Source organism: Styela clava, chromosome 11 (assembly GCF_964204865.1).
Source record: "Styela clava chromosome 11, kaStyClav1.hap1.2, whole genome shotgun sequence".
Classification (NCBI taxonomy): domain Eukaryota; kingdom Metazoa; phylum Chordata; class Ascidiacea; order Stolidobranchia; family Styelidae; genus Styela; species Styela clava.
The window spans coordinates 9,166,654-9,291,678 of record NC_135260.1 but is presented as its reverse complement, the minus strand read 5'-3'; the positions used below and the strand labels follow the sequence as shown (position 1 = coordinate 9,291,678).

The following is a 125,025-nucleotide window of genomic DNA, read 5'->3' as shown; positions in this document are numbered from 1 at the left end:
CTATATTTTCAACACGTAAAAAACTCATTGTTTTTTAAATGTGTTAAATATGTTTAAATGTGTCGGCGCAATAGTTATTATTTAGTCAATGTGAACGTTGCTCTTTGATTCAATCGGGCATTTGTGCAAAGCGAGGTAATAACTTTGTTCCCAGTGCCCTTTTCATTAGAGCAGTGGTTATCAACATTTTACTGACAACATACCATTTTGGTATTCCCGAAGTATGTGAACCAAAATGGCAGACACCGCAACGTACGGACACCTGAATATAGTATGTGTACCCGGTTAGAAATAGACCATCATTTTATTCCAATTTTCCTCATTTTTGTTCTATTACGAGTTCGGGGACTAGCCAAGTGACTTCCTTAGTATTTAGGCTATACCTGAAATTACGGTCTTACTCTTACCTGGTACACATATTATGTTCCGGTGTCCGCTATCTTGGTTCACATACTTCGGGAGTACCACCATTTTTGTTTTTTTTTACTCCGGCCGCGTACCACCAACAAATCCCCTTTTTGGGGACGGAGAACAAAACCACAATCCCATGCAGGGATGGTTATGTGCGAGAGGATTGCTGGACTCCTCGCCGTCGTTGGGTGGTTCACGTAACCGCTGGTCGGTTACGGCTTCCTCCACCACCAAGTCCATGCTTCCGAAAACAAAACAATACAGTAAAACTAATCCCATACCCGACTTGGAATGGTAACCGGACGAGAGGCCGTGGTTCGCCACGTGGATAAGCCGTCTTATCGGCTTTCCTCTCCCCCGGGATAAATATGTAAATCTTATCCTTATCCTTATACTGTCCGCGTTTTCATTATGTATGTATATATATTTTTGGACACGTTTAGTGGATATAACGATCGTTTTGTTGTTATGTTGTTCTTTGACACTTTTTGAACACCTAGTAGAAATATTAAAAAACCGCTTTTCTCTTTGATCACTGGACCAATTGCTTTGAAATTTTTAGTGGTTAAAGATGAAATTTTTCTCCAGAAGGCTATTACTTTTATTTATTTCAAATATTCCTGTTATCTCTGTGAGATTTGTTCTTGTTTGCTATGACGTCACTGAACGTTCTGCGGACGCATATGCAGGCACTCCTCTTTTTTGATCACGTGACATTGAACCGTTCAAATCGCAAGTTTTTCGAGGTTACCGGTGAATAGCGGTGATGCTAAAAGTACGGTAGACCGTACTGTACTGCTTCGCTTGGTGTGAATATATTTGTAGACTGAGGTCTAGAGCAGTGAACTGAGGTCTAGAACAGCCCCCCAGTGGGCGAAAACGATACAGAGGAGGGCGAAAAAGTTGAAGAGGGCGATAGGGGGGGGGGGGGGATTTCGCGAAACCTGTTTTATGTTCGGCGCACTTAATTCTGTAATCTGTGTGCATTCGCAGGCTTGAATCACGTGGGCGATTATCACACGCGAAAGGATTTCTGGACTCTCCTTCGCAGTAAGGTACGGTAGTTGCGTATCCCAGTGGTCGGCAAAATACGGCCGGAGTAAAATAATCTGGCCCGGGACGATTCACTGAATAGACCTTTCCCCGACCTTTGACCGCGGAAAATTCTTCCCATACTTTACCATTTTAAAATTTTTGGTGTTTATTTTAAGTGTGGTTTCGCGAGTTGTTGCCTGTAAAATGGGGTATTTGTTTCAAACTATCATTCTAATACACACCATTCAACAATCTGTATTTTAAAAGTACCGATAAAGAATTTGAGCCTAGTCTATCACAGCTATTTCTACACTAATTTTTGATTCCTGTAATTTAACTGAAACTCATAAGAAGACAAAGTAATCATTGATTTATTTGATTTATATTTAAATTTCCGAAAAACAACTAAAAACTAACGAACATAATTCAAAATCGCGAAACTGAGGTAATGTTCACGACCACGACTAAGAATCTGTCTGAGTGAGCGTGTCTAAGCGGGTGTGAAAGAGGGCATTGTCACGTTTTTTGCATCTTGCTGATTGGCCAATGTTACGAAGTAAACAAGGAAGTCTATGTCCGGGTAAACATTCAAACGGCGTTTTGACGATGAAAATTTTTTATTTATAATCTACGCTCGAGGAGTAAATTACATTTTTTTACCTAACAGAATTTATCGTGAGACACGTTTGGACTAAATTCTATTATATCCTAAAGCAAAGAACTGGGATTAGTGATTCCCATTTAGAAAATATTCCAATCTTGGCGTCGTAAAGCTATCCAGCGTGATGCAGCAACGAGACAGTGTCACATTAAATGTCATTCTAATATTTTTTTAATAAGACGACTGAGTTGAGTTCACAAATTGTCGCAGTTTTTCGCGCACTGTTCAGTTTTTAACTTTCAAAAAATTTATGCGACCCGCAAAAGACTGGCAACCCTGAATTTTGTCCCGCGAGCGACATAAAATTTGCCGTCCCCTGGGCCGTAGCCGATAGTCGATCACGGCTTCTTCCACATCCGAGTCCATGAATCCAAAAACAAATGGCTAATTAATTATGGACTGGTGATCGGACTGGAGGCCGTGGTAGGATGAGGAATCGGGGATGAATTTTACCAAAGTATTTTGGTGCATGTCATCATGCTGTACGAATGAATGAGATGTACAAAAATCATTATTATAAGTTTGGGTAAATTAACTTTGTTTTCATTATTTTCATGTGAAATAGGGTGAATTTAGGAAGTTAAATACTATAAGGCAAGAGTACACGGCGGTGTTTGATGAGGTAGAACCCTGGATTCTTTCATTTCCGACCTATTATATGGTGACAAAGGGGTTTTCAGCCGTGCTACTATTGCTATCAAAACAACAAAATAGCCTTTCCACCAGTAAACGGGGTAATTTTAGATACAATAAAAAAGAAGCTGAGGAACACCAACCTCATCTATTTCATTAAAAAACACTATAAACTATGATTTGTCTTCTCATTTGGTCTGTAATATATTCGTTTCTGACTTTACATTTTTTTGTATTGCCGACTTGGGTCTAAAGGTACGTTAAACCGTACCGTGGCCGGTACTGTACTGCTTCGCTTAGTGTGAATATATATGTAGACTGTGGTATCTGCTGTTATAATACCGTGATAAATCGAATAAGTTAGTTTTTAAAGGAGAAGCATCTGGCATTACAGGTAGGAGGGGGAATAGGGGGTGCGCATTTCCAATACGTCGATAATATCTTTGTCAACCAATTTGCGACCACCGTGTTTTTGTCTGTTTGATTGCTGTGATGTGGTGCTTTGTTTATAATTTGTCGAGTTTTGTTTGAAATAACCGTGTTCTTAAAATATATGACGGTCAGAAATGCAATTAGAAGCCCAGGTAGAGAAGTTCCGGTACCGCAACACAGCGAGGTGACACTGAACTGACTCGTAGCTGTCAAAAGCTTGAAAATCCATACAAATACAAGAGAGCAATGCTCAAATATATGGACACGCAGAACAATTCCCCAAAAATCATATGCGGTGACCAACGACTAACATACCGGCGGTGACTTACCAGTACCTGTATCGGGGTACCGTGACGGTACAGGGACTGTCATAGATATTTTAGGTCCTGTGACAATTGAAACATCAGTTGAAATATCTCGTGATATGAATCAATTATGTACCGTATTATCGGATCAGGTACCGAACCACAGTCAAACATTTCACATAAAAACGTTACTAAATAACATGCGTCAACTTAACACCAGCCGAATCGGGGTACAATTTTTGGTACAGTGACTGTCATAGCCGTTTAGGGCTGATGGACAATTCGACTACACGGACAACTCACCAGGCCTAGGGTGGTGTAGCCAGTCTGCGGACAATTTCATTCAAACCGCTATAAAACAAAAACCAATATATCTAACCCGTTAATTTTTTCACCGTGGGTGCATTGGCGGCATTTATTCTACACGCTAAACCTCGTATTAACTTTCTACGACAAAGGGTTGAAGCTATACAAATCCCCAGAGTACGGCACTCGAAAGACGTATTTGCGACCGACCAGTGTGCGACCACGGATTTCAAGCCTTGATCACCGTTTATGCTGCGTCGAGACTATCGCATACGCAGCCATACAGCAATTAAACAGACAAAACACGGTGGTCGCAAATTGGTTGACAATTGTTGGTCTTGTGACAGCGTGAAAACATTGGGCTTCTAATTGCATTTCTGACCGTCATATATTTCAAGAACACGGTTATTTCGAACAAAACTCGTTAAATTATAAACAAAGCACCACATCACAGCAATCAAACAGACGAAAACACGGTGGCCGCAAATTGGTTGACAAAGATATTATCGACGTATCGGAAATGCACACCCCCTATTCCCCCTCCTTCAAATGTAGAAACGCGAAACTTTCAAATATGGTTAAAAGAAACACAACTCTACCCACCTGCCAAGTTTCATCTTTTTATTTCTCATATTTGTATGGATTTTCAAGCTTTTGACAGCTACGAGTTAGTTCAGTGTCACCGCGCTGTGTTACGGTACCAGAACTTCTCTATCTTTAGAAGGTCCTGACTTGTGACAGCGTGAATTGAAATTGCAAGATGGTCCGTTGGACACAAAATGGCGTCCGATAGCCGCAGAACGTTTAGTGACGTCATAGCAAACAAAAACAAATCTTACAGAGCTAACAGAAATATTTGAAATAAATAAAAGTAATAGCCTTCTGGAGAAAAATTTCATCTTCAACCACTGAAAATTTCAAAGCAATTAGTCCAGTAATCAGTGAGAAAAGCGACTTTTTAAAAACGTGTCAAAGAACAAGAACAACAACAACAACAACATAATATTGAAACGATCGTTATGTCCACTACGTGTCCAATAAGAGATAAAAAGATGACACTTTACAGCTGGGTAGAGTTGTGTTTCTTTTAACCACCTTTGAAGGTTTCGCGTTTCTACATTTAAAGGAGGGGGAATAGGGGGGTGCGCATTTCCAATACGTCGATAATATCTTTGTCAACCAATTTGCGACCACCGTGATCTTGTCTGTTTGATTGCTGTGATGTGGTGCTTTGTTTATACAGGTACTGGTAAGTCACCGCATATGATTTTTGGGGAATTGTTTTGCTTGTCCATATATTTGAGCATTGCTCTCTTGTTGTTGCAATGATTCAAAGCTGCTCGGCTGAGAACCACTGCATTAGAGTATCTGCATCAGGATGTCCAATCTTCTTAGTGTCGCGGGCCACTTTCACACGAGGAAATTCATTTCGGCCCGCAAACGTTTATAACGAACTTGAACACCAGCCAAGACGTCAAAATTGAGTGTCATATTTGCAGTTTACCGTTCTAATGTCTGGTAACAGGTGGCCTGGACATGGGACGTCACTTGCGCGGATCTGAGTTAAACGCTTGTACAGCACTTGCGGATTTGTGGACACTTTTCGCTAACAGACAAATACGTTAAAATTGAGTGTTATATTCACGGTATAATGTTTTTTGTTTTTAGTGGCTATGATGTTGTTTCAATTCTCAAATGAGCAGGTTGTGCGCCAATATCACGTCAATTTCAACAACTTTTCAGTAGGTCATTTTGTAAATTTCGAAACATCAATACAAGTTCCTAACAAAGTAACATTTCTACGATTTCCGAAATAATATATTAATTTGAATATGAAAAAATGCCATTAAGTCAATTTTATCATAATTATTAACCGATTCGCAGAGACGACATTTCATGAGTTTTATTTTATTTAACGCAGAATAACATGAACACAACAGAATAATACAACGAACCCCGGAGCCAGTAGTAAAGATATTGTTCACTTTTTATTATATGTTGGCGATAAGGACGATCAAAGCCGTCAAGAGATAATAATAAATAGGAAATCTAATTTGGGTTGCCAAATAATTCCTATAATTTTCCTTAGCGTTTTGTCGCCGATGATCGCACAGTAGTTTGTCGAACAGAACGCGCAGTTTCTTAAACCTAAAAACAAACATCGATGTCCACCAGAGCGCAAGACTTGATCATACCCAAAAAAGTATCAAACTGCTACAAATGGTATTGTGACGTTAAAATCAGAATAAGCAGATATCAGAAATACCAGACATACGTTATGCATAAATAAACACGTGTAGGTTAGTTAGATAGGTATTACATACCATTGCCATAGCGTATGCAATTCGCATATCATGTGTTAGTGTGTACCCTAAAGCATTTGGTGCGGTACACTCTATCGATGTGGTACACCCTTTGAACTTTTGGTACACCCTGGGGTGTACTATACACCTGATTGACGAGCACTGCAATTATAAACTATGTGCCGCTTATACGTAGCCTACTGATAGCTAATTTTAGGCTAGTCCATCGCAGCGTTTGCGGTATTAATTTTTATTCTCGTAAGTAAACTAAAGGTCCTCAGAAGACACAAAGACAATTATGTTAGTTGATTTATAACTATTTTTAAGATACAGCTAAAAACTGAAAAATATTACGCAAAACTACCAAAAAAGACAATGTTTATACCCTCACTTGAATATCTGTCTGAGCAAAATAAGTGTCTGGACGGCGGCATTAATTCCAATTGTTACGTCATTGTTAACTTATTGCTGATTTATAATCGCTACGGAAATAAACAAGAAAATCGATGCCCGGGGAAACATCCTATGGATGTAACAAAAAAATGTATGCTCATTTTGATAGTGTTTTAAAGAGTGGACGTTCACAAACTAGTGCGTAGGTTTGGGACCCCAGGAAGTTACGATCCCGAAATCCCGGCATTTGGACTGTTTTTTTTTTTAATCCGCCTAACCTGACACCACGCAACGACCGTATTTCGTCACCCGCAATTTGACACGCACCGACCGTATTGTGCCACCCCTAACTTGACTCGACGACCCTATTTCGTCACGCCTATACTTGCTTTAAATGTATTGGACGTCCAATATCGCTGTATTATCTATATAAATGTAAAAAGAGAAATGTGGTAAATTAAGTAAATTTTTCATAATATTACCGGAATATACGCTATGTTTGGTATTATATAGGTCCAGTTCAAAACGCGATGCTACTATTCCGACATGCGGAAATCAAATCATCAAGGTTTCTTCGCAGCGACCGTATTTCGTTACCGCTAACCTGACACCACGCAACGACCGTTTTTCGTCACTCTTAATCTGACACGCACTGACCGTATTTTGTCACCCCTAACTTGACTCGACGACCCTATTTCGTCACCCCCAATTGGACACGCAACGACCGCATTTCGTCAGCCCTATTCTGACACCCCCAATATGACTTCTACCGGCGTTGCTGGTTCGAGTAAATATCATTGGAACCTCCAGACCTTATCAGGTAACATTGAGTCTTCTTTTCAGTAATAACACTGAAAATATATCCTATTCCTGAAATGCACGTTCTGTCGCCATGTTTATTCGGAATAAAAACATTGTCCGTGTGGAATTCAAGACGTGCATTTGTTTCATCAATTGAGGTTATACACCTGGTTTCACTCCACCATCCTCCGATGATCGCACAAATGCGACAAAATCAGGAAGTGCCCCATTAGCTTCACAGATCTAAGAGTAGTTTCGCAAAGATTACGGATGCCTGTAAAAGACGGCTTTCCTCCACAACTAATGGACCAGTCGATTTCAATTTTTTTTTGCAAATTTAATCCCAGTCGTACAAGACTGTATATTTCTGCGAAACCTTTTCCCGTTTTATCCTTGATGTCTTTTAAGCGTGTGATACCTACCATTTTGGTCATGTGCTACAAATGCCCTAACCGCCCAGTCTTAATATCAACAAACACCAGTGATATACACCTTTTTAGTCACCTACTGCTGACAAGTAGCCTTTTTAATCATCTACTGCTAACACATACCATACCCTCTCTAGCCCCCTACTACCGAAAGTACGTGGCCTACTGCTGATAATAAAGTCTCACGAGAATTGAGTGTGTTAGCATGCCCATGCTTTGAGTAAATTCTCTTTAACTTTAAAAACGAAAAGAAAAACAAAACAAAAAAAAGAGTTAAAGAGTATGAAACGTTACACCGAACTTTTCATTGTAAACAAAACAGTGAGTGATACATATATAATAAAAAAGTTGTGAATGCTGAATCTGATAGTTGAAATAAATAAATGACACAAATCATGAATCAATATTCAAAGTGTGCTGGTTTGAAATTTTACTGTTGTGAGTATAGTTTACTCCTCACCTCTCATTTGAACTCAGTTCTACAAATAAGTGTAGTTAGTAGTTACACATACTGACAGTGGTGGGATTCAGCCGGTTCACACCCGTTCTATAGATTCGTCTCAAGAAATTTTATGAGATCAGCGAACGGGTTAGCATTACTGGCTACTGTCAATGTTCTGTTCGTAACAGAACCGGCTGGAAAATATGACTTTTGTGAAAGAACCAGCTGACAAAAAATTTGAATCCCACCACTGCATACAGAGCATTCCTCAAACCAGTCAAAACTAACAAGATTGCATAGATGTATCGAATATCACAGATAAAATAACTATAGTCTTCTCGATTCGATTCAAGCCAGTTGATTAAAATATCGTTAAGTTACACAAGTTAAGCAGATCAAAACACACAGTGTAAGTTGAGTTCCTGGGAAACTGTTCAGTGCTCAATTGTTGCAAATGCTATGCAGCAGACCAAATGCCAATAATTTAGCAGGGTTTTTGAAGCATTTTCCAAAACTGTGCAAAATTTGGTCTTCGCTCGAAAATCGCATTATCACCAAGTTTCAGTAATGTTAGAGAGTTGACAACAGTCTTGTCCAGGAAAGTGCAATCACAGCAGCAGTTTGTCCGGCACCCCAAACCAATGCAAATTTGGGCACCATTGTCCACCCAAGTGAGACATACACACCGGCTATGAGAGCACCTAAGGAAAAAAATTATGATTCAATGAAACAACAGTGACTTCACTTTACGTTAAAAAAAAGGAATCCATATATATGCCCTATTTATCCATGTACAACGAATTAATCATACTTTCACATGGATAGATTACCATTGAAGACCAATTTATTCAAATTTGAATACAACTTACTTGATATAACCCCTTCGGTAAGTGGTGTAAAGAATCCCATGATAACTATTGACAGACAATACCATCGTCCTTGTTTATGTTTATGAAGTGTGCAAAAACTGATCAGAAAAGCAAACGCATGGGCAAATATTGATGAAAAAAGTGCCCATAGAAACACCCACCACCAAATCTCTAAATATACAAAATCAATATTTAAAGTGAATTCAGGTTATTCAAACCACTTTCAAACTGTATTTGTCCATTGTATTACAAATGGATTACTGGCATTTATATAGATTTTCATACTGGTTTTGACAATGGATTTTCAGCAACCAATTGAAATAAATGGCTCCAACATATTAGAGAAATTTTAATACTTTAGATATCACAATGTCTATCTTATGAATTATGACGAATATCTTGACACTTTATAACAAACAAAGCCAGTGAAAGACAGGTCAAACAACCCAGTGTAAATATGACAATTTAGATAAAATATTAGATAAAAAAGACTGACTTTTCGGATGGAAAGACAATACTGTCATGCAAATTTAATATAAAATCAACCACAATAAATAAAATATCCATTTGATATATATGCCTATGTTATATAATTTATTTGAATTGTAAATATTTTATTACTACGCAGAATTTAATTCTGTAAAAATATGTTCCAAAGTAAACTATGCCCAAATGAAAAGAAAACAAGATAATTCAATGAATCAATCAACAAGTCCCTCAGTTTTGTTTCAGCTAAATAAGCAGTAAATATATTGCTACAAAATACATTTTAATAACAATATTAATACCTCTAAATTCCTTCAAATGCCCATTCCACCACAAACTCAATACAGTTTGTAAAGGAGCAAGTAAATTTCCCTCATTATCATCATTAGTTGAATCCATTCTCTCTTAGACAACGAGTTGCAATGCCAACAAGGCAAAATTTAAATCTGACAGCACAGTTCAGCAGTTTAAGATATCAAGTCATTCTAATTTGAATTGAAATACTCAAAAACAATACTAAAACATCAACCACAAAATTAGATATTGAAAAGAATATTAAACGCATTACTAATGATGTATTTTTTTTAATATTTCCCACACAACATATTATAAACCTAACTTCTGTCGTCATCCATGTCCATCTATCCATTTTAACATTGTACCATAAAAATGTTGTCAGTGGAATTTGATACGATTGGGGCATCTGAAGGCTGAAGTTCTTGAACATACTTCCTTTATGTCCTTGGAATTTCTGCTATTAATTTAATTATGAAAAAATTCCCAATTTTGCAATTAGACCATCAAGCCATGCAGGACCACTAAGATTTGGGTTTCGCCTGTCATGCCTTAGGATAGGATAGGAGTTACATATTTATCACGGGGGAGAGGAAAGCCGATAAGACGGCTTATCCATATGGCGAACCACGGCCTCTCGTCCGGTTACCATTCCAAGTCGGGTATGGGATTAGTTATATTGTTTGTTTTTCGGAAGCATGGACTTGGTGGTGGAGGAAGCCGTAACCGACCAGCGGTTACGTGAACCACCCAACGACGGCGAGGAGTCCAGCAATCCTCTCGCACATAACCATCCCTGCATGGGATTCGAACCTGCGAAGTGCGAACCCACGCAGAGTAATTAGAGGTGCGGTGGCGAGCGTATTCCTAACGCTTAGCCCGTTGAGCCACACCGCCGCGCCTTGGCATAGATGACTTAGTCTTGTGGTATTTCTAATGATACTGTGATATGAGAACCCAAAATTGAGTGTGATATTTATAGTGATATCATTCTCAACTCAATAATCTTAAATATCCTGTGAATGTATAAAATTACTGAAAGATATCGGATATTTCAAGATATACACACAGATGATAAAATAATTAATAAAAACTTACTTTGTATAGACTGTACAGAGTACAGAAGTAAGTCAATATGGAGAATAAATAAAACTTTAAGGTTTGAAGGAAAAGTTCAAATCGGTAGAAAGGCTTTCAAAAAAGTTCGAAAAGTGAATTGACCACAAAATGAATCTCAGCTACCGGTACGTAAAAATGCATTTAGACTCCATAATCAGCATAACAATAAAATGATTCATAAAAACAAACAGGATAAAAACTGATTATTAAATCAGGAGAGCAAACTAAAACTTAGATAAGGATTAAAACGTACAGAATATAAGATGGAAGGTTTTGCCAAGCAAGAAGTGATAGATTACGGTACGTGTTCACTCACCTAAATTGTGGTTTATCGTGCATATGGCAGTTCCTATAGTAAGTACTTGTACCTCTGAACCTGACCGTGCGGTCTTATTTATTTTTAACAAAAAAATCACATTTTAGCAAAAAAATGACAAGTCGTTTCGAGCGGCTCAAATAGTGACTTCAATCAACTCCTTTCGAAGACCGTCATTCGATAGAGGGCGTTATTAATGTAAAAAAAATTGGATTGGTCGCGAGATGTCGCAAGAGATACGAGAAAAGTTGAAAATTTCATCAAAACAAGAACAAGCATAAGAACAACAAAAATACCGAAACGATTGTTATGTCCACTACGTGTCCAATAATAGCATCTCACGCACACGTTGAACTTGACTTCAGCCTGACTTCGATGTCCTGTCGCTCACTTCGAGGACGACGTCACGTTGTGTGGCTGTTACAGAATTGACGCCAGAAATTAGGGCAACGACGAGTTAGCGTATATTTGAAAATAGCAACTAAATCCTTCAGATATTTGGTTTGATTGGATCAATATCGGTTAAATATACACGTGAATATTATTCTGTGGATCTTATATTTCAGGGCGTCGAAAGATAAATTCTAACCAACAAACGGCAACTAACTTGCTTAGTTCAAAAAATGTGGCAGACGCTATTTTGTAACATTTTTTTGCAACGCGGAACATATGAAATTTTCGAAGACAAAGGGTAAATTTGGAACACCGAGCTATTATGAACGATCTGATATATATATCAGATGTAACTAAAATTTTATGTTACATGCAGTGGTGAGATTCAAATTTTTTGTCAGCCGGTTCCTTCACAAAAGTCATATTTTTCAGCCGGTTCTGTTACAAACAGAACATTGACAGTAACCAGTAATGCTAACCGGTTCGCTGATCTCATAAAATTTCGTGGGACGGTTCTATGGAACCGGTGTGAACCGGCTGAATCCCACCACTAGTTACATGGTATTTTCAGAGAAAATATATCAAATCCGTGTTCTCAAACGATTAAATATTCGCAACTTCACGTTCACGAAATGTCGTTCTCGCAAAACTACGTTCTGCATTCTTTTCCCTTGGGGCTCTTTTGAAAGCCGACTTCTCACAGGTTATGGTAATAGGTATGGTAACAGGTCTAATATATTCCTTTATCAAAAACAAAATTACAAAGTAGTGAATTACGAGATTTTCAAATGTACATTATATGGAAACCAATATCCATTTACTTATAAATAACAAGTTTTTAGTCTAAATAACCGTAAAACATGAAATATCAATCATTTGAAACGTGTAGGAGGGATTTCTTGCGATCGACCAGATAAAAAAAATTCGCGTTATTGACTAGGTCTTATTTTAAGGGGAGGGCTTATATTAAAATCATTTTCAAAATTCAGGCTAGGTCCTATTTCCAAGATTTCCAGATTTAGTTTAGTTTAGTTGCATTTTCATGCTTATTCAAATAATATAAAATCGGCGAAATTTCGAAGTTCTGAAATTTGTAATTATACCCATTATACTCTCAAAAGTATTGAAACAGTCGAATAGGATAGTATTAATACCGGTCGAAAAGGTCATTTCTTATACTTACACATATTAGTTATGTGTGAATGAAATATCAGTTGCGAGAGTTGTTTTGAATTAAAAAGCTTAGCGAGAAATTTCGTCTACTACTGCCATTGTACAAATTTTGATAAAGATACTAGCAACGTGGTTTATAGAAATAGAAATTAGCATAGCCTACTTTGAATTGTACAAGTTTGTTATGTATCCGTTATTTGGCGTAAGATAGTTTTGTTTTAAGATAGTGTTGCAATTGTAAGATTGTATTATTTTTGTAACAAACAATAAGTTAGAATCATGAAAGTAATATGTACGGGTTTCAGCAAAACTGAGACCAATTCGTTATACGCAGCGTTGCATTAGCTGGGCTATACTACATACGATTTCATGGAAAACGCTACGTTTTCGTCCGAAGAATGGATTAAGATCTTTGAACATGGGTGGACTACAGAAGATTTTCGACGAATGTATAAGAATTTAGATGCAGTAACTGACTATCCGGTGTCTTACTTTCCCGCTGTAATTTTAGAATTGATATTCAATTAAAAAATCTGATACTGATTTTGAAATAATTGTTTTTACCTTAAATGAACCTGCCGCTAGTTTTGACCATGAACTCTTGTGTATGGTTAATATGTTGCAATTTTATGTACGCTGTTTGTTTACAGAACGTACGGCCAGAAAAGTTATTCTTATATTCAAGTGCTCATATGGATGGGAACCTTTGTGCAAATTCTCAGGCATTGCGATTCCGTATGAATCGTTTCCTCACGAGAACGAAAGCGGAGAAATTTTTCAAAAATTACTGGAAACGAATCCCCACATGTTGAAAATGAAAAGAGAAGTTCTTATGTCATCAGCTATCATAACATTAACCACATGCATTGCTGGATATTTACACGAGGCTCTCGTAATATTTTCCATTCTGTAACATCGTGGCTGAAAACCTTGCTAGAAATATTACACACGAGGGGATAAAATCAACTCAACTGAAACCGTTTATCTTTATGGTCAATATTATAAGCTTGAATGTATTCCGATTGAAGATTGGGTTTTAAATATGTGAAAATTTCCATAATCTCTGTGACTATTATAATGAGAAAACTATGCATAGATGGGAAGAAATGAGTTTCTAAAACTCAAACACCGAATGTGCTAACGGATAAATTTTATATAGACTTGGCACCCGCGTAATCCATATTACCATAATACCAAGGCGGGCAAAAAGAGCTTCCCTACATCTAAATTGAGTTTTTTGTTATAATACGTTTGGTATGGTATACGTTATTGGTATAGTATGTCAACTTTATGATTGTTTAACTCTATTTGTCACTAACCAACTCTTTGTCAATGCATAATTGATATATATAATAACTTCATATTTCTGTGATAATTTTGAAGAATATCACAATTTCATCGATTACTGTTCCATATTTTTATATACTAGTAACCACAATTTAAGAAAATAAAAATATGTATAACAACGTAATAATTTTTCGATACTAACGTGCATTTTGCAAATTTCTATAGCGCATTGGCTCGATTAACTAATGCAAATTTTTTGGGTGATTACAACATTTAAAAGTCTGAAAATATCTCTGAGGTTGATTGAAATGTTTAAAAATCGTTGGTGGAGATTGAATCTGATTAAAGTTACTTTTTCCAAAAAAAATGATGTTGATTTGGTGATATGTTCTAGGTTCGGATAAACCTAAAAATTCCGGCATATGGTTAGATAAGTGTCGGATGTAGGCTATTGCAAAATTTGTTGTCCGCGAAAGACATGCAAAATGACATGCGTATTTACAAATACTTCGATGAAAAATGATTAGACTATACTATACTTACTAGGGGGTATAGGTTCTGAATCAATAACACCAATTGTACACCTTGTAGCACTAGCAGATACTGAGCCTGTCGCCGTCGGAAGTGCCTGCCTGCTCGATCTCAAGTTGATGGCCATAATATACTCGAATTTTAAGAAAGTTGTACGAATGTTGAGAATGAATGATATCAATGACATTAAAAATTGCTATCCAGTCGAAGAAATGAATGATTAATTGCTTAACTCCAGATTGATTAAGTATATATACCGGTATATGATTTATATATTCAATCAATTGAACATTCAATTAACACACAAACATAAAAATGTGAATTGAATACGGTATTCGTTGGCAAAATTCTATTAATGGTTAACGATAAGCTGTTTAGAGTGATGTAAGTAGAGATTATACAGCAAATTTAACATGTATCACGTTTCTAGTACATGCAGTTTCAATACAGTACTATATTCCAAGGGTGGACAACACGTCAAACGCGACCGACCCCGGTCGATCGCCATGTCTTGAGTAGTCGATCGCGTCTGATGTTGAGGGAATTTAATAACATAACTTCCCAAATTGCCCTGAATCAGTTTCATGCAGCGCATTTTGTGTGTTTTAAAACAGCAATAAAGCAGCACTGTGCATGGGTTAAATACGATATACGCATACAGTATAGTATTTGAGTCTGGACAAGTCCGATAGAGCATATTATTACGTAATAAATGCAAATTTCGCGGCAGCCAAGGTTCAGAAATGAACTTGCCAAACATCGTGTGCTTTGACTGACGAACGATCCTACAGCAACTTCTGCAGTATGCGGATATTATTGTCTCACTCGCAACAGTAGCAATGGGCAGTGGCATCAGAGTTTTTTTATTTTATTAATTTAAAGCAAGCGAAGAATCGGACTCGTCAGAATTTGTAAATTAGGTAGCTTGAGCAGTCATGTAACATTTGTGGTTTGGGATAATACCGTGTTTCCTCGAAAATAAGACTGGGTCTTATTTCGATTTTCTTCCGGAAAATAACACTAAGGCTTGTTTTGGAGGATGTCTTATTTTTTCAATTAATAAAAACAAAATTACAAAGTAGAAAATTACAGGATTTTCAAATATACAAAATATGAAAACCGATATCCATTTACTTATAAATAACACGTTTTTATTCAAAATAACTGCAAAACATGGATTATCAACCATTTAAAACGTATATGGTGTGATTTCTTGCTATGGACTAGGTGAAAAAAAATCGTGGTATTGCCTAGATCTTATTTTAAGGGGAAGGCTTATATTTAAATCATTTTTAAAATTTAGGCTAGGTCTTATGGAATGAAAAAAATGTTGTGGCGATTTCATTAAGAATGCCCCCAAAGAACCGAGCTTATTGGCAGCGGCGGATTTTTTGTATGCGTGCGTGAATATTCAGTACTCATTCGTTTTTGTGTATGACCTTATTACCGATCAGTCAGTCGATCGCGAGCTATTTTGACGATTCAGTCGATCGCGGTCAAAAGCCGGTTGGCCACCTCTGGACTATACGTTATTGGTATAGTATAATATTATGTCATCTTCATGATTTTTCAACTTTATTTGTCACTAACCAACTCAATGTCATTTGTCAATGCATATGTGATATAACTTCATATTTCAGTGATAACTTTTGAAGAATACTATATCACAATTCCGTCGATTGCTACTCCATATATCTATATATATACTATTAATAACAATTTTTTAGAATAAATATATATATAACAAATTATACATTTTTCAATACTAACGTGCATATGGCAAATTTTTAAAGCGCATTGGCAAAACATACTCAATACAATTTTTCGGATGCTTATATTTACAACATTCAAAAGTCTGAAAATTATTTCTAAGGTTGATTGAAAATGTTCAAAATTCGTTTGTAGGGATATGACATGCATATTTACAAATACGTCGATGAAAAATGAATGGACCATAGCCCAAGGGGTATAATCGATGCAACCAATAGTAGTACTACCTCAAGTAATTTTTCGAGACAAGGCCGCCTATCGCCTCGGAAGTGTCTGCTCGATTTATCAATCACAGGTTGATGACCGTAACATATTCAAATTTTAACGTATATATATGTGTGGATATCCAGATTGAATATATTTATCATGAAGGTGATAGTAGCAGGTTTCCCCAAAACAGGTACGAAGACTTTATCTGCAGCATTGAGAATATTGAATTATAACGTTTATGACTTTTTGGAAAACATAACCATTTTTAATGAAGAATGGTATAAAATAATCAAGTATGGTTGGACAACAGAGATTTTTCAGAAAATGTATCAAAACATCGATGCAGTTACTGACTTTCCCGCATACTTTTACTGGGAAGAAATTCACAAAGCATTTCCTAACTCAAAGGTAAGAAACATCATCTTTTCACCCCTGCATTCGCATTCTGCTCACTTACTTGGGTCTCGTGGATTCTAAATGAAAGTTTGGAGTTGTCATTTGCCTAAAATACTAATTTAAAAGTCATTTCCATTTGCAAAAAATGAATTTTGTGCGCGTGTTTTCAATAACACTTGTTTTATAATTTCAAAAACACAAATAAACTTTTCAAAGCCCCAAATTTAGGGTATTTTTGATTTTCAAAATATTTTACTTTTAAAGTTAGTTGTAATAATGCTTTTTTTTAAAAAATAGTATGATACTGATATCTGAGCTTTTTTGTATTTTTTTATATAATAGTTATGTCTATTCTCAGATAATTATCATGATAAGAGATGAAGAACCGTGGTGCAGGAGCATGGAAAGGGAATTACGAACGAACGAGTCTTCATTCTGGATATTTTTCTTGCATCTTTTCTCACCAACTGCAAGAAAAACAGTGAAAAAAATATTTGCTTTCAGAGGTAGCTCGAGTTTAGTTTTTTAAACTTCTGCGGTAAACTATTTTTACAAAAGATTATTAACTTTCAGGACCTCTAACTTTGGGACATAACGAAGTCTTTACATGGAAGCCGTTTAGACGGTCAAATATTAACAGAGAACTTTTAAAACTGAATTATAGATCTCACAACGCATATGTGATTCAGGTACGTAAACTTTGAATTATTATTTGAAATCTTAAATTTCAAATCTCAACCTTAAATTTTTTTCGTACATGGCTAAACCCCACTTAAACTATATCAATATATGTCATACTTAAATTGCTGGTACTCGAATACTATATACGCAAACATATATATATATTTAATCCTTCATAGCATTTCAAATTTTTTTCCCCTCAGTCGTGATGGTGCTAAATATGATCCTCCAAATCGCAAACAAAAGCGTGTTAGTCAATAAATAATGTTGTTCGATTTTATTTTATTTATGGTAGAATGCGCCATCCGAAAAACTTCTCATTCTCAAGTGTGCGGAAGGATGGGAACCCTTGTGTGAGTTCTTGGGAGTTCCTATTCCTGACAAGCCATTCCCACACGTGAATAAATCGTCTGAAATGCTGCAAGAAACACTTAAAGTCAATCCCGTTGTTTTAAAAATGAAAAGAGAAGCGATTCTGTCATTTACTATCGTAACAACGACCGTAAGCATTATGGGATATTTTCTAATAAGTCGTGGTCCTATGAATATCATACAGTGGACTATTGAGGCATTTAGAAATACTATTGCGAACCTCCCTAAACTCTTTAGTAAGTAAATGTTACTAAATCATCGGGTGTCACAAAATTTAATGGCGCAATTGTTATCGCAGTAGTTTCATATTAATTTCAAAAACGATGATCACAATACAAGGTACAAAAACAAGCTTTTTACTTTTGTTTTGTTTATTTAATCATTATATTAAAAGCATTATGCAATATATTCAGTTTACATGAAGGATATTTTAGGCATAAGTATATATAGTTATTATATATATAGCCACAAGTAAAAGCGATACGAGTATTCTTCATATAGATCAATATCAGGGATAAACTCGAAATAGGATGAGAATTTAACAAAGCGATCCAGATGTACACTTGGTGTCCAATGATGACTGTCAGGCCTTTTGATATCAGTAGAAAGTTATAGGACGAAATAGTCGTAAATGAATGTTTTATCTGCCACGAATTGTGCCAATTACCAATATTCCGTTCAATAAAAACAACAAAAATTACGCTTGATTTACAAATGTCAGCATTGTACCGGTTGTGCGGTGGTTTGAGTAGCAAAACGTCATCCTCTGAATACAAAGGAGATCGCACGCGACGAACCATTGAAATTCCATTATTTGTACGACTTGAAGGGTATTCAATTTCATCAAGGACATGTAAAAGACAGGTCAGCTTGGGGTCGTTTTGGGAAGGAGTAGACATGGAAAGGGAGGAGTAGCTTGTGATTTACGGTTGTAAAGTCGTTTTTGTGGGATTATTATCTCTGAAAAAAAATTAAATTGGCGTATCGAATTTCAACATATAAATCGTTGTATGCTGAGGAACAGATTTGCAAATATTGACCGACTGTTCCATGTTTACTTAATTTTTATAACCCTTGGCATAAGTTGAGGATGTTATCCGCAATAGCTTGAATTTTAAATTTGGAAATTAGTTCGATAAGGTAAACTGAGTCGGAAACTCGATCGACATTACAGATGTAATGTCACGAAAAAGTAACTGACGCAGAGAGAGTATAGTAGCTACTGGTCTTGACGTTGTTATCTATGAACGTTTTTTTCGCTCAAAACAACATTCTGTGACATAAATTTTTAAAAACAAATTAAAGATAGTAAATGATATATATATATATGCACTTTGGAGTTTCAAATGAGCAATTTTCAGTTTCAGTATGCGTCTGGTATGTAAACTCATCAGTCATGAATGACAATTTCATTTGTTCTTGAAATTGACAGATAAACTTTAAAAATTGAAGTTTAATCGTACTTCTGTAACCGTTGTACGAAAAGTGTTTTGATATGGCTTCAGCATACAGGGAAGGGGCAAACTGCAGCGAGGAAGGATTCCAGAGGTATGGAGTTAATTATGGTTTCTATATATGAACTAGTGCTGAATTGGCGTAGCGTAGATGCATGAAAGGTGATAAAACTACGCTATACTGTATAGTAGACATGATTTGACGTCAAATAACGGATAAATATAACCCCATTCTAAAAAAAGGCTCGTTCAGCACTATACAGTCTACACACAATCGATAAATCATCTTATTTGTCCCATATTGGACACGTCAGTGGACATAACAATCGTTTTGGGTTCCATTACATTTGAACCCACGTACATTTGAACCCACGACCATTGCACCTGCATACTATTGCACCTATAAAAAAAATTGTTTTACGGATATTTGAACCCATAATAACCATAACCGATGGGTTTTAGCACCCGCATTTAGATTGAATTTATGCTGGCACTCTTCTTCTTCGACACGTTTTTAAAAAGTCGCTTTTCTCTTTGATTACTGGACCAATTGCTCTGAATTTCCCAGTAGGTAAAGATATTTTTAGAAGGCTATTAGGCTACTATCATTTACTACAAACGTGTTCATATATTCGAGCATAGCTCTCTTGTTATTTAAAAAATGTACGGTATTTATTTTAAATATACTTCCTATGAAATAACTCTTCAACTCGCCTTTAATGAAATTTTATTGTTAATTAATCTTCAACAATAAACAGATTTCTGGACAGCATACAAGCACGTTCGGTTATGTATGGCAGCAATGAATTTTCTAGAGACAAATTAGACGATTTAACAATTGGTAAAGCATTACACGAATTTGAAAGATACTGGAAAGTCATCCCAGGAGGGAATGAAAGGCGAGTAGTTCCATTCATTCACAATAAGTTCGGGTTGGGTAGAAATTTCTCCCCGCGGAGTAATTTTGTTGTTTTCGGGGAAGAAATACCAAAATATTGCTTCGTATTCTGTGTAGTTTTAATTCAATTCGTTTATTACTCCAGACCGCTGTGGTCCATATAAAAACAACACAACAAATAAACATAAGCAAACAAAAATAACGCAATAAATACATAAAATACCTGATATGACAATCAGATTCACAGTAAGTCTCAAAAAAGAGTTATAATATAGCAATTCAAGAGACCAAAAGTGAGGTATAGAATCTAAGGTAGCCCGTGACAAACAGTATCTGGGAATCAAATAATGATTGCAATAGAATGTTATTGGAGTTGAGTATTCATGCACGCATAATACAATGCAAACACTGCAAAAACCTGAGTGCGAGTTGCGCTTAGCACTGGTTCCGAGGATTCCTAAATTAAGTCAAACCATTAGGTCAGTGGTCGGCAAACTTCATATACCTGCGGGCCAAATATCAACTTTTCCGGTAGCGAGCGGGCCGCAATATTTCCGCCTTCGAACAATCTCCACATTGAACTTCAAATTATCGCGCATTCGCACCTTCTATTGCTGCGTTAAAAGTTTGCCACAATCAGACCTGTATGTGGTCTTTTTTAATATATTATATATTATCCAACAATGCATTGTTTTTATTTACTTATCAATGTGAAGAATGGTGTTTTTATGGCAACTTGCCCGCGGTATGTCGTCCAAATAACGATCTGACAAGCGAGTACGAAATTTAATCTAAGTGTATTGCATTTTAGATAAAGCTGCTCACTGCAATATGAGCTTCCGAACGTGCAGATTACATGTTTTGCACTGTCGCGTAGATAAGATGTGGCGCAGTCCTGGGTCGCGGGGTCAAATTTTCGAAGACACGTTTTGTAACGAGTTCAACATTGAATCCCTCAATATCTGGGATGCTGACTGGGCACATTGAGCAAACAGGTTTTGAAATGCTCAAGAAAATTATTTTTCGGTCCAAGCACTTTGGAATGTTAGACCCTCGTCGCGAACTCCCTCCGTTTCTCGACATTTTTAAATTTTGAAAATCAACATTAACTCGAACGACATACAACTGTTGGTACCTATCACAAAACAAGCGCCCTACAGCAGACTTGTTACCACATAAATCCGTGTAGAGACAATAAAAATTTTCGAATAAATTTTTGTTTTATGTATTAATTGTCGGGTCGTTCGAGGGCCGCAACAGATTAGTTAACTCCAACGTCATTCATCCCATCCGGATTATGTCACTGTTCATCACCGGGCAGGATGTTCTGGGCAAATATTTTAAACGATGACAAACGAATATATATATATATATATATATTTTGTTTCACAGACTAGACTGGGTGTTAAAGGTACAAGTCAATCCCTTCTGGAAAGAAGACTACGAAGAGCGGATGCATTACATGCTGAATAATGCGCCCAAATTATACTACCCTTACTAAGTATTTTATCCTGACGTTTGGTAGGATGGCTGCCTGTTCTACAATTTTATTATTTGTTTTTCATGTTTAATCGTATGCTGCATGCTTACACTGTTAAGGAAATTTAGACTATGTGCGTAGTTCAAGCCATTGTTTCAGATTCATTATTATATTTTGATTATATATTGGCGAACATCCAGACGTATTATATATTTTAAAATACAAACTATATAAATATGTAACTACTGGGTATTTAGAATCACATTAAGAGTATATATAGGCAATAGCAGTCGCTAAATCTTAAAACTGTGACATCGTGGATCCTTCATATGCAGTGTCACGAACATGCGAGATGAAATTTTACAAATGCGTTTAATCTGCAAGCACATAGTTCATGCAATACAGTATATCGTCATTTTTGATTTGTAAAATAATTTCCTCGTGCGAGGTTTCAGACGGATTTTCTGGTATTGTCGCATTCAAAATTCACTTTAGCCTAGTGTCGGTCGCAAAGTCATCAGATTCCACCGGTATTCCCTGTGCCAGCCACATTGCCTGGAAGCCCGAAATGATGCCCGCCATGTGCTGGAATCCACAACGAAAATCTTCGGAATACGCAGTTAGTACTAGTGGTAACTCGTCATGTAGATTGTAGGCCTCCTAAGGTTTTTTTTTTTTTATCAATTCTAAAAAAACATCTTGCTTTAAAACAAGGGCTTGTTTTGAATCATTTTTTTTCTGTATCAGCCTTCCGCAAAGCGAGTGCGTTACGATAATGAAGAATAAACTCACATCGGCTGATTTAAACGATTAGACGAGCTCGCCTAGGCTATGCTAATTGTAAGAATCCCCTGATGCAAAGACGCTACAACTAATCTGTTATGACGCCATAATAAGGATTTCGAGTTTATGTATTGACATTTTTCTCATAAAATAAAGGCATTATTACGGTTAATCCTGTTCGGTTAATTTATGCTTTGCATACTTTGTTCTTAAGGTTGAAGTGATAGAGTTTTTCAAAGTTATACAAACTGAAATCTCATTTCAATTTTCGCAAGGTGGTTTCGTCGTAGGGTCGCTCACGTAATGGCTTATCGGTTACGTCCTACTGCATAGGTTCTTAAAGTGCTCCGTACTGCATGAAATCGTATTTTAGGGATTTGTCAAATATGGTCTGTTCTTTCGCACTCGAGATTATTTTTAAGCGAGATATCGTCGTTTCAAAAATCCCCAGGTCGGCGTTAAAACTCAATGAGTACAATTTACAATTGTGCAATCCATGACCGATGCGGGCATTTTTAAAATGACTTGTTTATTGGATTTAATTGTGTTCAATGCAACCTGCAGTTGTACCGACTCACGGCAATAAAAATCATTACTTCTCAAATTACCACGACAATCCGCGGACATGGAATGAGAAACAATAAAACGAAGTTAAGTGAACGAAGTTCTTGTGGTCTATCGTTTATCCTGAACGACGCTGTTATCATAAGATATATATTAGAAGCAAACTCATATATATTGTCCACAAAAGAACATACCTACTACTGGTGCCAGTAGTTTGATAAGATATTTGTACCCGTCCCGATTGAATCGTAATCATGACTGATAGAGTCAGTGGCGTAGCATCCACCCCCGCAGTCGCGGGAGGGCCCACAGCGCAAAGGGGCCCAAGCGGTTAGAATTTTAAGCCGAAAACCAAAAGCTGCAGTGCAAAACAAGATATGCACATCTTATAACGTTGATTTCGGTTCTGCTCAAATCGTTTTGTTACGTAACAATGCCAGGAAGTCGTCGATTTTTGGCGTCTTGTGGTTTGATCGCACCGGCAAAATTACGAATGATGTCGAAAGCAAGACTTTTCAGTGGCACACAGAAACGCAGAAAAAAGGCAGAAGAGGAGGAACGTATGAAACAAAATTTAAGTAACCAAAATAAACGGCAAATTTTAGGTTATCATTGCCTTTTAGCTTATGTCCGAGAGTTTTTAGGGTCATTTCCACGAAATATTTTTGCGGGAGGCCCAAGAGAGTCTTGCTACGCCACTGGATAGAGTGGCAGATTATAGCGAATTCGACAAATTTGAGCCGTTTTTTCAACAATAACTTCGCCCCATCGCAGGTCTGCCACTCAGATTCTCTGCAAGATATCGCCGTTTAAAAAATCACGAGGTCTGGGCAAAATACGAACGATTGAAATTTATTTTATTGCAGGTAGGCTGCATCACATCACGCGCACAATTGACTGTTTCTATTTCAGTTACTACGATGGATAATCAAAGAAAACCTAACATAATACCAAATTTTGTGATGGCAATGACTAAAAAATCGTTTTTAATCTGTCATGAGTCTACGGAAACAAAACTTATAGTGGTATCTTCCGTTTTAAGTTTTAATATATATTTCATAATTCCGCTTTTCAATCAAGAAATTTGAGTTGCGGATTTACCTCATTTTTAAATAACATGTTTTTCACATTGAACTCATAATTCCCCACGAGAACAAAAAAGCAATTATTGCCGTCATTGTTGAACAATACATGTATATGCCGAGGAAATTCAGATTTAGGGAGGGAGAATAAACACAGACATAAAGATGTTTAAGGTTTGAGAAACACGTCACTCTGACGAGGACAATCGGCGATTGTAACAAAATGCAATCGCGAACGTTATTAGCGACCTTGTCTTCCAAAAACATCAAAAGGAAAAGAAGCGACCCCTAATTTATTAATAGGTTTGTCGAGTGTCAAATTTACAGCCTTCATATGTATAATTTATCTTTGAAATTGAGATTTATTTATGACTTGTATTAGCCCAATTAAAAAAGGTTTAGCATTTTAATGAAGTTAAGTACTTTTAACTCACTCAGTAATATTAATCGGAAAGTAACAATTTTGAAATTTATTTTGGGGCTCCGTGATTAACAGTCAACCACTTCGAGGGCTCCGCAACGCCAAAAGTTTCAGAACCCCGGTCTTACTGCGCCAACCACGTTTGCGGTCGCACTGAACCACAGCTTGAGAAGGTGTGTATGGGCCTTTATCGATATTCGCGGCGTTTCGAAGGATTTATTGCAAATAAAAAGCGCTTGGCAAGTTTTTATATCCATTTTCCTTCAACCTACTTAATACAAAAAAAATCAAATAGTACAGCCGTTTTGAACGAAACAGGCAAAAAAAAACTTGATTTAAAACAAAGCATTGAACAAATCCCTAGGCCTACTCGCGAATACTCTTAACGAATATTTTGAAATTATGTTTCAACCAGAACGTCCTACCTGACAGGCCCTACCTACATGAATGCAAACACTTCTAGACATTTATTATTAGTTCATTTGTAAGATAAATGTCAAAAGGAGAAATACTGGAGAAGGAAATCAGAATGCCGCCCAATAAAAGTTTCAGAAAAATAACTGTATAAAAATAAGGCAAAGAAGTAACACAAGATAATCCACAATGCTAAAATTGTGACATATTGAACATGAATTTACAATGCCATCAAATAAACCAAAATAAAATACTATTGTTGTTGAGTAATAATCAGCTGTAGTTGAAATAGCAGTGATCTTCACCTTGTCTGTATTTGTGACACAACATGTGACATACATTTGAATGTGAACAAAACAATAAAATTTAATTTCAAAACTTAAGTAAATGGACTGTTTTTAGGCATAATTACAATTGTATGTGATTTCAAGACTACTAAATTTCTCGCTTGATTTTCCAAACCGAATTTTTCTGCTTATGATTCAGCCTGAATAAAAAACCATCTGGCAATTTTATAACATGTTAGCTTGACTTAAAGATTTTGTACCAAGTTTTATTTGAGGTAGGATTTGCAATAATTGGAAGTATAAGGACGAGGATAGGAGATGATTGCACCTGGAACAAGGTATCCAAATATACTGGTACTATTTATGCTGTATTGCAATTCCGTTTGCCAAGCTATGGCAAACATTGCTTTGTTTATATTTCTACACTGGACCCAAATAACAGCTTGATCATTGAAAAACATTCTTCCAAGATATACCACCTTAAGATTCATTTTAAATCTTAAAATGGAAGCACCTATATAGGAATACACATATTAACATGGTGTCAGTATTTCCAAGTGGTCAAGTGTGACACAAAAATTAAACATGCTCCAAAGATACAGTTCAGCAACAAACCATACTTTGTGTCACATAAATCGAATAATGCAAATAATCGGAAAGAATACATTTTGAAAGGGCTTATTCAGAAGACTCTATATAAAAATTGCTTGGTCAGATATGTTTTAACACAATTTTTTAAATATAAGTGAAACAAGTGACATTCAAATCCAAATATTCAAAATGAATATAGTTATTTTCCAATTTGTAACAGGTATAACATATTCAATATCTGCCCAAGCTAAAACAATAGTCTCTAAGCAAAATTTTTTCAACTTTGTAGTTTTCTCAGTATAAAAAAGTTATTTTATTTTTGAGGTAAGCATCATATAATTGATGAATTTCATCATAAACATCATAAAACTGATGATAGTTGATAAGATAAAATAAAAGGGATGAGATAAAAAATATATTTTCGATAATTGATAGGATAGAAATATTTGTACTATGCAAGTAAATGCTATTATTCAATTCATTTAAGGGTGGGACTCTTGTAACGTAAACAAACTGGAAAAAAACCAGTCCACCCATTTAAGAGTTACATAGCTTCAATAAGAAGAGCATGTAAGCAGTGGTGGGATTCAGCCGGTTCGCACCGGTTCTATAGAACCGTCTCACGGAATTTTATGAGATCAGCGAACCGGTTAGCATTACTGGTTACTGTCAATGTTCTGGTTGTAACAGAACCGGCTGAAAAATATGACTTTGTGAAGGAACCAGATGACAAAAAAATTTGAATCCCACCACTACATGTAAGGATAACAAAACATTGAAAAATTCAAATTTTCACAAAGTAGAATTGATCATTTTATTTGGAATTGATCTTTCGTTCAAAGAGTTGACAAAATAAAATGGAGATGTCGAAGTAGAGGCCAATATGGTTAAAATAAGTTCAGTGCAGTAAAAGTCTCTTGCGACCAAGGCTGAGACTTTCACAGCTTCAGTTACCTTTTCTCAACACGGTTATTTATATAACTCTTTGCTATCCATGACCCAGTAAACCTATATGAAACGATACCCAAACAAAAAAGCTAGGATATTACTAGTTAAGAAATATTTACAAAAATAAGAATATAAATATGGTCGATTTAATCATTTTTTTAAGTTTCAAGTCTCCAAATGTGGAACCCACTTGTCCTAATTTTCCTCCCCAAAATGTTAAGACAAATTTAATTATTTGTGATATTTGAAAATGTTCTGGCAATTTCTGATTTTGAGTACCAGTTGAATTGTATAAGATATCAATACAATTCTATTGATAAAAAAGGAATATCTTTTCTAATAGAATGAATGTAATTTTAAAAATGTACTATAAAAAATAGTCAACATTGTTGAGTGTTATATATAAAATAAATAATAAAATTGCTCACAAAATTATATGATGTTAATCTTGGAAGTTTAAAAAAACGTTGGCAGTCTTGCACACAATAACTTGTATTGATAAAACAAATCCAGAGTAAATAAATTTGTCAAGTACATGCCACATATGGAAAGCTACTGAATGGATATAAAGAGCTCGAAAAGTAATGGCTGACAATTGTAATAAGATATTTCCAGATCTGATCTAGTTCATTTATTGAGATTTGATAGAAGACTGAATCATGTACGCTTCGTAGAATTTGAGGTACTCTCGAAGTGAACCAAGATGATGGGCACCGGAACGTAGTATGTGTACCAGGTTAGGGTCAGGCCATAATTTTATTCCAATTTTTTTTACTTTAGTTCTATTACGAGTTCGGGGACTAGCCAAGTGACTCCCGTAGTATTTGTACCTGAAATTATGGCCTAACCCCATCCCTGTACACATACTACGTTCCGGTGTTCGCCATCTTGGTTCACATACTTCGGGAGTAACGAATTTGAAACCTATTACAAATGGAATAATAATAGAATTTGGGAACATGATATGTCAAAATTTCATCCTTAAAAATAAAAGAGAACAAATTATTCAATACTAGTTCAAATCCCCATCAAAAATTAAAAACGAGTTCTAACAAAACGAAACAAAAAATAGTAATATAGGCATGCTGATAATCCACTATTGACATGAGTGTAGAACGTAAAATTTGACACATCCATTTCTGGAAATTTTGACAATGTTTTTTATATTGGAATACTCCATAATAACAGATCCAGAGAACAATTCAGCTGCATAGGACAAGCTCAGTAAATAACCTTGCAAAGTGCACACTCTACATATATTTTACTGACTACACTCTATAAGTTAAAAACCCTTCAACTAAATAAGAAAGCAATGCATGGATAATATGAACATGAAAATACATTAACTATACCATCATGAAACCAATACTGCTTTGCAATTGATCGCGGAAAAATCGAAGTAGTCTTTGTTGGATTATCAGTAAGTGATGACGCAATTTTTAAAAATCAGCAACATTTGGGAAGAAACAAAAAATCCCTAACAAGCCCAGAGTAAATTCAATGAGTATTTGATAATGAACTCCCAATTTATTAATATTGGGATACAAATACTTTTACTTTAAAGCAGGTACCGGTATGTGCAAACTGCAGACCACAAAAAAAAATTGTGCAGCCTGCAAAGAAGTGCCAATTTTGAATGGTGTGCCTGTGAAACGAGATTTTAGTTTACCGGTAGTTAATCTGGAACATGCAAGAAATTAGCCAATTATATTATCTTTGTATCTCAAAGCATATACCAGTACCTGAGTGCCACTGTCATATTAGCAAAACTAGCTGGCAAAATCAAAATAAATGCAAAATGTACAATGTTATAAAAACTTGTTTCTCACTGAATTCGTTTGAAGTCGGTGTGACAATAAATTTGAATAGCAGTTATCTTTATAAATCTACGCGTTTTAATCTACCATTTCTGCAAGGACCCCTAACATACAGTAAGATCAATAATATAAAGAAAGAATTACAGTAGTAATAAAGGTTGCACACCTCTGCTCTGAAGCATTGAGAGAATATCAATAAGTCGCTGAGAAGAAAAATTCACAATTTCAAATAACACTAACATTTATCAAACCTCAACTTCACATTAATCATTTTTATATATCATTTGCTTCATCATGAAAAAACTATTTTATTACAAAAACTTGAATCAAAATAATATGCATACTATTTGAAGAATCATAATTTGTGGTAAACCTTAAGATTCATACAAACTCTTGTAACATATTTTAACGCAAATCAAATCATTTGAAATTTGACCATAAATATCATAGATTTCAAACTATTTCAAGTTTTTCTTGAAATTGAAAGCCAGTAACACACAGGTATCCAGATACAGTACATTGTTTTACAATTCCTGTAATGGTCTTTTCTTACTTGAATTAAAAAATAGCATTTGATAGTTTGATAGCAATTTCTATATTTTAATCAATATCCACATTCACTATGAACTATCCATATTGTAAAAGTTATATTTGGGCAGAAAATGAAGGCATCACTTTTGTTAGAATATAGAAGAGCCTTTGTGAATGAATGTTGTGATATGAGTCGCTTATTTTTTTTATAATTTTTTTTTATTAAATGCCTTTTTCATGTGAAGTTTTACAGTGAAAAAAATTGCCAAATGTAACAATTTTGTTGTACTGTGGATCTATATAGAAAACATATTCATATCGAATTATAAAACTGGATTCTAAAACATCAAATCACCCATACATCGTTTCATTCGAATCCCAATTAGGATTCAATGTAAGGTAACTAGATTAATAACCCTGTCCACTGCATGATTCTCCACTTTACAATCATTACTCTCGAATAATTTAATAGCGCAGATACACTTTGTTTCATGTAAGACATCAGCATTCTTAAAGTCATAAAATTACCAGTTTCCAATGCATTATTCCCAGTCCAAAATAAGAATGTGTCTTCTGAAAAGAATGCGGACGAAATTTCTACACTTGATGTTGATTCACTGGTAGTTAATTACCGTTTGTTAGCTAATTTCCAACCGGACAAATCTTTTGTTGTTGACATGTCTTGGCACAGTGAATTACCTACTGTATAATTTTTATCATACAATCTGGTAAAAAAACAAAAAAGATGACCTGAAGTTGCTATGGCATCTGGCATTTTTCATGAATACTCACAAAAACTCTGGGTTGAAAAATTTAACTCAGACTCAAATTTTGAAAGCAAAAACTTTTGTGCATGGAAATTTTTTTTAATAGACCAATGATTCTCGAACAGTGGGGCGCGCCCCACAAGCGGGGCATAGACAATTTTTTGAAGGGGTATGAAGCTAATTGAAAATAAAAATATTTATTAGATTTGATCTGGCCCGCCTTGTTTTGGATATTTACATTCCATTCACATATTTTCAACGTGTTTTTTTAATAAAACATACTTTTACCTTACTATCTTAAAAAGTTTTTGAGAACCACTGTAATAGACTGTAAAGAACGCTTGGTATACTTCATAATCTTTCAGTTTCTGTAGAGGATTTTAACTACTTTTATCATGAAAGTCTGCAATTTCTGACATTGACTATGCCGGGGGGAGTTTGATTATAAAGACTCAGAATCAAGTGAAAACAAGACAGACTGACTCCACAGCCCTTCCACTGCACACAAAAATTTGAACTGACAGGCGTTCTGTTCTCACTTGATTTATGGAATTTGCTGCCGTTCACAAAGCCAAGTGTATCATACATTACTACATACCTGGACGATTCATTCCAATCTTGGTCACGTTACAGTTGAATTTAATGAACTGAGCCACGTTGGTATAGGATGTTGAAGACCTTGTAATATTTGAACTAAACGTGTATTACTGTGTTCATAATATTCATCCAAATATCGACGACTCTGTAAACAACAGAACGAAGATAACTGTTTGTACCTGAGATTGTTCGAAGCGAAGTGGATAAGTGTCGCATAAAAATGGTTAGAAGCTTAATGAGACTTCATTTACTTACGTCTTCTGACATTTCAGGATATTTTCTACCTTTTGATTTCCCTAAACATTTGTTTCCACCATCCTGAATTTTACAGAAAAATCCTTTTCTTTCATCAAACCTAAAGAACAAAATATGTAGGATCAGCTGGTGGTTACTGTCCTAAATCAGATCAATTTTGCAATAATTTATCGAGATAATTCATAGAAAGAATCATAAATTTATAAAACTATTCAAACATTTTGATTGTCCGAAATCTTAACAACTTTTTTCCAAGTTTCTTTACATGAACTATCGATGTAAACGTCCAATCAAATTGAACTTCATTAGTCAAGATATTCGTGAGCAAAGCAAGGATTCACAGCACAGTTGGCGATATTTGGAACATTTATTTCAATCCTGAGTTTGGCGCTCCAGAAGTATGTGTACCAATATAGAGGTAACTAATTTTGTTCACCTTTTTTACATTGTTGTGTAAAGGGACCAAAACCTATGGGCAGGGGGAATATTCACTTGGCTAACACAGACAGTCCCCAAATTTTTGATAGAACTAAAATAAGGAACATCGGGATAAAAATATCGCCTGACCCTAGACCTGATACACACCCTACGAGAGTATCTAGAGTTAAATATAAAATCCTAACCCATTCAACAATACTAGTTATACTGAAAAAAACAATCCAATTTCTTTTACCTGATAGCTTCTGAATAATCAAAAATATTAGGAAGACCCAATGACTTTTGTAATCTTTGCAAGACTGTGATTGGATCCTTCACAAGTAGTTCACCATCTTCTAAGATAATTTGTCGAGCTGGTAAATATTCAGTCCATCTATCTATATGTTCCCCGTACTGTCCTGGTTTAAGACACCTTTTTTGCAATTGCAACAATGCTGTAGATGAACCTTTTCTTTTTGCTTTTATCACTTCGTCAAATGAATACTTTATAGCAGTTGGATCATCTTTGGACTTCATGTGCTAAAAAGAAAACGTCAATTATTATCAAGAAATCTGGATTCAAATCTGTTGATATTTTGAAATTGTTCCTTATGATATGCATCATTCAACATTTTTTTTCGTGCTTTACACTTTGGCTCAAAACAGGCTCTATATATCTATCCAATATTACAACATAAAACATTCTTTTATTATGATAAATTCAAACAAATTTTACAGTTTTTTTATAGTATGGAAATACCTAACAACCAGTGTGTTCCATATATATTGTCTTGCAACCAATAACCAACACTAATTTTATCCATAACATACCCAATTTTGAGTATAATTTAATTGTATTCTGTGAAATCACATTATCTCACGCACTTCATATAATGTTGAAAGTTTCTCAAGTTTGACAATAATTTTACTGTTCTTCTATATAAAATTATCCATTCCACAGTAACATTCTAAGTAATTTGCTGCTAGAATTTTACTTTCATTCAAATCATGGGACAGCTGCATAAAAGATACATTTATCATGCATCTATATATCCAAATTCAACTGTATAACAAACTATTCTGATGTGACTATATTTCTCAGTTATCATATTAAAAGCTGTGTTCATATTCACAATCAGCTCAGACTTGGTTCAAAATCAAAAAAAAATTTGGCTTAGACTTTTGCTTGAAAAAAACTTTGACTTTAACTCCCGATTGCAGTTTAAAAAAAAATGCGGCTTCAACTCCAGCCTCGATGAAATCAAATTTTAAAAACCAAGGATTTGGCATACATAAGTCATCATTAATAGACTATTAAAAACACTTGGTAAAATTAATGCTTCTGTAGTTTTTAGTGGGAAATTTTGACTTGCGTTGCGACTCAGATTCAGAATTTCGACACCCAAGAGTTTGAAAACTTGATTCTGGCCCCAGTGACAACCTGATAACCCTGACTGCAGATCCCTTCTCATATCAAATGTGAAGTTGAATTTTGCTATTTTATATTTATCAACAACGAAACCCACCTGATACCATGAATACGCTCTCTTCGCAGGATCGATCAGTAACACAATGATATGAGCTTTAGGTAACAATGCACTCAACCTTCTTGGCGCAATATCATTCTCAAAATAATTTGCACTTTTTTCATATAAGAATGTTTCTTCTTCCCTCGAAGGAATTGGAAAGAAATCCATGTACCTGTGAGGAATCATTGATAAAAAATAATCTAATATGATTAATGTTATCAAAATGATAGGAGTTTGAATCATTTATAGCAGGGGGTGCAACCTCTAATACAAAAGGGCAAGATATGAATAACTGGGTGAAACTGCAGACCGCACCTTTATTTAACATAGGATTTCTAGCAGTTGCACTTGTGTTGTTAGCTTCGCACAAGCAAGCTGTCAGGGCATTGGACGTATTAGGCATAGTTAATAAATTGGAATCAGGTATAGGCTTTGCGATGCAAATGAGTTGAAATTACTCCCATGTACCAGATTAAGTTAAGTTGAAAACACGTTTCGCGGGCCACAAACCATTCAAAATTCACTTCTCCGCAGGCCGCACAATTTTTACTTGTGGGCCGCATTTGGCCCACGGGCCGAAGGTTGCACACTCCTGATTTATAGCATGAGTATGAACTAGATTTGAACCGCAATGCCTTTTTATTAGGCATTGTTTTTTATTAGTGTTTTGTCAATATGATACTGCCCAAAATACAAAGTTATACTTTCTCCTAAGATACCAGATATTGGAATGCTTAGCTGAAAAATATGTCAATTTTCTGTCATACTGTAAGTTTATTTATGAACATTTAAAATTATTTATCTAGTATTATATGTGAATTATAGATTAATAATCTAAATGAGTTGACATCTGAAGTATTGGTTAATTCATATGATATATCTAAAAGATAAAATGTGTTGCCGTTTTGTGGGTTGAAAAATCCCAGACCACCAATTATATATATCTTTAGACAAGAGTATTAATAATTAACTGCAAGCTTATCTCACTTAATAGATTAAAACACATTCAACCCAACTGCACTCAAGGTCATTGACATTTATCATTCCCGCAGATGCCAAATTTTTTCTGAATTTTTACATCCATAATAAATTTTATGTAACTATTTCAACGAGTAAATAGCACAAAAACAAATTCTTATTTGGGATTCCATTATAAATTATTCTCAATGTGGACTGATTCAACATACCTAATCGTAGCATAACTTAAATAGGATTAGTAAGAAAACTTACCAATCCAAGCCTTTAAGGTAGTTATCGGTGTTGAAAAATTGAATTTCCTCAAATGTTTGAAGACTTGGCCTACTTGGTTGTAAATCAGGATGCATTTGGAGAAACCAATGTAATGCAGTTGTACCTGGATAATATATGTACGTACTATTAATGATATGTTGTAAACAAAAAATAAAATACTTTTGTGACACACCATGGTGAAAAACATTGCAGTGACAGTGTGCGCAAGATTCGATACAGTTTGTAAAATGTTGCAAGGCAATACCAAGCAGAAAAAAATGGCTACATAACCATGAATACAAGGTACAACACTTACCGGATTTTTGTGGTCCCACAATGACAAATTTTGGAAGTTTATCGCAGGATTTCCCTTTTGACCAGATTTCCAGATGGCGTGGATCAGCACAGGGATTCTGTAAAAAGATTGAGGATGGTCTAGAAATTTTCAGCAACTACTTTACCAGTTTTTCTAAATTTAAAACGGACAGAAATGTTTGAGTGAAACTGACAAAGTCAAAATACTGTCACATTTCTACATATTACATTTCACTTTCGGTTTCACACCATAAAATATGCTATAATACAAAATTTACAAAAAAAAACATTGTAACAACACTAAAATACAAATATGGGCAACGTTTGAATCTCGTCATAGCATGAACAAATGCTGAATGCCACTAATAATATAGTCAGAAGAGCACTGGAAATAAAAACAGGACATTTCTATTACAATTGTACACCAAACATGGGCGCAATGGCCTTCTAGCGGTATGTTTAGGTTACAAATCTTGGGTACCAACCCTTGCCCACAACCTTACCCAGATAACGAGTGAAAAAGTCATTCATAAAAAAAATTTAGAACTTACTGTCCATATAGGATCAATTTCATCTGGATATTCATCAAAATATTTTTTAGCAAGTTCCGATGGTGGAACCTGTATCAATCTTAGATTGGTCCAACATTGAACAAACTCGATGGCTTTATCAAAAACATATAATGCGAGTCTGTCGTTTCCATAATTGGAGAAATGCGTCATGTAAATATTGTACTAAAAAAATAAAAATATTTATATATGTATTAAATAATGTATATTAATATTAAGTAAAAGTGAATTTGTAATCCTATCTATTTTAATAAAAAACCCAAATTATATCTTGAAGGCGAAACAGTTCGGGGTGCTAATATAATATTCACTGTTATAGGAACACATTATCCCACCTTTGACGTACAAATAAAAATGGTATTCAAAAACAAATATGGGCTGCAAATGAAATGTATATTTGGTATACAGTTGATATTGTGTATGCAGATTCTATTTCTTACATAATTTTTCTGGAAACAAATGAACACCTCAAAATATCAGATACCACTTGCTTACATCTGGATCTAGTATTTTTATTATTTATCAAATATTGCTAAATACATTATTTCATATTACTGATACAACATTTTATTTGAATAAAAAAAATAAAGACATTGCAGCAAGGAATTAAAACTAATCCCTGATAGCAAAAATATTGGCATATGCAAGCCTTAAAGTTTTAGTACAACTTAATTCTGTTCTCGTTATAGTAAGAAGTTTTGACTTATTTTGTTACTTTTTTTCTACTTCAGACCATTTACTTCTTCGCGTCTTGGTGACTGCTGAAGCATAAGCCCCATTCAAAGTGAAGATAGGAAGAAACTCAAATTAAAAAGTAGAACATCCCCATACCAACCTTTTTGAATAAAAACGTCTGAAACAACAGACCTCCGTGGATCATTTCTTCAAGTTTTTTACGTCCACCGGGATATTTATCCAAATAATTTGTATGAGTAAAAAGACCACAAGTTTGTCGAGGTAGCACCTTAACATCAAGTTAAAGAAATCAAGATTTCTCTCCAGCTTAATAACCTTATGCATTAAAATTTTGCTAAAACAAGTCTTACAACCTGGTCAGAGCACGATCTACAAGGATTCAGGTTCTATTATAGGCATAAATGATTACTCAAAAGTGTAGAAAAGTAGGATACAGAAAAAGGGAAGCTCAGACTTAGATGATAAGGGGTACTTTAGCCAGAGGAGTTTCGGGCATGGGTAACTGCTAAATAACTCAGAAAGGTAGAATAGATAAATCTTGTAAAAAGGTTAGGAAGTGAGTACTTTGGCCAAGACATAAAAAATTTTGAGTCCTTATCTTACTCCCAACAAGAGCATTATAATTTTTCTCTTTTCATTCGACTATTTTTACATTGGTTAAAGATAGGAATTGGCTTAAATTTATTTTATCATCAGTGGTCTAAAAATCTGGTTACTGAGATCCAATTACCTACATTTGCTCAGATTTTATTTCATTGACCAATCAGTCCAAATAAATCCAAATTAATGCACATAGCTATTTCCTATCAGTTGAATATTCATAAAATTTATTTCATCTCAACTTGAGTATATTGGATCTGAATGAATCAATTCAACTATAAAATCAACAAATAATCTCAACTTGCAAATAAATTGGCAAATTTAACGAAAAAAATCTTATTTTCAAATACTTGGCAGTAAAAAAATAAAGAGTATTAATATTATGTATAACAATGAATTTCTGGTACATCCTAACCACTATACCTTGATATCTCTATATATAAATCCTCTTCTTTTATTATCAGGTCTCAAGTTCGGATATTCTTCTGTACTTGTTGTTTCAATATCCCATATTTCTTTCCAACATTCGTACAAAGGTTCATGAACAGGGAATATTCCAGAATGATGTGGGGCGACAGCATAGCGAGTTGACACATTGAATTTATGCCTCTAAAAAAAACATGGTGTAAATATTTGAATTAAATTGTAAGGCTATATTACTGTAACATTGAGCTCTACATACAAATTCATTGCAACTTATATATATAAATCCTTGCGAGTACCAATTGATGAAAAGATCTAGGCCAGTGTTTCTCAAACGGTGAAGCGCAGACAATTTTTTTAAGGGGGCCGATTGAAAAATACCTTTTTGTTAGATTTGATATTGCTTGCCTGATTTTGGATATTTACATTACTTTATTGTTGAGAGATTGCAGACAGCTATCTTTATTATCATTAGCGTGGAGCATTTTTAAGACTTCAACTTAATATACTTCCGCCTGTCTATCTGTTATTTATAGCTTATCGTTAACTAGTTATTTTTGAATTGGGGTGCGAACTTGACAAATCGTTAAAAGGGGACGCCTCCTAAAAAGTTGAAAACCACTGATCCAAGCAGATCAAATCCAAATGCTTACACATTAGATACACATTGTAAGCCCTCCCTCATTAATATTTAATACACTTTTATTGTTTGACTCAAATTATCCAACCAGCGATGGCCATTATAATCTACTATATTCAAAATATACTTTAATTTCTCAAAGGTATAATTTTACAAATGAAAATAATTCAAAATATTCTTAAAATCAAGAACTGAATGTATTAAGTCTTTAATTACGAATCAATTTGAATATTTGATTACCAGATTTCCGATTTTGCACCTCACAGTGTGCAACCATCATAAAAGTTATTTGCCTGATGTAATTCAACCTACCTCAGCAAATTGTTTGTTTGGTATCATGTAAGAACACATTGAGGTTTTATTGTGGAACAAGTGAGCTTGCATATGAGACCACATATGTGGAAACCATAAAAAGTTATGACTTTCTCGTAGAAACGTGGCATCTCCTTCGTTCTCTTTTGGATTACCTGAAAATTTAAAAACTATGTTAATTAGCTGCCATTTAACAGAAATTCTGTAAGATAAGAATTGTAAAAGATGCCAAATCAAAGCCATCTTTAAAATATAAGTCCTGATATATTATATTGCAAGTTGGAAAATGCACACTAAATCAAGCGATTTGATCTCTTCATTACTGTTTACCTTTCTGATAAAATTTTCCGGTAAATCCAAGTAAAAAATTGAATCCTTGAATTCTTTTCCTCATATCCTTTTGAAACTTTACTAATTCCTGTCAAGATATAAAACATAGTTTATTTGTAAGCATGCCTATTGTCATCATAAACAAACATGAAAACAATTATTAGAAGTAAAGTCATAGTATAGTCAGAGATGGTCAAAATCAAATATTTCATTATTCCGAATACATTCTGAGAAAATATTTCCGAATATGGAATTTCTATTCATTCTAGATTGGAGGCAGGTTCATGTGGACAATTACATAAATAACTATATCTTCATGTTGATCCCATCTGAAACACAAACATAAAAGTAATTGGTTTCTCTGTGTTGTTTGATACAAATTGAAATATTGTATTTTTTGATCTGCTCGTTCATTGGCTTAAAATTCTTGAGTTAAAAAAAGGTTTCAATTTATTCCCAAATTCAAGTATTTACTATATAGAATATAATGAATTTTTAATGTATTCGAATATTCGATTATTCGATTCGTTTTGGACATCCCTGGTCATACTCAAGTTAAAAATAAAATAAAGTTGATTGAAACATAAAACAGACAAACAATTTGCTTACCATAACATCCTCTTCCGTCATTCTTGTATCAACCGCACTGACAAAAATATCATCAATATCAATCTGAATATATCTTTCCAATGGTAGAGATAGTTTCCCATGTGAAAGGTAACTCAGTGCATCCATAAATAAAATCCTGAAAAGTATTCATTGTCCAGCATTACGTTAACACTTTCCATCCTACAGACATAACTGAAAGGAGTAGTGTCAATATAGGTGACCGTACATTTGAACCCACGTACATTTGAACCCATCCGTATATCCGCGGGTTCAATCTATATGCGGGTGCTGAAACCCATGGGTTAGGGTTAGTATGGGTTCAAATATTCGTGAAAACAAAAAAAATTCCATAGGTGTAATGGTATGCAGGTGCAATCGTCATGGGTTCAAATGTCTAGGGGTTCAGATGTAATGGAACCGTCAATATACATTTTACCACATGCCTAAAAAAATTTTTGGATGGAGAATACCCGAAAGTTCAAAAAACACAATTCATTATAATATCTGTAAAACAAGCGCAGCGATGCATCATTACATCAGTGAGAAAGAGTTTGCAGTTCACTTGAATAGAAGCTTTTGTTTGTCTCACGATCTGCATGCCACAGAATAGTCTAATGAACCCTCTATTCAAGGTATCATCAGATTTCGGCATAATATAGCACTAAAGCAGTGTTTCCCAACCCGAGTCCGCGTAGCGTTTGAATGAGTCCTCAACAGGCAATACTCTTTTAGAAACGTGATGCAGTTGTATAGTTCATGTAAGTCACTAACTTTTTTATTGTCGCGAGCTACTTCAAAGTTATGCGCGTATAAGCCGAACACTTAGTTTGGCAACTTTTTTTGAGTTTTAAACTGGATTCATATGCGAGGAAGTCCGGTAATTGGTGTAATTCTGGGAGATGTCAATAGTGGATCAGGTTCGTGGGATACATCGGATTAAACTGACTTCGTTAAATTCTGTTGTGTTTGGTTTTATTGTTTCTTCAAATAGAGTTCGGTTACAATTAACGCACCTCGAGTCCTCAAAGATTTTCGCTGGTGAGAAAATAGTACACGGCCAAAAAAGGTTGGGAAACGCTGCACTATTCTGTGTTAGGGCTTAGAGATCACTAGGGCTGTCCAAGCGAACCGAATATTCGAAATCGAATCGAATCGCAAATTATTTGAAGCGTTTTCCGGCCAATTTACGAATCGCTAAAATTTGGTACATAATGCGCCTCACGACCACCTTTGCACCGCGTTTTCACCGGGCAAGTAAAAACATGTTTCTATCGCTTTCTTTGCTGTGAAAAAAGGTCTCTCCTATTGCCCGGTGACATGTAATTATCCATTTCGTGCATGGTCATAAATGGAAAGTTATCGGTAACAATGATTTACAGATGACGTTTTTTGAGAGAACACAAGGAGGAAAAAGCAAATTTTGTGTCAGCAAAAACGCCAGTTCTATAAATAAAATCGATTTGTAGCTGTTGAGTCAGTAATCATAGGAACATGGTACAGGACTGAAACACGTTTAGGAGGTCCAATACCTTTTTTCAATAGAATTTGTAATTTCTTCAAATGGCAATACTTTGTTTTATCCATTTATTACTATGACAAATGATTGCACTCTTGTGAGTTGATGGCTGTTGTACAGCAACAATATGGTCATCAAATAATAATGTCATCAAACTAGCTCTGAATTTTTGAGTTTCCGAAATGCAATTTTGAATTTTCTGGGCAACAGTTATATCTATATTAATAGTTGTTTATCATTTTACTGAAAATTACACAAAAAATATTGAGTAAATAATACTAATGATAATAGGATTAAAATAGCAACTCAGACATTAAAGGAGTCTGTGCAATTTCCAACTCTTGAAACTTGATAGTTTTCGAAATCCTAATTTCCTGACCAGTTCAAGGAGGCTTGTGATGTATGCAAAATATTTGCAATAATTTAGATATAACTGCACATACGTTATCTAGAGCTCGACCGATATCACTTTTTGACGCCGATACCGATATCGATATATCGGCCAACTGGTGGCCGATAACCGATATCGCCATGCCAGTAAGACTTTTATTTAACTAACTTTAGTTGATGCTTGAACAAATGTTATTCTGTAACTTTTCCTGCTACTTCAATATCAGTCTAGCTATTTCCAGGAAAAAGAATTGTTAATCAGACGTTCTTAAATATAACTATGGACATATGTTAAGGGTATTAAAAAATTATAAATTGATATATTTTAAAGTGAATCGTGATAAAGATCCTTCGATATTGTGATAGCATATGTGCAGTTACATGTAAAATTTTTAATAACTTTGTTTCCAGAGTCTCTCAATACCTTATTTAGTCAATAACAATGGATTAGATTTTTATTTTGTAATTTTCAGCAAAATGATAAGCAACCATCAATATAGACAAAACTGTTACCCCAGAAATTCAAAATTGAATTTGGGGAGGTCACAAATTCGGAACTGACATTACTGCTATGAGCTACCTGTACCATGTTTCTATGATTACTAACTCACCAGCTTCCAATCGATTCTATTTATAGAACCACCGTTTATGCTGTTATCACAATATTGAAGAGGAAGTTTTTATTGTACATTAAAGACAAATTCAGGATTGCGCAATAATATTCGATTATTCGGTTCGATTCGAGAAAAATATTCGGTTCGATTCGAATCAAAAAAATATTCGATTTTGTACAGCCTTAGAGATCACATCACAAAAATTAAGCCAAATTCTTACTTGTTAAGCCAGAAAGAAAGATTGTTCCCAAAGAAAACTCGCTCAATTTGGTCATACTTTCCCCGATCTAATATAACAGTTGGAAAAGTTTCAATCTCTGCATTAGTGCTTGTAGTGTCAATCACCTGTAAAATGCATGTATTTATTTTACCTATGTAATATCGCAATAACAAAAAAGGGAAATAAATTGGAAAGAAAAGTTAATAAATATATAGGCTATATACACAGGATTATATGGGCATGAAAAATAAAGCAAGAGTCTAGTAATATATTGTGAGAGACAACGATTAATTAATCTTTCAAACTCAAGAAAACTATCAATTCGAGGATGCAATTACTAAATTTCATTCTGACAAGGGCCATTAAGACCGTCGGTGGATTGTTGCAAATTAGCGTTGGAGTGGCCCATATAAATTCGGCAGTGGTCTCACTTTTTCACTGACATCTTGTATAAATCGTTGTTAGGAGTGAATGTATATATGCCCAAATGCCTCATAAATAATATATTTATCATTATAAACGCGTTCATGGTACCATACTACAGATACACAAATATTTCAACACATCATGATAAATAACTCTGTATGTTCAATGCTCAATACAAATGACTCCAATTGGAGATACTTTATCAAATTATTCAAATAGCAACAAGTAATAATCATATAATGCCAAACCTTAGTTTTCTGTTTTTCCATCTTCCTGGTAAAAAAATCAAAGCTGAAGTAACTGTTCAAATCTCTTTTCTTTCTTGTCAATGTACTGAAAAAATAAGGAAAAACATGAATAGTTTATAGTAATTGAGAACACTAATTCGACACATGCTTGTATAAGAAATGAAGATGTGACAGACTCTAACCCTGTGAATAACAACATTTTCAAATATTTGATGAGCATTTATATTTAGCCTAATTTTCAAATAAATTCACTTGTGATCATTTGCTCTCTTTTCACTCCAAATGAAGATTAGTACAATGCAAACAAACAATGGTTATTTTCTGATAATTCAAATAATATTTCAATAATTCAAACTTTCTTGGACAGGTACGGTTCTTTTGCAAATACAAAAGAGCAAAGGCAAAATGGAACTAGTATCAAATCTTTCACAGTACCGGCAGTCTACCTTAACAAAAAACACCAGACTTCGCTGACCACATCGCTGAAATGCAATTGCGGAATCTCCACATGGTGCAGAATTTTTAATTTTGATGACAACATCACACAAAACTTCAAAGTGAGAAACGAAGCCCATAGAGCTCACAGAAATTTTTTTAAATAAATAAAAGTAATAGCCTTCTAGTGACAATGATCTTTAACCACTGGAAATTTCAAAGAAGTTAGTCCAATAGTTGAAGAAAAATACTAGCAACAAAAATTATACGAAAGATCCATAGGTTCACACTATTTCCAACAACATTGTTACAGTATATCAAATTTGTCATTCAATGACTCTATGAAACCCAAATGAGTCAAAACAATTTGGCCTCTTGTTTTAGAATCATAACACATTTTGTTGAAATATAAAATTTTGGGCGCTCCTGTAGTATGTGCAACAAGATGGCGGACACCTGAATATAGTATGTGTACCAGGTTAGGGTTACGTTAGGCCACAATTTTATTTCAATTTTCCTTATTTTAGTTCTTTTACGAGTTCAGACCTAGCGGAGTGACTCCTGTAGTATTTGTAGCTGAAATTATTGTCTAACCCTAACCTGGTACACATACTATGTTCCGGTGTCCGCCATCTTGTTGAACATACTACGGAAGTACCAAATTTTGACCCATCTTTTCTGTGTTGCATGAGAGGATTGCAATGCTATCTTTTACATTATCCATATTAAATTTTATGTTTCGTAAGAAGTAAATTTACCCTGTGAGCTGTGGTTATATTCAACTTGGTTCAAGAGAGACAACAAAAATATTTGATATGGTCATAAATAGTGTTTCAGTCATTCACTATTTCACGATCACTTATGGTATAATATGTCACGATCCATGATGATAGATATCGGTTAAGATCAAATATTTTCACAGAACTTCTGTGTTTGTGTTATGCATGAGCTATCTATTTGCCTACGCATGACAGACAAGAGTGTGCCACTAACAGATATAGCCAAAATCAAATATAGTCGTTTACTTTTGCGAATACTTTCTGAATTATTACTTTTTGATACGTAATATAGAATACTTACTATCAATTTACTACTACTATCTACTATTTACTTACTACTATCAATTTCGTCATTTTTTATTGAAAAATTAACAGAAATCAATGTATATCCCTGGGAATTAGATTGAATAATGCAGAATACTTAAGACAAACTGTGTCGAAATTGAATGATACATCAAAAGTGAGACTTATAAATGATATTATCAAATGAAAGGATCCAAATGTCTAGAATCTAGACATAATACTAGAACTAGATCGAATATCAGCAATTTTTGAATATTCTTCAACCATGGTCACGAATGGAAACTTGTCTAAACTGCACAGCCATCATTCGAATATTCACATTTTATTAATTACAGTACATTTGAACTTGACTGATTGATTCATCATATTCATGATATGTCATTAGCTGTTTAGTCTATGTTCAGTTGCATGATTTATTACCGACAACATGTAATGATACAAGAAAATTGCATTAGTTTTTATTTCATAATAATGTCAAAAAAAAATTAGAATTGCAAATCGAGAAAATAACTGACTTTATTAATTGCTCAAATTTTGACAACATGTTGGGTGAGATTATCAATATTTTTGAACATGAGAAAAGCACAACATGAACATGTTCGACCTGCATATAATCAAAATATTGCTGTAACCTAAAAATATGCATTTACGGTAATATTAAGTTTAATTTAACTTAAAAAGAACTAACTCGAGAAAAATGAAAAACTACTTACTCCTGCTTTGGCTTTCTTCTCTCTCTTGGAAATAATCTTCTTGATTGACGTCCATCAGGATCATATAGCGCTGCTGATGTCACAATTTCATATGTACTATGATTTGTATTGAAAATTGTCCAAGAACGACCAATTCGACCAGGAACCTTCAAATAGAGCGAAAAATAATTCAAGGGTACTGCTACACTTCAACCTTTACGTATTTCTGTGAAGTATCCTTCGATCAAAGTCAGGCTTCACCAGACAAACAACTTAACAATGACTAAATATATTTCATATTATTTTGTATATATCTTGGAAGCAATTCATTTAAAGACTGCCCAGCTAAATCAATTAGAAAGAAGAAATAATAAAAAGTGTGCAAAGAAATTACGCTTCAAATTGAATTTAACGCACTATTCAAATGCAAAATATCAAAGTAAAATAGTAGAAATAAAATATAGTAATTAATAACTAATATTCGACTTGGAAGAAAACTAAGAATGTGCGACCTGGGGGCTGCGACAAGTGCAAGTATATTTATGATAGTGGCCTGCTTGAAAAGTAATGTATTTCAGGCTGAATAAATATGGATGCAATTACTTTCTCATCGACAAATTAATGATTGTACTTTTTATGGTTCAAGACTTTAAATATATAAATAAAAAAGGGCATCCTGTGCACAAATGGTAGATCAGCCCTCCTAAGCTACCGCACTGGACTGTTTGGACGACAATATTTGAATAAATAAAATTGCTAACAGCAAAATAGCAATTGCAGCAGAGGCATTCTTTATTTGAATAAATATTTATAAACGCTGCCATAAATTAAACACACTTTTCCTTTAAAGAAAATTACGTCAATGCGTTCCTATTGTTATGTTCTATTTGTCTTGTCATTTTGAATGGCTGTTACCTGTTATTAATATTTTCATTTCTTTGCCATAGAAATTGCTCAAAGCAAGGTCACGTGAACTCACTCAGAAATAAAGGAGAATAATCTCTCAGAAAAGTTACAGTTGAGCTACTTAAACTATATAGATTTATTGTGGTAAAATATGTACCAAGAAATGCTGATTGATTGAGATTAAGAATGCCAATTTCCAATAGCAGTCATCACCAAATTAATAGTTTATACGAGTTGTTGTTGTTTTTTAATTAAAGGTATGAAGATGTATATTGTAATTTACGAACCACAAGTTGCACTTTAAATCCTTTTTATTTCTCAAAAATCAATTGTGCGCTTATAAGACAGTGCTTGTAATGGATCAGGTGGTGTATTACGATTTTCGCCTGCACTCAAAACATGTACCAGTGCTGGTTGCATCTTATAGTCCGGTCCACCATATGTATGTATGGATAAAACCACAATCTAGGAAACTTATTGACACAGCGGCTAATAATACCCATTATGCCTTATTATGGTCTATGAAATACAGTAATTGGCCCACCATGCTGAAATGTTGAACATTCCAGTTATCAATTTACTTACAATTTCACCAGCCCTTGTTACTCTCAATATTTTTGATTCTGGATTTATCTCACAATCCTTCATATAAACATTTGTGCTGTAGTTGAGTGGAAAATTTCCAATCTGAAACAGATCAGGAAATGGTTCAATCATAACTTGAAGACGAAGTTACAAGCAAGAAATTCTGGTACCTTCAATAACCAATCAAGTTTCAAGAAACAGTATTACTGTAAACAATATATTAAATAGTTAAACATTGACGAGCATACAAATCCTTATCAGCAGGTTACCAGTAAAAGAAGATAAATCATAAAAATAAAAGATCTTCATATCAATACACAATCATGTTTGTCAATTATATAAGGCACCCACATAAATTAAATGATGCCACTAATATGTGCCAAAAGGGTTATTTATATTTCTAATACTTGGGTTTAGGAAAGAATATACTTACAAACAAACCCCTTAAACATCCATTTAAGAATTTTTATAAATTTAGTGTTTTAATGATTCAATGATATTATACTTTCCTATACTTTTCAAACTATCTTGTACGATATATAATTTCGTGTGACTCTGGTTTTGGTATTCAAAAATTTATCAAGAAACACTAATTTATATGTTTTTTTTGCAACAAATTCTTTATTCTTTACTGACTTGCAGCAACCTATACTTAGATGATGTTAGATCAATTCAAGTAGGTTGCGAAATTTTAGTGTTCATCTGATTCAAAGGTCAAGCAAGTGGGTGTAGACTTCCTTGGGAGTAAATTAATTTAAAACAAATATTCTTATTAACGGTAATGAAATAAAACGCCATCAACTCACCTGTTGATTATCCAAAGTTTTTACAGACCTATTTTTTTCAGATAAAGCAAACAAAATAACGCCAACATCATATTCAACACAATATTTATCTAAAATTTCTCTATTCCATTGATTCAATTGCAAATAAATATCAATATCTTCAAAGATAATCGCCGCGTATCGACCCTAGAAAATGAATACACAACATTATAATGAATGATATACAATAATTTTATTTCAATTATAATATTAAATAAAGTTTCAGATGGCCCTATTTAAGCTCAATCTATATTTTATGCATGACTAGAAATATATAAAATAAGAAGAGATATGTTTGAATCCTCGAAACACATTCTAGGATGGTACAATTATGATGACTTGTGGTGTCATTTTCAATGATAACGACCTATTAACATTTCTGTCAATTTAAACTACTTAGGTATATTTCATATGCAAAATCACAAAATAACGATAATATTCTATTTCAGCCACAATAAATTGATAACCAGAACCGAATCACTAAATAACCAGTAAAAAACACCCGGTCGTGGGTGTAATTGTGGAAGGCGTATAGGATTTAGATATTTATCTTACGAGAAAATCTGTATTCAAAAAATTATAATTTACATGGAACTTTGTGGTATTCAAAAAGTCTTTTCTCTGTAAATTTATCATGTCACATAATTATGTCATATTTTATCAACCAAAATTGACTTATCACTATGATTTTTTTTTAAAACAAACAAATTTAGAATATACCCCAACACTGCAAATCATTTGGAAATGAACATGTCTGGCTCTGACTTAGACTAGAAAATAAATGACTTAAATTGGTATATACATAATAAGCAAGAAACAAACCTTATTATTATCTATTAATGCAGGTAAATTCCTGATTGTACCATATTGAGTATGATATTTTAATCTTGTTGCTTGTAATAAATAAAGAATTTGTTTCCCACTCTGCAATAAATATGAAGATAATTTATTAAAAGGTTCCGGTACAGTTTACTCCTCATTCAATAATGGTGTAACAAACAGAGGAATTGGTCCAGAAAATTAAATATTTAGAAAGATTCTATAAGCAGGTACAGAATAGAAATTATATCATACTTCAGCTTCAGGTCAAATTTGCATGCATTGCAACCTATTTAATAAATTCAAAAATAAGCCGGTAGGACAGTTTAACCATGTGGCGAACCACGGCCTCTCGTCAGGTTACCACTCCATGTCGGGTATGGGATTAGTTAGTTATTTGTTTTCGGAAGCATCGGTGGAGAAAGCCGTAAACGACCAGCGGTAACGTGAACCACCCTACGGTGGCAAGGGTGCAAACCCACACAGAGTAATCAGAGGTGCGGTGGCGAGCGCATACCTAACGCTTAGCAAGATAACGCACATTCTAAAATAATTGGTCATTCTAAAATATTACCTGAAAGGATAAAAAGAATTTTCCAACATTATATTCAAATTTAATCATCAATCAAAGAACACAGGAATGAATACATTAAACATAAATAAAATCAATTTATTAATGTTGTTTATTTAATCAATTAATAATAACAGTTTGAGTTTCCTGAAATACAAATAATTCACTTTTTTATTGACAACCATTACTGTAAATTTCTAATGTATAATTAATTGATTAATCAATAAAGTATTTCCCCACATCTGTTTTTTATAATAAACTTGCAAACCTGGGATGATCCATCTTGTAAAAACACAAGAGCATGTTGTCTTGTACGCGAATTCACAAATGATTTTGACTCTGAAAATGTTCTAGCTTCGCCCTGTAAAAATTTTATATCAAATATAAATATCTGGGATAGGAATATTCAAAGACTCTTGCACACTGGGAGTGAGCTTCCACTAGTATAAAATATTTAAAACAATTGGTTCCCTCAGAAATCTGAATGATTTGGAAAATATATAATTATCAACCTTCTAGGGACCAATCCATCTTAACCTTAAAATCTGAAATCAATTGACTCATAGTTAAAAAAAAAGGACTTTTGTCATAAATAACAACAGGAATTCTACCAAAAACTGTAACAAGCTAGTAAATGGTCTATATGGCCAATTGAAAAAAAACACTCACACAAATGTTCACACAATTATCTGATAACGAGTCAAATTTTCAAACACCCCAGAAACATGAGCATGAAATAAGATGAGGCAAAAATTAATCTTTTAATGCAAAATTTAGCCAATATTTGTCTGACTATAATCAAATGAAGTTAAAAAATTCAAATTACAGATCTCATTCCATGATGACAAAGTTTTTGATCAAAATCCTTTTCAACATTCTGTTCAGACTTTTTTATGGTCGATTGTTCAGATGAATTCTTCCAAAAAAAATATGCAGCAAGTACCAATCCAAGAAAAAAGAGAAGTTGAGTCACTTTTTTCAAACTTCCTAACTTTCTCCGTTTAACCCACATCATTGCCTTGTAACTTCGTACATTGCCTTGTGACTCAATAAAGTAATATGATTAAACTACGCTGTAGTTACATTACAGCATTAATTGAAGTGTATAATAACAATGATAATAAGTGCTATTCGCATGCTTTATTCTCAGATTTTAGATAGTTAGGTACGGTATTTCATTAACGCCTGATTTGATAATATTTCATCATGTTTTGATAATTATATTCTATGTCATGGGGTGAGGTACGGTATGACTGTATGGCCTAGCCCTAGATTATTTTTCAGTTGGCTGTAGCCAGGTCAGCAAGTAGCTGACTCTGATCTGCTGGTCCGAGTCTCTGAAGGCCTCACGGTCGCTTGGTTACTGGTACAACCTGGTCGAAATGTCTTTATACTGTTACCGTATATGACGAACTATTTTTCATTTATCACGAAACGAATATACTGCTGATATTAATTCGGTACCGGTAGGCTGTAGGCCTAATTCGTATTACAGTACGGCACCGTCACTATGGCTTCCGGGCTATGCACGGTACGGTACCGTATGCTTGCTTATGCCGGTTATTGGCACTATCGCGACGGGGACGCATCAATATTAAATTTCATTCACGATTCCTGCAAGATGTCAGTTTTTAAATTTTGGGTCGTCTTCGTTTATCATCACACACAAAATTAAATCGTTATCAGTAGCACAGAATGATTTTGATGGATTATTTTTAAAATAAAAAGGAGGTTGGCAAAATTTTTTAGCCACATGCAGCAATTCAGAAATATGTGAGAGCCGCATAATTTTTGAAATTATTAATAGTAGAGCTCATTAAATCATTTTACATTGTAACTGTTACATCGATACTAATTTGGGAGATGCGCCTTTGTGTAGTGCGACGCGAAACTAAAAAATACAGTCAGAGTACCGGATATGGGTGATTAGCACGAACAATGTTGCATGATAAAACAAAACTAGCTTCAGTTGTTGAATCAGATTTCTTGACAAATGATATCGTATATTTCTGCTGTCTTTTTAGTACTAATTTAAAGTCATTTAATCGGGTCTCCCTAAAACCAGGCACTTGCGAATTCAGGCACTTTGATATTTTTTATTTTTACTGTACGTCATTGGGGTTTTTAATTTACTTGACAAAATAATTAGACTTTAAATAAATTTTTGCATCCATATATTGCAATAAAACAATATTATCTCCAATTTATTATGGTATAATTAATTTTTCAATAGTGAAATGTGGCAACATTGATTACAAAATATAGAAATCAGGCACTTGTATAATTTCAGGCACTTGGTGAAAACCTATTTTACACCGTATCTGATTGCTTTGAAGCAAAAAATTAAATATACACACTTTGTATGATTGAATTTACAACATTTTGGTAAAATACAATACCGTTTGGGACTGATGGAGACGTGTCATATTTTGCAAGTGCCTGATTTTTCTCAGTGACGGTTGCCATATTTTTTTGCAATTATTTTCTTAAATTATTTGCGCCAGAACTTACTATTCTTTGCTTTCTAACGCAAATTCATTGTGCAACAACAATTTGAGCGTTTTTAATATTGCAATGAGCAATCATTGACAACATATGGTCAACCATCGTACTCTCTGGATTTATTTGCAATTTAATATGAATGATAAAATCTGGCAACATCAAGCACAGAATACTAAAACCAGGCACTTGTGAAACTTTGTAAAAACCTATTTCCCGATGTTTTTGATTACTTTGAAGCCAAAAATCTAAATATACATATTTTGTATGACTGAATTTGGTATTTTTATTGTCTAAAACAAGAAGAACTGTCACTGGTAGGGATGTGGGAAATTTAGCAATTGCCTGATTTTTTGGTTTTGTCAATGGTTGTTGCCATATCTCTATAATTTTTGTCTTTTTTTATATGTTGTTTCCCTATTGCATCATTTTATAAAAGTCAATGTTTGTATGAAAGCTCCACTTAGCATAAATGAAATTAAACTTTTAACATCACTATCTAAAGCCGGAATTGGTATTTAATTGAACCAATCACGCTTTTGCAAAACTATTTGCATATTGTAAAGTGTGAATGGCATTGTGTTGTTTATTTTTATTAATTCAAAAGTATGACATAAGTATTATTTATATACGGGTTTAAATTTACCAGATCTGTAGGGAATATTAGTTATTCAGACGACATTTTTATAGTAATGTTCGGAACCCTTGAAATTGGTTCAAAACTTTTTCTAATTTGTTATAAACATTTCGACGTAATATATTACCCAGGTAGTAACAATCGCATCGTTAAAAACAACCTAATTTGACTTCTGGCAATATTAGTTTGAAATTCCAGTTTTAATTGTTATCGGACGACGATTTTAATAATGTAATTTGGCCTATGACTTCATTTAAACTACATAACAGAAATATTTGACCTATGTCGTATAAAATCTTTTATAATACGTATCCAAGTCACATTATTCCTTAATATAACATAATTTACCGTTCACAAATGTATAAAAGCCTGTGCAAAATTTATATTGACAACCAACGGTGTTCAACCACGGCTACAATAAAGGTATTCAATCACTTGCTGTTGCTGTTGTAATAATATTCTTTACAACCTGAAGATCTGACTGTAATATCTTTTCATGGATAGTTTACGTAGAATTATTTGTACATTATTTCATGCTGTAGCAGCAAACTGTAAAACACGTAGTTCTTAAATAAGAAGAATGGCTACAGGATAGTGAATACGAGTTGGCAATGTCACCTAAACAAAATTCGCTCGGCGAATGACATCAGGTAGCTGATATGCCCAAAGTTAAGCTTAAAAGCATCGTTAAACGAATGTTACATTAAAAATCCTTTAATATTCAACACGCCAGTAGTCAGCCAACAAATTTTTTTGCGTTATTCAGAAATTTGCAAATATATAAAAACGTAAAACAGTAATTGTTTTTAATGTCACAGAAGCCTTATTAAACTCTCGATTATATTTCTTCCTCCATCAGTAATTGGGGATATATATTTGAATTTAAATTTAATCAGGAGATAAAACATTAAAAACACAACTTCACAAGGGAAGTGTATGAATGAACAATAATTAAAGCTTTCAGTTTGAAAATTATTAGAAATATTGAGTATCCAATGAAAATTCTTACTATTCGTTCTATTTTGACATGATATGATTTACGTATCTTGCAATTAAGTAAAGCCACAGATCTAAGAATTGAAAATTTTAAATGTCAGTTCTGAAATTAAACATGAAAAGGTTTTGTGTATATTTTCCTACTTTTATATGTCGGGCGTATAGTTTCATCATGTCGCGAATGAGCATCAGCATAGGTGGTGCAGAAAATGGTGCTCCCGTAGTATGTGCACAAAGTTGGCGCACAACCCGAACATAGTATGTGTACCAAGATAGAGGTATTAGGTTGTGCGCCATCTTGGAGCACATAGGCTACTACGGGTGCCCTGAAAATACCCACATTTGCAACACCGACTTAAGGAATACAAATTTTACACTTCCACAATTTCGCTTTCGATACTTTCTCACAGGTATCGTGATACCAACGCTTGCAAACGCAGCATTGGTATTGTACGTGCTCCCGGCCTGCTCCCGTATACATTTCGCACTTTAACAGACACTCCAATTATTATTTTCCAGAATGCAAAATTCGGCGACGATGCAGTGCGACAAAGTTCCAAATGTGATTGAATTCTTGTTGTCTCCGCCTTGTTTAATCTTCCATCTGGGCGTTTTGAAGAGGTATGTACTCACTTCAAATTTAAATACTTGCACCATCTTCGGGCAGACGTCGAATTGAAATTAGCGAAAGGAATAGCACTCAATATACATCGGATTGTCTTGAAAAAATATTTTACCGAGAAAGCAAAGTATAGTAAGTACTAAGTTCTGACAAAAATGATTTATGAAAAGTATTGCGAAAATATATGGCAACTGTAATCGAAAAAAAAAATGAAAAATCAGGCACTTGCGAAATTTGACCCCTCATCACAAGTCCCAATCATTTTTTGCCAAAAAAGACGTCATTTCAATCATACAAAAGAGTGTATATTTTAGTTTTCTGCTTCAAAGTAAGTAAAAACCTCGAGAAATAGGTTTTTACAAAGTGCCTGAAATTTCACAAGTGCCTGGTTTTAGTATTTTGTGCTTGTGGAACAATGAATTTGTGTTAGGAAGCGAAGAATAGTAAGTTCTGACGCAAATAATTTAAGAAAATAATTGCAAAAAAATATGGCAAGTGTCACCGAGAAAATTGAAAAATCAGGCACTTGTGAAATATGATACGTCTCCATCAGTCACAAACGGTATTGTATTTTACCAAAATGTTGTAAATTCAATCATACAAAGTGTATATATTTAATCTTCTGCTTTATAGTAATCAGATACATTGTAAAATAGGTTTTGACCAAGTGCCTGAAATTTCACAAGTGCCTGATCATATTTACGGCCTGATTTCTATATTTTGTAATCAATGTTGCCACATTTTAATATTGAAAAATTAATTATACCCTAATAAATTGGAAAAAATATTGTTTTATTGCAATATAGGGATGCAAAAATTTATTTAAAGTCTAATTATCTTGTCAGGTAAATTGGAACCCCAATGACGTACGATAAAAATGGAAAATATCAAAGTGCCTGAAATGGTGCCTGAATTCGCAAGTGCCTGGTTTTAGGGAGACCCCCATTTAATCTGTGCTTGTTTACAGCTGATTCACGAGGGTAATCTCGTACGGAGCTTTTGTGATTCGTTTCATGGTGCCGTTCAACACTACTGACTTAAAATTCTGAATTAGCAGCTTATGAGAGACAAAACGCAAAAGGTTTATTTTCTTGACTGGTGAATGTATTATTTTTATTTCTCCATGTATTTGAGACCGGTACATGTCCAGTCAATATTTAATTACAGAAACTATTGTTAATAATTGTAAAAACTAATCTTGATGTTTGTTCTGATTCTCTGGACCTGTCCGCACTCAAGAACTTCATGTGACCTATTTAACACCACGTTAACTTCAGAATATCAAATTGCTCGCACATATACATTTTATCTTTATTCTTATCCATATTTCATCGCTAATTCTTAATCTGACTGATTTCTTATATAACGTTACAGCATGGGTCAGGAGCCTCGGTGATCTAACCGGTATTGTATACTCGCCCTCACAAATAATGGTAACCAGTTATTACTCAATTATTATTTTTTGTTTGTGTTGCTTCAAATGTTTTATAGTGTTGACATTATTTGTGAAATAAAATCTCTCTCTCTTCCCATTCTCACCTGACAACTCTGCTTTCATCTTCGTATTTTCGGCTAACCGCAGAGACTAACCGCTATCAAGCTACAATGCCGCCAACGCAGCAACATACAGTTGGCCATTGTGACGTAAGATTTATCGTTTAACTGATTTCAAATTCTACGCCACAACGATTTTCATACTAAATCGTAAATATGTACAATGTCATTGATATATACTACTAGACATAATTTGTCTTAATAATTGATGAAAACTCATTCTACCGCTTGATAAATTTAAAAAAAACTGTTACACTCAAAGACTAACGTTACACTATAGTTTTTTCTTAGTTGAACTTGGATCATAATTAATGCTAGCGATAAGAGCCGCATAAAAACTCTCGCGAACCGCATAACAACAATGCAATGTTATGTAACATTTATGGCTGGACTATGGTGTCTACAAGTATTAGCCTACTGCGTGAACCTCCCCTGATGTCTCATAAGGAACTTCAAGTAGCCTACAGCTCACATAATGGGGTCAAATCGATACCGAAAACAAATAAATGAAAAGCATACATGACAATAAATGTCCATTGTTTTTTGGTAAAGACTGGAGGGAGCGATACGACCATACGGTCATCTAAGTCAGCTCCTACCAAATTCACTCTTATGCCTCGAATTCGCAGTTATCGGATGACTGTATTGTAGTTTAAACGAATTATATTATGAAAACATAAACAAGGATATATATGATGAACAAATAATTTGAACGATAGACTTCAATATGTCCAGACATATCTTAAAGAAATTAGGTTTTACCCCTACTTCCACCTCTTTACAGTGGCCGCAATTTTCTATATATGCATTGAAAGATGACTCACAAGTCTTATTATATGTGTTTAATCATAAATATTAAATGCTATACACACTATAGATAAATAAATAATTAGAAAGGAGATTATGAAAAAAAAACAGTAACACGGTTGTCAGGTTATAACTGAATAGTCAATGGTTATATTAATAAATGTCATTTCTAATTGTGTATCAGGATTTTACCATTTTTCAGCTCGACGAAACTTTTGCTTCGTCAAGTTCCCGTTCTCTATTTTGCTGTTATATGTATTTAATTATTATTTCTTGCAGCACGCTTTCGTGTGCAAATAGTTAACTCTGAGTATATTTTGGTGAGTTTACGAATGATGTAAGTTACTGACGAAACACCACGGCAGAGTGGGTGTACGGTTTGGTGATAGCACATTTGCTTCTGTATACTTTTCACCCACGGACATTTTCACCCATCCATAGATATTAGCCCTAGAGATACTTAATAATACTTAATAATAATAATTGTTCATTTATTTATGTATCACTATAACGAGACGAATAAACATACATACATACAGATGTACCTATACCACTTTTTTCGCCGATACCGATCCGATACCAGCTAAAAAAGCCGATACAGATACGCCTATATATATATTCGAAAACGACCGATATTGCCGATATTCCGATGCTATGTGATTATTACCTCAAGTGTGCAGGGCTAACGGTTTAAAACAATAGTCTTTGAGCATTATTAATAGTGCACATTATATCGGTTCAAAAATGAGAAATATTACACATATATATATATATATTAAGCAGTGGATGTTTGGAATCCAAATGCGTTAATTGATTTAGATGCGTTGAGCAATGGCGCTAGCAATCTCGACGTTCAATCAGAAAACTAATAGGATTTGGCTACTGTTGGTGGTAAAATAAATAAATATTTAGCCTACTTATCCTTGGAAACTGATAGGGGGCCTACATTTGGTTACGTGCGCAAGATCTTGTGCCAATATAACGTCGTATTTTATATTTTACACATCGAAACATCCTCATTCGATTGATATATTTCTTCATAATTACCATGTAACATTAAAAATTTTAATATAAAAATTTGGCAGCGAATTTACTCAAATTGATTGAGCTAATTTGACTGATAAATGGCTAAAACAGGTCAGAATCCGATTCCCGTTTCTACTAGCGGGTGTGGGGACGTGCGCGGTTCTTAGTTTACGATCTATCCAAGCAAAAAATAATTTCAAGATCAGTATTCTAATCTATTTTCAAAACATTCTGGATCATATTGAGAAGCTAAATATATCGGAAATATCGGGTCTAAATTCAGCCGATACCGATACACAACCGATACCGGAAATTTGGCCGATACCAATAACCGATACATCTCTGATTAGCACCCGCATGTAGATCGCACCCTCGGACATTTGCACCCTTTTTTCAAGTGTCTCTGGTGTTCCCCGCACATTGAATCAAACTACATCACTCCAGGTCTTTCCTACGATACCAGCACGGTTAAATCAGACCATAGCTCTACGCGGATTACTTGTCTATGTCACAAAATAAAAACGGCAAAACCAGATGTTTAGAAACCCTATCGAGAAGCCTATTATGGCATCGTGTAAAACTAATTCATGTGCTTATACTGAAATATACATTTTCTTCATTTACTAGAAAATGAAGCAAGAAAGCATGCCCAAAATTAGAGCAAATTTTCTATCTAATTTCTATCCTTTGTATATTCAATAACACAAATGCAAGAAAGAAATTTTTTATGTAATATTACACAGCCATACACATAAAAATAAAAACACAGGTCTTTTTAAGATTAGGGTAAGGCTGTAAACCAAACTTCCTTTTCAAGCCAATATGGCATCAACATGAGTAATATCAATTGAAAGAGACCCATAGAACATGTACACATACATAATAAAAATCACAATTCAACAAAAAACAACTTTAAGAGAAATGAGCATCATTCAAGTAAATAGTACGCAATGCAAGAATATAGTTTACAGAAATAATACAATGCTTGCAAAAAATGGATGACAATAAAAAAAAGTTAGTTTAGTATTATATAAAGAGATTCATCACCAATATTAGTTATTTGCAAACAATTTTGAGCTTGGATAACCATATTAGTTGTAAATCGATAAAAATAACTATCACATGTAGTATAATATCCTGATATTGGAAATCCTCATTCATTATGTATAAATATGCTTTATTACACAGTTAAGTATTATAAAGGTTTCATCAGCTATGACCTACACACATTTTTTTCTGATCAGGTCTGGCATAAAATTATACAGGGTAGCACTTGAAAGAGAAAGAAGCACAAATGATAAAAACAAGGATGAAATTTGCAACTTTGATGTGATGAAACTGCAACAATAAGTTTTTCAAACGAGCATTGAATAACCAAAATCATAACACAACCACACAAATAGTGCTAACCTTAATACAAATAAATACTAATACGAAATATCAAGTTCAATACATTGTGTGATATAAAACAAAATAATGAGTCATTGTCATGGAAAAGCCTAGCATGTAGTGCTCTAATTTATATTATTGCAGCGGCGCATTTTTCCATATAACCTCCTTGTTCTAGAAGACAATTAAGATGGAACAAACAATACTTTTATACACAACTAAGATGAACTAGGTTTATAACACCAGTCGAACACCCGTGATAGTTTTAAGCTATAAGTAATCTAGGGGCAGAAAGCCATTCAAATTTTACTTACACGCTAGAACAGTTGAAACAGTTTTCCTACTCAATGAAAATCAAATAAGTTGCACCGAAAGAAAGCGGTTCTTGCAAAAATGCTGTTCGGATAAAATGATAAATAGATAGATTATAAAACACTATTGAAATGAGTCTATCGACAATGTGATGAAAATTAGGATATATGTATTACTTCGCAACTTAAACTAATCAATCTACTACGCATGCACATAAGAACTTAACTAAACTGATGAAGTTGTAGATTGATGGGATAAGTACACAACAATTTTTTGTTTAAGGCAATATTATGTGTATATGCATGAATCATTCCTAGAAATTATAATAGGATGAAGCTTTTGAACATGGTCTCGTTCTTGGCAAGCTCTACTTTTTGAAGTGAATATTGCACTACATTAGCATTTAGAATGCAGTTATAAATAAAATGGATGAATATACTATGGCAATATAAATGATGGCATGCTACTCACTACAATAACACTATCCAAACAAAAAAACATTAAGGCAATATTATTCAATCTGGGCAAAAATGATTCAATATTTTTTATGTTTTAAAGTAATTATCATCAAGGAATTCATGGCACGATTTAAGTTGATCGTAAGGTAATATTAGGGAATTACCAATGTCAGTCTATATAGATTGTGCAGCCACTGAAAAGATATTCTTTTTAGCAGTTGGCAAGCATCAAGCAAACACTTTTGGCTATTTTCAATTATGAATATTATATTATAACACATGTATATGCCCAAGTAAGCATTGACTGTTGAATGATAGTCACTGTGAACAACCAGAGGGTATGAAATAGCTGGGTGTAATGATTTCAGATTGAGAAAAATTGAGCAATCTGCATTCTAGCAATAAACGTATTTCAACCAATAAAAAATCCTGGCAATTTAAACTGACAATATTGAATGAATAGCTAGCGGTATGACATGCAACTACTGAACTACATTATACGGAACTGATTATCAAAACTATAGTTTATGTGAAAACCTAATGGCAAGGGAAGGAAAAAAAAATGCTCCCCTAATTTATATTTTCCATATCACAAATAAGCAGGACTCATTCCCTAGCAAGCAAAATTTAGAGGGAACACAGAATAAATTAGCAACAAGTTAAGCAGTATGTGTTATAATTCTTGACAAAATATATCTCAGTAATCATACATTGCGAGGGGAACGAACCTAAGTCATGAATTTAAAAATAATATTAAATTGTTTGGCAAGCTATGGTCTTATAAAATTATTGCCTATTTAAATAAATCACATGCTTTAGGCAAAAGCTATTAACACTAACAAAGCAAAGTAAGCAACATCTAAGATGAAAAATATATTATTTGGTAAATACCGAATATTATTAATGTTATCGATACAAATTTTTATGGTTTAAAGCGACATCTAAAAATTTGATTGCAAAGAGTACTAAGAACTAAAATTGATGATATTACTGGAAAGCGAGCAACCTTTATTCCATATAAGGTGGATGACACATAAAAGAGCATCAGGTATTTTAGATGATCCAAGCAGCTTTTGTCAAATTTTACATCACAATTCACGCTATATTGCGAATTGGAATAGGATTGACACTGCAAAGCAGTCATAATCGAAAATATAGCAATTTTGAGTTAATAGATTTGAAAAACATAACACATTGAAATTTTAAACAACTATACGATTTCGGAATGATTGAATTGCGCAACAAACACAAGTTTTTGCCTCACAATAGTTCAACTGCAATCAATGTACCAATTCTGAAATTTTGATTCTTGCAAAGCTAGCAAACATCTCAATGACTGGGCTCAAGACAAATTTGAGTTCTAGATACCACTAGCAGAATTTAAATTATTACTAATATATGATAAAAATATAAAGTTACTTGCAAAACAAAACAGACATTATAAACCTATGCTGACAATTACCAAAAGACATTGAGTTAGAAACCCATTATAAATAGTGGTCTAACTAACCTTTGAACATCGCTACGTCTCAAGTAAAGTTTTAATAGTAATTCAAGGATGTGTGTCATTTTGGACAAGACTAATAAATAATTTACTTCCAATGTCATGGTATGGATTAAATATTTAGTTTCAAATTGTCTCGTGATAAAAATACTTTTATGATATATATTTTTTAAAAAATTATCAAAAAATTTGGGACAAAAATCAAATTTTACGATATTCGACATGTTTCCATCTCTGTCATGTATTAACTTATATAGGCCTATTTAGGAAATCCTTAGCAAAAAGAATATTGATGGAATAAAATGCAATTAAGGCAATCAACGATAATTACAAATCGTGTCATATGCCACAGTAAAATTTTGATATTCCCAGTACATTGTATAATTGCATTTTTCACTGTGCATTGCACAAATAAATAAGTGAAATTACTAGGAATGACAAGTAAAGTATGAGAAATTCGAATCAAGATTCAGTAACCAAGAACGCTTTTGAAAATACAAGAGAATTTCAATTAACATTGATGAAGGTTAGTTTAGTTTTCCAATGAATGGGGTTATTTATTCACAATTGTTGCGAGCACCTGCTAGGTTGTCAAAACTTCATGCCTAAGTCGTAGAAAAAAATTTAAAAAATATCGCAGGTGTAATTTAAGATTGCTACTAGTTACAGCATTCATTCTACATCTAGGGTTCCTACGGAGAGAAATTTATATCTATTCAAACTGTTTGGTGATTTGAAATTCTGCTTTTCGACTGATTTTAATTTCAAATTTATTATATAGATCTATGTTATAGCAAAATCATTGTGGTGATACATTGAAAGTACTATATATTCGGGCTGGGCATTTTTAAGCGAATAGTTAATTATTCAAATCGTTTCCGATTAAAATGTTGAAGTGAATCCCCTAATTTTATTTTAGAGGCATGTTTTGTAAAATTAAATTCTGACATTTGACTCTTTTCTTCTAGGGAGTTATTGATAAAATATATTTGTTATTGTGTGTGAATACTCAGCACACTATCTGGATGATGGATTCTAGGCTTTCAGTAATTTGTGTGTCTGCACGACACATTATAATAAAAATGAGACATACATTTACATATATTTCAAGTATTCGAGATTCGAATCTAAAAATAATCGGGTATTCAAAATGCCCAGCCCTGCTATGTATTAATTGAATAAAATAATGATTATTTATCTCAAAATTTTCTTAGAAATAAATCAATTTTCAGGCTAATGATTTCGAATTTAATTTTAATGAATCTTTTCACAACCCAAATTTTAAATCAAGATTAATATAGAGAAAATAAACCACAATTTCAGAATCAGATTTGGAAACATTGAATTTTATACATGTTGGTTCAAAACTCCATTAGAAAAAAAAATCATAACAATTTGAGGACAATGAAAAATTTAGAAACTATGAACATTGAAAAGTAAAATAAACTTAGAAGAAAAAAAAAATGTCATGTCATGTTATGTGAGCACACAGTCATGTGTATTACGTGTCATGCAATCTCGTGTAACACTTTCCAACTTGATAATAAAAGTATGATTCAACATTAAACTCCTTTGATTGGCGATCGCCTTATTGTGACGTGCTTCAACCTTCTTGGCCATGGTAAGGGCCATTCATATTTCCGGGGTAGTTTTCCACCGCCCCATACGTTGCCTTCAAAATATTTAAAAATTGGAAACCACCAAACACCAGAAAGAAAGTTTGATTTCGTTGATGTCTTCAGAGACTGAAAAACAATTCCAGGAAGCGTTAGAGATATGAAAACAAGAACAAAAAAAATCACGCGCACAGTTTATTAAGAAGCGCAAGCTTGATAGTAATATAAACTGAGTAAATAAATGATAGAAGAGAAAATGCGGCTCTGGGACCTGTTACTGTCATATAAAAAAGGAGTTAATTTAATTCCTCCCTTTGAAAATAAAAGCAATATTTGAGTACGGCAATTGATAAATACAAAAACCCATAAACATACAGAAAAATCTAATAAAATTTTGATAGCAGGTATAAAGAGACATCACTCCCGACCACATCACAAATGTTTCGTAATTTTACAATAAATTCCCAGAACTAATGAAAACTAAGAATGTCCAAATAAAACAGTATAAACAAAACAGATATAGGTTATTTCAAACAGATTTTCAAAATTCTATTTTGTTATTCAACATTAAAACCAGTAGCTCAATTTAAATGAGATTAAATAAAAATTAACTGCATAATAGAATCTTAGATTACATTGTTATTGGAGACACGAGACTAAAACTAAACACAAGAAAATATATTACAAGATCAATATCCACCATAAATTCAATTTCAATCGTAATTTGTGCACCCTTATCTGCTAGAAACAATTTGCACAAAGTTAATACCAATTTACCACATTCATCTTTCACAGCAAACTAAGATGTGTTTCAAATTATTTAATTTCACCTTCGAAAATCACAACAAATATATAAAATAGAACATGACTATTTTTTTATATTGTGGGATTATATTGTAACAACTTGTTTGGCAGTGTTGACATGTCTTGCATCCCTTATCCACCAACTATATAGCCCTCAATGCATCAATGATAACTTGCAAATTTCTATCATTATACTTTATACCTTAATTCGAGCAAACTTATGCAAAAAAAGAGATATATCATAAAAAAGCTTACCAATGTGCATGCCATTGTGTGATAAGTCCAGAACAATCTAGTTGCAATGAGATATGCAACAACAATATCGATTGTATAATGATCATGAGCAAGCAGGATGCATATTATACCGGTAACAGCAAGAATCCATGACACCCAATGAAGAAGCCAAAACCGTCTTGGAGTGTCTAAAAAGAGAAATAGATATAAAAAATCAAACCCATTACAAAAAAAACTATTTGTAGGCATTTGTCTATGTATACCTAGTTATGGATTTATGGGTCGTATTCATACATATCACAACACAATGCCAAGATTTTCTAAAATTTTTCTAAAAATAACTAAGAATAAATTCAATTTGCTGAAAAGATTGACTATATCTAACCCCGAGATGAATACCATTCGAGGTTGGTTACTAAATAGCTAACTTCTTAATACAACACAGCAATACCCTGCGAGAAATAAATGGCAAGCAATCCTAACCCAAAACGACCGACCATTCCTCACAAAACGATGGAGATGTTTCTGATAAATAACGCACACTCTTCGAAATTCAATAAAGGATAACTGATAATCGAAACAAAAATCTTACATTCTTCAATAAACATGTACATGATGACCAATATAACAGTATGACCACTGAATAAATAATCTCCACATAAATGATGTGATCCAGTAACGGACAATCCTCCACCACATAACAGCATCACTGCGCGATACACCATTGTGCTGATTTTACCATGTACCTAGAAAAAACATAGGATTTTTAAAATGCCATCCATTAGATATCAGCGATATCCAAAATGAATCGAATGTTCATATCTATTTGGAATTAATCACATTGAATATTTAAAAATATGGTATCGTATATCCTCATAATAATCAGAATTTAAAACTCAAAAAAAAAAGTTGCCAAATTGGCTTGTACGCGCATAATGTGATAGGTGCGCACGACGTGTTACGATTTGTAGGGCCAGATAATATGCAAATTTTTATAAATTCATCGTTTTGGGGCCTTTTTTTAAGTGTTGGCTCATAAGCGAGATCGACCTATATGCAAAGGTATACGGAATCAGAATTTCAGAATATTAGCATTTTGAGCAATTGTCTTACATTACGACACAAAATGCCTCTATTTAATGTCTGAAAAATGTGAAAAGCATGGAACCAATCAAATCACTGTTTATCTCAACCTTTTGCATTTCCAAATTCGAACTCATTTTATATGGATTGACTTCTGAACATAACTGAGTTCAAAATTTACTCGATAAGCCATATTCGAAAATCATATTTAGAATGTAGCTGAATTTAATAGGTTATTGTGTTTTGGCCATCCCTGAATTAGATATATTTAAAAACCAAAATTTTCTAAAATACAAATTTCGAAATGAAATAAAATTTACAGCGAAGTAAAGTCAACATAAATAAATAACAAAATCTGTATTGTAGGTGAAAAAAAGAAGACTAAAATAAGGAAAATCGGAATAAAATTATGGCCTAACCTTAACCTGGTACACATACTACGGGAGTACCAAAATGTCATCATATCAAATTAAGCATAACTTAATTATTAATTTTTGCATAGGAGAAATTAGGTCTCGTCAACATGTACATCAGTAACCTTTATATTACAAGAAGACAAACAAATCAAGAGTTCACATAATTATAACAGACAATCATTTCGCAATCAACAACCCACAGCAGTTCACAATGAGTCATTGACACAGTTCAAGTAATTATTCATATATTGCATCTTGCATGCACCTTAGACTAAAGAGTAAAGTAAATAACCCCCAATAACCTTTTTAAACTACCAAGCATGATCATAGAAGAAAGAGTTAATATGCATATACAGATCAAATTTATTCACAAGTTGAGTAAACAGCATTTTTAGCAATAGGGATGAATGTTCTATATCAAGTATTATCAACTATCAAGTATGGTGTGTATATATATAGATTATACCAATGATGACTTAACTTTTCTATTGTTGAAGTTTCATGAAAGTGTTCATATTACCTTACCAGAGCCTGGGCAAAGTTCATAAAATGCCGGTATTTTAACCTTAATCAATCATAATGCATTTCTTGGCCAACATATTTGCGAGACAAAATCAAACTGTCGCATTAAGCACACAGACATAAAATCTATGCTTGCACATTTTATTTTGTAATTTATGATGTAACTCAGCACAGAGCAACGATCAATAGTTTTTAATGATGTTTAAAATAAGGCATGATTTAAAATTAATGCATGATTTTTTGGCAAAAGAGTTTAATATGGGCTGGCACGAGAGGATATAAATTGTGATGATTATTACAAATACAACACTCCATATGCATTCCAAAACTTTAATTAAAGGTTTATATTATAATTGCGAAACAAGAATGTAGGAACATCTTGCAAAATGATCTCTTAAAAATATAATTTTCATTTTTAAACTTGCTCAACTCAAACTCAATGGGATAATAGGAGTGATCCTGTAATTGAATTTTATTCCAAAATTTGGAATATATGGTATGTTACTGGTAATAAACGTAACAGAACAAAATTGCCAATTTGTGGTTGAAATATTTTGTTAAAAATTTTCCGTATCTTATGGAAGAACATTTTTGCGAATGCTGCAAGAATAAACAGAAATTATTAATGTGACCACGTTTTGAAACATAATATGTCTATTTCTGCATCTGTATAGGGTGACCAAAAAAACAAACTCAGGTCTTTTGAAACGTATAATAAAGATAAGGTAACTTTTTGGTACAATCATACATAACACGAGTGAAGTGCTAAATAAATTTTCCTTTTTGTAAAAATAATTGAGAAACTTATGGTTCTGTTGTTGGGGTCATCCTATACTTACTATATAATTTCATGTCTAACAGTATTCAAGAGTATCATAATTATATCTTTTAAATTTCACGACAAAGCTATAATAATATGAATTGTGTCACAGACTTTTGTTAATTTCAATGAACATTATCCATTTTCAAATATTCCACAATAAGAGTGATCACGAACAACCAATCTTCAATTTTTTAAGCCGTGCCCCCTTTTTAAAATTTGCCAAGAATCGCGCCCACCTAAAAAATTTACTACCGTAGCTAACAATAAGCTACAAATAACAGACAATACGGCGAAAGTTTTATTCAAAAAACATGTTGAAAATACATGGATGGAACGTAAATATCCAAATAAAGAAATATAGATATACAAAATGAGGCGGGCAAGATTAAATCCAACTAATATTTTTATTTTTAATTAGCTTGAAGTCCCCCCAAAAATTTGTCTACGCGCCCCACCGTTTTTGTGAACCGCTGCTTAGGGCATACAAACACATAACTTTATAACAAATTTATGATCACCAATTATGGCACTAATTGCTAAATGTGGCGCCCTATTCACAGTGGCAAATACCACACTATCCTGATTCTGATGATTGTGAAGTTAAGCTCCACCAACCAACATTAGTGTGCGAAATAGCAAGTATATTTAAATAAAGACTACAAACGATGGCATTTGACCCTGGATTATTATAACGTACAAAAAGTAAATTTAAAAAAGTACTGTAGTTGGACAAAAGTTGAACTTGTATTGGTAAAGACTTTCATGTAGAACCATGATGAATTATCATGTATGAATCAAGTTTTGATGGTATATTTTATGCTTGGGCCATGCTAAAACATGTACATAGCATACATAAATATATTCCTAACATGTAAAGTGAAAATGATTACCTTGGGTGCACATCTAAAATGCAGTCCAGGAACAGGTAACGTCGTAACATACATTGTCATGGCTCGATAAATATATAATGTTCCGAGTATAAAGAATATCCTTCTCACCACAATAAATCTGTTATAAAGAAGGAAACATTCCATAAAGATAAGACAGAAATATACTCCATATTAACGCCTTTCCTCTGAAAAAGGCTCAGTACAAGCAGTCAATGTTGGAGAGAAGCTACTCCAGCTTGAGAAGGGCTGGAATCTTTCGTGTCCGGCACTGCCTAGCCAGTTTATTACACACTGGTTATTAAGGTGGTGGGCATGGGATTTGGCCACCAGACTCGGTAATTATATTTCCCACATTAATAGAAACTTTCATATTAAATTTTGATTTTAAATAATAAAAAGAAAACTAAATTGCGAATTTGTGATAAAATCAACATATACCGGTATCACTTTCATATCTTAACCAAGAAAATTTGACTTAAAAATAGGTTTTGACTTTGAAAAAGTAAATTTTGCATTAATGAAGTTCAATTATATGAATGCAACATTAAAAATACTTTTATGAAAGGAATTAATTATGATATCGTTTTACGCTTAATTTACCGAATTGAATCACTTTTTTGGTGACAACGGACAATAGTATTAGAAACGCCCTAATTGGCATGAAAGGATTTTCCACGAGGTGCTAAAACTGTCACCTAATAGCATTGTAATATCAGGAGATAACATTGAAAACAGCTGGAGTGCTCACTTATTGATTAATTAATTAGAAGGGTGATTTGATGATAATTGAACATATGTGACATCATTAATTTTGCATTGATGAGGTATAACCAACAGATTGTAGCCTACATACTACATCGGGATGGCCCAAATTTACAATCATGAATACATTTTGAAGTAATATGGGCACGTTGACATAATGGGAAAAGCGTTAGACTTAACTATGATGGCATCGCAGGTTGAAATCCTCCATCTCACCCAGGGTGTACTAAATTGGGTAGACAAAATGCAAAAAAATCATGAAATTAAATAACTAGGTTCGACCAATTTCGAAATCTGATGAGATCATTGAAAATTAACAGTTTCTGATGTAAAATTTAGCTATCTTGGGATTTTGTTTACAATGATAAATGATTTGTTCTCATTGTGAATCAGAGCTGATCAAAAAATAACAATACAATGATGTTTACAATACTGATTCAGAAATTCTGACTTTCATAAATTCAAGTTGTCAAGTTATAAACACAGCAAGATCGCACATATAATATGTGTAAAGTAGATTATGATGCATATCATATTTCAAGCAGATATGTCCTATGGCTACCCTACTTTTATTTTTGATGTATCAATGAAAGTATCAAATTTTCGTTGTCTTTGAACTAATAAAAATTAATTTGCATAGTAGGAGCGACTGAGGAATTTATTAAAGAAATTCAAAATCCATGTAACTCTGATTTTTGGACAAAAACTATGACAAGTTGACAGACAAAATGCATGCCTTACCTGTGTTTGTGAAAAAACAGCATTAACACTGTCAAACCAACAAGTATCATTCCATTTATTTCACAAACATCGAACGCCCATTCTATACGTTTTGGCACCAAATCGAATGCAATATCAGGCAAAGGTGGATCTTCTTCCATTGATGGAACTCGTTCATGAACGACTTGCAACATCCCAACTGCGACTATAAAACCTGAAACAAATGATGTTCCTAATTCATCAGAAAATCCCATATTTACGATCAGGTACATAAGAGACAGGTAGTAGTAATAGTGAACAATGGTCTACGAGACATCCGCATCATCTTAATAACTTCCTGTCAAGGAAAGGGTTCACCAAGATAGTACTTCCGTTAATCGACTCAATTATTTGTCAACAGAGTCTAAATACGGTAGGTCATCCCATCAGTGAGAACAAGGATTGTTATATGACATAAATAGACTAACAAATGTAACAAATACCACACTTTATTAATAAAAGCCATGAATAATATTGTTTTAGATGCTTATACAAGAGTAAATTGAAAACTACAATAAGAATGGTAACAATAATAATAATCTAATAAGAATAAGTTGTCTTGTCAGTACTGTCTCTGTACCTCTGTGGCACTATTATTTTAGTCAGCTACTTTTGGCTGTGACAGAAGCATGTTTTAAAAATAAGTTATATTCTAGAGAAAAATTCTATTTCAAATTTGCTCTTCTTCAGAATTCTTTCCAACCGTGGAGACAGAAATTCAGAAAATATTTGGGAAGCTGTCAGCCTCACTTTCTGTCCACAAATGCGTTTAAAATGGAACAAGTCTATATTCCCCAATTTGGTATTAAAAATGTCCTCATGTCTAGTCAAGTAGTCAACTTAAGATAATGGATGATGGAACTGTTAGAATAATATTTGATAGTGAGCCATGCCCAAGGTTGGTTTTTCTCTATAAATACTATTATTACTCATGGTATTCAAGCTTACCAAGGAATAGATAAATTAAGGAGACCAATGTCTTAATTTTTTCAACTGGATAATGATCAACGCCTTGTGACAGCAACGATTCTGATGAATTGAATGAGGACGATTCATTATCACCTGGAAACAAAAAAATAAAAATAAGTAAACAATATGTTGAATGTTTTTAAGGAAATTTGTTCAAAGTGAGGCCATGCCTACTCACTCGGAAATTAATAAGGAGATTGATTGATGAGGGATCTACAGGCAACCACTAAAATGCCAACAGCTACTGAGACTATAGTATAGAATTGTGAGTAAATACTGATTGACACAAGACTTAAAAGCAGTTCCTCGTGTCAATAGGATCACAAAAAAAGCTTCGAGGTAGTGAAATCAACATAACTGAAGTTCTTGGGAAAAAACAAAAAACTTCTTTATTTCTGAGCAATTCTGAGTGAACTTGCTTTGAGCAAATTTCCTTGAAAAAATTACAGTTTTAAAGTGATATATACACTGACAGAATATGCCAAGATAAACCCATCCAAATTGTGTATTTGTTAATCACAACATGTAGGAATAGAATAAATTTGTGCAGTTATGCTGTGCACCAGTTGGTATTTGATTGAAAAACTGTTGAATTTTACTAAGAAAATCAGCTATCCCAATCCTAGCCTATTAGTGAGAAAATTAATAGGAAATAATACATAATCAGGCTGCAAATGCAGGATACAAAAAACTTTTTTAGAAAGGTTTGACCTCAATTCGTTAAGTTTGTTTGTAACTGAATTCCCTAAGGTATAGGTTCATGCCTAAAATATAATATTACTCTTGGGACATGAAGAGTGCAGTGCAATGGGTAATTACAATTTTCAGAACCAATCTAATCAATAACGATTAATAACTTTCAATGTCTACATGTTGGTAATGCTATTAAATATGTGTAAATTGTTGGTAATGCTATTAAATATTTGTAAATTGTATAAAGCTGAAACACACAAAGAATGAAGTACAGTATAGTTGATTTTATAGGCCAGTATTGTAAAATGAATTCAATGAGCTATATTCACGAACAATTTCAAAATATAAATCAACAATATTCCAAATCAATTTGTCAATGTCAGTGATGTTGCAATTCGTTCATATTCGCAAGTACCAATTCGAGAAATACTGTGAATTTACACTTGACCTAAAGGTTTCTCAAGCCGAGCTCTCGGACATTAATAATTTAAAGTAAATTGACAGAGATTTGCTTAATTCTTTAACCATAATGCAATTTTTTCAGTATATTTGCTTGTTGTCTTTTTGTTATTGAAATATGGCCAATAGATGGATGGGAACCTGTAAAAAACTGCTTTTTTAAGAGTATGGCTCATTGAGAGTCTTCGGGAATGGGCCACAAATCAATAATAATATTAGTGATACAAAAAAAAACTATTCCATTCAAGTTTTCATATTTATTTTTCTGATAATACATTTTAAAAATAATTTCTCATTCGTACACTTCAAAGCACGCACAAAATTGACATCAGAAGAGTAGATTAAAATATAATATGAAATTCAAAAAAATAAAATTTAAACATTCCATTACTCACCGTCCATTAGATGATAACTATGTTTCTTAACATATTTTCTAAATACTAATATAATACCACAATATGGAAATTTCAGTATTGATAATAGTATGTGGTATTCTCTATCCTCAGCAAAAAAAACTTCTCATTGTTTAATCAAGGTAAAGTATGTGCTGAATTTGGATGAGAATACTCCCGCATCTTATTAGTGTGTGGAATGATATTCAAATTTCCCTGTTTCCTACTATTTTTAGATTGTAGCAATTCAAGCAGAAATTGTATAATTTGCATAAAGTGGACTACAAGTAACAAGTATGATAATGATGATGTTAAATAAGTCACACAACCAATACACTCTTCAATACTATCCAACAAGAATAGTTTTTATTAGAATATTTTTGACCGTAGAAGTTGATGTTCAGCTCGATTCGGGTTTATTCCATAAGTATTTAAGTTGGCTACGTACAAAAAAGTCTATTATAAACCGAATACTATTTATTGTATATAGGTAGTTATTAAAAGATCAAAGTAAAAGTGAGAATAAAAGGTATTCAACCATAATGGTGAATTTCTTATAATCTCATATTAAAAGATACAAATATAACCACAGTAACACATTCTACAATAAGTAACACAGACCTAGAAATTCCTGATACACTATAATATACTTACACTTATCAATAACTATGGATGTAACATTGTCAGAAGATTTAGACTTTGAACTTTCTTTATGTTTAATTTTAACTAGAACATTTCTCACTGGCATCGGATTCATCTCAATTTCTTCATCATCAGATAACAAACGCTTGGAAGACATGATGGCAGTAACAATATTTTTATTACTGGTAAATGCTATCTATATTCAAATGCAATTAGATAAGTTATACACTACCCTGTATATCCAACAATGGAGAAAATATTTGATGCTTTCAAGTTTCAACTTTTAATATACTTTGTTATGAAGGATATGAATTTAGACTGTTTTTACGTCTGATTGCTTCTGATTCCATAAAAATAGAGATACTTCAATTAAATTTATATATACCGGTACCTTTTTTAATCACAACTGAATACCAGTTTTCTGAGAATATGGAAAATTGGACAATATGATGTCTTAGTAAAATATGAAAGATATACTGATGAGGGATGACAGCTAAATGCCCTGATAACTGTTACATAACCTCACCCCGTAAGCTATTGCTAAACTGTAGGACATACCCTACTTCAGAAAGCTGGGCTATTTTACTGCCTGCTTCGAACGTTCAAAATATGAGTGACCGGTTGCTCGGTATTAAAATAGAATAACTATAAAGTTATGCACAACCCTATTCATAAAATTGAATTATGAGAATCCCTACCAATAAAATCGCAACATAAATCTGGGTAAATGTCAGCAGAAGAATATTAATATAAAATAAATAAATATCAATGCAGAGTTGAACCATATAGGCTACATGATTAATATCATATAATGGCCAAACCTGTTACCAACATGAAAATAATAAATTAGCGGGTTCATATACGGTTTCAACTTGATCAGTATATGTTTGAAATTCCATGTTTATTGTCGGAGAAGAAAAGTAAAACGAATTCATAAATTTTTATATGCATTATACAGTGTAATAAAATTCTGCTTCGTATAAACTACAATAAAGGGAAATTCAATTTTATTTATGAAACAGGAACACTATTGAATTGTACAATGAATTCCCCTGTAAATAGTAACAGTTCAATGTTGTATGCCTGGTGAAACCATCAAACTATGTTTAACGAAACATCAATTACTCCCAGTCAGGAAATGACTGGTGAAATTCTATCTGCATGAATAGGAAAATTTTAGAAGGGATAAGTCATAACACATAAAGTATAGTCACCAAGTTGGATAATACATATTTTGAATTTGTCAAACGCCAAACACAACCAACCCTTGAAGACATATATCTAAGGGCATGTCCATATCATAAATGCAAAAAAAACTTAATAAGGTATTAATGACTAAGGTAATTACCTAAATATTTCACTTCATAGTAAGAATAATATATAATATAATTTAGTAGTTTTGAGTTGTGTAATAATGAACTTGATAATGGAATGTTAGGTAAATGAATAGGTCAAGTTAGTAAAAAGATCTCCAAGGTTGATATCACCAGAACAATTAGTCATACCCCACGAAATCGTAAATATCTTTCGTCACTTTAAATGCTTCACAGATAATAACATACTTTTCAAGTATTCAACTAAAAATTAGTCATCAGAGAACATTCCATTTTTCAGCATTAGGTTAAAGCATGAATAATTATGAATCATCAATACTGGATTGGATTTTGTCTGATCTAATAACCATCTAAAATCTCATTTTTATTATGAGGCTCACAACTCGAAAGCCACTAATTTTATGTAAAAACTTACTAACACTATGATACTATCCTCCTATACTCCTACATTGCACTCGAAATTGTCTCACATTTTCCAAATAAGTTGAAGCTTGATGCCAACAACAACACTCAAAACAGAGTCGCAACTAGCAATATTCCAATATCCTGTATACCTAGCGTTGGTGACGAGCCAGACAGTCAGTCACGGCATAATCGGAAGATCTTTCTCAAATTTATTGGATAACTACCGTCTGGAAGCCACATTGCCTGGATTTCTGATAATGTTAAAGACATAGGGAAGGAGAAAAACAAGCATCATGAAATATTGATAAGTGGAAAATTTTTGCGAAATGCGGGTATTGGTGAAAAACACCAATTGTCTCATATGCAAGAATATCAGCTGGATTGGAAATGTCTACATGTAAAAGATTAATCCTCTACTCAGTTTGAAAGTTCTATTAAATGATTTGTTATGAAATTCACGATCATATAGCCTACACTATATTATATTTTACATAGTGCTTGACACATACTACTCAACATTTATCTTCCACCAATTAATATATCACAATGAAAAAACCTGAACAGACATATCTAGGTAGTATGATGATCATGTTACTAAGATATGTTATAAAAATAATAGTTTATAAATAGTTTAGAACTATTGAAACTTAACTTATAAATAGAGATAATCTTTCCATAGAAAAGCTTTTTTTGTGTTATGTTGTCATATCATGACACAGTGTATACAAAGCATTATTATGATTAATACTTTATTTCAGATTTGTTTTGAGAGACAGATAACCTTCATAATGACAAAATGAACTCAAATTGAGAGAGATGCAAAAAATGAGGGCCGAGGTGCCAAATCAATATGTTATATGATTATATATATGCAGTTAAATGCATTAGGACATAAGAAGGATATGACAAAAATGTATTGATTTGGATTCCATTTACTACTGAAACAATTATATGTGACAATAAAAATTTACTATTGATTAAATATACTGTGACAAGGATAGATAATTTCTCTTGGTAGTGGAAAAATATCTGCAATATGTGTAGTGTATACAAAGTTTATCATTAAATTGAATTTAGGTTGAATTTTCTAATCTTTTTATTTCAGGTATTCGAAGCTATATTTCTGAGAGAGTAAAGTTATATTTAATTCAGTGCCATTTTATAAATTTATTTTAAAACATCCTTTTTTACTCTCCAGGGAAATATAATCCATCATCTTATATGAGACTCAATGAGAGAAATACAGATTATAATATTAACCGTGTACGAACTACCAAATTTCAAATCGTCACAGAATGGCTTGCAATCAGTTCGTTGAGCAAACAAAAAATGTTTGCACAGTCTACTGGCGTAATGTGAACCTTTCTGATAGGGAAAAAGCCCTATACCTTACATAACATTCGGTCCCAGTGTGTTTGTAATTAACGTGATGAATTAATGTTTGTCAAGATACATATTATCACAGTATGATGCAAGATGCAGGCGTGTCATGAATTGCAATGTGTGACAGAATAAATGGTACACACAGCTGTGAACAATTTCAAGGATTTAGTCAAAAAAGTATAAAAAAAATGTGTAAAATTATATGATTTTGAAGAACATTTCAACTTCAGAAGTAGTACAAGCTACTAGAAATAATCAACTTATCTATTTTGTACAAGGAAATGGACTACAAGTAATTGCATTTTCATTTTCTCATACCAAAAATGTGAAATGAGAATGTACGATATTTTACTACCTCAAAATCATGTGGTAAAAACTATGCTGGTTAATCATATTGGCGCAATATTAAGTAATAATTTAGCAGCTATTTTAAGGGCATCTTATTAACGAAAATACACAGAAGCAACCAAAACTAAGTAGCTGAGTTACCATTTAATAAGTATATTATACAATTTCAATAATGATAAAACAATCAATCAAAGATTTATAATAACTTAGAATTGGTTAGTATTGGAAAATGGCTCATATTCGAAAAATAGTCCAAATGTCATGTATATAATATGAGTAAATTACCTGATATGAGAGGCATCTTTACACTGACGAAATGATTCTCTGAACCATTAGCATCATAAGAATGCCGATAGCCATTAATATGTCCCGAATGTCCATTTGAAGCAACTCCGTTCCCTACTCCCTGCAAATAGTGGAATAGTATGGTTAATCAAAACTTTGGCAAATTTATTTATAAACTCATTTAAATACTTTAGCTCACACTTTTATAGAATGCCAACCGCATAATTCCTCTTTCAGCCAGAGTCTAATTCACAAATAAATATGTGGGAAATACGCCATAATCCCACTTAAGATCATGGATTAGGAAATTCAAGAAGGTTTAGATTGTTGAAATGGCTCGATTTCTGTTGTATTAGTACCATACCGCGAGGGGAATTATAAAATCATTTATACCAGTAATGAGGAGCATTTCTGAGCGAGTTCTACGTTTTGTGTTAAAAGTATCGACCGATTTAATAGTTCACTGAACAAGAAATAGACCGTAGAGTCGTCTCCGTTCGATAACAACGACAAGAGGCATATCTGATTTGAAAACTGAAGAGCAACATTGTTTGATAGTGAAGTTACTACTTATGAATAATGGTGATATTATGAATGCAATCGTGCTCTGAAACCCTATATTCTTACTTGATTTTCCAATTTCTGCATACATCTACGTAGTTGCTCTTTACGTAAAGATTCGATACATATAAGAAGATGGTCAATCTCACTTCCATCGGTCATAGAAAATGGGGGACTCTGGAGATCTTCTTCAGCCAATGTTAATAATCTGGCTCCATTGACTCCAGGTGGAGTTTTTACCAACATCTGTCATTTATAAAATATTTATTTTAAATGGCGATAAATAACTGTATTCATCAAACTTGGCCTGTACTTGAAAAAAAGAATTTTAATAATGTAGTTGTATTGATTCTAAAGTAAGAAACTACACACCACGCACATATCCTAATTCTATCAGTATTTGCATGTATAATTCACCTATGAAGAAACTGATTTACATTATTGAAACAACCATAAATAAATTGATGTGTGGGGGTTGTGTATCATCATAATAAAGTCTAAGAAAATTAATCTAATACTCCTTCAGTTGAAATAATTCAGTAATGGACAATGCATGACTCATAATGTATTTGTTGATATTGGGAGGTCATTTTAAAACCTGTAAAAGTCTACTTTTTGCACTGGTGTTGGAACTGGAAGCAAAAACAGGTAAAACTTAGTAAAACGAGGTTTTATTTAGGTAATAATGGCAAATCAAGAATCCATTACCAAAAGATATAGCAGGCAAGACACGGCATTATTGAATACAATAATTGTTTGATGTATGTCATTCATTAAAAAATAAAATAAAAGAAGATAAGCTCAAGCTAACGAATGAGGGTTTCACATTTATTTATTTATGAAAAAACAAAACCAAACCTGGAAATCATGATATCCATTTTCCCGAAACCATTCTGCTACCGTATCGGGTGACCATTTAGAAATATCATCATAACTGTCCCCATCCTCAAATCCCATTCCTCAGCCCAAACAAATGGAATGTGCTGAAATTTAAATGGAAATATTAAGTTATAGTAGTAGATAGTAGATTATATACAAACGTTATTGAACTAAAATAATAATTCAAACAGAAGGAAATATTATCCTTAAATTTTTGAGATAAAGCACAACAAAGTTCACACATGTTTATAATATTTTGTGAAGTGAAGCTGATATCATATGCTTTTCTACAGAACTATAATAAAATTTAGATAATAGAAAATCCATTTCATTGTAGAGTGGTAGATGCACTTCACTATGCACTCATGATGTAATCCTGAATATATCTTTACGTCATCCACTTGAAATCTCATTGTACTGCTTTCATATGAAGTTCAAGTGTGTTTTATCTCATTAACAATATAGATTAAAATGGCAAAAATGTTAGAAGGTAGCAGCACGCCTTATCACATGTTTTGGCAGCTTTTCCCCCCAAAAAATTCAATAGTTCAATTGTTTGATATTTAGGATCGGAGACAATCTCAAATTTTTCTATTCATGTATGTTTGATAATTGCTTCAAAATGTAACAGCAACTGCATAATAAATAAAAATTATTATAAAGGCGGGATAAATGATCAAAACCTTGCTACCAACGTCACAGTTATGCTGCATATAGTTCGCCCTCCTCAATATAATGGCAATACTAGGAGAATATACACAAAATAATGGAAATATACAAGTACAGAAGCAAAACTGGGATTTAACAATTCAACAAGTCAATTCTGATTAACATTCATTATCTTCCTACAGTTCTACTCTGGTATATTATTCCCCAATAGTTAGCCTAAAATTAATCAACAATGTCAGAATATGGTAAGATAAATAAAAAGCCATTCTCACCAAAACAGTTTATTTTTCAGTCTTTTATATGTCACCAGTCCTTAAAAAAGATAAGATCCACTGTTTGGCTTTTATGACTGTACACAAGTCTTGAATGATATTTCCCTTAATTCAGTAATTTTCACCCACGGTAGCTTCTGAGCTTTCAGTAAATTTGATCTCCAGATCCCACTAAAAATAATCTGCCTCGCGCTTATGAAGACGCTTCGGTCCAAACAGCTAAGTAGATACGAACGACTAAGTGATCGATCGACAACGCGCAGATACAGCAACAGCAACTTAGCGAATGTACATTCCGCAGATAATCCTTTTCTTGATACTTCCCTATTTATCCAATACTATATTGCACTATCTCTGTTTTGCATAAAAATTTTCCAAGGTAAGCATTACATTTATACAACTTTGGCGTTTTATTCTGTTAGTCACCACGAACAGTGTGAAACGCACAGAACGCGAAATTACAGTTTACTGCTAAATGTTTTGATACGTCGACCAACTATGGATCAAACACGGGTCACACTATGAGTTACTTGTGCTACATTCTCCTTACTGGTGGCAATGCCAATATTTTGAAGTCCATCTTAAAGGCTCTGTAAAAACAAACGATGTCATCACCTATGCCGCCACCAAATCGTCACTGCATAATAATACCAAAAATCGTAAACACGACAAACAAAGCAAATGCATAACAGCTAAGTGACGACATGCGGATTTCGAGCGTGGACTTTGCTCGCGGCTTCTGAATAACTGCCGAAAGCAGCGACAGTTTTTTTCCTTTTCTTATAACCATAATTCTCATATAGTTCGTAAACGACCGGTAGCCGTTACATCGCGCGGTTTTTTTTGTTATAGTATTGGGAAACGGCGCACATTAGGAGGAATCCGATTTTCCATATATCGGTATATCCAGAGAAAATAGAATGCCTATAAGGTTGCAAACCATGGTTCGTGAGTCGGCACAGATGCATAAAAAGAAAAAATATTCGCGGAAGACACTTATAGTTTGTTTTATAATTTAATTCTTTTTACCACCTTTTTTGTTGCTCTTCTTCTCACTACTGACAAAATATTGAGAGTGTGATTTCCAAGTCTCTATTTTTTTCTTATACAAGGCGAACTGTTCCACTTGAAGCTTCCGCTTTGAATACTTCCTCATACCATTAACATTAAATGTTAACTGACAGATATTGTCAAGTAGATATTGTCTACTTCATCTTCAGATGTCTCATATCCGCTTGCTTTCTTTACCCTCTCTGCTATAATCTTGGCTGTGTAAGTATAGAGTTAATTTATTTGTACCGGTATGTAGTCTACTACAATTTTTTCAAATTTTTTGTTTGTGTTCATAGATATCGTTGTTGCTTTCACCGAGTTATTTTCAAGTGTGTATATTGTGTTTCGATTCAAGACTACTTTGTTGTTGTTCTTTATAGTTATCACCACAATAAGTGATGTTTTGCTGATAATAATTAATGATTGCCGCTTGCTTTCCAGCTCATGCTGTATTTCAGAGATTTTTTTGTGCTTGTGATCTAGCATAAAATCGACCAGACACCCATACAAAATGACTTTTTAATAGGGTTTTGAGAGCGACCATCTGATTGTTCCCATTAGATTATTTTCAGTTGCTATACATATCGAGTTTCAGTTTACAGTTTCAATAACATAGTGACTCAGTGGTTATACAAATCACACGCATAATGGCAAATGGTGATGACAATATGACAGTGCCTCATACCGAATGTTATATCTGTATGATATGGGAATATTGACACTCTTGCTTTCCTATATGTAGCCCATATATGATTACGTGGAAGGCTTCTTAACAAGTGCAATAAAGGAAAGTTTGAGAGAAGCGACGCCTACAGTTCAACGAATACAATGCTGCAAAGTCACGGGCGAAATTACACAGACCCTGATGTATATACGCCATTTTATTAAAAGACATGAGAGCTGTGCTCAAATATATGGGCACGTCACAAAGTGTCGCTATTTTTTTTTCTGACACATAAAAAACGAATCTCTCGAAATCCACAGAAATTTTTGAGTTAAGTGAAAGTAATAGTCTTCCGATAAAAAAATCAATCTTCAACCACTGAAAATTTCGAAGCAATTGGTCCAGTATTCGAAGAGGAAAGGGATTTCATCATGACGAAAGAGAAGAAGACTAACGAGAACAAAAACATAAGATTGAAACGATCGTTATGTACACTGACGTGTCCAATAAGAAACAATGTAAGAAATATGCAACTCTCTGGCGACCCATAAGGGAGAGGGGGCAATGTTCAAATATATGAACACGGAGGCCAAACACGAGGAGAATCGTCTGTCTTATTAAAATGCTGTTAATTTATCATCGTCAATTATTTGAATTTTCATCCCATTTTCCAAATGTTTGATAGGATATTTTCCGTACCGAGGCAGAGACATTCTTGCCTGGCACGCGAGAGGCCCCTGTTCCGGCAAATGCAAGTCCGTAAGTTTGCGAAAAGCGAAATAGATACGTCTGTATAGGAATAAACATGCGCCATTATTAGTGTTGTGAAAGTAATAGAATACAGAATTATAAATTTCTAGATTCGACGGTAAGTAATATATGAGCGAATTGCAACAAGCGTATTTTTACCATTAGAACCAATGCCGAACGTACCACCAGGCAAGGTGGACTGAAGCCTCGAGTTCAAACTTAAACTATCACTAACTATTATTGGACACGTAGTGGACATAACGATCGTTTCAATATTATGTTGTTGTTCTTGTTCTTGTTCTTTGACACGTTTTTAAAAAGTCGCTTTTCTCTTCGAATACTGGACCAATTGCTTTGAAATTTTCAGTGGTTGAAGATTAATTTTTTCGCTAGAAGGCTATTACTTTTATTTATTTCAAAATTTTGCGTGAATTCTATGAAATTTGATATTTCGTCTAAAATTTTGCTGCATTATTTTTTATCCATGAGAACACGGATTTTAGTCAGTGTCATGACTGGCTGTACGTTTTGATTCTGCAAAATTCTTGCTACTGGAAATTCAGAACTTTTTTGAGGGTACCGGTAGCGTCAAAGGTACCGGTAAGGACTTATTCGCTCTTGTCAAACGTATCCATATATTTGTGCGTAGCTCTCTTGTTATTTAGATCGTTCTTAAATTGTAAAGGCATGTTTTATGATGAAATTGCTCAAATAAAACTCACGCTTCGCGTTTCAAGCAATCAATTTTTTCATGACGTCATATTATATTTACCACGTCCGCAAAACGTATTATGGCGTCATAACGGATTCCTGTGACGTGATTGTTTAAAAAGGGGGCTCGCAAAATGATCCATAGATCCACTTCCTATTCAATAACTAAACAAATACAGAGTAATATTTCCTCCACACAAACAACCAAATTCCTCCCCGGCTGGGAAACGTTGGCACCCTGGCGTGTGAAGTATCATTGCATCTAATTGAAACGGTTATGTTGTGAACGGTGTGAGAAGTAAACAAAAATGATTCCTTATTGAAATTCGAACCTCACATTATTCGCACAAAACTTCAACGCTTTTAAAGCGAAACGTATGGAGGTAAGCGGGGAATGGAAAGCGACGCCAGATGGGCTAGGGAAGCAGAGAGCAGAGTGGGCATAGGCCGCAGCAGAGAAATGAGTTGGTAGACACGTCAAAAAGCCAACAAAGAGCAGCAAAGCAGACAAGCGGGTCGTCCAGAGGTCATACCGCAGCAGAGAAAGAAGTTGGGAGACACGTCAAAGGGCCAAAAAGAGCAGTAAGATAGGCAAGCGCGTCGGCCAGAAAACAAAAGAGGCTCGAGAGAGCAATGATGCTCACTGTGGAAACAGCTGCTCCCGTATTCTCACTTGAGTACCTGAGATTGAGAATTGAAAGAAAAAAACAGCAAAAACAAAAGTCGCCAAAAGACGCCGCAGTCACGAGCGAGCGGAGAAACAAAGAAAACACAGCAGAGATAAAGCAAAAAGAAAGCCTTCAAGAGACACCGCAGCAGTCAAGCACGTCGGACACCAGCCATGAGCGAGCGGGGAGGAAAAGGCCGCAGCCTAAATAGAAAAAATTCACTCGGTGTGTACCAAAATGATTCAAAATCAAAACGGATAAAAACGGTGGAATTCCCACTGAATAAAATTTTGGTTGAAATATCACCACATTTTTATTTTATTTAGATGCTTATTTTGTTTATTTAGGAATTTATTTATAAAGTATTCAGAAACAAATAGTGGTTTAAAAGAAAAGCGATTTTTTTCACAAGAACAAGAAAAATACCAAGAACAATAACAAAACGATCTAAGTCCACTTTGTGTCTAATAACATCCAGTGAATTGGCCTTGTCTGCCAAGCCGCAGTGCTGACCAGGACGGTATAGTCGGGAGCTGGAGTTTGGCATGTTTTCTTGAGAATTGTAGTCTAATTTTTTAATTCATCGGAGTCGGAATTTCATACAATGGTGATGATAGAGGTGAACATCTCGTACAGAGCATAAAATTTACTGGGCGTTCTTGACAGACTTAAGGGAAGGTGGGACATGGGGCACAGCTCACAGTGGAAAATCAGCTTTCATACTATATCCGGAATCAGGTAAGGGTTTCGATGTTTGACTCCACCTTTTGGTGAGATACTAAGTCCCCGCAAACGGACAGCGCTCGTGCAGAGCGACAAAAGCTATTGAAATTGATGAAAGATGATTGATGAAGGTGATATTGGTATTGGGGGTTGAAACTGAAATTTCGCCATCTCAGTCTTTTTTATATATCTTGTACAAAGCCCCCAATACGCATTAGGACTAGGAATGCTGATTGTGATGGAAATTTCAATTTTCAAATAATTCCTAACTGGATAATTACTAATTTGTTATTTTAAAATGTGTCTTTTCTTTTTTCTACCTTAGCCTTTCCAACAAGACAAACCATTGTCTGGTATTTTTAGCTTCAGTCCTCTGTAAAATATTCATAACGTTGGTGAATGGAAGTGCCTTTTCAATCTTGACATTGGACGGTCTGAAAATGTTTGATGCCTATGGGAAACAATGGACCTGGGTTCAGTGGGACTTGCTCCAATGGGCACAATTCTAAAGCGTTTGATCTGTTGAGTGATTGGAGGCGTTTGCGTTATGTTTTTCGCAATATAGGGGTATCCTTTTGCCCATGGCCCGATTGTAGATTCAAAAATATTTTCCAGAGTGTATTCGAAAAAGTAGAATATTTGATTTTGGCTGGATTAGACATTTTACTTGCTAATATATGAATTGTTGTTGTTGTTTTATTGGACGCAGTGAACAATTGAGTGATTTAAAAAAATTACACTTTTGTTTGTTTGTTCTTTTGGAACAGCACTCAAAACCCGCATTTGATGTTTATGGTCTTCTTAACAAAGAGCTGTCATCGTCGAGAATGAAAGTTTCAGAACTCATTTTCCATTGATTGAAATTAGATATAATACAAAAGTAAAACAAGAAATTTATTTCATATTGGTTAATAGGAATCTGAAATATTCAACAAGTACTTCGGCAGACTCTTTAAATACGTATTTCGCCAAGTTGGTTTTGTGTTGCCAATACAATAGGAATTTTTTGAAAAAAGATCTAAAATATTTTAGGTGAATTTTCAAATTTGAAGTCCCATAGTTCTTTAGATGCTGATTTTTTGACAATTTTTAACGGCGTATTTCGTTCAATTTAAATAATAGACTGCCCTGGTGCGTCCGAATGTGCCCCACCAGTGGGGTGCAGTGGGGCACTTGACAAACGTTTTTCAGATCACTTTGGTGATAAAAAGGCTGTCGCTAGATAATATCTGAGTCGCGGAATGAAAACTACATTTACTCCTCTCTACATTAGTCCCGCAATGTCAGATGGATGCGCAGGTTATGGGTCTAAAGAGAAAAAAAATGGTCCAACTTTCCTCCATACTTAAAGTTTTCGTTATCAAAGTGTGATTTTCTAGGGGGCGGATGTTTTTAACCGTGAGTCAGATCAGAGTTACAGTCGATTGTAAATTTCACCCGACTCCACAACCATGGTTGACCATAATTCTTCTATTGAAATCGGGTTCATATTTTCTTCAAATTCAGTCCTGGTGACAAAATGTATGGATTTTATCTGGGCCTACCATCGATTTGATGATCATTGTTTCTTCTATTCTCCGGGTGGAGTACCACATAGTACTGTTTCGCAACATCTGCAGAAGCTTTTGATATGTAGATTCTGAAAAGGCGATTTTTTGCAAAAAAAATGGATCGTTCATCATATTGAACAAACATCAAACTGCAGCGATTCGATTTCGCACATTTCTGAATATTGTCGTCGGTTTCGAGTCGAGAATGGATGTTTACCCGGCACCAAATTCCATGTTTCTGTTTTGTGTCAAATACGGCGAAGTAAAAAATATAATATTCAGCCACCAAGTTTTATTTGGCAGTTTTTAGATACAAATCAAATAATCGACAAGCCATTTTTATCTTTATGCTATTTTCAAAGAATCAGTCCAGAAAACCACTACCTAACGTTTTCGATATGCAAGAAACCTTTTGGAAACGTTATTGGACACGTAGTGGACATAGCGATCGTTTCAATATTATGTTGTTGTTGTTCTTAGTGTCCTTGTTCTTTGAAACGTTTTGAAGAAATCGCTTTTCTCTTCGAATGCTGGACCAATTGCTTTGAAATTTTCAGTGGTTGAAGATAAATTTTTTCCCCAGAAGGATAATACTTTTATTCATTTTAAATATTTCTGTGAGATTTGTTTTTGTTTGCTATGACGTCATTAAACGTTCTGCGGACATCGACGCCATTTGTGTCCTACTGTACTGCTTCACTTGGTGTGAATATATTTGTAGACTGTTATCTGACGGCACGGTAAACCGTATTGTACTGCGAACAGACGTGTCCATATATTTGGGCGTAGCTCTCTTGTTCATTGATAGCTTACTGCGAGACACTTCCTTCAATTACCGAAATATTCGTGAACTGCGACTTCTTGCACCAAAACAGCACGAAATTTACAAAAAAAAAGTAATTCAACAAAGTATTCAATAAGTTCAGTTCGTGTAAAATTGACAAAAAGGCGAATGAAATCCACAAAAAATATTTTTTGAGGCGTCGAAAGAAGAACTCATTGACTGAAATCATCAAATATGAATGTGATGATACTAAACAGACGTCGAAAGGCACAATGTATCAGGTTTATGTGATTAACGTGAAATAGAGAAGAAAAGATCCATGCAATAATACGCGCCTAAACGCAAAATATAACATTTTTCGTTACACTTTTTAGGAGGTAAATACTCATGTAATACCATATAACAACAATATTGTATTTCATAAATACGTAAATTGTAATTGAGACAATACGTTGATTTAATTAAAAAGTGTCATAAGAAGAACAATTGAACGTATTACGTTTTCTTGAATTTTTGTATCATTAGCCGCAACAATACCATGCAATAGCTACCTCACCCTATTTTGTAAATTTAGAAACACAAAACGCTCGGCGGTGTGGATCATAATGCTAAACCAGGGGTAGGCAACCTACGGCCCGCGGAGTGAAATAATCCAGCCCGCGATGCTTTACTGAAATTTAGCGACAAAACGGCGGCTGCGAATTTTCACCATAATTTGACATTACAAAGAACAAGCGCGAGAACTAGGATTGGTTATGTCCATTTGGAAAATGTCCTAATCTTGGCTTCACCTGATGGCTTGGTATCACCCAACGACTAACATACCGGGAGTCACCTGATATCGAAACGCTATCAAGCGTAATGCAAGTGTCACATTAAATGTCATTTGTAAATTGTCTGACTGTGTTAAGACGACTTGAGTCAACGAGCAGTGTTCGCTCGCTTTTGAAAGTTTAAAATTTCTGATCTGTGTAAAAATGACATACAATAGCCACCCGTTCGGTTTTTAAATGTGCGGCCCGCCAAGATTTGCAACCCTTAAATTTGACCCTCGAGCGGCAAAAGGTTGCCGACCCCTGTGCTAAGCGTTAGGATTACGGTCAGGGGCGTACCAAACTTTTCTGCTGCCCGGGGCGAGTCTAATAATGATGCCCCTTATCCTTACCATACGTCCCGCTTTAGGCGGGACAGTCCCGCTTTTTAGCGTCTTGTCCGAACACATCAGCCAAAGGTCCCGCTTTTGCGTTTAGCCATCCAGCATAATACACGGACATATTCTCGTTACTGTTGTTTCTGTGTCGCGCAGCGCTAGCCTACTTACTGTAGGTGAATGTGTTTGTTACCCGATGATTCCCATTACTAGCAGACGTGTCGCATGTAAAACGAATACTAATCAGTCTAAATTCGAATTATTTGTACCGGTATCGTTAACATCGATTCCTTTCTATTTTTCGAACTGAACCCGTTATTTGGACAGAAAATATGCGCATGAAATTTCGATAACAATACGGTCAATAAATACAGCCGGGACAGCTTTAAATGTAGGCCTATGTAGTAAAATCGGAAAATGTAAAGTTACGAAATCACAGCTAAGGGGTCGTTGTCTTCTGAGGCGTCCCGCTTTGAATCACGAAAATATGGCAACCCTACTTATCCCTAACTTCAAAAATAATCCGGGGATAAACATATTATAGATGTCGTTGACTCGTTATACATGAGAATAAATAAATTAAAGGTCAAGTAAGATAAAAACGTTTGTTTCATTAAATAAATAATCAAACTCATTTACTAAGAAAAAGCAAGTTACTTATTTCTGCGTCCAATCACTACTTTGCTCTTTCAGCTCGCTCGTCACTCGTCAGGAATTTCTTTTCGATGCTGACCAAAAATAAACGTGACAGGCGCTAATTTGACATCGAAGACCTCAACTATGTTTTTATCTGTATCAACTCTGAGAAAGATCGTTCGCAACTAGCAATTGAGTAGCCGATCCGATTGTGAGTAATAAACAATATGCAATGCACAAAGTTGGAATGACATGCCAAACTCAACCAATGAAGTAAGAAAATCTTTAGCTTTTCTTGGAAAATCTCTGTTTCCACTTCGGTAAAGCGACGTAACAGTAGACGTTTTAGCAGTCGCACAGACAGATTTTCCGGCATGGTTGTAAACATTACCTCTTTTCGCATGCTAATTGTTAGTTTTTGGTTGTGTTTTGGAAATTTCGGAACGAATCAAATAACTCAATAATTAAGTGACAGCACATTCGTACCCACGTACATTTGCACCCGTAAACTGCACCCACCGACATTTGCACCCATAGATGTTACCACCCGCATATAGATTGCACCCGCAGACATTAGCACCCGTGTACAGACAGTTGCACCCATTACAGTGCAGAGGTGCGATTATGGCCGCGTCCGTTTTTGAGCCACTTTTCTGCGGACCAGTAGTAACAACGACAAGGCTTAAGCGAACTGGCGATGAGCTGCGGACAAGCGGTTGCCGACCACTGGTTTACAGCACTTTCCTTCTCTTCGTATTATTGCGTCATAATGGTGTCTATACCGACGCGCGTTGTTTCCAAACTGGGTAAATTAGATAATACAAAGCTATATTCTTTCCTGCTAATCTCTTTTAAAATATTTTTTTAACGCCCGATGTTAATAATTTGAGGATCTCCTCTGGAAGTCACATTTTCACTCCCAACTACAACTACAGTATCTACCAATTTTACTTTTGCAGTTCATGCCACATATTTAGTCCAATCACAGACAATCGATCTATAAATTGTCCAAATGATACTAATGAATGAAAAGTTTGGGAAACCCCGTTTCAGAGATAATGTATGTATGTTTATTCGTCTCGTAATAGTGATGAAAAAATAAATGAACGATTATTATTATGTAAGACGGGATGCATGCACAAGACCGTACTGGCCTAAAACAAAGTGTGCGGCATACACCCTTTTTAACAAATAGAAAACAAAAAACATTAGATTAAATATGTATAGCATGGTCCCTTATATAGACAGTTGTGCAAGGTGAGGCAATGGGTCGGTTGGTGTGGTGAAAGTGGTAAGGGTGGAGTATAAAAAACTGTTTATACAGGGGAGTTGATAAGACAAGACAATATATATAAATAGAGACAACACAACACCAAATAAACATATACATAACAATGAAATCAAAATTTAGGCGCAAATACAGCGCCTTTGAGTGGTGAGATAGTATGAATGGGCGAAGTATAAGAGATAATAGATGATTATCATTCACTCTTCATATTTTCCGCAGCACATTAAACTTTGTTTTCTGGTACTACAGTCATGATGATACAGTCATGATAATTGATGATACTTCAGGGTTTTCACCATTCCATGATTGTCAGATAAAATCAATGTTCCACATTTCATTATACAGGATTTACTAGGATTTGATTCAAAGATTATTTGTGCTATTTGTAAATGTTACTTTGTAAATGTTTGCTTGTACAACAATCCGTACGTAAAAACATAGAACAGAATAAAAAACAGAAATTATGCCTAGCTTGGCTTTAGAATTGCAAGAAATAACAGTCGAATATTGATTGCACAACACATAAATTACAAATTACCTGAAGGAGGGAAAATTGACCAAATCATTGGTATAAATTATAATGACGAACCATATCACCATAAAATTATGTTTGCATGTTACAACTTTCACAAAATACTCAGCTCAAAGTGTGCAGCGTAATCAAAATCTGTTTTACCGAAACAAAACTGCTCATTTGATCATGTCATAATGTATATCAATTCTTAAATTTTTCATTGGTCTTCGTGATTATTAAAACATTGATAACATTCCTCATATTCTTTTGCATCTACCTGCCATCCATATATTTTATCGCGTTTGTCGCACTCTTGTAATCTACTTGGAAAATCAATGTTCATATTTCATAATTTCTGAATTTTCTTCTCATTTCTTCCCTTGAATCCAAAATTTTGTTCTTTCCATTTTGACTAAATCCTTGGTCTTTTCCAGCGACTTTTAAAACACAAGTAACACATCATCAATTATTCATTTACGACAGACAGCCTAATGGGTGTGATTTCAAACTACTTACAACCCAGACTAATTAAAAATTGGGATAATCAGTTGGGGAATTTTGAGAGGTTTCCTTGTTTTAATGCAAATCACAAAAAAACACATATAACATGTTAAAGACCACATATGAAGTATTTTATGTTTTGAAGTTATTTTCAAATGTTTTTTTTCCAATAGTTCGGGAAATAAAGCCAAATTGGTTACTGTAATATTGAAATGATTTCAAATTCTATTCTAACTCTACGATAGTTCATTTCCTTGTATCGGTTCAATTCAAAATGACCAATGATTCTAAACAATACAAAACCTATTTTAAGAATTTATACAATCCAGTTTGGGTAGAATATTGGCATTCATAGACCAGGAAATGGTTAGAGCATAGGTACAGCTTATGGTAAAAAGGGAAAATGAATCATCGATAAGACATGTTGTTCGAACTTCATCCATAATTCACTCTCATAACATCATAATTTTGCCTTAAATAGCTAGCGATATAGCGTACCGATCAGCTTTCATAGGCAGAATATTTTGAAAATTGATTTTAAAATTAGGTTATAAATGAATGAAACCAATTTCGCTTGATTTAAAACTAAAAAATATTGGGTTTCCGAAAAATCAGTGATAAAAGCAAAAAGTAATCGAAAGTTTTTGGCAAAAATGGTCAGACATTGTTTCACTAACCTGAACTCGATTCCAACATTGGTTCTGGCTTCTTGTAGCCCCAGTGCATCGACTGTAAATCGAAAGCACTAGTAATATATAGGTACATAAAACTAAAAAAGCATTTAGAATTTTAGATGAATCGATCCTTTTTTAAGGCTGCGATTTATCAAAAAAGAGTTTGTTTACTGAGTCCTAGAGTTTCGTTTCTGGAAATTGTCAAAATTTACAAGTATTAGAAAAATGAGATCAGTATGATGCTTTAATGACATCCCTTAATTTTGCCATTATAAATTACAGAATTTCATTTAAGAAAAGATATATAAATATGATTACTGAATAAAAGCAAAATAATTTCAAGTATCCGATTGCATAATAATAGAGACCAGACTTTGGAAGCCCTGAACGCTAAGAAAATTGATGTGGGATGTTGTAAAATCAACAAATAGTTTGATTGAATGATAAAAGTGAATCTCTCTAAGTCTATACCTTCCATTCGAAATGAAACTTGAATAAGATAAATGAGAAAGTCCGTAACCTCACAAACAAAGCAGATCGTATATCACAAAATAAATTCATAACTTTTCAATGCAGCATTCTCTGCCTTCATTGCCAATATAAATGTTTAAACATATTCAACTTACGTTATATTACGATTGATACAATAAAATTCACATTTATTTTTATTTCACATACTCCAAGAGAATTTTTTGTACAGCATATCCTATAATTAAATTGAACAGTATTTACAATAAACTTTCAAAAATACACCATTATTTTGGAATCAATTTCACATATCCTCTAAAGAAGGTCATCAATTAGGCACATGAAGATATGCATTACAGAAAATCACCAAGCAAGAAATTAAACAGATTTTGTAAATTTAAACAGTGATTCAGCACATTATGTTGAAACAAACAAACATGGCGTAAACGAGGATTGTTCTCCTAGTGGACTCTCTACTCCCAAATACACTACCGTATTTGTTCCAGTGGCTGGTTCGGAAAATGAGTCCCCATTTCATGGTGGAATAGCGCCACTAATAAGGTGTTCACGTAATATCAATGATCCGTAATATCGGATGTTCTTGAATTTATTAAAGTTGGCAAGCAATATCATTGCAATTACATTCAAACCAATAACTGTATCAGGGTTAGAAAAACATTACTCTTAAGTTTATAGCAGTGGTAAGACATTCATGATTAGTGCTCTCTTTTTTAAACACTCTCAACAATTGTAGATCTTCTATATGAATATCTAGTTTTGCTTTAACTTCAACACATTTCCATCAATTATTTTATATGCCATGTTTAATAATATAAAAGCCAACAAACAAAAGAATTGCAGTGAATTTATCTAAAAAAAAAATGTAGTTATCACAAATCGTACCTAATGAACCTTCGGTCTCATAGAACCGCTTCATGGCCCTCTAAGGGAGCTGATGGCCCAGTTTGAAAAACTCTGGGTTTATGGCTTTGAATCTTAAACCCGACTGTGTGTTTTGGAACTGTGATTGCTGGGCAAATCGACAGCCTTGATCATTTGTGGAATTTTATAGCAGACGATTTCTTTAGCAGCGACCTGTATATCATGTTTTATTTATGTATCAAAATGAATTACCATTTTCACAGAGTCTCTCATAGATCTCCATTTGTTATACGGAATTCTTATGCCACTGTTCCTCCATGCATCATAGTCCTTCCTTTTCTAAACAACAGGTTTAAAAATAATTGCAGCTTTCGAAAATATTTATAAAGAATGGAATATATTTTGAATTGACGCTTCAATCATAAAACCATGCAGAGTTGCAGACCATCGATTCGATGCTTTGCTTTTTATACAATGAATGATGTGCGAGCAAATGCTCCAGAGAGTGCTTCAATTAAATAATAAATACCAAAAAGTATGTAGTCGCAGTCCAATCAGGGTTAATGCCTGGTTAGCATCATATTTCTAACCAACAGTAGAGAAAGATGCTATCTCATAACTTCAATATTTAACTCTGGTGAGAGAAATGACGAGGCAGCTCAATCATATGCCAAATAGTGCCCCTTGTCTTGTTGTCATTCCATGTCAGGTTTAGAGATAGCTAACTAGTTATTTGTTTCAAAGGCTGGGACTTGATGGTGGAGGAAGCTGTGAACGCTGTTAAAGCTGTGAACCATGATAATGTGCCAAGGAGTTCAGCAATCCTACTACACATGATTATCCCCCACAGGAAACCTGAACAGAGTAATAAGAGTTCTGATGACAAAGGTTGTTTCGAAAAGCTTAGCATGATATGCCAACTGTTGCTAAGCCTTACAACAATTAAATTTACAACATCAGACACTGCAAAAATAGATTATTTGTTATTTCCTTGGCAAATATTACAGAAACAAAACATGTTGCAAAATACCTAAAATAGATGTTTTCTTGAAACAGTCTACCAGACGGTTAACCTTGTCATAAGGATTATTGATCTGCATTTCAGTAAATAATGAATAGATATTCGGGTAACTGAATTTAAAAATGTGCGTCGTATTATACACAGGACGTCCTTGAATTTATTTGCTTTTCAAACGTTTACTTTAATTTGTGGTATGGTGTTGTAATTTTCCTGTCTTAAAATTCTCAGCATATGGACGAAATATCAATATTTCCAAGAATAAATAATTGTGAAATTTTCAAATCGGAATATGGTTTATTATTATAATTCAGTATTGAAATGAAATAAGCATAATTAGAAATACTGCTATAGATGAAAAATAAATTTGAAATAAAATGATACTTATACATAGGTATCTTGTTTTGGTAAAAATTGATTCATCAATTAATAGTATCATTTGTATGCGCAGCAAACATTTCTCTAATTATTACCGTAATTAGGACACACAAAAGCATTCACATAAAATTGTTAAAATCCATACCACAGCTGTTATGTGGAATTTACAATATTCAATCACACGTTACTGTGAAATATGCTTAGTGTGTAGCAAGTGCATAATGGAGAATTAACACATTTTACTTTTAAATAATTAATTAGAAATCATTACACACGAGGGGATGTTGCAAAATGAGACATAAACAAAAGCTTTTATGATGTGTCCATATGTATATATTCAATCTTTTTAGATTTGGTAGTCTCAACTCTCAACTAAGTTCATTTTACCAAATATTATTTCAAATTTAGAATACATTGAAAGCATGTCTGGCATTCTGTTAGCAAATTTCAGAGTTTGATAAAACATACTAATACAACCAGATTTCTGTGGAAACCCCCAATTTTATTTTGTAAAAAAATAATAAAATCATTGTTTCTGTTACCAACTGGTTCTGATTCAATGATAGATTCATGTAACTTTTATATAATATCTCTCGTTTACTTTGTCATAGTTCTAGTAATGACCAATACTAGAAATAATTTCCCAATATACTTCACAGTATAGACAAACATTATGATGTATTTTTGAAAAATTTCATTTCCTTATCAAACCTATGATGTGAGAGATATTTGTCAAATTGTTACAGATCTGTTATGATTAAAATCTATTACTTAGTCACATAGAATATGTTATCAAAATTATATTATATAGAAATTTCCATGAAAATGTTGCAATAATTGAATGTTAAATTTAACAACGATTTGAAGGCATGTCATTACTCTTCAGAGAAATGTCAAAAGAAAACGGCTTGATCAAATCATGAATTCTTGTTCAGGGAGCAATCCTGAGTAAGGAACAACCCTATTTACTAATTCAACAGCTAATTGATACATGGAGTTTGTTGGTCAACCAATATGTACACTGTTTTCAAACAAAGAATTTAAACTTTTAATACCACCCTGATGCTGGGAATTGAAAACTGGGTGTTGTTCAGTTCGGAGACAGTGTGGTTTAATGTACTAAAACCGTCTTTTAGGCATTTATATATTCAAAAATACTGGTTGAAAATATTGATTCCTTTTTTTACTTATATGTCATTAAAAAATGAGAATTTACTGATATTTTTTTACAATTTTCAGTTTGTGTCTTTGTGATAATTTCAAATTTACAAAAAGTAACAACAGTTGTTGCAATGAAAAAAGCATAGCTAAAAATATCACATTGTTGTCATCCAACCTACCAGAAATGATGAAAAAAGACTAGCAGTCATATGGTGGACATATATACCTTCAATGTTTCTTAATTTTATTTTCTAACCTCGGAGTCTGTTAGTACTTCTTTAGCAGCTTGTAACAAAGCAAATTCTTGCGAAGCATTTGGATTATCTTGATTCTTATCTGGATGACAAGTGACTGCTTTCAATCGATATTCTGTAATAATCTGTTCCGTCTGAAATTTGAAAATAAGATTTTGTGAATTCAAGAAAAGATACCATCACAGAGATACATCTTGTTATGATAAAGAACAAAATTCCCCTTATCAAACAATGAAACATAGAACAATGTTTGAACATAGACTGCAATCCATCTGAATACGACAATTGGCGGCATCGGAAAGAAAGAAAAGGTTTGGGGCTACTAAAAAGATAAATGAAGTTTAAAGCACTTTTTTTTTGGTAGAAATTTTCAGTTGCTACAATTTATTACAATTAGATACGTCTATATTAGAATAGTTTGACAATTCAAAGTTATTGCCATTAGTTCTCTTTTTAGAAATTAAATTCACGAGAAATAAAGTAATTTCAATTTTCTGAATTCTTGAAATAAGCTGAAACTTTTTTTTTCTATTTCACAAAGTATTTCAAATAACCCCCGAAAACTCATAAAAATTGTGTAAAATTGGTTATTAAAAGGAAATCAAATAAAAAAATTTGTAATCTCCAAGCTAAGTAAACAAAGGATAGTCGGAGATGAATACCTTTATCTAGCATTGTTGTTTTTCAATGTAGAAAGCAAATAGGCACGAGTCTTAAATTACTTGTTGGCAAAGGTCAAAATGAGGCTTGCTATTTAGCACTTATATATGAAAACAAGTGATCCCAATTAGCTGAAATACACAATATACCGCAAAGTGCTCTCAAAGTTAATTCAGCATAACTATAAGACTAAACTGCTCTTGACTATACTGGACTGCATTTCGAGACTACCACTTATGTATACAAACTAGCATTTACAGTTACAACCATTTACATATTGCTATTCGATAGCATAGGTGGATAGGCCACTTTCAAAATTAGAAACTAAACTATATGAAAATGTTGGGAAATGGACATTGAAAGTTTTCTACTTTCAGTTTCATTTCGCGAATTACTCATCCGAAAAAAATCCCCCTTTTAACCATTGAAAAATTCTGCCAATCATAGGCACTGAATTAAATTTAAATCAGAAAGTCATCCGCTTTAAACTTACAGATGACGAAGCGTCGCAACCAATCACTTCATAGTAATCAGTGGAGTCCTCGTCGTCGATTCCAAAATTCATCAAATTATTCATAATAGAACCAAGACTCGACGACACACTGTACATCAGAGATAAACAAATTTCATATTCAAATTTTTTATTAGTCTCAGTTTGAAGTAAATAATCTGACAAATATCAACACAAAAAGCATGAAAAACAAAATATTACATACAATGGGTGTCGAGAAACATTGATGGAATGTTACAGATTAACAATCAGAAATAATGCGCATCATGTTTCGACCGAGACTATCACAATGCTATAACTTAGAAACGTTGATGAATGGAATAATCATACTCTAGTTTTTGGTCATTATAAACGTAAGCAAATAAAATACCAGTGCAGTAACAAATTGCTGGGAGCCTGGGACACATAAAGATATCAAATTTATGATGAAAAATTACAGTTCAGATGACAGTTTAATAATTTATGCCGAGTGACGCCATGAAATATCAATAGCTATACCATGAAAAAGTATTATAAGCAAGATTATTTGAAACAACCAATATACAATTCAAATTAGAAAAATACAGATATTGTCCCATTGATATAACTTCAAGTACGATTCATTGATAAAGCATGTTTTTATGTTTTAAACAATTGTAATATATGCTGGCCATGTTAGTCTAATAAACATAACAATAGAGAATGACAATATTTTGGTTTCTATGTAAAAAATGCTTTGCCTTCGAAATTCAATATCACAGGCAACCTGCATGTTTTTATAATTTAACACCATGATAAATGGAGTGGAAAATATGCTTCCCTAATCCGCTTTTATCATGTGACTATATTTAATTAATAATTGATGACAAAATCTGGGATTAAAGTAAGTGATCAGTAATCAATATCCTTTTTATACCATCAATGCTGGTATCCAGGGACATGAATTCATTGAATTGAAGATAATCATCAATATAAAACGAGTCAAAGTAATGTTCAACATAAGCTGATTTTTATTATAATACCAAGATGATATCTTATGGGTAGTAAGAAGTCCAAAAACGAAAATTTGAGAAGCCGTGATATTCAATCCTGAGGGAAAATTTTGAAACTCTGTTCAAGATAAAAATTTCATAAGTAATTTATCCTTGATTATGAAATATACTTCAAGCTTTAGTTCAGAATCAAAACAATCCAAATCAATGTTAATTGTATTTGTATACTAATATGTCTAATCCTCAACATTACAAGTTCTTTGCATCAAGCTAAATTTGGTGTTATGATTTTGCTGTAAAAGAACACCAACTTGGGAAGTTTACCTATTCAATTATTTAGTGGCATATATGGCACAAACTGTGTTTAACGAACTATATAACAAACTGTGATATTACCTAAATGAGTTTCAGATATTATTATCTCAACAGTAACAATACCAAGTTTTTGAAAATTGTACATTGTTTAGTAAAACAGCTCTATAACAATAATAGCAAACTGCCAAATACTAGAAAAGTTTGAAATACGTCAGGGTCAGTAAGAAGGATAAGAGTCAAACAAACAAGGGAACAAAAACAATTATTCTTATTTCTGCTGAACAGAAATTTTAAATCAGACTCCGAGTATAAGACAGAATTAGGATACATATAAATATAATTATTTTATCCGGCCCAATCAAGATTTGTCCCTGATAAATTTCTATTCAGAAAAAAACACACTGTAACAAAAAATAAACTGAAACTATACAAATCTAATTAACAACCTCAATCAGATAATGGTTACCGAATCAAGGGAATTTTCAGAATGAATTATGTAACTGTCAATTTCGAAAAATTCCACTTTACATATGCTCCACTTAAAGACTTTTTAAATATGTTAGTCATAACAAACGACCTCTGAAGGCAAATAAATTGCAATTTAACAGTTCGTTTGGTAGAGATATTTGTTCAATTACATGCAGAAAATATAACACAAAATTCTGTCAATAGGGATGCTTTTATGCTACATAGACTCATTCTGAATTAACCCTAGTGATGGGCAAGTTTTGGTCTAACAGAAACATCTATTTGGCACTCCAGAAATTAAAGTGTTTTGTTCATATTTTCAGGGTTTCTTTCTAGTGCAATTATAATCGTAACACGCTTTAACTTGGTTTCCATATGTAGATATTAGAGTTAGATTCCATGCTTATGGAAGTATATGATTCTTACAGAGCCAACACAGAGTACCAATTATATAATAGAGTTATGGTAAGATATTATGCAATATAGCATAATAGCAGTGCAAAAGTCTATTGAAAATACATGTCTCTCGACAGAGCATATTGACAGATTAAATACACATTTCTGAATGAGATTGCCACAAATATCTTATTTAAACACAAGTAATAACATTGCTGTTGTTCAGTGATGCTAATTAGAAAATAAAAAAGTAAAAAAATATACGTCTGCAGAATAATCAACTCTTTAATATGAGAAGAGCCTATAATATATACAACTTGTCACAGCTTACAATTTTTTGTCAAATTATAAAAATTGTCAGTAATACATTAGAAATAAACAGGAGATTTGTCAATCTGATTTATTTGGAATACAAGCACTTAGAATGACAGAAAATTTACCACAAGTCGGTTATAAATTAGACTCTGTCTAGTCACGCTCAATTGCTTTTCCAATCAGAACAAGTTTATGAATGTGAATAAAACAGTTCTATCAACTATTATTTCTCAATTACTAATAAGGAATAGATTTTTAGCAATAATGAGGGCAGTAAAGCCACATAGTCTTATTTCTATAACTTCTGTACATATATTAAAGACTATGTTACATTTTGTATCTCTTGGAAGGCGATAATAAGAAATGAAGAAACTTCTATTGCACGCCGTTATAAGAATATTCAGCTTTGTTGTGCATTATCAGTTTGCCATCGACAAAGTAAAAGCTGTCAGATTTCGTCTCAAAAGGATGTTGTATCATTTCTTTCATCATATCTTTTGATAGCTGGGGAAATTCATAAATGTGTTCACATGTGTTCTTGCTGTTCGGTATGCAAAATCCGAAATCAAAATCAAAGCTTTTTAATAATGTGTTACGAAAGTAGTGACGTTCAATCATGCGAAAATTTTGGACTGGTTTCTCACCAATTACAAACTCCACCGTTGCCCCCACTGTTCCTAATTTTAGGAATTGTGGGGTGAATTGGTATCGCACAAAGCGACCTGAGCTTGCATCAGCATCTTCGTCATATTCTTGTTGTGCGTCAACTTCTTGAACCATGTCCGAATCTGGTTTCATAATTTCAAACAGGACTGTACCAGTGTCCATGTTTCTTATCTTAAATCGAGTAAAATCAATTCCAAAAACATTGGATTCGAGTGAACAAAGATAATTTTTAGTTGGGCTTGCGAGCTTTAATACATCCGATGCCTCAATCACGCTCTTCTTGGCCAAATCTTCTTCAGTTAAAACTTCTTTCGCAGAATTTCCAGATCCATCTTTCTTTTTCTTCTGCCTTGAAAGAAATCCCCCACCACCTTTCTTTTTGTTACCACCACCAGATGAAGCATTTACTGTGCTAGCCATAACGATTAATTCCCACTCCTACACTCGGCGTTTTATCTAATACTCAAGCAATGGTCGAGGTTAGAAACGAATAATAAAATGACGCGGGGACAAAGCGACAAAGAAATGACTGAACAGACGGAAATCACTTCGATAATGACGAGCGAGAATGAAAATATTGCTCTGTGGCTCTATCTAGTAGGAGGTGTCGGAGTCGGAGTTTGATTTCACCCTGGCCATGTGTTCACTATAGACGATTCGTAACAACGACTAACATACCGATTCGTAAGTAGTAATATCAACCTCCCCAAGTCAGAGTCGGAGCCGAAATTTTGAATTTGCCAAAAGTCGGATTTTCATACTTTTAATGGCGATAAAATAAGTCAAAACCCTCTACAGAAAAGTCAAAATTTACAAAGCGTTCCGGACAGAAAATTGAGGAAGACTTGCATGTCCCGAAGGTTTGGTTATCAAAATTTGATTTATCTGGTGTTCAGAGCTGGAATCAGAATCTACCAGCAAATATTATTTCTACAGTCTATGTTATTTCAATTGATAACATTATTGATAGACAGTATTTGAAAAATTATAAAATCGAAATATTATCAAACCCTACATCTATTTTTACATCAACATACTGGTATGACAACAACGTAATATAAAATATTACCCTTATTAACGTTACAGTATTACTTCCATTTGATTGTGTGGTGATTTGTTCATCCAGGTAAGTTTACATTACACATTACTGTATGTTACGTTGCGCATGGATAGGTTAATCCACAACAGCGTCGCCCAGTGACGAGTAACTCGCAGTCTTTTCTGAATCAGCTCTGAGGATTGCGCGTGGCTGATAAGATGGTGAACGTTCCAAAGACCAGGAAAACCTTTTGTAAAGGCAAGAACTGTAAAAGACATCAACTCCACAAAGTAACACAGTACAAGTCTGGTAAAGCGTCGTTGTACGCACAGGGAAAACGTCGATATGACAGAAAACAAAGCGGTTATGGTGGTCAAACCAAGGTCGTGTTCAGAAAGAAGGCAAAAACCACTAAAAAGATTGTACTAAGAATGGAATGTACATCTTGTAAAACAAGAAAACAGGTTGCAATCAAGAGGTGCAAGCACTTTGAATTGGGAGGAGACAAGAAGAGAAAGGGACAGATGATCCAGTTCTAGAAGAATTGACTGTATGTCGCGTCCAACAGCTTATTCTTGGTATGAATTGTATTCAAACAATGATATATCAATAAAAACGAAAGCGCAATACATAAATTAGCTATTCTATTTGTCTAAGAGATTAAATTATATACAGTATATAAGTCAAAAAGCTTAGAACTTTGACTAGCTTGGCAGTTACAGAGACAGCTGGACAGAGAGGGCTTGTTTCATTATTTATATGTTAGGATTTGGACCTATTGAAATTTTCTCTGTTCTGGCTCCTCCATCTAATATGGTATCTCTGACTCCAGCAAAAAGTTGCAGCTCCCCAGCATTGCTTTTTAGCATATCAGATATGTGTCATCCAACTCAAAATATTTTCTAATTAACTGTATTTGTTGATAGTTATTAAGATCTATGGTAGTGTGATAATCGTATTCTTGGATTAAAAGTGGTCAAATTTATTCACAAATTGAATGAAAAGAGAATTTATTTGGAAGTGTTGAGCCAATAATGCTTTACCCCAAAGGGACCCGCTGACACAATTATTCAAACAGATTTGAATAACTGCGTTTGGGTCTACAATTAGATAGCCGAACATTTTCCCTAGCCAATCGATCTAGTCCAGAAATAAGTTTGTATAAAAGAACCCCAGTGCACGAACTTCCTTGATTGCTTCGGTGACATTGGCTAATCAGCAAGCTGTATCATGTGATGCATCAAATAAAACTTTAGCAGCCACCCGAGGCTGTTATATACATTGCTCATATTTGTGGTTTCGTCGGCTTGATCTTGATTTCACAAATTCCTTTTGGGGTCATTTTGTCTGATGTGGAGATTTGTTGCAGTAAACAAATTTGATCCTGTAGTAACTGTGATAGACTAAGCTAAAATGAGTACTTTTAAAATGGCAGGCGGTTAAATAATTTGGATCAAAATGAATGATATAAACAAGTTTGTAACTACCAAGTCAAAAAAACTTTAAAATAAGCATAAAACATTTTGTAATGGTAAGGCACAGGATTTGATTTTTGGGAGCACAGTGATATGAAATTCTAGTCAGATATACATTGGTTCGATAACACTGATTCACTTCATTGAATTCACTATATGGAGCAGCTCCATTTAAACAATACAACTCATCAGCAATTACTCCACCCAAAATATTTCCAGCAATCTTGTCTCGACAATTAATACAAGTTTCTCAGCTGTTACTTAACCCGGAGTATTTCTAAACTTTATGTGCACGACTAATAAATCAGAATAACTGAAATCACACTTGGCGCGTTTCAACACATATTTCATAAAGATCATTTGAACACATACAAACTTAAATATATTTCGAGGCTTATTTGATAAAAGTTTAAGAGTGAAGACACATTGGTAATAGAATAACAAAATAAAATTATTCGATAGAACAAGTTCACAGCTATTGCACAAAATTTTGGCAATGGTTTAATAGAATAATAAATTTGGTAAGTTGTTAAACAGTGTTGGGAGGCTTGAGTTAATGACATGATTCACATTTATCTAAGTAACTTGAGTAATCTAAATAGGTATGGGACTCATCATAAAACTGAGCCCCAATCAGGGTTCAGAGACGTTTACACAACGCTGCTTGTTGAGTGATGTCACAATTAGGGTTGCCACTTCTGGATACATTTTTTTTTTAATCGAATCTGATTCCATTGAGCTTTTTTTTTATTGCATGTCTATGTTTGCTCAAAGTCACATAAAAGCTCTAATCTAGAAGAGAAAAACTCAAAAATGGAATACGCTATATAGCGAGGATTATAAGGGTTTTTCAGTGAATAAGCCACACTTATGTCCATCATGATAAAAAAGATGTTGGTCATAGATATCACCAATAAATGCATTGATGAAAAAATTGTTGTTACAACTTATCTGTGAGTCTTACAATACTAAGTTATTATTGTGTTATACTTGTATCAGGACTGAGGCAATTTGATGGAATTCATATGAGAAAATTTGCAGGGAACAGTTGTACTGTTATGTCATAAACACAGTAACAGCACTGCTTTCCCTAATGACTAGGGCATAGTCCCACACCAGTATATGTGACTGTGGTATTCCACTTCTTGTTATATTGAAGTAAGGCCGGCCTTATTAATTACCGATTCTTTATTTTCAAAATTTTAGTACAATATTTTATATTTATGCTAGCAGCATAAAGTAATACGACAAAAACATTCTAATTGTATCTGATTTACTATAAATGGGAAATGCTTGCAAGAATATGATCAAAGACGATAAAATTAACCACATTTAAATTCATTTCGAGAAAAACAATCGTTCACCCGACTACGATTGCGAACAAAAATTTCCATAAATATTAGAGACAATATATATCATTTGTGGGTGTGGCTAACTCGGGATTCATTATTATTGTGGACTACTTGCTAATTCAGAAAGTCCAAATGTGCATAATGGATGCCGCGCTGACGAGCGATAATTGGTCGACGCTTCATCTTGATCAGACATGGTCGCTGGGGCTAAAGTAAGACGACATTCGCACAGTATGCTTGGTCTGGTATGAAATCTGGCACGCGTTGATGTAAAACAGTGCACAAGTATTATTTACTCCCACCTGTCCGTTATGACATTTGCTAGAAATAATCCGAAATGTTTTATTCCCGCTTGTATCGCGCTAACAAAATACTAATTTTTTTGTAACAGCTGAAAAAAGACGTGTATGTACTATTACATTATGTCCTGATTTCGTTTACCGCCACTCGAGTGGAAGCTTAACAAACGCAAACAAAATAAATATATATTTTTTCCAGGATGAGAAACATGATTGTCAATTAACATTGCCGGCCGATGAAATCATTCAGTAATAGTTCTCTTCAAATGTACGCGAAATATTTCACCTACAACAAAGTTTAAATTAAATTTCAATCAAAATTAAATGTCACGAATTTTCAGGTATGCGATCCATTAAATTTCGCGCATAATATAAACTTAGGCTACTCAGTGGAAAACTGAACTCGCAGTTTGGTGGAAATTACGCCACACATCATCTCGAGTGATACGTAAAAGAGTGTGTTGTGCCGAACTTGAAACAAATTACGGCAGGTAAGTAAAAAAGTCAATCACGAAAAATTCATTTTCATTATTTCCGTCCCGTTATTTGGAGTGCCGCATAAACGCATTCGGCAGTTTTAACGCCGCCAAAGACAACGATTAACAAACGTTTAATGTTTTTTCTTTCGGCCCCGTAATTTCGTGTTATTTGGAGTGCCGCATAAACGCATTCGACAGTTTTAACGCCGCCGAAAACAACGATTAACAAACGTTTAATTTTTTTTCCTTCGGTCCCGTAATTTGGAGTGCCGCATAAACGCATTCGGCAGTTTTAACGCCGCCGTGAACAACGATTAACAAACGTTCAATGTTTTTTTTCGGTCCCGTAATTTGGTGTTATTCGGAGTGCCGCATAAACGCATTCGGCAGATTTAAAGCCGCCGAAAACAACGATTTAACAAACATCCATTCGGAAAAGATGTGATTGTAATCGATCCGATTCGTAAATCCAAAAGTGGCATCCCTAGTCACAATTTAGTGTAGTAGTGGGCGCCAGTTCTGTCACAAGATAAAAATACAAATAAATAGAACCAACATTGTACATAATTTAACTGTTCAGTATATAAAAATATCTTTCAGAAGCAATGAGTTGTTATCATTTTTATTATTCCCATCCTCAAAATCCATCATAGTCTAAAATTTCTTCATTGGTTGTCTTTTGTTCAGACTCGTACTGCTCAAGTCTTTTTTCCAAATGTTTGATCAAATGTGCTTGGTCCTAAAAAGTTCAAGACGCAAATATTTCATTCTAATTTCTTGGTCACATGCTAGAATATCCTAAAAATTTGGATTGCGATTGGAAGCAAATTGTTTCTAATCTTATATTGGCCATTATTAGAAGCTGTGGAGTCGGGGAATACTTATAATGGAGCCGGAGAATTACCTTTGACTTCCTTTGTAGCAATTGAAAGTTTAAAAAAAAGGTCGTCGACCGCACAGACCTGTCGTTATCATCTGATATTACGTCGCATAAATCTCTACCACGTCATCAGTTGCCACTTATATTATGAATGAGCTATTTAAAATTGGTTGAAGCGCGGTAAAAGCCAGACACAATTATTCTGGTGAAAGTTAGCGGAAAAATACCATAACCTCATGCCAGAACATAGGACTTTCTAGGACAACTATTGCAATGATTACATAGGATGACAGTGAACTACATCACAGGTTAACCTTTTACAAAATATTAAAAAGTAAATACTCACATCAAGAGCGTAAACCAAGTTAGTAATTATACTTTTTGTAGCATCATCCACCAACATTCGATTGAGTTTGGCATTTCGTAAAAAAGATAAATGATCGACTTTTGAATACAAGGTGCATTTTTTATCACTTGCAGATGACGTAAGTATGAATCTATAATGCTTTGAATTCTTTATAGCTGTAATTTGAAAGTATAACGCTTGTTTTTGACTCCATAATCAATGTAGAAAAGTGATAATAGTGGAGGAAGTTTATAAAAAGTAATGTTAAGCTAAACTGAAAACTGTTGTTGGATTCATGGCTGCTCTGCTACGTCAATATTCACGATTTAATACAAAGATATTAAGATTCTGTTAAAAGATTAAAAGGGATTTTACTAACCACAAGTATACGTTTACACCACTTCACTTTTAAAGCAAGCAAGGTTACAACTTACAAAAAACTAAGAAGACAAAAATGATAAAAATTAGCAAATTGGGGATTTAAATTGAATCTATATACTACATTTCTTTAAAAAACCAATCCAATTAAACTTAACTGTCATGTGTATGTCTCGTACAATGCTGAAATAACATATTATCTTAGGATTTCTTCATCTCTACCACAGGGTCATTGCATTCTCTCTCTCTCTCTCTCTCTCTAATACAAAATAGTCTGAATATTGATTTACCATTTTGATTTATATCTTTGGCGTTATTAGAACAAATTCTCAGTTTCTTGAAGGTTTTTTTCACTTCCTCATCCTTGTGAGTATCCATTGCTTCATGTTCATGAGAGTAACGACGAAAAAAGAATCTGATTGGAAAAGTACTACCACTTGGATTGTATATTCCTAAAGAAAAAATAGAGCATGGACTGGGCACAAACTTTTGTATAACCGATACACTATGGGGAGGGTTATTCTAATTTATGAAAGAGATAATAGGCAATAAGTATCTGATAATACAGGAATCTGGATAAGCATCAGGGACATCCTACATATCTACTGCAATAATTGACACAGATAGCTGGGTGAGCAGAACATATTTCTAATTATCTAATATAAAGTAAAGATATCAATAATGTTTAATGATGGAAAAAACAGTGAATCTTCGTTCTCTCCTTTGATTGCCAGGCCATGTCAGATATGGGCATAACTAACCAATCACCATAATCATTCCAGTTTCATGGACTTGTAAGTAACTGACCAGTGATTATGTGAACCACCATGCAAACCCACAGCATGTAAATCAGCAATATCAAGCATGTCACTAGTTCTATGGACGTATGGCATAATCAACCAGTTCAATGTCTCAGATTCAAGGATAAATAAATTCATCCCAAGGGAGCAATAATAAGATGATATTAAAGAACTTCCAACTGACATATTTCAAAGGTTTGAAGTATAAGCTGTGTACCTGCTTTGAAATAAGGTGTTTTTCCATAATCGTTTCTTCCGCAAGGTCCAATCCAATCTACAATTTTTTCACCATTCATCCAAACTCTAATCCAAGCATCAGAAGTTCTCATACCACCATTGTCAACTAAATGGAAGCACAATAAAATAATTATGTAAGTACAATAGAGACTTAGATTGGCAAGTCACAGATTCTACTTAAAAATAGTGTTTGCCTTCCAAGGTTTGCTGAAGTAAAAAAGATTTACTGTCTTCCACATCAGCATGAAAACCTGGTGCAAACTGGAAAGAAGGCTGTAGAGTCTGATAAAGTTTATAATCAACTGAATCCTGGTTTAAAAAGAGGCCCTGACAAGAGTGAAAAAAGCAGGCAAATGGTAGTAATACTTACATTCAAGGCTTGATGAACTGTATTCACTCCACTTAATATCCCATCTGAACTTAACCCATTGATCAAATTTGAACTTTTCTGCAGGAAACTTCCAGATGATATTGTTCTGTAATTAGTTACAAATAATATCAGAAGAGGTAGGTGATAATATTTGAGCGGAAAAAGGAAAGAGTAGAGGAAATTATCAATCTCCAGTGAAACTTTTAGCAATTCTTTAATACTGTCTTTGTCAACTTGTTTTCAAAAAGTATTTACAATGTAATAACCACTTTGCATTGTGCTGACGGATTACACTGCATGGGTTTGTATAGCTGGACACCTCTCCACTACTATTAAAGCCTCCTCCACCACCAAGTCTATGCATCTGAAACAAATACCGGGCTAACTAATCCCATATGGCGCGGCGGTGTGGCTCAACGGGCTAAGCGTTAGGAATACGCTCGCCACCGCACCTCTAATTACTCTGCGTGGGTTCGCAGGTTCGAATCCCATGCAGGGATGGTTATGTGCGAGAGGATTGCTGGACTCCTCGCCGTCGTTGGGTGGGTCGGTTACGGCTTCCTCCACCACCAAGTCCATGCTTCCGAAAACAAACAATACAGTAAAATCTAATCCCATACCCGACTTGGAATGGTAACCGGACGAGAGGCCGTGGTTCGCCATATGGATAAGCCGTCTTATCGGCTTTCCTCTCCCCCGGGATAAATATGTAAAATCCTATCCATATCCAACATGGTCTGGGTATTTGGGGAGTGAGGCTGTGGAGTGACGCATATGATTAAGTTGACTTTCCCTCTCTCCCGGGTTAATTATCAAAATCCTATTATCATTAAGGATAATACTCACATGCATTCTTGGGTGATGCACACAACGTTCGGTTTGGCCACAACCTCCCTTACCAATGAAGAGCATTTCATCAGATCGTGCAACAATAATAAACTGTTTTTTCTCCAATTTGAAACTCAACGGAGGATAACCCCCTTGGTTGTATCGAATTCCAATATAATGCCCATTTCTATCTAATATTGCTCCTGCAAAAAAGAAAAAAGTATTTTAGAGGTGTGAAATGGTACATACAAAACCTGAGATGTTATAAAATGTTTGCTTTGTGACAGCATGCCTTTTGGACTAATCTAAATTATATTTATTTACATGGTGAAATAGTCAACCACTGTCACTGGATTAATCAGAATAAATTAGCATATTGCATTCTATGAAAAGTTAAGGAATTGGATTGGAACTACTCGCACAAATTAAATTGAATTGAATTTTTTTTTTGTGGGTCGTACATCATTCAAAATTGGCACTTCTCCGCGGGCCGCATAAATTTTCCCTGAGGGCCGCATTTGGCCCACGGGCTGCAGATTGCACAACCCTACTTTATAGCATTAGGAAAATGTTTGATTACGAGCATTTATAACATAAGAAACAAAACTATACCTTGTTTACATCTTCCTTTAGTACAAATCTTATGTAAATTTGAGATTGGAACTTGAGCTACGCAACCCATTTCATCCTGCAGAATTGTTGGGTCCGGACTACCATGCCACTGTGTCAAAATATATTCACCATCAATTCTGAAGTCGGCTCTCGGAATGTAAATTTCATATTCATGTGTGTGAATGTTTCCAGGAGGAAGATCGATTATAGGGCAAGATGACTTTAACAAGTATTCTGCCAAAAGAGTTTAACACAATTCTATATTATATGTGTATATTTTCCTTCAAATTTATGTTCACACGCCATTTTTTCTTAGACCGGAAAAATTTAAAAATTAGGACGTAAAACACCTATTGTTGGATTATATACCAAGATTTTAAGGTTAAAAACTCAGTGGTGTGGTGAATGCTTAATAACTAATGATTTGAAAACAATTAAATGATGCATCATTCTTATTTATAAGCTCCATATTATAGGACAAGTTAGTATAGAATAGATTAGCAACAAACGAGGCCGGACACAAGCAATCCATGTCTGTGTTTTCAACATCACAATTCACCAATATATGGAGAATTTTAATGCAGTGGTTTTCAAACTTTGTTGATCCGTGGCCCCCGAAGATACTCAAGACTTGTGACCCCAAAATCTTATATAAAAATATCTAGCTTAGCCATTTTAATCAGTCATTTTATCCGCACCATTACATAATAATAAAAAAAACTAATGATTGAAAGTAAATGAATTACAATCAAAAAATTAAACAAATTACAGTCAATTTACTTTAATTACTGGTAATATAATCATTGTGAATCGTAACAAGTCAAGTACTTTGCTTATGGCCCCTATAGAACCACTCTGACACTCAGAGGACCAAGGGCCCAGTTACAGAAACCCTGTTTTATGAGATCTCCAATAAATTATTCTAGTATAATTGGAATAAAATGGAATCAGGCAATGAAGAACAATGAGTATAATTTACAATAGGAAAATGACCAGTACCCAGTTCCTCTGGTATTCGATTGTATCGAGAAATTATATCGTTAGTTGTGCTGAAACAAGTCACAATTTCCAATCGTGACTTTTTCCCTTCTACTTCCGGTGCAAACGTAAATCTGAGAACATAATTAAATAAAAAACCAAAATCAGTGGCAGAATTTAAATTATATATTGTCACATCTGCATTATTACATAAAAGTTTTCTCTTTACAGACAGAAATTTAACAGGATCAAATAGGATAATTCAATATTGTGTGAGCCGCTAACCCCATATCTCATGTCAGGTAAAAATTGATTAATTTTAAACTCTACCCTCTACTTAAATGACGCAACCAACTTCCGGGATAGTGACAAAAGGAATTAGGAATGAAGTAAACCAGTCAAAAATAAACACTTGCCTGTAAACTTTTCCATTCGGTTTCATAGATTTCACATCATTACCAACATGTAGTTCTGTTTTTGAGCCAGACACGCCAGTTGATATAGCCACAAATGTATCTTCCAAAATATTATCTGAATTACACAAAATATTGAGTTGAATTCCATTTTCTTAAAGTCTAAGCTGAGTCAATTTTAGATTTTTCAAAGTTATAAGCACTTTAAAACTTTTTTCCAAAAAATGTAATAAAAACTAGCAAGTTTTCACTTAATTTGAACCTTCTGAACAGTGTTCACTATTAGCGCATTTTTTTGCGAAAATTGCGAAGCACTTTCGCAACTTTTTTCAGGGACTGCGAAATAGCACTTTTTTCCGATTTTGAAGAGAAATAGCACTTTTTTCCGATTTTGAATGGAATAAAAATTCAAAGTTAACAAATATTTTCGAGTATTAAGTTGACAAATAAGTAACATACTAGTACTTTCGTAACTCAATTCTGCATATCATAACGATATTTACCGGAATTCTAACCTATGAGATGCAGACATAGGAGATAAAGCTTTTGCATTAACGGCAAGATTCTTGTTTATAATATGATTATTATACAAGCACACTGATTCCGCTTCTCCCGCAAAAAACGCTCCCGGGTGTTTGAAACCAGATGTTGGAATACTACACAGTGTTTTCTTTGAACGAGAGTGGTCATGTGACTATCAATGATATCGATGAATTCAAAATGACTATAAAAGTGTTAGTAACGTGTTATAGTCACTTTGGATGAATTGTGACCAAACTGCACGATTTTCAAATCAGACGAAACTTTTAGCAGCATGTCACAGATTTGCAAAATCACCAAATTCACAAAATACCATTAAGTGCCATTTTATTGTAATCACAATGTTGAAAGGACGTGGCATTTTCCGGAATTTTGCGATATTTACACAACTATTTCTCATTGATATGTCAGGACGGGTGGGCAAAATTCAATATTTTTTTGAATGGAATATTTTTAAGGAGTACCGAATAAACGTGGTGAAAACATTAAAAAATCGGCAACAAAGCCTTTTTACTGGTTAATTCCGTTGTAATCGCTAATTGTTCTTGTCACCGATCGTTTTGGCGGCGATATCCAGGTTTTGGGTAATCTATATTCCCGCCCTCTCTTTTTTACAAATATGAATTCTTGTGGGTCGGCGGACATCGAAGTTTTATATTTCGGATTTACCCGTTCGTTCACATCGGCAACAGCTGTTGAAGACATTGAGGACTCACATTTGCGTTGGCTTTAATATTACCTATCAAGATTTGTAAATTTACCGTCCCAATTTTATGCGAATGGTAATATTATTGTCAGATACTGTGATGCAGATATATATCAAGACGATAATTAACTTTCTCATGTTTTTCTATGGCGATAAACTTCGCAAATCTGAAATTGTGCCAATCCTGAAAGTTGATTTAAAATAGTGATTGAATAATTCGCAATAAAGGCATTTCTGCGTGGTCATAATCATAAGACGAGATGATGTTAATGAACAGCACTTCTTTTACAGGATATTTTACGTATGCGACTTAATGCTAAAAAGATTGGGCTCGAGTGCTTTTTTTTCGAGTGCCTAATAGAGGTCAGGGCTAATTGTAACTAATCCCCTCAAGTTTCAACGTGTTTTCAACAAAACAATACCCCGGCGATAATTATAGCTAAAATGTTACCTGAGCAATTCACAATCTTATTTATGGAATTTGCAAATTCACCAGTTTCCTGACGATTTTGATATTGTCACGCCCTAATTATTAGTGCAAAAAATACTCCCCTTCTTCCGCGGCGGTTCGACGGGTTCTTTGTTCCATTCTTCAGAAAGTTCTGACACGGGGGATATAGAATACTGAATCCGGAGGGTTGAATCCCTGTCCACTTACTGGTGATTTTCCGTTTTGAAATGCGTGAAACATTCTCTATTTTAAATTAAATGACGTTTCGTGGGCTAGAGTTCTCCCCGGAAATAATGTGTTCCAGACGTTAGTTAGACGATAGATAAAAACATTAGATTAATAATTTTCGTGACGCCCCGTTTTCGAAAATACAAAGTTATATCGCAAAAAATGCGTTATGATACATTTGGTATGAAACATTATTTACGATTAATTCAGATCATGTTTTACTCTTCATGACACCCGGTATCCGAAAATACAGTTGTATCTCGAAAAATGTGTTTTGTTACATTTTGAATAAAACATTTTTGCGATTAATTTAGATCATATTTTACTTTTCACGACACCTGTTTCCGAAAATACAAGGTTATATCGTGAAAATGTGTTTTGTTACATTTAAAATAAAACATTTTTGCGATTAATTTAGATCATATTTTACTTTTCAGGACACCAGTTTTCGAAAATACAAGGTTATATCGCAAAATGTGTTTTGTTACTGTTAAAATGAAACATTTTTGCGATTAATTTAGATCAAATTTTACCTTTCACGGCAACCCGTTTCCGAAAATACAAAGTTATATCACAAAAAATGCGTTTTGTTACATTTATTTTGCATTCCCAATAAAATACATATTTTCCTTAATTAAGGTCGTCGATGAATCTGTTCCTGTCGTTCAAGCTCGACACACGTTTGGACGAGTGTGGGGCGGTTTTTTGGTCGACGATAAATTAAAAAGTTGCCACACGTTATTTGTATAACGATAATAACTGAAAATTAAGATTTTATAATATAAGTGAATTTGTCTCAAGATGGTATTTTACGATTCCTGCCCACAGAAAATAAACACGCTGACAGGCTTGGTTATAATTGATATTTGTTTAATTTATTTTACACTATTAATAAACGCGCCACACCAATTGCGACCATATAAATTGCAGTCGCATCGGTATGGACTGTATGTTTTCGGCGCTCTCACATTAATAATAATTTTTAACAAAACAATACCCCGACGGTCATTAAAGCTGAATTCGTTACCGAATAATTCACAATTTTATTCACGGAATTTGCGATTTCAAGATCTCACTTGACGATTTTGATGATGTCATGCCCGGATTATTACTACTTAAATGCCTCAAAATACAACAAATTTAATCATTCTCGACGATAACAGGCGCAACAATTCGTAAACGAGCCGTTATAACGAAATTCACGATTGATTTTACCTCTCTCTTGTTTACAATTTTAACATCCCGCCGGCCATGTATGGTCGAATAAAATGTTCACATATTCGAAACATGACATGACGAAACATGGCCAAGGATGGAAGGGATCACTAAAGAGCTAATAGAAAGTACATACGCGAGGGTATGATATGGAAATATTTTGCACCAGGCTGTTTGTTGGCAGAACAACGATACGCTAAAGGTAATTGATCGAATACAGGGAAGTATTTATTTATCATCTCACTTGCGAACATCGAGGTTTTGGCGGAATAGGACGATCATGTTGTCTTTCTTAAATAATAACTTTTTCAATAAATGTTCATTTTGCTTCTTTATTATATGTCGGGTTTTCATTTATTTTAAATTCGAAATTGTCCGAAATACTCCAACAGGTGTATAAGTACAATAATAATAGTACTTACCAAAGTACTTACCAGGGAAGTTTAATACACACGATGTGTAAAGGGCGTCGTAACTCCCGTTTATTAATTATAATTTTTTTTACATTCTGCTTGAAAAACAACGGCAGCATCTCACCTAACTCTCGCGACCAAATCTTTTTTGTTTTGTATGGCATCGTCTTGGTGACGAATTTATTGCCGACTGAATTTTAATTGTGTTTTAGGATAAGTGATTTTCTGTTTTTTGGTTTCTAAACTTTACAAACTTGGGTAGCAATTACTATTAATGTGAGATTTGTGCATATGAACGATTGAATATCGCGACTGGATGTCCGATATCTGAGAATGCGTAATTCTCTTTCAACATTAATTTTCAGGGTATCAGCGTTCATGTGGTCGAATAAAAATTATTTATCAACTGGATTGGTATTTCGAGACACTCTCAAAATTATTTGGGATCCACTATCATATCATTCGTTTATATTTTATATTCATGTTTTTCTCAAGAATCACCCTCGTTATATTTAGTGTACCTTCGCAAAAGAAAACACTTTGGTGTCATCGTTCCTATTAGTGTAATTGAAATATATGGAAACCTCGCAAGTGGCGTTGTGATGCGAATATTTGATACTAGGTCAGCAGCATTACAAAGAGTGCTATTTATGAATGCTGAAAGTACATGACATTACTGAACATTTTGCCAATATATGATGTTTTCTGCCCGATTTAAACTAACTCGCACGCAAACCAAGGCATGTCGACATTAAAAATTACTTGTTTTTGGGTAAGCTCTGAAATAGTATAATATAAATGTAAATGAGAAATTAGGTCACGCTAGCTCACGAAATGGGAGGATTTTCAAAGTGATCTTGTGTAATATTTCGGAGGAAAAAGTTTGAAAGGAAAGTAGGTCAACCTATCTCCTAAAACAGGGGAGTATCCTGTGTAATATTTCGGAGGGAACGTAGGTTAACCTATCTTTTAAACCTCGTGTCTGTTAGATGGAAGGAGTAACAAATGTGAAAGTCTTTGCTGTTTACGCGAGTAAGCAACTGACACCCTGATACATTGCATGAAAGTTTTGTCCGGGGCAAGTGTTAGCAGATGTTATTTGGGTGCCGATGAATTCGCTTGTTTTAATTAAACATGAATTCGCTTGAAGGGAACTCGGTTAACGAAAAGGCTTCTCTTTAATTCATAATATTAACCGGAGGAGCGCTTTTTTGAGTATCTATGCCGTTTTAAATGGGTTATATGAAAGGCTAGGGCACCTAACTTGTTAAAATCGGCAAAAGCACTTTCGCACTTTTTTTTTCGACTGCGAAGCACTTTCGCACTCATAATTTGCTTAGAGTTAACACTGCTTCTGAATATATATACTTTTTATGCTCAATTCCAAGACATGCTTATGAAACAATTAAATAAAGTAAAATTAGTTGATTTCTATTTTCTTGAAGTCTACGATGAGTCAAGTTCACCCTTTTCGAAGTTATAAGCTCTTAAAACCGTTCTTCATTGCTCAATATGCAAAACAAAACCTTCTAAGTTACAACTCAAATTGAATACTGCAGTCAACCACCCCACAAAGGTAAAGTCTTTTCACTAAATTCACTCAAGCCATATTGAGTTATTATAAAATAAAATAAATGAGGGAAAAAAATAAAATTGAAGCTGATTTCTAGCTGTGGCTTAGCCGGATGGCTCAAAAGCTGATTGGAAAGCTAAATAGAAACACCTCGATAAATAAAGTAAGTATGATAGCACCATGAAATCCCCTTAACAGAAATCACCTTCATCAATGACTTCTTTAGTTGGTGCTTCATGTCTCCATATAGGTTCCCAATATATTTTGTCCATGGGTGTTTTAGCCCACTCTGTAGAAACAATTCAACAGAATAATTAGTGTTAACTATTCTTGAAAGACCAAAAAGATTTCAAGTGCCAAAAAGCAGTGAAACTTGATGATGAATAATCAGATACCGGTACCTAACCTATGTAATTCAATTTTCAAAAAGTATATTCACTGTTATTCGGAAATAAAGATTCACCAGCTGAGCAACCTTCACTAAAATAAAGGATGAGCATGCAAAATTAATCGCAGTAAAATCTTTTTGGTACCTAATATCGAGGTCCTGAGGCCCCGGTTGGGAACCACTGTTCTAGAACATGACGGATACCGGTATATAATTATAGTGAGTAAGCACAGTTCCTAAATCAAGTTGCATGACTGTGCACATTTACAATAGTGAAATTTATAGTACTTACGATGTTCATATTCTGATTCAATTCCATCACCAGATTGGCCTTCCTGTGCGTAGCCTGAACCTACATAAAATAAGACATGAACGCATTACATACAACTATGTCATCTGAAAATCTGGGGTTCAAATGCTGGATGACAAGCCAGAAGATATCGGTTTATGTATACTGCCTTGAGCTTTCTATGATATTTCTTGAACAAAGCTCTGAATAAACAGCAACTGCTAGGTAAACGCTACTATAGTTTAAAAGTACAGAAATCTTTCTGGTTTGACATTACCTAGCCAATTTATTACACCCCCGGTGAAGTAGAGAGAATGGGATTTGCACCTGAGATTTTACCTCGGGTCATCATACTTTAGTCTAACACTATAGCATATGAAAAATCTTAATTGGCATCGGGTAACCAGAACAAACAGTGGTCTATCATTGGATTAAGCCCGTTCCGCAGATTTCCTGTTTACTAAAATCCTACATCTTGAATTCACTACTAATACAATAATAAACTAGGTTGTAATCAGTTATGAATCTTAGACTTGAACCATCCCAGTAAAATAATTTTCAGGACAAAAATAATAGATAGACCACCATACCTTGATTGCATATTAACAGAAATAAAATGAAAAAACTCGTCATAAGTTTACATATGATACAGCAAATGACAGGAAAAGATACTATCGTAATAATATCAATTACCATGAAGACGCTACTCAAAGGAAATCAATTACAAAACAGCTATTTATTAAAAAAAATTCATAAGGAAAGTTTAATCACCACCTGCTTTCCTTTAACGATGGATTATCACACATTAATTATTTTATTGGCAATAAATACTATAAATAGAGACATGGAGTCTGGAAACCCGATATCTGGCAAGACAAAGCTTGTTTAAACTTAGTATTTGAAGTCAGACTATCAGGGTCTATATCTGTTATCTGGTGTTTTATGATCTGAGTGGCACTACTTACCGGTTTCAGATTTTGGATTTTGTCCACTCCCATCACCTGATGCAAAACCATTTTTTCTATCTGTTGCATCTGTCATAAATGTTATATATGAATTGTCAAACGAAAGAGTTAGATTTTACTGTGTTGGCATCGCGGGTTTCAAATCCCATGCCCACTACCTCACCCAGGATGTAATAAATTGGGTACGGAATGCCGAACCAAAAAGCTTCAGGTTCTTAAACCAAACCCTCATTCAGAGCAAAATGCATGAATAAGCATTGCATAAAAAGTTAAGTTGATAAATCTTCATTCTTCAAACAATAAAAGCAAGATATATAAAAACATCAGAAAAGTCAAACATAAAAAGTTGAAACGTTACAGAAATATATTTGTGTTAGTGTGCAGCGAGACTCTTGAATTGCAAATTATAAAAAGTTGTACTACTAAAAATATTCGTCATATTTGAATCATGCATCTTTTTTAATTACAAACAAGTGGTTTCAATAATATGGATGGATTATACACGTGTGACAAGATGCTTTAGCACATATAATCAAATTTCATTTTTCAAATTGAATAGTCATGCTATTCAAAATAATTAGAAAGGAATGGCAAGGAGTCGGGAATATTCAACACGTAGATTGGAAGGAAATACTTTGCCTTCAAGTCGTACCAATGTTTCAGTCGACATGGACCTTTTGGCTCAATAAGATTAACTCGAGTAGTCAGACCTAATTGCTTGGCTTCTGCTGGTGTTTTCAGCCAGACGATTTATCCTTTAAGTGATTATCACATACAGAATATTTTGCTCACCTTCTAGAGATTGTTGTTCTTCCTGACTTCCCTTTCCTGATGAAAAACCACTTCCTCCATTTTCTAAACTAGTCGTAGCTGTTAATGAAATGAATATTTTTAAAACTTAGGATATATTTTCATTGAACGATCACTGTACACTATGAAAAAACATTGCTTTCATTGAGAACAAGCTTGTTACAGCATATATGCTATGTTAATATATTTTAATTTGTGTCCTATTATAACCACACAAGGATGAAATGATTGCAGTAAACCCAGAAAAATGACTTTCAAACATTAATAAATTGAAGTTATTTTGAACCAGTGAATTTAAGAACACAGAATATGAATAAAACACACAGAAGTATCCTATGTTTGTTTTTTTTATTTTTGGAAGATATAAATGAAATTGAACATTCTTCTAACTAGAAGCGAAATTAAGCAGCAATGAAATTAAAATTATAATCTCATTTACAAGTACAACAAACCGTGAGATGCAAAATTGACAACATGTCATGTAATATTGATACCGGTAAGTTATACCTTGTTATACCTTCTGCTATACCTTGGTTTCAAATCAATCATGATGTAAAAATGATAGATGAAAATCAGGGAATGGTCAAATCACCAGGCAAAGCCGAAACGGAAACATTCCAGTCCTTCCACATAAGAGTAGTTCCTTACATATGAGTGGTTGCTTGTATAGGGACCTATTCGAAGCAAGTGTCATATATAAAAAAATATTCGGTGAACCTGCTTACCAGTGTCAAATTGTTGTTCGTCTCCACTTCCATTTCCTGATGAAAAACCACTTTCTTCATGTTCTGAATTTATCATAGCTGTTAAATATAGACAATATATATATGCTGCATTATTCATACATACTACGCAAATAATTACTGAATATAACCCAAATTGTTTTCAATTTTATATCAAGCCAATTATTTCAGAACCAGTTGTGTAAAAATCAGGAAGAAATCACTTACATATATCACATGAAACACCTGTGTATCCGAAATGACAAATACACATGTTGAAAGACATTGGAATTCCATTCACACATTTTTGTTGGCCTGTCTTTGGTTCATATGATTCATCCGATCCAGAAAAACCATGGCGAGCTGAAATTTTAGGATAGTTTGTAACTTACTAGTATTATTGAATAGCATTAAATATTGATTTTATTTAAATCATAAAGTGGGAATATGATCTATTCCTCTATCCCATATAACATCGTATAAAATGCTTTTGAATGTGATCGAGAAAGGAAAAATAGAAAACAACAGCAATTCAGCGCCTGTGGTCTGGCATCGCGGTGCAGACAATACCGGTACTCTGTAATAAAAATTTAAAACACCAGCAAACCTGAATTGCAGGCTCTCTCAATCTCGTCGTGGCTGAGGAACGAATTCACTACATTATATTGTATTTCAACGGAGCACAGAAGTAGTGCAACTATAAAGCTATACCCCAAAAAACATCGCATGCCAAGAATAAAATAAACTTGCACTGATCTTAATCTTGAAACCAATGATGGTACGATATGTACTGTACAGGTACAATCCCCGAGAGGTAAAGTTCCAGGACTGCGATCCAGAAATTACGGGGAATTCCCTATTTCAACCTCAGCTATACCGATAAATAAAAAAGCATTATCGCTAACGATTGGACGTGCTACGTGTCGTCCACTTGAAACAACTGTTAAGTGAGACAAAATTTATGTTGGCATGTGTGTTTTTGTATTTATCGCCGAGTGAATAAAATTGCATATACTGAATCAAAAAGTGTACCATAATCTCTGGCTCGTTACCAGTGGCTCGGGTATGAAAATTTATTACGAAAATATATTCCGAGTTTATCACTATATACCAATCATGCAAGAAGCATGCATGTAAGAAAGTCGATGTTCGGTAAAACATCCATGATTTCAATTTGGTTATTGCTTAGAAATGGAAGAAGACGCTAGCAAGTTATCAGTAGGCCTATAGCAACTAACCCCCAAATGTACCCCATTATCAGAAAATTACTTGGACCAAAGAACATGACGAAGCTTTTGAAAAATCGAAAAATGCATTGAGTGATTTTGCATTATTAAACCACCCAGACCCAGAAGCAGAAATATCTCTTGCGGTGGACGCTTCAGGAGATTCGATTGGAAGTGTATTACAACAAAAGAGAAATAATCAATGGGAACCATTAGGATTTTTCTCAAAATCGTTAAACCCAGCCCAACGGAAATATTCTACTTTACAATCTTTACTCTTTCTATAAACTCTTCTTTATTTCAATGTCGTGTCTCATTGTAGATCATATACATGTAAATATTTTTTTTGACCTATATCATTAATTTTAGCATTGTGTATTGTATTTTTCTATATATTTTCAATTTATTAGAGTTGCCAAATCTTTAAACTTCCAGTTAGTAAGATGGGGAGATAATATAGCAACTAACCCCCAAATGTACCCCATTTCATGTTAAAAATATGAAAACAAAGTTAATTTATCTCAAAATTCGAACAAAGACTTTCGTAGGAATCAAATTACATCAGTTTTAAGGAACATAACATGTTCCACCCAGTCATTATCAAATTAAAATCTATATTCTCAAGACCTTTGGCACTGATTGAAATAATTATATCTAAGTTCCCATCCGTACGATGTACATAATTACCCTTATTGAGATAATAGGAGTTTCTGTTTATAACGTGGATCTCGAGCTCACGTTTACAGCATTTAATTGGATTTATGATCAACGTATAAATACGACTCCGATATCTTTCGATAAAAGAAGACGATGAATACCATTCAAAGCTAGTAGGGATAAATGTTATAAGATTTATATTCTGTGTATCGTGGAAATCTGAGAATAAAATCAAACAGAGTTTTCTAAAGTTTCCTTCATTCACGCGGGCGTTGAAGCTGAAGGGTGTACGGGTGACTTGCAAGTCAGAGCCAATCTACAAATTAGCAATATACGGTAATATTACATTCATCTAACAATTATATATGCTATAGGCCTATCACCTTCATTTTTTCACCAAGAGAATTTAATAATAACTCACCAAAAACAGTGCGATTTCTAAAAGCGTCGCTTACCACGTGACTTCTTGACTAGCCCGCGATCTATTCGGCAAACCCGGCGCTAAGTTAACGCAACGAGACCTGAATTGAATTACTGTATTCGAACAAATAGATTTCGCCACCCGATCTTGGTGTCCAGATATTTGACTATTGCTCTCTTGTTTACCTGATGATACATCAACGTGGGTCTCGTTCATTGACGAATGATCTTTCCTGACAGGAGTTTTCCTCGTTGAAGTATGTGCTTCGATCATCATCGGCACTGATGAACTTCGTCCCAATCCGGTTGTATCCGAATCCGCCCCATTCTTAGTCCAAAAGAATAAAAATATATATTATAGAAATCTACCAAAATGTAATGCTGGCGGAAATCGCAATTTTCAGTTAAAGGATCAAACTCAAGAATAATTGAGGTAAGTTGCATGCTGAATATTACAATAATTTGAACTGGGTAGGATTTCAAATGTAAATTTCATAAAATTGAAAGTTAGAACATTCCGATGAGACGAAACCAACATTAGTAACTACAAATCATATATTTATATATGTTTTTTCAATCTCCAATTCCACCGCAATTCAGATTCCTACCATTCAGACTGTGCCTACCATTGAATTGAAATTCGCAGAATCGAATTCCTGCTTTTCTACGTCAATTTGTTCGAAATAACCGTAAGGATTGTTTTCGAATGTGTACTTCGGATCAGGCTCATCAAAGTCGTAATCGAGAAGATTAGAGAATAGTGAAGTCGTCAGCTTGTGCTTTGGAAGCCGAAGCTTATTATTGATTTCTGTAATAAAATAGGTTACATATAGTATATATACTCGTTGCAGTGGGTCAGTCTGAAGTGATATATATTGATTGGAAGGCCGAAGAGAGATAGTTTTTTTTTTTATATAAAATTCGGATCAAAATTCTACTGGGAGCCGACTCATTTATATGTGCGAGCTATAATCTTAGCTTATCTATTTACTTGTTATATACATATATATACTGTATATATATATATGTGACAGTCTATGATAGTCGTTTACGACTTCCTTCACAATCGAACTAGAGGTAAGATCGTGCCAAAAAATTCCCAACTCGCCCGAGTCCGACTAATTAAATGGATTTGCAGGCCCGAGTCCGAAGCAAACCCGAAATCTCATATTTTATTTGGGATTTCTTTGAATTGTCATTGCAAGCGTTTAGTACAGTATATATGTGTATTATAACAAGTATTCCCTAGTTTAGTATCCACACACAGTTTTAGTATATATTTTTTATAAACATATATTTATTTAAATTATACATATATATATATTTATTCGGACTCGGGCTTGTGCTTCAGATCTTAGCTCTAAATCGAACCCCATAATTATGGAACAATTAGGACTATTTCCATACGTCTGACAGACTAAGATTCACCATATGATTAACCCGTCTAAGTGTCTTTCCGTCAGGATAAATAAACGATTAACAGTTTCTGTTGATGCGTAAATATAGCTGACAAGTTGATCGTATTATAGATCGGCGAAGCGGGAATGCGCTCTGTTGCTTGTTACATTATTTTTAATAAATTAGTTCGGAATATTTGCTCGCTAAGTAAATACAAACCTGTGCAAAATTTCCCATTGAAACCTGGGAAACATAAACAATCACCATTCGCTTGCAAATACCCATTGATACAAACGTTGTTTAGAAAATTGTCCTTTTCTTTGAACTTATATCCGTTAGCACAATTCATCGAACCTAGCATAAAATAAATATATGCAAGTATTAAATAGACAGTAGGTGCAATTGATTTAGATATAATTATAACCATGTGCACGTAATTTCGACAAAAATTATAACCAGGGGACTTACCGCATATTATCAATAGCAGAAATGCATAGTAAGTTAATAAACCTAATTTTATTGATAAAGAATTCATTGCAGAAGACGTACCTGAAAAAAAAAATGGTGATTTTTAAAATGAGAACGAAACATACTGATTGTAATTGTGCAATATATACATGAATTGAAGCGCATTCATAACAATCTCATACTCGAACAATCGTGGTTTCACTTCAGGAAATACTTGTGTCCGATTGATGTAATTTACCGGTAAGTCCCATTTTATGTGTGGCAATGGCGCCACGAACGCCAGGATAAAAATGTCCCCAGACAGTTTTTGAACTAGAGTCAAAGTGTTCGAGTTTTTGAACAAACCCAAAGAGGAGTTTTCGCAATACACATGAAGATAGAAATAAAAATAGCTATTACGACATTTTCTTTCGAACCCCAATTTTTTTCGATAAATTCCTTTCTTTGCCTCCTCATTACGCATAAAAACTATGCTTCCGTTAATTGTTCATTTTTTGATGAATCCTTTGCTATAGTGCTATGCAACTCGCACCCTGGCTTTTGCACAATTTGAATAGTTTACATTTACAACATGTATCTCCACAAAAAGGGTATTACAATGATACTAAATATCTAAACAATCCTAGTCAAACGATTCCAAATAAAAAGAGATATTTACTTCCCAAAATCTTCCTGATTTCTTCCTGGTCTAGTTGTACTAGTCTAAAACACAATTATCGAGAAAGTCAGATGAAAGAACTCGCAGCTCAGTTAACAAAATAATATAATAACGCTCAACTTGAGAAATTTGTTGCTTGTCAGATAATGGCAAAATAAATTAGAGTTTGGCGTATATCTCACTACTTCATTTAATTGTTTGAGAATTTATTACAAAGGATAAACTGGACAAGCGTTGCTAAATATATTTCTACCTTTAGAATCCTGATATTTTTGTCTGTAGACAATTAGGAAATCTAACCTCACTCACAATATTTTGTTTTCAAAAAAATAGAAATTCCCTAATAATTATTAATGAAGATTTACAGCTCAATTATTTCCAACAAACAAAGATAAGCCTTGTTTTTAATATCTGTCTAGAACTCCGGTCTCCGTCGTGTTAAAATTAAATCCATTTTTATTTTTTCAGTCATCATCCACAGCCTAATTAAATTTGTACATGTTCCATGTTTTACGGGTACTGGAAACCTACTCAAGCTTATTTCAGCAAGTGTTAGATCAATTGGCTCAATTGGTGCGATTGAGGAAACAAGTGTGGCATAGCAATGTTGGTGTTTTCACAATCAATATTTGTGACATTTGCCATAGCGGCTTAGTTTTTACGTGCGAGTTTGTTCAAATCAAGGTTGCAGGCAGGTTGGTCTTATCTTTTGATTGGCTTTATACGACTACACGGGGCCAACTCTGGTTAGAAATAATAATAATTTAAAATTCACAGATTGTAATGAAAATTGTGCCTGTGTTTACTTTCTACTGGAGTACAAAATCCCGACTAGGATAACTTTCTTACACGAGCCTTGCGCGTAGCGCATTTATGCAGTATGTAACAAAGATTATACATGTTTATAATTTACATGGTGAAATTCAATAATCTAGTCGAGACCTAAAATTAGCGCGCTATCTACGGAGTTTGCCATTCATTTTCTGTACCAAGGCCGCGTTCAAAATAAATTATCTATCTATGTCCTATGAAGAAGCTCAAAGAGATAGCCTTTAATCGAATTTGAAGCTTGGGAGCATTGCGATAATATTATGTCGGCGACATACACGTAGAGGTAATAGAATTAGAAATACAGACCCGCGTCCGAGAAATTTAACGACTTTGTATGACAATACGATATTGGATGAATGATCCAAATAGTACATCCAAATTGATGCAGAGCGCCAGTAGATGACTAGATGTACATCTCAAACTATAGATAACGACACTAATAGAACTAGATAGCCTCGCATATAAATTTACAGTTACCACACCAGCATACAAGGAAGGGGGTATGTGCATATTGATGCATACCGACTGACACATACATGCAGATTTTGTTGATTGCAGGCAGACAAACTGTGAGCGGAAATGAAAGAAGCAAATGATGGAATGCTTTTGAAGTAATCGATTACAGAAACCCGAAGTTTCCGACTGCGACCTGATTGTCGAAAGGCAAGTATTTATCTCTGACAGACAATCATACTGATTGGAGGCAGCGCACCTGGCTGGCTTGCTCCATTCGTTGATGCAGTAATGTAAAAGTAGATCATTCTTCTGTATGTTTAAGACAGCATTTTGTCAATTATATTCAATCAATTAAATATGGGAAAAATGACTTTGGAACAGTTGTTTATCAGATTTATAATAATGATCAGTTAACTTGTCCAAAGTTCTTGTAACATTCGGTAAATCTACGAATACTGGAAAGTGTTTTTATAATAATAGTTTTGGTACCAAAATACGCCAGTCAGTCCCATTACCAGTCAGTCCAATCAATGTAGCTATACACCGAAGGGCCAACCATGCACGCCTGATCACAATTCAACCTAACAATAAGTGAACTAATCCAGTATACCGCTGCTATCATTAAACACGAAATGGATCTATGGATCGTTTGTTATTGATCGCGTTGTTGGTGTTCCCTTTTATTCCTCTTGTCGTGAAACAATTGCTTTTCTTATTAACTACTGGACCAATTGCTTTGAACTTTTCAGTGATTAAGAAAAGAAAAAGAGGCAACGGCAAGTCTCATTGATGCGAACATTGACCAATAGTCTTTTTTTTTTTTATAATAAGAATGTAATGTCTGGTACATTGATTCAAAAATGCCCGCCATCCCTGCTGTACACTAGTAAGTTATGACTAATTCAGGAATTCTCGATTCTAATCCAAATGGAGTCATTCCACTACAAACTCCTAATGGATTGCCAGGATTAACGCATACCTAAATATCTTTCCTTTTCAATTGGTATTTATAACAAGCTTCCCAGATGCAATTCAGAATAATAAAAGCTGGATTTTAAGAACAACAAAAATCGCTAACTTAACTATGGTCCAGGACAAAACGAAAAATGTTTTTGCCAGAGATGTATATATAGGAATGCGAACACGTTCGTCCACTTCTCCCAGAACTAAATCTGTACTTCGAACAAAAACGCTACACGTTTTTAAGAGAAGTTATACATTCAGAATAATGTTTTGAGAGCGTCATATAACTTTTGTTAACTTTTTTGTACACGAAGTTATTATACGTATGTGTTCTTGTTGATTATTTTGTTGTTATGAAAAAAATCGCCTTTCTCTTCAATTATTTGACCAATTGCTTTGAAATATTCAGTAGATAAAGATTGTATTTTTGGCTAGAAAGCTATTACTTTAAGATTGCCGTTTCGGTAGCATACAATGACAGATTACGGTATGTACTTTGTTTTGGATTTCGTGTCCATATATTTGAGCATCGCTCTCTGGTTGAACATGGAGTGTGGATGGATGGACCTATGAATTGTTTTGTTATTGTATGTTGTTGTTCTTTGTGTTAAAATTTATCTTGCTTCCCTCTTTGATTACTGAACCAATTAAAATTTTCAATGGTTGAAGATTGTATTTTTTGCTAGAAAGCTATTATACTTATTTATTTCCAATATTTCTGTGAGTGAGCTCTATGGGATTCGTTTTTGTGTGTGCTGTGACTTCATCAAAATTTGCGCTCCTTATGTCTGCGTCGCGAAAGCATATCAGCGAACCTCGTGCTCAGCGAACGTTGGGGGATCTCGGTAGACTGCGGTACCTGATCTGGTAATACAGAAGTGACTTAGATCAGTTGGTATTTCAATTCACGTTGGAACTGAATCACAAAGAATGGATCATCGCCACAGGACCTGGAGAAGTTAGGACAGTCCCTATAACGTTGCCGGTACCCTGGGTAGTCGAGATGTCTCTTGTAAGTTATCCGTGTAGTCGAGTTGACCGCCTCCCGATGCGGCTGCTGGTAGGCTACATTACCGAGTATGATTTTTGGAAAATTGTGAGCGAAATATTTTGTTTTGGTCTTTGTTTCCATTTATTTGACCATGGACCTTTGACCCCCGAAAAATTCTTCCTATACTTTATCATTGCTGAATTTTCGGGGCTATTTTAAGAGTGCTTTTGCGAGTTGGCGCTTGTAAAATGGGGTATGCGTTTCAAACCATCACTCTGATTCATCGCATACAACAATCTGATTTTTAAAAGTACCGGTAAAAAATTTTAGCCTAGTCAATCACAGCTATTTCTACACTATTTTTTTATTACTGCAATTAAATTACAACTCCTAGGAAGACAGAGTGATCATTGAATTATCTGATTTATATTTAAGTTTCCGAAACACAACTGAAAACCAACGAATAGAGTTCAAAAACGCGAAAACGAGGCAATGTTTACGACCACGCTCGAAAATCTGTCTGAGTGGGAAAAGTGTGTGAGCGGATGCGAAAAGGGAACATTGTTACGTCACTTTTCGCATCTTGCTGATTGGCCAATGTCACCAAGTAAACAAGGAAGTCGATGCTCGGGGAAAGGTCCATTGCTCTCATGTTATCGATGAGGAAGTAAATGCTTACAGTAAACAGTTTAATTGCCGCACGATGACATATGAAATATCCAAAGCTTTACAATGTAACTGTATACGTCACTATCGCCCAGTATTCAAAAAAAAGTGTTGTTGCAAAGCAAAAAAGAAAAAAAAACAAATAGACTAATCATAGGACATAGTGCTTTTAAGGAGGTGGATGAGCTTGGGGTTCTTCGACGAGTTATGTATATATTTTGGCAAGTCCACAAACAAAACAAGTTTCGCGCACCCGTTCCTGCAGAATGAAGCAGAAATATTTTATGAATATATACTGACGCATCTTGTTGAGTAGTCCCATAAGCATTCCAACACAAGTTTTGTGTATGACGTCATCAAAATTAAATAGTGTGTCACCATCGCATTACAGACCTGGTGGTCAGCTAAGTCCGGAGTTTTTTGATAGGGAAACTAGGA

General features: G+C 34.1%; 9 protein-coding genes and 1 long non-coding RNA gene across 13 annotated transcripts; 4 read left to right on the top strand and 6 right to left on the bottom strand.

The window, feature by feature from the left end:
- Positions 1-7,998: 7,998 nt before the first annotated feature.
- Positions 7,999-10,070, bottom strand: LOC120347257 (transmembrane protein 170B-like). Its single transcript, XM_078118079.1, has 3 exons — positions 9,808-10,070; positions 9,020-9,190; positions 7,999-8,851 (listed from the first exon to the last, which is right to left on the bottom strand). The coding sequence occupies exons 1-3, from the start codon at positions 9,902-9,904 to the stop codon at positions 8,721-8,723; spliced, it is 399 nt and encodes a 132-aa protein (XP_077974205.1). The 5' UTR covers positions 9,905-10,070; the 3' UTR covers positions 7,999-8,720.
- Positions 10,071-16,404: 6,334 nt separating this feature from the next.
- Positions 16,405-19,164, top strand: LOC120347220 (uncharacterized). Of its 2 annotated transcripts, none has more exons than XM_078118074.1 (4): positions 16,405-17,006; positions 17,353-17,500; positions 17,568-17,683; positions 18,549-19,164. In XM_078118074.1, exons 1-4 carry the CDS (start codon positions 16,755-16,757, stop codon positions 18,579-18,581), a joined length of 549 nt encoding a protein of 182 aa, XP_077974200.1. In that variant the 5' UTR covers positions 16,405-16,754; the 3' UTR covers positions 18,582-19,164. The 2 variants fall into 2 exon arrangements, with proteins under 2 accessions (XP_077974200.1, XP_039273060.2); XM_039417126.2 differs by lacking the exon at positions 18,549-19,164 and adding an exon at positions 17,971-18,519.
- Positions 19,165-19,471: 307 nt separating this feature from the next.
- Positions 19,472-22,100, top strand: LOC120347261 (uncharacterized). Its single transcript, XM_039417173.2, has 3 exons — positions 19,472-19,595; positions 20,260-20,400; positions 21,792-22,100. Exons 1-3 carry the CDS (start codon positions 19,543-19,545, stop codon positions 21,898-21,900), a joined length of 303 nt encoding a protein of 100 aa, XP_039273107.2. The 5' UTR covers positions 19,472-19,542; the 3' UTR covers positions 21,901-22,100.
- Positions 22,101-25,186: 3,086 nt separating this feature from the next.
- Positions 25,187-49,026, bottom strand: LOC120347950 (bifunctional heparan sulfate N-deacetylase/N-sulfotransferase 4-like). Its single transcript, XM_078117662.1, has 21 exons — positions 48,761-49,026; positions 48,203-48,295; positions 47,367-47,468; positions 46,527-46,691; positions 45,721-45,822; positions 44,251-44,396; positions 42,021-42,105; positions 41,347-41,471; positions 38,607-38,742; positions 37,998-38,085; positions 37,668-37,822; positions 36,716-36,901; positions 35,832-35,960; positions 34,979-35,161; positions 34,429-34,525; positions 34,113-34,236; positions 32,880-33,054; positions 31,610-31,893; positions 30,937-31,036; positions 30,683-30,826; positions 25,187-30,042 (listed from the first exon to the last, which is right to left on the bottom strand). Exons 1-20 carry the CDS (start codon positions 48,947-48,949, stop codon positions 30,707-30,709), a joined length of 2,784 nt encoding a protein of 927 aa, XP_077973788.1. The 5' UTR covers positions 48,950-49,026; the 3' UTR covers positions 25,187-30,042; positions 30,683-30,706.
- A 645-nt stretch (positions 49,027-49,671) lies between these two features.
- On the top strand, positions 49,672-54,374 carry LOC144429968 (uncharacterized). Its single transcript, XR_013479208.1, has 3 exons — positions 49,672-49,707; positions 52,586-52,687; positions 53,656-54,374. It is a non-coding gene; the product is annotated as an uncharacterized LOC144429968 (long non-coding RNA).
- A 2,411-nt stretch (positions 54,375-56,785) lies between these two features.
- LOC120347185 (phosphatidylcholine:ceramide cholinephosphotransferase 2-like) lies at positions 56,786-77,573 on the bottom strand. Its single transcript, XM_039417073.2, has 10 exons — positions 76,939-77,573; positions 75,977-76,101; positions 75,185-75,364; positions 74,558-74,678; positions 68,596-68,709; positions 67,630-67,822; positions 66,127-66,244; positions 62,985-63,138; positions 62,414-62,580; positions 56,786-61,483 (listed from the first exon to the last, which is right to left on the bottom strand). The coding sequence occupies exons 2-10, from the start codon at positions 76,073-76,075 to the stop codon at positions 61,301-61,303; spliced, it is 1,329 nt and encodes a 442-aa protein (XP_039273007.1). The 5' UTR covers positions 76,076-76,101; positions 76,939-77,573; the 3' UTR covers positions 56,786-61,300.
- Positions 77,574-86,660: 9,087 nt separating this feature from the next.
- On the bottom strand, positions 86,661-94,054 carry LOC120347243 (dnaJ homolog subfamily C member 12-like). The gene is made up of 5 exons (XM_039417154.2): positions 93,919-94,054; positions 92,768-92,899; positions 90,207-90,293; positions 88,608-88,659; positions 86,661-87,866 (listed from the first exon to the last, which is right to left on the bottom strand). The coding sequence occupies exons 1-5, from the start codon at positions 94,033-94,035 to the stop codon at positions 87,769-87,771; spliced, it is 486 nt and encodes a 161-aa protein (XP_039273088.2). The 5' UTR covers positions 94,036-94,054; the 3' UTR covers positions 86,661-87,768.
- Positions 94,055-94,093: 39 nt separating this feature from the next.
- Positions 94,094-97,671, bottom strand: LOC120347231 (protein unc-119 homolog B-like). Its single transcript, XM_039417139.2, has one exon. It carries the CDS (start codon positions 97,485-97,487, stop codon positions 96,777-96,779), a length of 711 nt encoding a protein of 236 aa, XP_039273073.1. The 5' UTR covers positions 97,488-97,671; the 3' UTR covers positions 94,094-96,776.
- Positions 97,672-98,273: 602 nt separating this feature from the next.
- Positions 98,274-98,741, top strand: LOC120347259 (uncharacterized). Its single transcript, XM_039417171.2, has one exon. It carries the CDS (start codon positions 98,325-98,327, stop codon positions 98,643-98,645), a length of 321 nt encoding a protein of 106 aa, XP_039273105.1. The 5' UTR covers positions 98,274-98,324; the 3' UTR covers positions 98,646-98,741.
- Positions 98,742-99,550: 809 nt separating this feature from the next.
- LOC120347141 (uncharacterized) lies at positions 99,551-120,111 on the bottom strand. Of its 3 annotated transcripts, XM_039417005.2 has the most exons (19): positions 120,023-120,111; positions 119,774-119,908; positions 118,783-118,964; positions 118,343-118,484; positions 116,082-116,216; positions 115,857-115,934; positions 115,114-115,191; positions 114,322-114,390; positions 113,360-113,419; positions 112,885-112,968; positions 107,557-107,671; positions 107,162-107,274; positions 106,163-106,396; positions 105,569-105,753; positions 104,723-104,828; positions 104,333-104,458; positions 103,606-103,767; positions 102,938-103,113; positions 99,551-102,450 (listed from the first exon to the last, which is right to left on the bottom strand). In XM_039417005.2, the coding sequence occupies exons 1-19, from the start codon at positions 120,087-120,089 to the stop codon at positions 102,349-102,351; spliced, it is 2,349 nt and encodes a 782-aa protein (XP_039272939.2). In that variant the 5' UTR covers positions 120,090-120,111; the 3' UTR covers positions 99,551-102,348. The 3 variants fall into 3 exon arrangements, with proteins under 3 accessions (XP_039272939.2, XP_077973975.1, XP_039272941.2); XM_078117849.1 differs by lacking the exons at positions 118,343-118,484; positions 118,783-118,964; positions 119,774-119,908; positions 120,023-120,111 and adding an exon at positions 118,158-118,246; XM_039417007.2 differs by lacking the exons at positions 118,343-118,484; positions 118,783-118,964; positions 119,774-119,908; positions 120,023-120,111 and adding an exon at positions 116,461-116,743.
- Positions 120,112-125,025: the final 4,914 nt, after the last annotated feature.

Bases quoted from the DNA above. Each gene is read 5' to 3' on its own strand.
- LOC120347257 (XM_078118079.1), bottom strand. From the start codon at position 9,904: ATGGATTCAACTAATGATGATAATGAGGGAAATTTACTTGCTCCTTTA. The intron at 9,191-9,807 runs GTATTAATATTG...TTGTATATTTAG, and splicing joins GCATTTGAAGGAATTTAGAG to AGATTTGGTGGTGGGTGTTT. The intron at 8,852-9,019 runs GTAAGTTGTATT...TTTTTTCCTTAG, and splicing joins TACCGAAGGGGTTATATCAA to GTGCTCTCATAGCCGGTGTG.
- LOC120347220 (XM_039417126.2), top strand. From the start codon at position 16,755: ATGAAGGTGATAGTAGCAGGTTTCCCCAAAACAGGTACGAAGACTTTA. The intron at 17,501-17,567 runs GTAGCTCGAGTT...ATTAACTTTCAG, and splicing joins AAAAATATTTGCTTTCAGAG to GACCTCTAACTTTGGGACAT. The intron at 17,684-17,970 runs GTACGTAAACTT...TATTTATGGTAG, and splicing joins ACAACGCATATGTGATTCAG to AATGCGCCATCCGAAAAACT.
- LOC120347261 (XM_039417173.2), top strand. From the start codon at position 19,543: ATGGCTTCAGCATACAGGGAAGGGGCAAACTGCAGCGAGGAAGGATTC. The intron at 19,596-20,259 runs GTATGGAGTTAA...AACAATAAACAG, and splicing joins AGCGAGGAAGGATTCCAGAG to ATTTCTGGACAGCATACAAG. The intron at 20,401-21,791 runs GCGAGTAGTTCC...TTTGTTTCACAG, and splicing joins ATCCCAGGAGGGAATGAAAG to ACTAGACTGGGTGTTAAAGG.
- LOC120347950 (XM_078117662.1), bottom strand. From the start codon at position 48,949: ATGATGTGGGTTAAACGGAGAAAGTTAGGAAGTTTGAAAAAAGTGACT. The intron at 48,296-48,760 runs GTAATTTGAATT...AAATTTTTACAG, and splicing joins GTCATCATGGAATGAGATCT to GGCGAAGCTAGAACATTTTC. The intron at 35,162-35,831 runs GTTGGTATGGGG...TTATTTTTTTAG, and splicing joins AGACGTTTTTATTCAAAAAG to TACAATATTTACATGACGCA.
- LOC120347185 (XM_039417073.2), bottom strand. From the start codon at position 76,075: ATGGGATTTGAGGATGGGGACAGTTATGATGATATTTCTAAATGGTCA. The intron at 74,679-75,184 runs GTAAGAATATAG...CACTATTTGCAG, and splicing joins TGCAGAAATTGGAAAATCAA to GGAGTAGGGAACGGAGTTGC. The intron at 68,710-74,557 runs GTAATTTACTCA...TTTTGTTTCCAG, and splicing joins AAAGATGCCTCTCATATCAG to GTGATAATGAATCGTCCTCA.
- LOC120347243 (XM_039417154.2), bottom strand. From the start codon at position 94,035: ATGTACAGTGTGTCGTCGAGTCTTGGTTCTATTATGAATAATTTGATG. The intron at 92,900-93,918 runs GTAAGTTTAAAG...TTCAAATTTCAG, and splicing joins GTTGCGACGCTTCGTCATCT to ACGGAACAGATTATTACAGA. The intron at 88,660-90,206 runs GTAATTCATTTT...TTCGATTTACAG, and splicing joins TGAGAGACTCTGTGAAAATG to TCGATGCACTGGGGCTACAA.
- LOC120347231 (XM_039417139.2), bottom strand. From the start codon at position 97,487: ATGGCTAGCACAGTAAATGCTTCATCTGGTGGTGGTAACAAAAAGAAA.
- LOC120347259 (XM_039417171.2), top strand. From the start codon at position 98,325: ATGGTGAACGTTCCAAAGACCAGGAAAACCTTTTGTAAAGGCAAGAAC.
- LOC120347141 (XM_039417005.2), bottom strand. From the start codon at position 120,089: ATGAATTCTTTATCAATAAAATTAGGTTTATTAACTTACTATGCATTT. The intron at 106,397-107,161 runs GTACTGGTCATT...CTCTTTTGGCAG, and splicing joins TCGAATACCAGAGGAACTGG to AATACTTGTTAAAGTCATCT. The intron at 105,754-106,162 runs GTATAGTTTTGT...TCTTTTTTGCAG, and splicing joins TAAAGGAAGATGTAAACAAG to GAGCAATATTAGATAGAAAT.